General features: G+C 39.6%; 3 protein-coding genes across 7 annotated transcripts; 2 read left to right on the forward strand and 1 right to left on the reverse strand.

Moving 5' to 3' along the window:
* The first annotated feature begins 12,819 nt into the window (after window positions 1-12,819).
* On the forward strand, window positions 12,820-60,148 carry LOC124155382 (transferrin). Of its 5 annotated transcripts, none has more exons than XM_046529154.1 (15): window positions 12,820-12,911; window positions 38,061-38,172; window positions 40,162-40,295; window positions 41,366-41,499; window positions 42,276-42,420; window positions 42,689-42,846; window positions 43,416-43,567; window positions 47,068-47,219; window positions 48,152-48,401; window positions 50,420-50,568; window positions 53,503-53,673; window positions 56,016-56,168; window positions 57,038-57,150; window positions 58,446-58,622; window positions 59,047-60,148. In XM_046529154.1, exons 2-15 carry the CDS (start codon window positions 38,123-38,125, stop codon window positions 59,212-59,214), a joined length of 2,106 nt encoding a protein of 701 aa, XP_046385110.1. In that variant the 5' UTR covers window positions 12,820-12,911; window positions 38,061-38,122; the 3' UTR covers window positions 59,215-60,148. The 5 variants fall into 5 exon arrangements, 3 of the variants coding, with proteins under 3 accessions (XP_046385110.1, XP_046385109.1, XP_046385111.1); XM_046529153.1 differs by lacking the exon at window positions 12,820-12,911 and adding an exon at window positions 21,810-21,943; XM_046529155.1 differs by lacking the exon at window positions 12,820-12,911 and adding an exon at window positions 21,810-21,943 and having other exon boundaries at window positions 58,424-58,622; window positions 59,047-59,084.
* On the reverse strand, window positions 59,450-79,896 carry LOC124155384 (acylpyruvase FAHD1, mitochondrial). Its single transcript, XM_046529156.1, has 5 exons — window positions 79,655-79,896; window positions 79,477-79,573; window positions 70,677-70,820; window positions 65,019-65,144; window positions 59,450-60,500 (listed from the first exon to the last, which is right to left on the reverse strand). The coding sequence occupies exons 1-5, from the start codon at window positions 79,714-79,716 to the stop codon at window positions 60,279-60,281; spliced, it is 651 nt and encodes a 216-aa protein (XP_046385112.1). The 5' UTR covers window positions 79,717-79,896; the 3' UTR covers window positions 59,450-60,278.
* A 51-nt stretch (window positions 79,897-79,947) lies between these two features.
* LOC124155385 (beta-TrCP) lies at window positions 79,948-115,068 on the forward strand. The gene is made up of 12 exons (XM_046529157.1): window positions 79,948-80,099; window positions 87,420-87,660; window positions 88,299-88,485; window positions 91,379-91,472; window positions 93,033-93,203; window positions 94,916-95,107; window positions 98,776-99,038; window positions 101,671-101,781; window positions 104,996-105,074; window positions 106,788-107,202; window positions 107,813-107,860; window positions 111,788-115,068. The coding sequence occupies exons 1-11, from the start codon at window positions 80,046-80,048 to the stop codon at window positions 107,821-107,823; spliced, it is 1,818 nt and encodes a 605-aa protein (XP_046385113.1). The 5' UTR covers window positions 79,948-80,045; the 3' UTR covers window positions 107,824-107,860; window positions 111,788-115,068.
* The last annotated feature ends 11,068 nt before the right edge of the window (window positions 115,069-126,136 follow it).

The raw sequence follows: 126,136 nt of genomic DNA on the forward strand, positions 1-126,136 counted from the left end.
AACGTTTTTTCCAGTCTTGAGGGACTTGATGCTTGGCAAGTGATATTTAAATTATTAATTAAAAAAGCGGTGCTATTCCAGTTGTTAGATCTTTATATAGGCGGCAATTTGATCGGGACCTGGGGTTGATGGATTTACGATGATTTATCAGTACCGTGACAAGAAATACTAATGGACTGCATTGGAGTTCTATACATGCTAACAATTTAACTATTTGGGCAGCACATTAGAGGAAAACGGACACAGTAGCAAGGACATCAGGAAGCGAATTGCATTAGCAAAGGAAGGCGTTCACGAATAGGAAGGAATTTTCAATAGGATCGTTATGTAAGAGTTTAAAGAAAAGGTTAGTGAAGAGTTTGATCTGGAAAGTAGCTCTCTACGGTGCGGAAACGTGGACACTGAGGAAAGACGACGAGAGAAGATTGGAGGCATTCGAGATGTGGGTATAGAGAAGAATGGAGAAGCTGAAATGGGCGGAGAGGAAAAGGAACGATGAAGTGCTGGAAATGGTGGGTGAGGAGAGGCAGTTTTTATATGAGATGCGGAGGAGACAGAAGGTATGGATGGAGTTAGTGCTTATCGGGGAGGGGATGTTGAAAAAGGTGCTAGAGGGTAGAATGTTAGGGAAACGAGGGAGATTTTTAGATAGATTGAAAGGGAGTAGGCCTTACAGTGAATTGAAGAAGGCAGTGCTGGAAGGAAAGGGAGGCTCCCAGATCACTTCTTGAATACTCCATGGAAACCTACCTTAATCGGTAGAATTCTATAATAATTATAGGCTTACAAGGGTAGCGGTTTTTTAAAGACAGGTGGTGAGTTCGCTTTGAAAGATGTTACGCATATTCGCTTGGACTAATTTGTCGCTAGTTCTTTCCTCATGGCCCCTTTTTTAGTAACTAATTTATTACTTTGAACCTCTCTCGCGTTAGAACAATAATACCTTCGAAATATCCTCTAACCCTTCACCTAATATTATACTCTTGAATTCCAATAATTCTCTTTTTTATTCTCCTGGGTGTCCGAGTGAATTTCGCTATCGCGGAATATGCCACACAAGGCCACGACGTAAATATTGGCAATGAGAGAAATTGCGAGGGTCGTTCAGTAAGTAATGCACATTTTTTTAAAAAGGCCCTTGTTAGACAAAGACGATGTCCTTGTTGGAGCTTCACATTTGATGTTTGTTCTCTGCGATTGTGAAGTTTGGCCGATGGAAGAATCGAAGTACAACGTCAAAATTGCATCTACATTCGACTCACGTTAAAAGCAGCGAGCTGTTTACGAATTCTTGTGTGCGGAAAATGAAACCATGGTGAACCTTCGTAAACATTCGTGTGCAGTGTATGGTCATACTGTAGTTGGTAGGAGTGCAGTTGAGCGATGGGTATAGCAAGTTACTGCCTCAGGAGATACAGAAACAGAGCTCCATGATCAGCCCTGTTCGGCATACGGGACTCTCACCACCATCGAATATACATATTCCCTCAAAATGTTATCGCTCGGCCATAGGACGTAATGGGGACTACGTAGAAGAATAGGATATAGACACTCCAATAAAAACGCCACACAGTGGGCTGGCCTCAAAGATGAAAAATTTCGCCAAAATTGCCCTGATTGAATTTTTATCGAAATTCCGCATGTTGGAACTAATGTCACACCTTCTGTAGTGATTCAATAGAAACAAAATATTTCTTAATAATATAACCCCACTTTAGACGGACAAAAGTCCAAAACTTTTACTAATAACCCTAAAATATTCACATATAAGTTTTGGAGACCGCTTTAATGAAATCCAGCGCTAATTTTTCAATATTTTTGAGTTTTTGATGTTTTTTCAATTTTATTATTTTTATAATTGTTAAAGTAACTCAATTAGTTATAAAAATAGATATTATATAAAAATTTGAATTAATAAAAAAAATTCTTTTCAATAATTCTATTTGTCGAAAAAAATCTGATATAAAATTTGAAAAATTATTTTAGCAATATCTTTGCAAAAAAATTCATGCTAAATAGAAAAATAAAGATTTGCTCTTAAGTTTGCATGTACCATTTTCCAATACACAAAGAAATACAATACTGCATTAAGTAGGTATTTTTAACTTACAAAAATAAAATACAAAGAATATGGTGTATTGCGCGTAGAGAGTGAAAAAGTACTAAATTGGCATTCCGTAATCGATTAAGTACACCTAAATTGAACGGAAATAACCTTTTCTAGCACTTCATGCACGACAGAGTATGAGCCTCGGGAATGGCCTCTCTACATTTCAAAAATCTCAGCCCTTGTGTAGAAAACTTCGCCACTTGAATCTATGAGTAGACAAAGTATATGTTATGCATGCAAATTTTATCCATTACAAAATGATAATATCTCAATGGACACTGTTTATATTACAGTTTACCCGTTGCTATGCGGCCACAGTGGCCGGATGGATTCGCTTTCGGCTCGCCATGCATAGCTAATCTTTTATCGTAGAACTCTTTTTGCAACTCGATGGCAGTTCATTTCTTTTACATTATTTAGCTCATTCTTCACTGAATAATATATATAAAAATCACGTTAAGATTCCATCCGATTATATAACTTTTCTCTAATTAAATAAAACTTTTCATCGTGAAAAATCAACGACGTTCCATTCATGATTATTAATTTCTCCACTGCTATTTTCTCCAAAATATAAATATGAAAAGCAAATTTATATTTTCTTTACTTATTCCAATTGATTGGAAGTTAAAAAAAATAAAATCAAAAGGACTGTAATACTGTAATTATAGTTTAAAATAGACCGTCTATTTTGGTGTCTGCGTCAACGAGACCATTACCTCGCTTTTCTCTCACTTTGACACTCATTTATACGTGAAGGTCCACACTTACCAATACACCGTTGTGCAGTTCAAACAACCTACTACCGAACTTAATATTTAAAAAACCCCATTTCAAACTTTCGTTTTTGGACTATTGTCCACTTAAAGTGGGGTTTGGCCCCACTGTGCGCCGTTCACGCGGCAAGAGTATAAATAAAACACATTATTACATGAGTTTCATGATAGCGCCTCCTGTCGGCAGATTTCTGAACTTACTGACCTCGACAGCAATTTCACCGAAACCATTCGACTCGACATTCGTATTTCTACTCGAAGCAAGCAATTCGAGTACGAAATACTGGACTCGAAATTTCGAGTACTCGCGCATCCCTAATTAAAACAGAAATCAATTATATTCTGGAATTTATGAGCAAAATTTTGTTTGAAGCGCATGGATCGATAAACTGTATCGGTGATCTATCGTATCGAAGGAGATGGTCGATCATCACAATTTACAATAATAAGTTCATACTTCCAAATGGTATCAAAAACATAACTCTACACAGCAACACGAGTTGATAAATCTAAAGAAAAGATGGAGTTTGTTTAGATACATTTCCCCTCATCACAGAATGATCCATGAATGCGACCATGGATCAATGCGACCGAAAAACGTGATGGATGGGGGAACGTTAAGTCAGATGGATGCTACCACCTGACTGGGACCACGAGAGAAATATATAGAGGAGGCATTAATGCTAATGAGGATAGCATTAAATTCGCTGAGAGGCTTGCCAATTTACGTACTTGAAGCATTTATAATTGACAATGAGGGCTCATTTTTCCCCCTCAATGAGGTGTTTTAATCGAAAGGCCATCAATGAAATCAAAGAGATGGCGTCATGTATCTAACGAGAATGAATAAGTGACTGTGTTGCGCTTTTTAGACGATACTGTAGTCTTATCCGAAACAGAGAGGCATCTGAAGAAGACTGATAAATATATGGATAGGACAATGGCCAAATATCAACTAAGAATCAAGAAAAAGCTAATATTGCAACAAAAGAGAGGAAACCAGGACAAATACTCCCCCACGATAACAAAAGATGGAAGAGGAAAAACAGTTGTCCTATCTTAGATGCCGAGTCATCGGCGACACATGAAGCAAGAAAGAAATAGCAGAGAAGCAATGGCGAATGGGATATTCTATGTGAAGGGGGATCTACTGGCAGCCTAAAGTCTAAAGCCTAAAGTAGGTACTAGCTGAGAAGCAAGGCAACAATGGATCATTAGCAACACAATATGGAGCACTCGCATATGAATCGACTGAATGAGCAATCGAACGCCCATAATCAGTTAAATGGATCAGTTTATTACGGATGAAACCAGTGGCATAGCCATGGGGGAACAAGAGAGTATAAGTCCCACCTCTCCCTCTAAAGCCTAGAGGATGTTTTCAATGCTGTGATGATTCCCACGGAATTACGAGTGGAATACAAATTTTAAGTCCCAAAATTATGTATAATGTATTTCCAGACATGTCATTTTTCGAAATATTTCCCGGACTGTTGCCTGGGGGGGGGGGGGGGGGTCGCCCCCTCTACCCCATAAAGCATATTCCTAGTCACGCCAATGGATGAAATTCAGAATGAATACGCAATTAGGAGAATATTAGTTAACAGGAAAGTGGAGTGGACAGATACTTCAAACCAATCCACGGATTGATGACTAATGATGATGGTGGTGGAGATAAAACTGTTGCTTCTTGTATTGTTTGTTGTGTTGATTCAGTGTTTTGATTGAGGGATGGTTAACCTTTTTGCAGTATAATAATTAATCAGCAAATTTTCCTTGGAAATCTTTATATAAATAGCTTGGCGTGAGAATATATGCTCATGAAGGGGTAATTTGGGGATGTATTCATTTATTTTGAGTAATTCTGCGTGAAAAAACACCGTGAAATGGATTTAATCAATTGAAAATGTCTTCGAAAATTTTCAAAGAAAGAAGCTCAAATGATTCATGTCTCACAGTGGAATGTACAGTTAACTATTCAGTCCAACCTTTTTTACATAAATTTTACAACCTTTTTTTACATAAATTTCGTTAAAATAATTCATTAATATTGCAAGTAACAATAATTGATGTCGTTGACAGTTTGAAATGGAAGTTATTGACCACATTACGGAGGTGAGGCAGTTTGTAGATCCATCCGCTACTATTTCTAGATTAGATACAGACACCATCGACCAAAAGAAATCCTTCCTAACCTGAGTTAAAGAAACTACAGATAAAATCGGCAATATCTCCGGGAAGTTTGATTTCAATGCCATTTTCAATCCCCACATCCAAGTACGACTCCTCTTGGGAAATGTGAAGGATAGGAGAGCGCTTCAAATTGACGGAATGTAGGTACGAAATCCCCCGCGGAACTTGCAACAAGAAATGCATGGGGGGAACAGAACGCACCGTCAAAACTCGACAAGAAGAGCATAAACGAACCATTCAACTGGGGTATTTGACGAAGTCGGCCATGGAACACGAATCCTCATGACACGCGATCAATTTTGAAGAAGAAGAGTCACCGCGAAGGTGAAATATTTCAAACCTACACTCATCCGTGAAGCCATCGACATGAAGAAGAAAATATATCAACAATGACATGAGATTATGAATCAAAAATACAGTATCGATCTTTGCATTTCTCCATTTTACCCCTCCTGTCCTTACTCCCAACCACCTCCCCTCCCACTTGAAATAAAAAGTGAGCAGCGCCAAACACCACCACCATTCATTCCCTTGAAGAAGTGACCAGTAGTCGGCCTCGCAACGTCGCCGTCGGAGAAAAATCCAAAAGCACCACGCCGCATACACAAGTATGTCACTCTTTGACCATCTAATGGCGCAGTGAGGATTATTGTAATGTCCCTCAGAAGGCCGTAAAAATCACCATTTTGAACCGTTCATCTTAATTTCGAGCGTGAAAAATTACTTCCATTCCAATTCAAAACAAAAGAAGAGACATTCTGACTTTTGGAGGTGTTCTGATCCATGACAACGACCGTCCTCTCAGCACTGATGCAGCCCAACTGCTCCTTGAGCAATTTCAATGGGACATTTTCGATCACCCACCATGCAATGCCAACCTTATACCATGTGACTTCCCTCTTCACGCTGATATGAATATGTGCCTAGGAAGGAAGGGTGTAAGGAAAAACGACCCTCGTAATTGTAAGGTGAGAGACTAAAGTTGTAAATACCGTAGCGGTACAAAGTTTCGTACCAACATGAGACAATGCAAATTAGGTGGTAGAAAACGTAAAACGAGCATATCGCGGAAGAAATAAAACAGGAACGAAGGGAAGAAAGACCAATTATTTCATGGGGTAGGAATTATTGGAGAAGGCCAAGAAGGAAGAGTAACGGGAAAATATGGATCAATAAATCGAAATGAAAGAGGAAATGCTCCTAGAACTCTGCACAGGGGCCGTATACTGTAACTCCAAACCGATCGGTGCGGCACCGATTCGTCGGGTGCGAAGTCACACTGACTCCCGGCAAGAAGTGGTGCGATTCTGTACGAACCCGATCGGTGCGGCACCGACGAGAGGACGGGAGATCGTCGGTAGCCGTACCGACAGCAATAAGGTGTCGGTAAGGCCACCGACTAGTGGGTTTCATGAACTCCCCGGTGCGCATTGTACGTTTTATTTTGTTTTTACCTCATCACCGAGTAAATAATGAGGTTTACTGCAATGTTATCACTTTACCTCACTCTGAATAGGCAACTATTATTTCACTCAATCATCATTTGGCGTTTTTCTCGGCATAGAAATATGATATTTTTATTTAAGTATGAAGTTTGCCCCAACGGTATCAGTTTCTTTCATTTTTAACAGGCAACTATATTTCATTTTATCGTCAGCCATTGATTCCCTTGACGATAAAAGAAGATATTTGTTAATAAGTATGAGGTTTGCCGCAATATTATCATTTTCTCTCACTTGGAATGCGCAACTTAAACATATGTATTTCACCCAATCACAATTTCTTTACTTCCTCGTCATTACACTTCTTTTAATTACACCCAGCTCCATATTTTTATAACAATTTCCTAACTTTTTCCTCTATTATGACATTTACATTTGCTTTTGAATCCTACGTTCACGTTCCATGGTATGTTATTTTCGTCTGCTACGGTGCCAATGGCATAACCTTCCGTTGATAACATTTAGACGGAACTTACTTAATGACAACTATATTACCAAATCATAAATAAATAGCAATATACGGAACCAATATTTAAAAGAAACTACAATCTCAAGGATAGTTTCAATAATTCATTCCAGCAACAACAATCTCCATCACATACAAACTATATTGTGATGTTGTAATATTGTTTCCTTCGATGCTGTAGGTACAGCATTACTACCACACATTATATAAGCATTGTTAACAACTTATCCAATATCGATTATCTTAATCTAGCAATAAGTCGTAATTTCCGCAAATAAAAAGATTGAGAATGACGACAACAAACTGTGCCAATGAGTCTTCACTTGTTTTTGCCCTTCTTTCATTGGTGGAGACACGTTAGATGACTTCTAACTTCGGATATATTCGGATTTTTCCTGTTTGAGAAGGAGGGGGAACCGTACCGACTGGTTTGATACCGATGACCAAACTGAATCGCTGAATTTGCCGTCGTCGGTATGGAAACCGTCGTCCGTACGGAATGATGTGCTGTCGGTGGGCTGGGAAGGGAAACCGACCGGTGCGGTACCGACGAAATACAGAATACGGCCCCAGAACACAAATGGTCGCCAACGCACTGCTTGAGAATAGCAGTCGAAGAACACTTTCGTTGGAAATGCCAAAACAAGATTTAGTTGACAAACAATATTTCATCCGTATTGCATTTAAGCGAATCAGAGGTTTAAAAAATAGACGATGCTTTGCAAAAGCGACCCCAGGGCACAAGTCGACAATGATCATAGTGTAATGAGGAGGGAAACCAATCTTATTGAATGCTTTAATAGTGGACCAAAGGAAGAGGAAAATCAAAGTTCTGAGGTGAAGAAAAGTTGTCGAGAAAAAATAATGGTTCTCAGATGAAGTCTTAAGGCCGTTTTACACCGGGCACATCATTGCGCAATCTCATGCCTGCACGAAGACGCAATCAAAATTGCGTCGTGTAAAGCTGAGAATTGCTAGAACACATGCGAGATTGCGTGGATGCGAGGCGGCAATCTATCCTCTACTCTAATTCCAAGCTCGCATTCTCGCAATTTCAACATGTTTTCAGAGCTAACCTGCGCAATAACGTGCCCCGTGTAAAACGGTCTTCAGATCTCACGAAAGACAGAAGAAAATTCAAGAGTGTGAATGCGAAAGGAAAGAAATATTACTCCATAAGAAGAACGAACGAGATTTATCAAAAACCGAGGATAAGTAGAGAAACATAGATGAAGAACCTATGCAGTCATATAAAAAATAACCTCTACAATGGAAAAGCGGAAGCTGCCTATAGAGTTGTCAGGCAAAATGCAAGTCTGTGACTGGCACGAATGTAAATATTCTGATTGCATACTAAGACAAATCTTAGAGATGTGAAGAATACCAGGAAGAATGTTACAACGCAAGCAAAAGTGATAGACGAGGGAAGTGCAGTTGAAAAGAATGAAATGAGAGCAAACACCTTATGAACGGAATTGGATCCAACGATGTAAGACCTGGGTAAGGATAAGAAGTCAGGATTGGACCATACCCATGGAGACCTAATTTAAAAAGTTAAGACTTTTAACCAGCTCTACAAAACATCTGCGAAATTTACGCAATATGAGATATATATATCACGTGATATCGAATAGAGCATCATTTCTATTCCAAGAAAGAAGGAAGCATGCTTACATGAATTCTGCAGAGTGTTGTTAATAACATAAGAATGACCTCAATAATGGTAAATAGACTGATCATTTAAAAGGGACTGTAAAGAACAAACCGAAGTTTCTTAGAGTTGTTGACTTGGAGATGGATTTTAGCATCGTGGATTTGAATCTTACAATCAGAATTATCGAAGAAATGTTTATTTCTTACAATGATAGAAGAATTTCCCACATTTCATTTAAAACCCAAGTAGGCGTGATAAATGTGAACCAAACTGCGCATAAACATGAATAAAGAAAGGATAAGGCGATTTGTGCCCTTTTTATCGAATTTTTTAATGTTAAATCGAGAAAAATCACCAAATAAATCAAAGAGAAGTCTTCAGGAGAAGACATCTATAGAAGAAAAAATGCTTAATGAAGACCCTGATAAAAATGATAAAGGCAATGCAAAGCCGAAAATCGACAGAAATGAATCTAAGATAAACATAAAAAAGGAGGTGGATTGGAAAAACAATAAAGTTGTGAAACAAAAGCTTGATGAGGTGAAACAGCTGTTACCACGGAAGCCGAGTATCCAGCAATGGACGAAGATAGCAAGAAATTAGTCAGTGCGATAACTCAAGGAAAGGATACATTCTGCTCGGAGAAGAATCTAAGCAGTTGTTTTGCAAGCTTAATCGCAATGAAATCATTAATCGCGCACTACATATGGAGTATGTTTCTTTATCAGATGTAAGCGTGGACGACGAAAGCGGCAGAGAAGTCAAGAGTGAAATGATTCGGAAATTCGTGCTGACAAAAATAAATTTGTTCTCTCAGACAAGTAATGAGGAAATTTTAGGAAGAGCATAAACAGATAGAACTCTTTCAAAAACCATAAGAAGAATACGAAACAACTTAATTTGCCACAGCTCAGGAATTATGGCCTGAGGAAGAGAGTCGTCGAAGGTCAAGTAGGTGGGAGGAAAGGCAAAGGAAGGCCTCGACAGAGTTACATGAGACAGGTGATTAACAGTGTAAAAGAGGAAAAAATATACGTTAGCATGAATAGGTTTTCAGACAGGTAAGCGGAAAGGAGAAGTGGGTCAAACCAATCTGCGAATCGCTGATGATTATTAACGGACAATTTTCTTTTTAAAAAATGTGAATGGGCACTGATTTTTACTATATTGAACACCTACGCTAACAGTTCGACCAAAATCTGGGATTCTATGGATTCATTGAAGACATGAGTTCAAGACCCATGGAATAATCATAAGTGAAGTTTCGGGAAATCAGAGGAGCAAACAAATGCTCTTGCGCGTTGACAGAAGGACAAGAGTTTTTTCAATGTTTGCGGAAGTCATTTGGAACTTATTGTGGAAAAAACAATATCTGCTGGTAAATTGCATGAGCAAAAATTTCCATTTGAATAACGTCGGAAAACATTAAAAATACTTGTATAGGTGTCCTCAGGGGCAAAATAAAAAAAAAAACAGATGGATAGATTATTCAAGGTGACAAGATTTTCGGTAAAGTTGTACGAGACAAGGCTATTAAGATTACTTTATAACGTTAAAATACAATCGAATAGCTGCAAGAGAATCAATAATAAGGGGTATATAAGTACAACCATTCGCCATATATAGGGTTAATGTTGCCCCAAAAATAACAGCAGCGTAAGGAATAAGTTCAACCATTCGCCAAATCCATTTACACTGAAGATCACTCGTCAAGGTTATTCAGGAGACACAAATATTCCAAACGAATATTCTAGTGAAGTGTAAGGTTTTTTTTATGCCACTACGAGGTCTAATGATAAATTTTAAAATAAGTGAACTATTCAAGGGTATATAAATATAAACATTCGTTTCCTCCATCTCGCGATCTACATCAAGGAATACATGAATGCTTAAGTTCCATGATCTTATCTGGCATTTTCTCTAGAATTCGATTTTTTAAGAATTCACTGAGGAAATAAAACTGTTTCTTTGTAAAACCCCCTCTGTGAAAAAAATTCCTTCTATTTGTTGTAAATATTAAAGATTAGCATACCAATGGCAAATTTTTGGCATATGACATAATAAAATGTTATATAATATTAAAAGACTTAATTTGCTTACCATTCATTCCACACGATCTCATTCCGATGCAGAAGAATTCCAAGAAATATCACTCGTAAAGTGGCACACAACTATTTCAAAAGGACTCGATATACTGGAAATAATTAGAAAAAGACACATATTAACATAATGATGTCATCATGTACGAAGGCAAGAGTAGAAAATTGATCAAAGCTGAATTATAAAATGTTACCGAGGCAACGTCCGGCTGCTACGGCGAGCGAGAAGTTTTGATAGGAAATGAAATTATTGAAAAATGATATTTAATCCTCTAACTTCATCATCTTTCCTTATTCATATCGAAGGCCATGTAAATCAACGGCCGAGATGAGAAAAATTAATGAAGAAAAGTGAAGGGCGTCGGTTGTTTGAATTCAGACGAAATTACCGAATAATAGGTATAAGCACTTGCCGATTACACAAATGAGAGCCGTCTATTTCAACTATCAAAGCGAAATATTAAGAAAGAATCCCAGAGGTTTCCACCACCCGGCAGATAACATCGAGACAAGGCAAACTGCGGTCAAATGACACAGTCTTACAAAAAGTACATTATAATGGTGAAAAGGCCCCTAAGTTTTTGTTTCAGAATTTTCTTACGGCAAGAGTAATAAAGACGTGAAAACTCGATCAGAATCCCTTTCAGCCTACGCTAGGATAGAAATTATTATGCTTACTTGCACTGAATTCAAGTAAAACTAATGGGTATCCGCCGATGTGACTATAGGATCACAACATGACCAATGTTTCACTGCAAGGGACAGTTTACGATCATCCGATACGCATGCAACATTACCGAAACTAGAGCACTAGACATCGCAATGGATTAGGAACAATTTAGACGTATCTCGTATCACACAAGCAATCGGACCAGTGAAAGCGAATACGCGGTGACATTCGGGGACGGATTGGAAATCTGAAACAAAATATCCTCACTATCGTCGTATCTTTGGCAGCAACAATAAAAGAATACAAATCACTGATGAAGATATCGCAAGAACACAACCTTCAAACCATGGGGTACTTTACAAAGGGTAAAACATAATTCTTGGTGGAATAAAACCTAATTAAGTATAGAACTATTGAATAAATATCGGCATTACTCCTAGCAAATTTACTTGTAGGTATCTTAAACACTCAAGTATAAGGTAATTGCGAAGGTATGAAACGGGAAAACGATAATGTATTCGTAGATGGCTCGTTAACTTACCTCTTAACTCGATGCCGGTCTCCAACAAAATGACGAATATCGAAGCTCCGACACCGAACTGTCTCGTGATTGAAGGACGTCTATGACGTCACGATAAATAATTACGATGTATTTTCGCAAAAACAATTAAAATAGAGTTTCAGCGTTAAATGAATAATTATGAATTTATTTAAATTAATTTTAAAATGTTATATTTTATATAAATTTATTTATAACAATTTATTTTTCCAAAATAACTTTATTCCATTGCAGTTTCAGTGAATGGGGCCTTTTGACTTTTCGAATGTTTCAATGCTCAATTCAACCAAGTTTCAACGGTACCATGTCATTTCCACCCCCACCCCACCTTAGCGGTCATGTTATCCGTCACCTGACTATGAGTGTCGTTCTCTTGCGTCATTTCAAATTATTTCCGCACTATTAGCGCAACAGTTGTTCAGCAACGGACACCGTCCTGAACTTCATCAACATCGGCGTGACGTCCCAATTGATACATGTATGAAAAGACGCGACTCTTTGGTGGACATGGGGCATACGCTGGGGAAATGAATTGAAATTGGTCAGTTTTTGACGTTTTGGTGTCATTTGTTTATTGAATCATTATATATTAATCTATTCCCAGGATGTGATGTAGTTGACGATAAAACTTATCATTTACTCAAACCATAGGACTCATGCAATGATTAACGTGTAAATCAATTTCCAAAAATCTTACTCGTGTCGGTCTCTTTTGTGTAATTTTACAGTGATGTTGGACTGAGCGGTTTTCTGGGCATTGATGTTCCTGGCGTCCGTCGGGGCTGCTGTACCGGATTTGAGCATGAAGTGAGAAGAAAATCTGCGGAAACCTCGTGGGAGCACGCCGGCGGAGCAGAAGTTCACGGGACTAATCGAGATGACGTGAGTGAAAAAATTGATTTTCATGTTCATTCGAGTGAAATTGTAATTTATAAAGGTGTGCCAACCACTTCTACGACGGCTCATTCTCACAAACTTGACGACGAAATCCTTCAAAAGCAGGTGCGACTCACTTTCCTCCACCATAACTTTTACTTTGTTTTTATTTTGGCCAATTATGTCTCACGGACTTCGCACTGAATCCATCGAAAGTGATATTTTTGGCAATATTTTGGAATCGTTTGGTTATTATCCTAAAATTAATCGTGGCGGCTAAATGGCTCAGTGGATATGAGGACGGCGTAGTAATTTTACAGTGATGTTGGACTGAGCGGTTTTCTGGGCATTGATCCTGGCGTCCGTCGGGGCTGCTGACACGGATTTGAGCATGAGCAAGTTAACATTATAATAACATGTGCGTGGAGGATTCCTTTTGGGGGAGGGCATTTGTCTTTAAATAAATTCTATTCGTGACTATTTCCCTCGCTAATTCTCGCCTTTGCCACAATAATATTTAGGTTGGGGTTTTAATATTGGCCTATTGTTGTAGTAATTGCGCGGCTCTTGTTTGTAACGGAAGAAAAAGATGGATATTTCAATTGTATTTGTTGATACACACGTCCTCCACCGATGCGGCACAGACAACCGAAATTCGGACCGATTTCTTCCTTCCACGACCTTCAGTTCTCATCACATTATTAAGGAACCGTTTGAGCCCCCACCTCCAATCTCGTTTCTTGAACACAGGTACCTTGACCGATGACCTAAACTTGGAAATAATGACCTTGCCTCCTACGTTCCCTAAACCCCCGTTTCTTTACAGCTGATTATGTTCGTTCGAAGCGCAGAATAGCGTCACTTATCCTAATTGCGACGAGACCACATTATCAAATACTATTATGGACATAAGAAAAGAACCGAAAGAGGTCGTTAGATACCTTAAACATAAAAAATATATAATATTGAAGTTCTATCTTTATGAAATTAAAGCAGGTCATTGCAGCCATTTAATTTGAACTGGTTACGCAGTACTTAAATGAAATATTCCCATTAATGTTTGCATGTACTTCGTGGTCCATTCACATTATGTTCCGCGAGATAATTCACAGTATCAACGTTCCTGTGTTCTCCCGTCCAGGTTAATACCGCTCTGCTGTTATTCATATCCCACAAATATTTCCATTAAATTTGAGGTAAAGTTTAGTTACTGAATTATAACGTGATAAAGATCTTGCAGACTTTCAATATTGCGAGATTAACGACATGATATTGTGAATTATAGAAATCAACAGTATACATTCTTATTTGGATGTTTACGGCTACCAGATGCACCTTACTTGGACTGCTTATACCTAATTCACGCTCATAATATTCATCAAAATGAAGGAATTTATATGAATTTATCATGTAGTGTTTGAATCAGACATCAAATTATGATTGTGCAGGTAAATTGTCATTCGGATTCGGATTCTAGATGTTCGCATTAATCCACGCTCCACTGTACTTCGATGCTAAAGCTTTTTCCAACAAACAAATTGAATCGCGAGACTAATTATGGATCAGAACAATCACAGAAAAAACCGCGCATTAATTCAAAAATTGATTTTAGGGGACTAACTATTTCATTAATATATTTTCATCAGGAAGATAGCTGCATCTATCTCACTTCATACCAGCTAAATTCAAGATAAATTTTAAAAGTAATGACTATGATTAGTAGAATTACAGACTTATAAGTCAATGGTAACCGAAATACCCTCTTTAAGAATTTTTTATTTCACGGCTAGATAAATAGGGAAGCAGACCACGTCGGAATGACGACAAAATATTCCATGCGAACTTATTTTGAACGGTAGAAAACCTTCATTAATAATAATTCTAGGAAAAGTCTATTTTATTTTTTTGAACGCATTGTAGACATTTTATTGCTGTGGATGCACGTGGAGATGACCGCGTATAATTTGTAACGGAAAGCTTATAGTAAGGATTGGTAGATGGCAGATGATGTCACCACTTTGGTCCAACATATCTCCAGCGTCAATACTAATGTGTTCTTGCGTCACGTGAGTTGCATACAATAAGGGGAATGGTGGATAATTGCTGAGCAAATGAGCATAATTTTTTACAATGATTATATAATATTTATTGGGTATTGGAGATTGGATTTAGGTATAAAATATTATAATGGATGTATATATAATAATAATTGGGTATTGGGGATAAACGTAATCATTAAAAGGTAATAAATGGAAGAAGAAAATTATCGTTACTTACCTATTTTTTGGATTTTAAGAAATTTACCTCTTGCCTCGAGAATTTAGCCAAATCCTAAGATCCATTATCGTTTGTAAGGGTATTCCTCTTCTGTAACTCTCGTGATAACACAACAAGCCACGCACTGTAACACAATCACCACAATATGCTTCCACACACATATCATCGAATACACTTGACACTATGCCATGCGCTGATGCAGTGAATTCACAATTAGGATTCATTTACTCCACATAGACCAGTGCACTTCGTTCACAATACGCGACGAACAATTCACGTGTTTTGGTTTCAATCGCTTCCTTCGTGTTATTTTAAATTTGTAATAATTACTTCAAGAGACGGAAAAGGCACACGACTCAGAAATAAAATCCAACGCACTCATCACACGGTTATCCAACAACTGAACTACATTCTGAGTGGCTTCGCACCGATGCCAAACTTTATCCTCCCTCAACTCTGAACTGCGTCATGTCTAAGGCATAAAGACTCGACCTTATCCATGCTGGGTTGGTATATAACCGCAGTTCACTGCTCTTTTGTCCGAAAGAAGTAAAGCAAATACGACCTTTCAAGAGGGAGCGATGCGCCGTGTTAACCGCTCGTGTTAAATGCTAGCGATTATACATGAATGCTTCGTGCGGAATAAAAAGTAATTATTCCCTTCGAGAGCATTGATAAATATAGTGTGAAGCGAGGGACCAGCCCTCACCGCGGCATACATGTCGCCGTACCTAGTGGACTGGTCACAATTCTTGGGAAGCACCTCGGCCCATTTACTTGAAACGGGAATGCTTTGGCAAATTCTAATGTAAGAGGCACGCATGTCACAAAATGGACATGGTATTCTACCTATGTCCAGCTGCCACTCGCCGCGAATTTAAACGGCTTTGCAAAGGAAGAGCGATCCGAATTAATCGGGGAAATAAGGGATAATTAGGGATGTGAACATTCTAGACTATATGGTCTATGGAGTTCATTTCCCTCTCCTATCTATTCCTCACGATTGCTGATACTGTATTGCATTTGGTGCTGGTCGTTATATATCCAGGGTGTGCGTTGCAAAAGATAACGATGATGGAAAAGGGCATGAAGTTCAAATGAATGCTGCTAAATACGGCACCGAATGCATTGACGGACTAGGATCCTGAGCGCAGGTAGTGTAGTTGGCAGCTACACCACTTAACTACCTGCGAGTTACTCACCAAATACGCGCGTGCGCACTCGCATCGTGTTGAGTCTGCCCCCAACACCCATTTGAACATGGCATGTGGTATTGCGTCACGTAAGTTGCATATAATAAGCGGAATGGTGTATAATTGGTATGCAAATGAGCATAACAGATTACAATGAATATATAATAATACTTGGGTATTGGAGATTGGATTTAGGTATGAAAGATTATAATGGATATATGATAATGATAATTGGGTATTGGTGATAAATGTAATAATTAACAGGTAATAAATAGAAGAAGAAAAAATTTTCAAACTCAGACCCCCCCCCACCCCACGCTTACTTCGTCCAGCCCAAGCATGCACAAGCGATCGCATAGACGGAATATGCGACCGGCGCGATACCACGGGATCGCGCACTTGTAGAGCGGTGAATTTGCCCAGGAGATAGCGGTACCGTTCGGAGCTTCGTATCCCATCTCTGATTGTGAGTGGACAGGATTTTTATCTTTCTCTTTGCAATAGTCTCAATAGCATAACTAGTCTCTGTTTTAAACCTTTCACTTCGGCAACATAACGCCAGCTCGACCCGAAAAAGGTAAACAAGCGTCCGCCATTAAAGGTTCGAAGGGGTCTCTTTTTCTAAGACCTTGGGGGTCGGAGTCACGAAGGCAGGGTATCCGGCCATCGTGTCCCTCCGACCCCCAAGCCGTGGTGTGGCCCAAAACCGGCGCACAGTGGGCTGAAATCGAAAAAAGCTGGCCAAAAATGAATTTTTCACATTTTAATTTGGAAAAACTATAATATTTTCAAGTTATTGAATGATCAGTGACCACATTACTGAAATAATTTTGTCTATGACTCATTTTTTTAAAGCAGTGGACATCTGTCAATTTAATGAAAAATGATCTCAAAATTTTTTCGCATTTTTTTTTATTGACTGAAGTTTTTTTGCTACTGATGGGAAATGTTTAAAAATGCCTTAATTTAAATCGTTTCATGGCAAAAATGAGTTTTTTTAGAATCCGGTGTCGTGAAATTTTTTATTCTAGCGATATGTTTTATGACTTTCATTTGTAAAAATTAAAATGTCCTATTTTTAACGTATTTTTAACATAATGTAGAGAAAAACTCTATGCTTTTCACTTTGCTTCACGAAGTGTTTAGCACCACATTATAAAATAAAGTGTCAACTTTACTTATCAATTGAAAAATCCTGCCCCAATTCGCCACCCCACCTCTCCTATCAAGCTATGTACGTGGATGTCCAACCGCCCGACGCTGTGATAAGATGCGAACATTTGTTCAGACTTAGCTGTAGTCGAGGATAATTCGCTAAAAGTGAGACGAAATTACAGTTGTCTACACTTACATACACTGCATACATTTGGCATGTCTTATTAGTCTTATTGCTCCAATTTTTCCAAGGGCACATTACGATTTCCTTCATAAGACATATAATGGACTCAACGATTGCGACGGCAAGTCAGATTCTTGTCTCGGGAAGCGGGCGGCTGCAAAGCATTATAATTAAGTCTTGGAAAACCCAATTCTAAACACTATGCACTCGCATATTTTTCTCTCCAAGCAAGAGGCCAGGCAATTCATCTAAATTAAAGACCTTTTGCTTAGCAATTTGACTGCCATGCTTTAACATAACTACATATTGGTGTCTTGGGGAGCATAGAGTTAACATTTTTTTCCTAGCGTTTTTTTTCTCTCCCATAATGCATCTAACTCCTCTCTAATCTAAGTCCTCGCTGGATTCGCTTGGCCAACGCTTCCTTTCCTTCTTCTTACGCTTCCTGCGTCTAGGTTGGAGCGCATTGTGAAATGTAACTTGTGTAAAGTGTACTTTTTATTTTGAATCTGAAATGATATACATATATTTTATAATCAAAACGCACAATAGGTAATGGCAAGAGATAATATACCAAATAATAAACCAGCCTAACAGATCCTTTTGCAGGCCAACAACAGGCTTCACCCTGCACCCACTTGGTGGGAACAGCAATTTATGAAAACATTGTATACGTATTGTGTATGCATGGACTACATCGAATTTCCATTGGTTAAGTTACTCGTAGACTCCAAATAGATTTTATGCGTCTGCCATTTTTCGTAAGCTCTCAGGATGATAGGCGTCTTGGAAAGGTTTAAGGCAAAGGTGCCTGATAAAGGCAACTGAAAGGCACCTTTTACAGCGTCTTGAAAAAGGCACTAGCGCCTGCTAGAGGCACCTCAAAGGCACCCCAAAGGCGCCTTTTGGAGGCAGTTTCTCATGTGAAAAGTTAATATTTAGCATTTAAAGTCCAAAATTAAACTTATTTACTTTTATTTGTTTACGTCGCCTACTTCTCTAGACCATCGTTAATACACATTTCAATTATGTAACCAACACGGAAATAAATCCCTCAAAAGAAAGTGAAAAGGAAATATTATGCTTTATATGAGGAAAATTCTTTAGTAAGCATTGAGCGACTCATTGGAAATGTTTTTTTTTTGCTGGGACAATGACCAAGCACTATAATTTACGGGATGGTCATAATACTCTATAGGAACTCTTCTTTGAATATAGAATATTTTAAATTCAGCCAGAAAATTAAGATAATATCTCAATGAATGGTCATTCATGTAATCGTAAGAATAAAATCTCTTCATTGATAGGTAAAGGTAATGAGCAGCTCATTTATCATTGGCTACATTTTGATTCGTAATTAAGTCTTTTGAACTTACAACGAAATAAATCTGCATCAGATTAGTGGATTTTGTGAATTATTATTCAAATTAACATAGATACCCTACAAACACACATGCGAAATTCCCACGCATAATTGTATTCTCTTCCTAAACCTCTATCATGTTTGCAAGTCATTAAAATGTGAAAGTAGCGACTAAATAAACAGCATAAGACGATAACTGTCAAATATATCTAAGAGTTTGAATTAAAATTAGTGCCATGATAAAAATGATAATAATATTAAGAACATTTTTACATATAATGCACATTCTATCGGAAAATTTAAGGGCAAGCTCATCATTCTGTTAGCGTCACATACGCAGAGGCCCAAAATTTCCCGATTGAAAACTATTAAGTTTGGGCGACTCGATATTCGGTCTTCGCTCAGCTCTGCGGAATTTTCCCCTGAAAAGAGGGAGGAGGAGTAGGCCGTGACACATTGCACATGCAGCTAATGTTAGGGGCCTCGAAGCGGGGCTGGACGACTCGAAATAGGTGGTCGAAATCCACTCCACAGTCAACTGCTCTAATGCAAGGCAGGAGCTGTATTTCTAAAAATAAATAAACGCGTAAGAATTCCATAGTAACGCGATATCCTCTGGACCTCTAATTCTTTACCCCAGTCAATTTCTGCATACAAACACGGGAAAACCACAATTCCAACCTAAATTCATCAACCAAAACCAAATCATACACAACCCTTAATTCATCGAATGACAATGGAACCGCTCTTGATTTTAAGGGATTGGAAATAAATTCCTCGTGCAACTTCCGTTTTTATGCCTTCAAATAAACAGGGATGCCGACTTTCAAAAAATTTTTGGGGGGGCCAAACCGGGGATCGTGCCCCGGGAAATTTCATAAGTAGTGAGTTTTAAGTTTTTTTAAGCATTTTAGAAGAGTCATATGATCAACATTAGAACCATGATAACTCGAATCTCGATATCTGGACACTCCGGAGAAAATCGAAGAGTCTGACAAATTTTTTCCTCACACCCATATAGACTTTTTTAGGGGGCTCGGGCCACTTCAGGCCCCATGGTGTCGGCGCCACTGCAAATTCATAAATACAAAGTAAGTAAATAGCGTCTTATGAAATATGAGTCTGCATTACATTGAATTACAATTTACAGGGTGAGTTTTCGCAAGGCCAGAACTCAATGACGAAGTTGATCGACTGCGAACGAACCAGACTCGTATTTACGCGAGGTTGACATGGCAACGGCTTGTCCTCTCGAATTACGACTGCAGGAACAGTGGAGGATAGAGATGGGGGTGGGGGGCGCCCCACCCCCCCTTGCGGGTCCACCCGTATTGCCAAACATTGCAGAACCACAATTGTAACTTTTTTGTATCATAATATGGCATTGTCTTTTATGTGTGTATAATCACTTTGATTAAAAATTGCTTTTACTCTGCCTGTGACTTGATTATTTTTTATTACGATAAAAGTATAGGCAACTCTTTTGCGCCCCCCTCCCTAGAGTTTTTTTTTCTGTCTCCGCTACTGTTCAGGAGCGACCGGAAACCTCTGCGTGAGTGTGATTCCTGTGTTTGAAGCCCAAGGGGACGACATTGAATAGAGAAAGGCAGCGTTGAACTTTGATTTTCGTTAGTTAAATCTTCGGGCGAATTTTCATCAGGTTCAAAAACAAATGAGTGCGACGCGGCGAAGAGTGTTTAGCAGTTTGATATCAATATTTATAACATTTAAGGCTCCTCTCCTTATTCCCCTCCTCCAAACTCCCTAGCTACGCCGCAGACTCCTGGGTGGGATGGTCTGCTATTCCATCCTCGTAACTCATTTTTTATGTTTTCTTCCCCCTACGACACAATAATACATTGGAGTTTTAAATGGAAGGGTATTGGTCCACAAATAATAATCCTTGCGAATGTTTTAATGATTGCTTATGTTTCTCTAACACATAGGCGCCGACTCCATGGGGCCTGAGGGGGCTCGAGCCCCCTCAATAATTCTTTTGGGGGGGGCGGAGCCAGTTCAAGAATTTAATTAAGTGATATTATCATGCAGTGGCGCCGACTCCATGGAGCCTGAAGGGGCCCGAGCCCCCTCAAAAATTCGTTATGGGTGTGAGGAAATAATGTGTCAGGCTTGTAGATTTTCCCCGGAGTGTTCAGATATCGAGATTCGAGTTATCAGTGTTCTAATGTTGATCATATGACTCTTCAAAAATGCTTAAAAAACTTAAAACTCACTACTTATAAAATTTCCCAGGGCAAGATCCCCGGTTAGGGCCCCCCCAATATTTTTTGTAAGTCGGCGCGCCTGCTCTAACACTGCCGCAAGAATACCGTGTATGAAGCTACGATACTCTCAATTGTTTTCTCGTAATAATTGCGTTTAATTATATCTTAATACCACTGCTTGCAAAAGTGAATGGATGTTTTATATGAATTCGAATTGGCTCGTGAAATGAGCCGTTCGCGAGATATAACAATTTAGATTTCTTTTACACAGCCATGAGAATACCATTGGAAGCACATTACCCACGCTTCGCGTAGTCTAAATAAATAGAAGTGTTGGAGGTAGTGTTGTGGCCTGTTTAATACACACATCTTCTCGCATTCCAGAGGATACGCGTCGGACACAAGATGCGCCATTTGACCACTCGATAGGCAGCGGGAGAATGGGGGAGGGGTTCGGTGCAGGTCACAGGCTATGTCCCTCTTTCTTATTCAGTCAGTGGAGCGATGCGTGGTGGGACGGACGTGTGAATGTGAGAAAAAAAAGAAGACTATCGGGCGTGCGATGCTGCTTCTCTGTGCGACGGTTCTGTTGGTCCTCGCGGAGGCCACTGCTATCGCTTCCCCGCCCTCATCTCAAAAAGGTACGTGGATAAATTCGTGCTTTCGCAGTCAACACGCTTCGAGTCCCCGTCTGCGAAATTGGCAATTGTGTCATTATGCACGCCTGCTATGACAATTGAGTGATTTTGAGCGTCAAGGGATCTAGATTGTAAATGAGATATTTTACGGGGGTATCAACTCTGCACTCAAGTTTTCACAATAAAATTGAGGCATTTCTTCGCATTTACAATTTGAAAACAGTGGTCATAAACGTGTTTATCCCTGTGTTAGTTGTAGAAAACTGTGACTAGCTATCTTGGACCACTGTGTGTGTAATGTAATCGATTTACATGTGGCTTTCAAAACTTTGAGATCCACCTCTCTCCACTTCGCATTTCCCATCATGGCCGTCATTTGTTTGGGATCTAGTTGGCTCCTTAAAATTAATTTTCCCCGACGACGGAGTGGATCAGTTGTGGTGCGCGCATTTCTATCCTCAGTTATATTGCTGAAACATGCAGATTGTGAGTCATCAGAATATTCTCTGGCGTCGTTGGTTCATCCTCGGTCGTGCTTTTACGGTCTAACGTGAAATCTGTTTGCCGGATCCCCGGCGTGACCTCTTACACTCCCGTCTTGCTCATCCGCGTGCCGATATATATCGATATTAATCGTCGATTTACTCGCGTTGGATTCGACTCTGCATACATCCCACTTATGATGGATTGTTGTGACTCTATTTGTATTGTACGGGTGTGTACCCTTTAATCGCAGCAGATGTAGATCAACTATTGGCTGAGAGAGAGTACGAGATGAATTCACCCCCCAGAACTCTAACAGATCACGTTAAGCCTGATAGTCACACCATAATGTTTTCCGTCCCCTTTGGAGTGAAACCCAACTCCAGCTCCAGCGATAGGTTTCCAGGGAGTTCCAGAAGAGTGATCTCTCATTGGCCCATCATTTGGCATACTATCACAACGAGATTCCCACCGTCCCTCTTATCCATCGCTCATTCCTTCACTTTCCATATTTACAGCTGTCGTTCAATTAAAAGCCAAGCATAGAGTTAAAATAGGTATCAGTCAGTAGCGTAACTATGAGGGGGGGGGGGTGAGGGGGATAGATCTAAGCTCTCCCCCATCCCCCCCAGATAAGATCCCCCCCAAAGCCTCAGAGAAAAAAATATTCAAAACTATTGTTTAGTTTTGACGTACAGTAAATTTTAACGTGGCCTTTTAATAAAACTCAAATTTTAAGTGCCAACATTGTGTAAAATGTATTTGCAGGCATATTATTTTTACACAAATTTTCCAAGTGGAGGGGGGAGGTCGCCCTTCTCCATCCACCCTCATCCCTCCCCCCACGAATGATATTCCTAGCTACGCCACTGGTTATCACGACCTATGTGGCTATTACGGTCTTTGTCATTCACTATCTACGTCAATCACGACCGATGGCCATCACTGCCTGCATTTACCTCGACCGATGCCTCGGAAATTTTTTCACTATTGCATGACAATATTAGTTTTTCGGTGGGATAGGCTGTTGCCTCGTTGCGAAATACTTCTAATTCGCGTTCTTATCACAAGCGGGCATTGATCGATGCACAGTTATTGAAAAATATTCATGCAAATAGTGTTTACTTTCTACGTAACTCGAAATACACCTTGTGAGCAGCAGATAATGGCTTTGTAATGAAAATACCTATCAATTTCCTACCTTCATTCTGAAAAGTAATACCCTTGCGAGCATTCGTTCATGGGCACCGACAGTGCCGCCTCAATGAAAAATGCATCTTGTTGCAACATTTCGAAAGAATGCAAATGAATCACATATATCATCACATAGGTCAGATTGGCACCATTACCAGTCCTCGTGAATGTCGTTTCAATCAGTGCTGATACTATATCAATACACTAACCACATAGCTTACGGGACTTAAAAATTGGTTTCTTTATTATAGAACTACCAAGAACCTATCTCGTATTCAGACGGAAGGAAAGGGCAAATTAGCGGAATTCGACACAAGGAAAATTTTAATGGATTATTCACCATATAACCACGTAAATTTTTTTTCATCACGGGACAATGTTTATACATTCATCGATATATCACAAATTTACAATGATACAGTCTGTTAAATCCGAGTCGTATCATTGCAAAGTTGGTTGAAGCAACATGCAAATGGAATCAACATGCATATATTCGCAATTCATTGTAATTACTCAAGAAATTGACATTAGAAAGCGCAAAATGTGTCATACGAGATCACAATCATAACACACACGATGATGACATCCACGTAATCTCGGTGTTTTTCTCGAAGAATGTATTTAAAATGGCCCAAAATATGATTTCAAGCGATAAAAAGGTTTTCTATACAACTACCCTATCGGATGCCGTGGACTTCTGGCGAACAATAAGGCAAACGATGTAAATAATTCGTATTCGAGGATTCACTCCGAAACGTAGATTGTGACAATATCCATAAAAATAATTAGATACTAGAGTAAAATAATGATAACAGTATGTGAACACGTTTTTAGCAGGCAAAGTCTTCTTCAAGACAATCATACTTGAAAATTACTACACATTAAGTACCTACCATAAGTTTCCGGTATTCTTCAGCTAACAACTAATGAATCCTTGGTAACATCCACGCATATTTATATACTAAGACTATAAAATATCCGATGTCAAAAAGAGAAAAATTTTCCCTCCCTCGGATGTTACCATAGCGATCCGTTGCTCCTTTGGGTGAGCAATGACCTTGCAAATATCATGATCTGGGATTTTTTTATTTTTTCACGTTCTCTTAAGATGCACACTCCACTCCCGTTTAATTTCTCCCTCGCGCTACTCATTCACCAAAATCCGTCCGTCCTTCCTGTTTGGATTTCGCAATTGCAATGCAAATTTGGGGAATACAGAACGCGAGAGAGGAATTGTAATTTTCCTCCACAGCACCCATCCCAGTTACGAATGGAAATGATTACATTCCACTCTCACTGAATATTTCGCAATCAAATATACTATTTTACTACCATTGTTGCTGGTTATCGAGGGAATCTGAATCGGCACCGATTGTTGAGGAATTGACTGGGTTCCATGCGCTTTGCTCACCTTTAACCCATGTCCCTCCATGTTGAATATCTGTTTGTTTGATCTCCATGGCTTCGCGGATTACTCTGCGCCTTTGAAATATGTCCCGCATCAGCGATGACTCATCGTTCAGTAGATCATCAAAAGCGTGTCTTGTGGGTTTTAGCAATGGAAGACATTCGTTGGTGATTTGGAGACCTTCCACCACGTAGGTATAAGCTTCAATTTTCGATTTGGTTTCGACTCCTGTGGCTTCCATTCGGCTGGAGCCCTCCTCGTCTTCCCCCTTTTCCAATGGCGTTTTCTCTCCAATCGAGTTCTGACCTTGTGTCCCGTTTCCCGAATGCATTTCGTTCATTCCCTCATTCATCTGTAGCCCCATTCTTTCGTTCACATTTTGCTATTGCTATTTACTTGCACTTTGGGTTTTTATTTTGCTTTCATGGCAAACTTTCGAAAGATAAGGTGCATATTAAGTTTGCCGTGCGTCTATATTTATCCACAAGTTCCGCAGAGAATTAATGTTATATAGACTGTCCCACAGGCCCTGTGTCATTTTTGAACTGTAATTTTAGTAACTTTTCATCAAGCAATATTCATGAAAATTGGCACATTTATGGGGAAAGGTCCAACGTTTTGTTGAGTGTAAGAAAAATGCTACATTTTTGACCTTTTGACCTCACAATGTGGGCCAAAACCAAACATTTGAATTTGCCTGATGGGGTTTCAATGTTTAAATAAAACGAGATAGAAAAAAGTCTGAATTACATTGACCAAGATGACAATTTCTAGGTTTTCGGACACGAGAAACCCGAAAATAACACTTTTCTTTACGAAAATTCAACTGTTGACCCAGTAAGGTCACCGTCAAGGCCATAAGGGCGGTGAAAAGAATAGCATACCAACAAATTTGTCGATCCATGGGTTTTATAGGGTGGCCAAGTCATTGGTATTGTCCAAATACCCGTATTATTCACTAATTGGCCTCCAAAGGTAATACGGAGGTCAAAGGCTCTTTCCCCGCGAATAAAGTGATTAACGTCATTTGTGGCCATGTTGTCATTTATTAAATGGAATGTGCCAATGTTTTCAGAAACACTGCGCGGCGAAACGTAACGCATCGCACAATAATGATGGTAGATAAGTATGCCATAGCAACATGTGAAGGCTTCGGGGACAAGCAGTCGCCATCAATGTTCGAAGATATCGTGTAGTGTTGCTTAAGGATATATTTCAAACTCATCTGTGAAGCAATGGAGATAAAACAAAGGGAAGTTCATCGTGGAGAGACGGCGGTTTGACGGTGAGCAATTGCAATGAGTAATTTCTCCCTCTGAGTGCATGTATTTTCGCGCACTAGCGAAATATTTGCGATGCGTAGCCAATGTCAGCATAAGTAGATAGGGGAAACTAATTTTCCTCTAAAAGCAGTAGTGGCGGCACAAACTTTGTCCTAAAAATTTTGAAAGTACATCCGCCCACGAAACCTGAAACCCACAAAATCTTCCTCTTTGCCTTTGACGCTATTTCATTCATGTAAGTTTGTCATGCCTACAGAAGAATAGACTTAGCCAGGCCTCCATTTGACCACGTTTCTTTAGAGTCACTCGAAAAGAACCACCTTCATGAAACCAGCCGCCTAAAAGGCGTGTAGCGGGAGGTGTTAGAACACCAGACGTTTACAACTGAAAAAAAATGAAGTGCTCTAACGAGGTTGGGACTAGCGTTTATTAAAGTCCTTTACGGTTCGGGGGAAAAACAAACTCCCATGTCTATCCGTTCGGCAAAATAACTCTATTAATTTATCGCTTCTTTCGGACCTGGATATATAGTACGGCTCTAATACTATGCTCTCCGTGTCGCTCTTAAAGATATCCATTCTCAATTGTTCAAGCAATCTAAGCCTAGCGCGCAGCCTCCGAGTCTCCAGCGGCTCCCAGCCTAATTCGCTTAACATCTGGGTAACACTGTCTGTACGCCCGTAGCAGTTTTTGACGAAATGCGCAGCCTACCTTTGTATTTTATTCAGTTCGCGGATTAAGTCTTTCTGCATGGAATCCCATACGCTCGCTGCATATTCAAGGTGCGGTCGGACGAGTTCAAAATTGCACTTTTCTTTACTTTCTCATCCGAAAATCTTCCCACAATACGCTTGACGCATCCTAATTTCTTCAGGGCTATGCCGCAAATATTCCTTGTTTGTGTTCCCCACGAGAGGTTCGAGGTTATCGTAACTCCCAGGTACTTCATTTCGTCTGTTGCCTTCATGTTAATACCATCCATAGAAAAAACATGGTTATAGTTGGACGAATTCCACAAGAAATGTACCATCATTCATTTGCTCAGATTAAGTTCGAGTCCCCACTCTTGGCTCCACAAATGAACGTTGTTTAAGTCCGATGATAGAATTTCATAGTCAGAGTGGTCACCAATTTCGCGATAGATGACAGCGTCGTCAGCAAATAAACGTATTTTACTGCTAATGCGGGAGCAGAGATCATTAATGTATATGATGGACAAAAGTGGGCCGATTTATTGCTGTTCAGTGTTAAATTTGCCGCGCACCGTGCACATAAGTACCACCGGAATGTAAGGAGGTGGTGTACCATGGCATGTATTATAAATCCGTGCGTGCATCTCGCCTGCACCCCCCCCCCCCCCAAATCTTCGCGTCCCGCCTCCGGGTGCACTCTGAATGAGCGATTCGGATTGATAGGGTCAAATGCCGCTCTCCCCTAAAGGTCAAATGCTCCAATCTGGACTCCTCTCCCTATGACCGCTAGACGTCATGATGGCGTCACTGCTCCCCTTACTTTCTTTCGTTTGAATCAGTGCGTCTTCATTTGTTCCAGTGTAATTTCGACTGTCATTTTTTTGGGGATGGAGATCAGGTTGTTACGCCTCATTCCTATTATCCGCCAAGACTACCCGAGGTAAACGGAGACGCCATTCCGTACCTATATCACTCGCATTTCAAGAGTACTACTATGGCCACTGCGACTCAGGATTGATTACTACTGCTCACTCGGCAGCTTTCCTTCCGCGCACATTGCTACACATGCAGCATTTTTCTATACAGTACATTTATTTCGGTATTTATCCAGTATTTATTATTTCAAATTAAAGTCATGACGTAGGATGTTGATTTTTTTTGAAATCGTAAAAATTATGGTGTATCGATTGCATCTGTAGAAGATAGAAATTGTGGAAAAAAGAGTGTCATGTGAGAGTTTCGATCCCGGGTCGCCCGCTCAGGAGCCGACTCCATAGAGTCCTTTTTGGTGTTCTCTCAAAACAGAAATCAGTCCGTAGTTGATTCCTAGTTGCTTTATTTACCACGCGCGAATCTATTTAGGCAGACAGATAATCACGGCGTAAGCACATAGTGATAGTGAGTGTGAATGAAACATCCGATTTTGGTGTCACTTCGCAAATTATAATATTTCATTCGCTCCGTTTGTTTTCGGCGCATTATCTAGAAACAGTTTGTATCGATGGTCGAATACCCTATCTAATGATGGAGAATGTATTTTTCATTTCAAATATATATGAGAACTACGTTTTTTCATCAGGGAATTGTGTGCAGATGGAATCTCTGCGCATGTTCATGTGAAATACTTTCTCTTTGGCATGATGTTCTGGAACAAATTGCAGGCTGCAGGCTGGGAATGTGATTCGGACAATATTTCAGTGCTGTGGCGGAGAGAATTCCACCTGGTTAATGTGTACACCAAACGATACAGCGACGGTAAGAATATTATTCGATGGTCGCAGAGATGACCCGAAATTTCCTCCGTTTAACAGTAAAAGATTTGTAAATCCATTGTAAATCTTACTATCGATTAAAAATGTATTGAATGGAGTCTAAGATGGCAGGAACCAATGTAGGGATAAACATTTTATGTAAAAAGTCCGTTTCATTGTTCATTTAAAAGCGTATCATTGCGACAGGATTGAGCTTGAAGGAAGTGGCGGAGGGAAATACGTCGGAATATTCCTGAAATATGATGACCAGGATGCTACGCCTAAGAAATAAGTTGTTCGTATTCCTTAAATTCCGTGAAAATCCGGCCCTTGAAAGCATGGGCGTACCAAGCGGTGGGCAGGAGGGGCAAGCTCCCCCCCCCCCCCTAGAAACAAAAGTAACATTATTTAAAAACGAATTTTTTTAACAAATTTCCTTGAAATCTAAAAAAAGTGATATTAGTATTATACATAATCAAAATAAAAATATTTTTTTCCGAGAAAATAATTCGCTGTTATAATTTTCTTTAAATTTTTGTTTCATATCCTTTTGTGTGTTACGACTTGAATGGCCTCTGTTAGCCCCCACCCCCTAGTTTTGATCCTGGGTACGCCCTTGCTTCAATGTAAGTTTGTATTTATTTCACCAGATTAACAACTTATGTTTAGAAATAATTGTTGAATACACAAATGACTCTTGCATATCAGAAGCATTATCGCCGAGAGGCAATGCATAACAGTAAGTGATTCACGGATTGTCTTTTTCTGCGTCGGATCCCACGTCCTCGCAAACGCGGCTACATGCAATCGAAGGAGTGGCCGGACGAGTGCGAAATACCGCCTCTCTTTTTTTATTCCGAAAACCTTCCTTCCCACAGTTCTTTTGACGAATCCTGGCTTCTTCAGTGCTCTTACACAAATTTCTTAAATGCGCTACCCCCTATTTAGATTCGAAGCTAACGCTACTCCCAGATATTTCAATTCATCTGTCTCCTGTGTGTTGATGCCATCCACAGCATCAACTTGGGGATATTTAACTTAGATAAGGGACACCATTCACTGGGATCTTTCGTGGGGACCTTAACTCGTACGCAAGGAATGCGGGAATGCCAACTATAAACTGGGATTTGTAATGAGAATTCTCGATAAGTGTAATAGAAAGGCGAAAGAGTCAACCTACCTGACTATGCAGTATACAAGGCCTCAGTTGGGGAATGCCGCTTGTGCTGGGACCCTTATGAAGTTGGACTGATTGTAGATATAAATGTAGTGCATAGATGCCAGATTCGTGATGAGTTGTAACGATAAAAAGTGTAGCGTTTTCAACTTGTTGGGATAGTTAGGATGGGAATATGTAATGGAGCGAAGAGAAAAGTGTACGCTAAATTTACTACATTGTATGGGAGAAATTTTTTACTCGGAAAGTTTGATAAATATCCTTTATTTACCATAGTACTGCGGTAGACGTAATTTCAAGAAGAAAATTTAGGAAATAGACGTAGAAACCGAATAAATCTATGATGTAATTCTTTAAATCTTTCCTCGCACTAATACAAATATAATAATAAACGGTGTCTCGATTAATAAATTTAATGGCGTCGCTCGCCAAGTCGACTCTTGGCATGTTTTTATTTTTCCACTGTCCCAACCTCGCATGGATTTACTACAGGACTTACCAACCGTCGGCAAGTTCAGCCTTTGCATGAATGTGGACGTATATATTGCTATTAAAATCGCATGATGTTTTTATGACGGTGCGTTGTGTGCATGTGAGGATCCTATAGGATGCTGGTGATTGATCACCCCCTGCCAAACACTCCTGTGGTGGCTCGCAGGGTATTACATAGATGTAGAGATAGACGACCCTCGTAAGAAATGCATCGCCTAGCACAGATGTAGTATTGCATGCAAAATGGCCAAGGCAGCATACCTCGGCACATATATCATGGGGACTGTATGTACAGTCGAATTCAGAAGTATTGCTACGAATTGAACATACGGCGCAGTTCGGAAATGGAGTGTCGTAATTTTCTGTAGTACTCAAAGGAGGAAAGTTTGAACTACACTCCCATCTCCCGCAATACTTTAATACAACAACATGTATGGGAAAAGTATGCGGTTTTTTGGTAAATGTTCAATATTACATGAATTGTGTACAGCCCGTGCTAGATAAAAAAATCCGCCTCCAGAACTTCAACTTACCTCCCCTCATGACTTGGCCGATCTGTCCAGGTACATTTGGTTAAAATTGACGATTTATTCTTATAATTGGACGGAAAGAGTGTAAAATATACGAAATATGCGCCGCAATATCACTGCAACTAATGCGACAGCTTGTTACTTTTCAATTTGATTTTTTGACCCTTTAGGACTGGTTTGATCCGGTGCAATGACGTAAAAAATTTGAGTGGGACTCGATGGAATTCAGTCGGTAATCAGTTGGTAATGCTGTGGGATATAAATTGTGAGCACGGACGCAGTTAGGAATTAAGGCTTGGGGAGGGGGGGGGGGGGTTATGTGCAACCAATACCGGGGTGCTTGGGGGTATGGTATACGCACCAGGATAAGCGGTAGGTGCGAGATTAATAAATTGCGTAATTGTTAGATAAACGGTTCAAGATGGTGAGTTTTACGGCTTTCTGAGGCATATTTTATTAATCCTTACACTATTCTGTTAGTTATATCAATCCGCTTTAGTAAAATGGATTAAACTTAAACATTTCTCTGAGCTCCGGGGGGAGGGGGGGTTTATTCCCTCCCCCCTCGCTGTGCCTCTGAATTTGTGAAAGTGGACGTTTGGTGTTAGCCCGAGAGAAACAATTGTTCATCGCCATTGAATGGCAATTAAACATTTTTCCTGACCACTTTAATGCCTATTAACCACTGCTTTCGTTATGAAATTTGTATGGGGAAATTTTGTTTCCCGCAAAAATCTTTATTTCTGTGTTTTCGATTCTCATTACACGGATAGTGTGGAAAAAATTATAGGTCGTTATTCTTCTGCATCAAGTCCACCGTCGTATTCCCCGAATTTCCGCCTTCCTAAACGAATGCCACTGTCTTTCTCGTGGCTTGTCGCCGTAACCGATAGAAATTTCTCTTGTTTATCACGATCCTCCACCTCATTATTGTGCAGCTAGCCATCAGTGCATTTATTTTCTCTCGGTTAATCGACTTTGCGTTTCTATTATCCTAATTAAAGATGGCGCGCAAAAGAATTCATCCATTCAATGGGTGCAATGCATTAGCCGCACGCGTGATTTCGCTAGTTATCCCAAGAAAAGCTTCCTTTCAATCCGTATTTTGAATGATATCCCTGCGTCAAATGCAATATCTTACCAGTTGCATGTGAAGCTTGCGTCCTTCAGTGACCGTATCCCTCCTCTAAATCACAGTTTGCCTACATCCAGTAGTAGCGAATTCAGAAAAAACTCAAAGGGGGGGGGGGGGGGCCGCAAAAGATACCTCGAGTTACATTTACTTTTATCGTAATAAAAAATAATCAAGTCACATGCAATGTTTAAGAAGTTTTAATTGAAGTGATTATGTAAAAATACAAGACAATGCCATCTTATGATATAAAAAAAAGTTAAAATTGTGGTTCTGCAATGTTTAGCACTACTGGCGGCCCCACAAGAGGGGGGGCGCGACTCCAGTGCCCCCATCTGTATCCGCCACTGCCTACATCACCGTAGATTTATTGCCTTGAACCTCCCACATGTAAGACCAAAATGGCTTCGGATCATCTTCTAAACTTAAACTAAATATTATAGTCTTAAATTCCATTAATACTCTTCTTATTGCCGTTTTTGTTTTTTTAATTCGCTCTCTCATATTTCTCGGATAATCTTTTACGTTCTTCTTCGGGGAGATCCTTATTGGCGTTTTTCATTTTGGAATACAAGTTTTTTGTCGCTTCAGACATTTACGGACATCAATAATTTTTATCTGTTTTCTATTCATTGTTGTTATCCTAGGCTTGTTGAGTGAAACTGCGAAAATCATTCCAAGTATCTTAAACGTTTTGGTTTCCGCTAAAATCTTTCGACTTTTTATGAATCTACACCTATTATAATTTTACAATGGATTTATTTATTATTTATATTCGTGTAGTGCTTGGCCTGTCTTTCTAAGTGCAAATCTGTATTCATATTCGAGTCAGTTGGCCTGTTATATGCCCATATAAAAATCCTTTTTGACGAGCTTTGGATAGAACACCATTCACCTTCCAAGGCGTTATCTGGACCAATCTCAGCTCTACTTAAAATCTCTTCTTTTGCAGCTGTAAACACTCCTCCTCCTCGTGCCCTCTTCATTCAGTCCTTTCAACATTTCGATGAAGACTTTGGAAATGCCTCTGCATCTGCTATTTCACTCGACCACTAACTCTCACTTCCTATCGCTGCATCAGCTTCGGTGCTCAATAATAAGATCAGCTATGTATTTTTTTGATGCTACGGCATTTGACGACTAACATAGATATTGGTTTATTATGACACAACTGAAGTGTCTCTTGCTTAAATGGAATAGAAAAAAATTATTGGAAATTGGTGATGCTGAGCCTGAGACACTGTTTTTTTCTTTCTGATACTACATTTTCATTTCTGGAGGAGCTTTTGTTGCTTATAACTTATGATTTTACCCCATCATTCATCAGCCCTATCTAATGTATCTGTACACCCTAGGGTGATCCTTAATTTTCGATTTTTCGAATTTCTTTTGGGACACTCCCTCATGTTATGCCATCTGGTGCAAAAAAAACATCCTGTAAAACATTATTGCAATGCATAAAGGGAAGACGTGCTGCATCGCACTCGAAGTTGAGAGACTTGGACACTTTGGCTATTTTTCCTATATGAATGGCGATAAGAAGGCGCTGGTATTTTTCAACTGATTTTCTATGGTAACCAACGATACATTGTACATTTGACATGCTGCATTTAAAATATTTTCGAATTTTGAGCGGTGGTTCCCGAGAAAAGGCCCCAAAAGTGAGCGCGTCCCACCCCAGTCGGACGATTTGCGTGACACGCGGGTTGCATTCGCTCAATAATTGTTGATCATTCTCACTCATCGTAAAACCATAAAATTCTTCAGATAAACTTTAAACTTCGTCAATATAACCTTGAATGCTATATTTATCACTATTTATTGCCAAAACGGGCTAGTATTTGGGCTTTGTGATTTATTCTCTACAGCTTTTGAAATATTTAAAACGGAGGAACATTAGTGTCCGAAGACTTCCCGGACTTTACGCCGAAGACACTTTTTAAAACCAGCTTGCGTTCGTAGCGCCGGCGTGGCAGAATTTGGAAATGGAAACTAGAAACGCCGATTAAATATTCTTAATTGGTTATTATGAGAATCTGGAGCGCAGCTCGGAATTAAGGCTGGGGGAGGGTTAGGTGCAACTAATACCGGGGCGTGTGGGGGTATGGAATACCCATCAGGATAAGCGGTAGGTGGGAGATTAAGAAATTGCGGATTTTAAGATAAATGGTTCAAAATATTGAGTTTTACGGCTTGCTGAGGCACATTTTATTAATCCTTTAACTATTCTTTTGGTATTATCAATCGAATTAAGTAAAATGGATTAAACTTAAAAATTTCTCTGTCTCTGAGGGTGGGGGTGTAACCTCCAAAGCTCCCCACCTCCCCCCGCAAATGATGAGAATCAAATTTTTGGCGATAAGTTGACTTGAAGTGGACAATATCTAAGGTTTCTTTTCTACTACTTCTAGAGGAAATTTTAAATTTGAGATCTTGTTCTAGACTTCCATTGAAAGAAAAATAAGTTTTTGTGAGAAAACGCGTTAATCTCAGCACAGCATCGGAAAGTGGAAATTCTATAACATTAGTGTAGTTTAACGATCATGAAAAGCGATAGATTGCGTAAAGATGAAGGAATACGGTTATTCTTAGGCTGATCCTAGCAAGCTTCCTGTTACTGATTCCATCATGATAACAGGGTATTTTAATGAAACTGTGGACTTCGTCGGCGCGGAAAGTCGATGCCGAGAAATGGAAAGGTAGCTGATGTGCATCTGAAATGTTTTATAGTTCATAACAAAGTGAGACTTGCGTATAATATTGGCGAAAGCGTATACTCATGTGAAATGTGGATTCTTTTGGCAGTCCGGTAGTGTCTTATGGTGAACTTATTTCCACCTCGAAGCTGTCGATGATACTTTCAACTTAAAAATACCTTGCTTGGAGGGCAACAGGAAGCTCTTAGGAAGCCAGACTATTAATGTTTCAATTTAGTAGCGATAATATAGACGAACTTCCAACACAATCTACCATCTTGTGACTAAAAACCCCGAAGCCACTTCCTATTCTGCAGAAAGAATCGGTCAATCGCACTTCGATAAATATAATAAACACAACGTCTTCAGGTGTTAATAAGTTACTTTTGTAATGAAATCCTTCCTAAATTAGCATTAAAATGTGAATATTTTCCAAACAGAGTCTTTAATACATTTTGGGAGCTTTTCTCACGATATATCTGAAACCTACTCTAAAGGCGAGCTCATCGTCATTGCGATCGGTTGTCACTTAAAAATTCCGTATCGGAAATCCTAGAGGGATGACCTTCGACGATGACCATGATCACCTGCACTCTCATTATCACTGGAACCCGTGGTGAAAATATCATCCCAATCCAATTTCTATTTGGTTTTAACTGGGGAAAGAGCAGCATAGAACTGCACATTCTTTGGGCAACTTTAGGCTTGACTTTCCCTCAAACACCCCATTTCCCCTGTGGTGCACATCAGGATCCTATCTTTATACGATGTCCTAACAACCTTTAAATGGATCCTTGGTTTATCCTGACAACCAACTAAATGGAAATTGCTGATCCACACGTCTTCCTCTATCTCCACAGTTTCCAAATCAAGGGCCGCGGAACATTCCTCTTGTGACTCAACTTTTTCTGAAAAGCAAGCAACGGCGTAGAATAAAATCAAAGAATGCTGCATTTCATTTTTTGTGACCACCTCTGGATTCCATTCTTTTTCCATCTATAACTTCCTTTATCCTTCGGGGTAAACAATGGGATAAGATAATGTTTAAATATTTTCATTAATTTATAACAAAATATAAGTTCTAAAAATACCCAAAAGTCATTTTATTAATCCGCACTGATGAGTGTAAATTAATGTGGAAGACGAATGCTGTAGACGTAGTAGTTTTCCCTAGGTTGAGTTGCAAAGTTCATGAAGTTGACAAAACGGCTAATTTTTCGGTGCGCGGAGTCATTTATTGCACTGGCCGTGTCTACATTTTTGAAATTTTTTGTAATAAAATAAATCAGAATTTAGGATAAAATTTCCTTTAAAATGACGAATAGTTCATTATTATACCATGCAGTGAAGCCAGGATATAAATTTGCAAAGTACAGCGGCACATCATTTTGACGCCGACAGTAGAAAAAAACGCTGTCTTCTTGGCTGGCACTCGAATGCATGAGGATCAACGTTGCTCTATATTTTCATATTTCCTCCCTTGATTTTAAACATCATGGAATTTTCTATGTCCTTCCGTAACTGAAATTAAACAAGTGCCTTAATAATTTGAGTCCATCGTAACGATCGTAACCATCGAGAAACACCTATCTCGATTTTTGTTTGGAAGTTGAGTTTTTATTCTACGGCGGCCGAATAATCGAAAAATCTCAGTTTCAAGTTATTCAGTCAATGAAATATGGAAATATTATTTATATTAAATTTATCTTCGCTCACATAGCACAAGGGTTTATCATTCCGTTTATTATACTCTTATTTTTCCGTAACGCTCATCCCGACAGACGGCATGCATCGAGGCTTTTCTTCTCATTTCCTCCGTGGGAATGCACACGAAAATTTTTTCTGTGGTGTTATTGCACAGAGGAACAATGCACCACTTGTAATTTTTCCTTATTTCACCCATGTTCTCCTTTAAACGCAACGTGGCTCTTCCAAACCTGCAGTTACTGGGCTTGGATCTTGGACTCGTACTGAACTATGACGTCACAGCCAAAGATTAGTGGGGGCGGTATTTTTTAGCCCGCGAAACTCGGGCGACTTTTGGGAGTCATTTTCTAGGGTATAAACTGAATTTTAAGCGGAAAAAAGTATATTGCGGCACTAAGTGTTTACTGTAGTATATCAGCATACTGTTTATAAAAAGTATGCAATTTCCCTATTGTAACTTTTTTATATCATAAGATGGCGTTGTCTTTTACATGTTTATAATCACTTAAAATAAAATTTTCATATACTCTGCCTGTGACTTGATCATCTTTTATAACGATAAAATTAAAGAAAATTCAAGATATGTTGCGCCCCCCCCCCCCCTTGAGTTTTTTCTGTATCCGCCACTGCCTTAATGGCGGTGTAGCATTCCTGCGCCCAAGGAGTCCCAGCCAATGAGCGATTGTTAAACAGTGCTCGGCACTTAATTTACGAAATTTGCCATCAAAAAGGCAAATTTGTGGTTTAAATATCATAAAAGTCCTGTCATCGCGCGTATGTCGCATTCATTCACGTGCATCGCATTTATGACGCATGCGATATTCACTTATGACTGGGTACCTGGCTAGGCGATCAGTGTACCTTTGCAGGGTCGCCTGCGAGCGCAATAAAAGTGCATTAATTCCTTGGAGGAAACATCATTTGCCATGCTTCGGAATTGCCCCCATAGATATCCCAAATCTGTATCAGTTTTGCTACTACTGGAACCGTGAATGAATCATCTCTTTTGTTGTTGACAATTGTCAATGGAATGACAATTGTTTTGTAATGCCATACACACAATGCCACAAGTTAGTGCATAACAGGGGCGCAGCTAGGAATTATGGCAGGGGGCGTGGGGGTGGGTTTAGGTGCAACTAATGTACGTGTGTGTGTGGGGGGTATGGAGCGGTAGGTGAGAGATTAATAAATTCCGGAATTTTAAGATAAATGGTTCAAAATGGTGAGTTTTACGGCTTTCTGAGGGATATTTTATTAATCCTTACACTGTTCTATTAGAAATATCAATCCAATTAAGTAAAACGGGTTAAACTTAAAAATTTCTGTGAGCTCTTGGGGGAGGGGTTTTAACCCCCAAAAACTCGCTCCCTCGCTGCGCCAGTGGTGCTATTGTGCTTTTGACCCAAGGCTATAATAAATTTAAATGCTGAGACCCTTATACTTATAGTGAGTGAGTGAGTGTTTTGATTCTGTATGGAAATGTGAAACTCAAGCTTTTGTGAAAGATGTGAGAGGATTGTTAATGTTTATGATTTATGGTTGAGTCAACACTACCTTTTTTCCTTTGTTTTGTAGTTCGTCTTTGCGTGGTGGGCCGCACGGATGGCACGGGAAGTGCCTCCAAGTACTGCCCTCTGATGGACCAACAGCCTGAGAGCCCTGTTGCTTGCGTCATCACCTCCGACAGGCAAGTGCTCCCTCCACACCGCACTGAGGCCATCAAACTTTTCAGCTGCGGAAAACATACTCTTACCATGTGTAGCAACAACTACGGGAGAAACATAGTTGTGAATTCAATTATCTCCAAAAAATCCTTTGGGTATTACCATAAAATATCAATTTTTTCAATAGGGTAGTTTCCTTCATCAATGAAAACGAAAGGTATTGATTGCTATTCGTTACCCACCATTAGTGTATGTATTCATAATATAAAAATTATTTGGTTTTAGAAATACCGGTTTAGACGAATGGCAATGGTCAATTTTAACCTCATTTGAAAAAGGCCAGATTGGCACCCATGCGATGCCACTCCACGTGACGTCACAGGGACCTAGTTTCTATACGAGTGGATAGGAGTTTTACATCGCCTGAGATTACCAATGCACGCATGAGGCACAGAGTTCAGGGAAACATGTCTTAATAATAACTTATTAAAACTGGCTAAGGTCGGAAAGTTTTCCTCGTTTGATAAGGTATTAATAATCCTTATTTAAGCCAAGTGCTACCAGCTAGCATGGTACTCTCCTACCTGCTAGCATCCTGCATCGTATCAGCGCTCAGAGCCTCGCCCCAAGGTCACCTCACTCGCAGCAGCGGGAACCAGAACTATGTTACACGGAGTTTTCCCAGCATTCATACTTAGCCGTTGCATTTTCGTGTGCTTGAAAGTTTTCACTTTTCATTTAATCGCGAAAAATAGATATCGTCATTTAAAAATCTAAAAGCGAGAAATACGTACTCCAGGAGTAATTATCTTTTGATTTAGGCAATAAAAAAATAATGGGAAATCACCCTATTTTTGACCCTTTACCTAAAAAATGGCATTTGAGCGAGGGTCAGGCTCACCATTTGAGGTTTCAAATTTTTAGGCATTATTTTTGATCAGTTCCACAACTTTTTTCATTGGGCCTGATGGATTTGAAAAAAATCGATTTTTCCGATCTATCCTAATGTGTAGCGGAACATTTGGAAAGAGTTTATCACACATATGATAGAAACTTCAAGGCAGTCAAAATCCCCAGCTAACAAGTTCACAAAACCTGCAGGAACATCCAAGTGAAAGCTCCATGCTCTTATCTGACTGATCAGTAATCTTCAAGGTTTTTCATAATCAGTTAAAACCAAATGAATTGTTGATTCCTTATTATAATGTTGCATTTGATGTTATGTTTTATGGGGTTTGGGTTGGTGTGGTAGCTTCCTACCCTGTGGGGATGGGTTCTAATCCCAGCGGTGGGAGGGATTTTTAAGAGACTGCCCAATCTCTCTAAGTTGTGCTGCATCTGAGCGCTGTGTCACTTCATCTGCGGCGGCACTGTTCCCCTTTTGCTAAGAGTAGGCTTATGCCAATGCCTGGTTTCCTCACGGTACAAATAACCTCTGCTGTCCGTCCCCTCATCCATCTACCATACCAAAACCTAGTGAACTCTCTCTTCTTCTATGCCTCAAGAATAACCGGAAAAATTTACTTAACTCGTTCGCCATCTTGATCTCCCACCTTGAGTGCAGACTTCAGTGGGAGCCATTGCTGGCTGGGTCAATGGTGCACTTCACTCTACGCATTGAGATCCACCAGTGTGTCCAATTTATAAGTGAGGGTGGGGATAAGTGGATCTAGGGGAGGCACGGGGGCTCGTGCCCCCCCCCCCCAGACCCTTTAAAAGTATGCAAGATTTTAAAAACGGTCCCGTTATAATTGTATTTATTTTGTATTACGGGGTATACTTGTGCCCCCCCCCCCCCCTCGAGAACAAAATCCTCAGAATGGCCTTGTTTGTGCCCCCCCAGAAAGAAATCCTGGATCCGCCCCTGGGGTGGGTGAATAAGCACTCATATGAAATTCAAGGCAAAAATATCCAAAGCACTGGTATAGTTTGAATGCTACATATTAGTTTCTGCTGCTGCTGCTTTGGTGTGTGTGTGTGTGTCTTGTACTCTATGCCTGTTTTAATTGCAGATTGGAGTGCTTGAGGCTGCTCACGGCTGAGAAGGCTGATTTTGCTGTGCTGGAGGCTGAGGATCTGCTGGTGGCCTCCAAGTCATCCAACCCACAAATCCTTGTCACTAGTGAGCTTCGTCTTTGGAGAAAAAGTGAGGGTTAAGCAATCTTTATCATTGTCTTTCGTCATCAGCATCGAGTCAACAACCCTGAGATGTAAATGAAGTTATACCACTGCTGTCTACCTTAAAATACCAACACCCATCAAAATGATGGGATAGGTGTTTCTATTTTATTTCTAATTGTATGTTTTATTCACAAAATCACTTCTCTATGTTGTGTCTGCCCATTTTTATGTTTTAGTTATCACATATACATATATATTTCGCATTCCTTATTACATTTTGAATGGAAATAAGCAGCATATCTGCTGCCATACCAAATGCCATGCGGTAGGGCAGGAGCTATGTGATTGCTGTTCATTTTGAATTTTTTATTGTGAAATGGTTATTAAAAAATTACTCATTTGTATTGATAAATAAAGGAAAAGGTAAAATTTAACCGTTGGGCTGATGGAGTTCACCAATTTAGCTGCCAGTGCAGGAGAGAGAGATCCCCTGTGCAGGACGCAACCCCACTGTCACCAAGGCTGGTCCGCTAGAATTAAGTCCCTCAGCCATCCTTATGGTGAGGGAAAGTCCTCAATTTCGAGATATCAAAGGCAGCAATGAACATTTGGGTAAATGCCGCAGTCAGCGTACAAAACGTATAAAAACATTTTCGCACACTATCAGGGGTTAATGAAGTTATCACTCAATTTCAACATAAATGAAGAAATGTTTAAATAGTTGCTACCCATCAAAATGGTGGCTAATGGTCACTCTAGGTAGCAATACAACACCACTCCTTCTAGTGCTAGAGTTTCACATTTGCCCTCAATTTTGTCTATCATTCAGTTTCGTATTCTGAAAGGTTCTGCACACCAACAGACAGAGACCTCATTCATTTACTTCCTGCTAACTTACGAAAGTATCTTAAAACTGAGCGGCTAAGACAATTTCTCTAACTCTCTAACAATCTCTTCCACAATTTCTCCACGTACGCTTCCTGAGATATGTGGAACATGTCCTCTCTCATAAGAGCCTCATTGTCTCATTGATTGAATTAGCTTTGCTGATTTAGTTCTGGTGGGAGATGTATTATGATTAAATTTTCTTTTCAGGAATGTTTGAGAAACAGATGCTTGTAATTGTGCGAAACACACTCAATATAACCAGTGTTGCAGATCTGAGAGGGAAAAAATTTTGTCACCCAGGATATGATCTCCCCATGCAATGGACGGATGCAACTTCTAAGGTAGTGGCTTGATTAGTCCTTTTTTTTCTGGACAGGAGTTTAGTTGTTTACCATAAATTGCTTGTTAAGCACTAATACAGATGAGTTATGTTTATAATTTCTGCAAGTCAGCTTTGTGTTAATTGTTATGAAAAACAATCGAGAATTTTTGTGAAATTAGCAATACTATGTCAATAAAAACCTTTGGTATTTAAACTACCAGCATAAAGCAATATGTATTACATTAGAAATGAGATTGGAGAAATTAAGACAAGTATGGCTAATAAACATTCGTGTAATGTTAATTGCTTTGTGGGAGGGAATATTAATTATTTATTATTACCTCAGTGGACCATGATCAGAAACCAAAAGGGAATTATTGCCATTAAAGGGAAAAAGTGTGCAGCGCCAATTTTTTAACTTTGTCACTGTTTGCTAATTTTTAACCGTAGATGCAGCTGATATTTATTACATTGGTTTGGTACTTTGACCATCTCTGTTTGTAATACATGGTGACATTGGAGTGTCATTGTTGCATGAGTTCCTGACACCTTAAGCCTTGCCATGAACTTCTCTTGTGATTAGATTTATTTTATTGATGTGTGAGTGAGCTGCTGCTGTGAACTGTTTCGTTTTTAGTTTTCGATGCATTCAGATGGAAGCTTAAATATGCCATCTTTGTGTTAGTTTTGATTTAAAATTCAGTAATATTGATGAAAATTCCATGACAGCCTTAACACCTTATCCTGTAAGTATTCTCATATTTTTGTAAACTATCTCTTCTTTATTTTCATCAGTACTTTGAGTCACAAGTTGCCCCGCAGTTTTGTGAGCCAAACATTTCAATGCTGGAGAACTTCATCAAATCTTCATCAGAATTTTTCGGCTATGCTTGTAAGCCAGGCCCTTGGGTTGAAGACAAAGATCTAGATGCCAAATTAAGTAAGTCTAAAAGTGAGACTGGATAAAATTATCCCTTATTGCACCCTTTTATGCAAATAGTGCAGTTAGGTATACATCATGTTTACTTTAGACTGTTGTAAAAAAAGTGAACATTGAAATTTGTGCCTATCTAGAATGAATACCCAATTATCATTCTAAAATTAAAAACTAAACTTGCTAACTGCAAACATTATATAGTCGATACTAGTGTTTTTTTAGAATTAAATTGGTGATGATGGTGATACTTTTGGATTCTTGTGCCCGCAAGAGTCCAAGTACAGCAACCTGTGTCGGCTGTGTGACCTGCCGCAGCAGTGTGGTTCGATGGACAAGTACTGGGGGCCCGAGGGCTCTCTGACCTGCCTCTCGGACGAAGTGGGCGACGTGGCATGGGCACAACTCTCCCATGTGCTCTTTCACTTTGGGGTGAGTTCACGGCATGCTCTACTGCTGCACGAAGCGACAGCTGTCTCTCTCTCCCACTCTGTTCACTCATTGACTGAGACGTTATTTTGAAAATAACAGTTTAAAAGAAATGCCATGATAGGAGAAATGAGAACATTCAAGTGGAAGTACGAAAGGGTCATCTCCAGTTTGTGCCTATCCAACTTTGTAGCTTGATGAAAGGGAAAGTTTAAGAAGTAGTAATAGTTGTAAATAGTTGAAAAATTATTTATTTGCTTAAAACTTATGCCTTTAAACAGGGGCAGATCCAGGATTTCTTTCTGGGGGGGGGCACAAGCAAGGCTGTATCCAGTATTTTGCTCTGGGGGGGGGGAGGGGCACAAGGATATCTCGTAATTCAAAACGAACGCAATGATAATGGGACCGTATAAAAAATCTTGCCCATTTTTTAAGGGTCTGGGGGGGGGTGCATGTGCCCCCCCTCCCCTTTAGATCCGCCTATGCCTTTATATCTTAAGTGAGGAACAAAATGCAATGAAACCTCTTGATTTGTTGGGTGACTTTTGTGTCCCACATTCCACCCTCTGCAGATAGATCCCGACCTTCCCGCTCAGGCGGTGCCGGCCGAGTTCAGTGCCCTCTGCCCCAATGGCACACTGCAGCCCCTGGCGCCACTGACGCAAAACTCTCCGCCTCCGTGCTCGTGGATGTCGAGGCCGTGGAGTGTGGTGGCTGCTCGCTCGTGAGTGCTCACATTGTTGATGCCAATTGTTTGAAGACCAAATAACTGTTACTGGCTCCTGATTATCCTATCTAATGCATTTGAGAGGAAGGGTGGATGATCGAAAAGCATGGCAAATCCTGAATTTAATGAACGTGACCTGAATACAGTTGAGGACCTCAAATCCGGGAAGCTTGGGACCAAAGGGTTTCTGGATTTCTGGTTTTTCTGGAATATTTATTGATTTAAAAATGCAGTCAGGCTCTTGTGCCCGATATTTGAGATCCCTACGTGTCCCTGCCCAGGTTGTTAGTGTATGTTCACAAGGTGCGCTAACTTCCTACTCGTCCTAGAGCAAGGCTCGGAGAGTGGTGCCACGAGGTGGCAAGGCGAAACACTACGCAGAGGAACTTTCAAACATTCTGGATTTCTGGATTTCCGGGTTTCTGGATTCCGGATTTGATGTCCTCAACTCTACATATGTATATGCATAGATGTATTGCCTTTTTACTTGTGGATGAAAACCCTTGCATTCACATTTGTTCGAAAAATCACATTTGAATTTGAATTCACATTTGTTTGAGATGCATAACATTTTTTAAATTCAATTATTGTTGTTCTCTGGGAGAAGAAAAAGAGCCATGAAGTTCTGTAAACCAGATAATTGGGAGTGAAATAATTGAGAGTTGACAGAGTATGTAGTGTGTGTGTGCATTGAGATTTTAGTCACAGTGTTTACCAGAGCAATGAGTATTTTTTATACATAGGATGAAGAAGGTTTTTGATGAGTGGTGAATGCTTTTTCTTGTGATTTCCCCGTTAACCATCTTTAGCACTCCTTTTTGTGCTGTATGCAACATAGTAGCTGTAGTATATGTACATATGTATATAAATATATAGCAACTATAGTAGCATGGTGGGTAGGGAAAAGACAAATGCATAAAGCACTTGCAGATAATCTATATGACTATGTACATAATTTGAGTTGAAACCTTCTTTATTTGTTAGAAACTATTTGTTCATTATATCCACAGTGCACATTCTCTATTTCAGTTATTCAAAGCAATGCTACATCAACTCATTCATCATTTTGTTTCTTAACTACTACATGCTTTTCTTATTCTTTATTAACTATGAGGGTTGAGATCACCGTCTGCTCAAACCACAGCTTGGTCAATACCGACTGGGGTTTCCAGGAGCCTAGCTGACTTGCCATGCCAGCACCTCACACACCTGTGCCCCCTCCCTGGCTGTTCTGGGAAACTAGGGAAAACAGTGGTACAGGGATACGTGCAGATGGGTGAAGCCGCCACTGGGGTGTGGGCAGTAGCCTGCTCTTAATGCCTGATAGGGACAAAGGGGGCCATGGCTTAACAGTCCTAACAATGGATGGAGTGCTTGAAGCACACACTAGCAGGGATCTCTCTCAAAATCAGCACTCTTAGAGCAGTGTTTGCGAACCCTTTGGCTGCGGGAGCGTCAAAATTTCGCTGCCACTGTGTGCGGGACATGAGCGGCAAAAATATTTTTCCATCGACCCCGGGCGTGTGCCTAGCAGATAGTGGACCCTCATAATCCGGGACTGCCCACCCTACCCCCTCACGACAGACCATGAATGTTATATGTCCTTATTGGTAATTACGCAGGGACGGAAGGCCCACACCTAAAAGTTTAAAGAAGAGAGACCAATGCTTTCAAATAAACTTCCCCGGCTAATGGACAATGACGAGATAAATAAATTCCTAGGAAATGCAAGGATTCGGATTCGTTGGAATTGTTAACGTATCTCAGCGATTAAATTCAATGTAAATATCACTTGACACTCTTCTTTATTCTCAATCCTATTTTACATTCACTTCAAGATGGCTCTCTCCTTGACAATTCATTATTTATCTTTTATCACCATAGGTTTGTCTCAAAGAAATGAATAAAAGAAATCAAAATAAAAACAAACATGCTCACAAATAAACAAAACAAACAACAAATGAACTTAAAAACAGAAAATAAACTAAACATATACAGAAGTGATGTTGGTCATAAAGACACATGCATCATTGTTTTCATCGTGAATGCGCTGTGGAGAACAGGGAACTCTCTCTCAGAGAAGGGATAGTCTGGGTTGCGCTCCCCGTGGTGAGGGGTGCCCAGCATTGCTTTTAGGCTTGGCCGAGTTGAAGCCACCACGGAAAGAATGGCATTAAAATCTTAAGGAAAGGATGCCAGGGGTAGGAAAATCTGGTGACACGTTTTCCCCGCACTCAGTGGCGGCTGGTGGTAATTTATCTAAGGTGTGCATTGGAGCAGATATAGGATGATTTAATTATGTTATGTTAATCCTAATCCATGAGCATCATATTTTGTCGTAATAGAATACATAGCAAGCAAAACATGTCACTGGTACATTCTACCCATAAAATTGCATGGACAGAAATAATATTAGCATGCATGAAAGTAATTATTCTAAACACACATTTACAAGTGATGGTAGATGAAATTCATTATCCTTTTCTTACACTCTATGAGGAAGTAGTGTAGAAAATGGCCATACAGATGACTCTGTTGCAGACGGACTAGGATCCTGGGCGAAGGTAGTGTAGGTGGCAGCTACACCGGTACACTACCTGGGAGTCACTCACCAAAAATATGCGCGTGCGCACTCGCCTCGTTTTGAGTCTGCTCCCATCACCCATTTGAACAGCACATACCCCCCCGCTTACTTCGTCCCGCCAGAGCACCGTCAAGCGATCGCATAGACCAAATATGCGGCCGGCGCGATGCCACGGGATCGCACACTTGTATAGCGGTGAATTCGAAAAGGTTATAGCTGTAGCGTTCGGAGGCTCATGTTTCTTACATATGTACACAGGATTTTTATCCTTCTCGTTGCAAAGGAATAGTTTTCTTTCATAATTCATTCATCTTCGGGTGTGCACTTGCTAACATGCGTATACGCACGCGCCGCCACTGCACGCACTCACCATGCAGACCATTAAAAAAACTTTACCGCAGCGTAAGGGTTATCAGACGATAATTGGTGTTGCTACTGCTCCACCTTTATACCGCATGAATTCAATCAGATGTATGTATTATTGAAGGCAAACAATATATGTGTATTTTCAAGTCTCTATTGTGCCATATTTTTTTTAAGTGTCAGCTTAGATCCAAATATGGAAAACAAACATGGGCCATGATGAAAAATATAATCTAACTTTTGACCATTCTTCTTATATGGAAAATAATCCTAGGTATAATTACTCCAATATTATCCATTACAAACAAAGTGCTGAAAACTATTATAAACCATGTATATGTAAATAGAAAGACTGAAAATTGGTTTGGCTGTGATGTGAACTATCGATCAGAGCATAGATATTACCGATATTCTTTGCTATCCCTTGTAGATTCCCATGGTACTCAAAATCCCATATCCGTTGTGCTAACTGGCATTTTATATCACCCTAAATGTTTTCATTCAATAAATCCATCTTCTAATAATCTCCTCCCTTTTCCATTCCTTCCAGGAAAATTGCAGAGGATATTAAGAAGCTGATCATGTCCATTAATGAAACTTCACCTGGCAACTGGCAGTTTGCTCTTCGCTACCTGCTGACAAAAAATCACCATGAAATCATTCCAACTGAAATCATAGCAATAGAGGATTACTTAGCAAAAGGTACCCAGATTTCTCATGTGCTAAAATTATGCCTGGGGAGAAGATATTCGTGATCATCTGTTGAGATCTTGGTTTGGTATGGTATTTAGAGGTGGGGATCAACAGCTAGGGTCATTTCTGATGGAAGGGTGGATAGAAATGCAGCATCAGGCTGCTTTTAATGAAAGGTGCCCCCGGGGTCCATCGTTTAACGTCCCATCCGACTGATGGAGTGTTGAATTTCAAGTGCCCCGAACAAAGCATTCAAGGAAGGACTGCAGTGTGACTTACACTGACGGAGTAGGGCATTATCCATGGATATTTGGATCTGAGGTATCCGATCCGACCATCCCTAGTAAGCATCATAAAGTTAAGGTTACAAGATCACCTACTTATCTCCAAGCACCATACATATCAAATTTAATTGGAATGTTCATGTACAAATTGAGGTCAGAGGACATCTTTAAACACAACATTGGAAGTAATTACACTATCCTCTGTTAAACGCACATGATGACTCATACTTACGTATCAACATGAGACTTGAATGTGGAATCAGCCGCATTTTGATAAAAGTTATTTAAAGAATGCGAGATATTGTTGCAAATGAATTGTCAGGAATATTTACAGGTTTTTTTCTTAACTTATTTAAAAACCAATTTTAGGAAACAATAGCAATATTTAGGAAGTAAGATATGCCGTCACATGTTCTCTGATAAATTCTGTACATTATTGTACCTCATTTGTAGAGTTTGGTTGCATATAAGTTGAGAAAAAGGTATCTATAGAGTAGCAATAATATAGAAGATTGAAAGTGGAAATTTTGATAACTGTCAAAAGTCCAGGCATATGCCTGCAACACTGTGTGATAAGATTTTTTTTGCAGCAAAATGTTTTTTCTTTAGCTCCGATTTTTTCGATAGCTAAAACACGCTCTTGTTGGTTGATTCCAGCCGTGGGATTTGTGGCAGCCAGTGAGCAATCGTCTTGCGGCACGCAGCGTGCCGTACGGTGGTGCGTGGCGTCAGCAGAGGAGGTGGCCAAGTGCTCGTGGCTGCGCGAGGCAGCGCTGGCGCATGGCCTGGAACCACCTCTGTCTTGCGTGCGCCCCCGTGGTGACAGGGGGTGCATCGGCATGCTGGCGCTCAGCCTGGATGCAGAGGTGGCAGTGGTGCACGCTCAGAATGAGGCCCTCGCCAAACGGTGAGTTCTTCTCCACCTAGCTAAGATCACCCAGCGGCTGCTAGCTATTTGAAAATCCCCCTGGGGAAATTTATTAATGAATTTCTCACAAATTATAAGATAACAATCGGTATGTTTTTGATTGATTGGAGTTAGTATTTATTTTCTTAGAATTGCATAAGTACATATTTGGAGGAAAAAAAAGAAAACTGGACAATAAAAAGTTTAAAATAGTGTGAGACAAAATCACACCACTGCTCATTCTTATATTGAAATGACTTCCCAAATTGTGCACAGTGACAAGGGAGGGGGCTTGCGTCCCACAAAATGAGGATCTTTACCTGCCATCTGTCACAGGAGCTCTATACATATTTGGTGGGTTAGAATGATATAATAAGATAATATGTAATATGTTCAGCCATGGGCTGATGCCATTTCAATAGTTACTAGCAGGCGACCCGCCATTGCTTGGGAAGGATAGGGCACAGAGAAGAGGGAAACTTGGAATAAATAGGTAATCGCAGAGCAGGTTTTTAGATTTCTTTTATGAGTGTGTCAAGAGGTATGCCTACCCCTCAGGATGTATAACTATAGAAGTTATGTGACTAATAGTAACAAACGGTAGTGAGGAAACGACGCAAAGGGCACTTCAGACGCAGCCGAAAGTAGCACTACAGGGTTTGAGAGCATGAGATGCACCTATGTACTAATTTGGTTGCAACCCGTGCAATAGTATGGAAACGCATAGCAAAAAGCCAAACAGACATTCTGTTTTACATGTATGTATGTACATATATGTATTTAGATTATAAATTGCACAATTTTCACACATTTAAATGAATGCAAACTTTCCATTTACATAGGAGCAACCGGAAGATTATTTACACCAAACTGGTAGAAAATAACATTATTTTTTCTAACACAAGACAAGCACATCAAAATTATTTAAGGAATGTAAGTAAGATTTGAAGCAAATTGACTTAAATTAATGATTGCATCTAGAGTACCCATTCAATACATGGAACAGAGTTATCCAAAATGAGAAATACAAGCAGTTCATTAAAAGTATTTTAAAAGAAAATTTAGATACATATATATGTATCTAGTTGGAAAATATTAGTATCAGTGCAAATAATATTGAAATCTCTTGCTATCGTAAACGTAGGCAAAAATGAAAGATAATTACAACTAATATATAGGATATGGAATAAACTATAACGAGATCTTGAATGCTATAGCAGATATAGAACAAAACTCAAGAGGGGGCACAAAAGATATCTTGAGCTACTTTCACTTATATCATCATAGACTATAATCAAGTCACATGCAAAGTTTAGGAAAGTTTACTGTAAGCCAATTTCATGTGTATGCAAGATAATGCCATCTTACAACACAAAAGATATTTACAATAAAGACACCCCTAAGATAGTCGATGAACCATTTTAAAAGATGACTATGGTTAATGCTATAACATCTCTACTTACAAAGCCAATGGTAAGTGTTTTGGCAGTACATACATACATATATCAAAGGCTTTCTGAAAATCAGAGTATATTACGTCTACTTAATGCCCATCACTGAAGGCTTTCATAATATAGTTTTTCATGACCATGAGATTTATAGTTGTACACCTTCTTTCATGCAAACCATGCTGCTCTGGTATACGTTTGAAGTACCACGCTGCTTGGGACCAAAATCTCTCAAAATAAATGTGCGGCTTCTTTTTGAAATAATTTTCCCATTACATAAATTCATGAATTAGTGATAGGCATGAACTAATATTCATTTTAAAATAGTTGAGAATCCACAATTATGTCATTGAAATCTGCAAATGTTAGGATATTATAAGGTCGGACAATCCATATCCTTCCAAATGCTCTTGATGTCGTGTTGAAACTTTGCCAATAACATTTTAGACCATTTGGCATCTTTTAGGAGGGTCCTTCACAGGGTATTATGAAAAAAATTCCTGCGTGCTTGATGACCACCCTAAATATGCAACATCCTTGTTTCAAAATATTTTTCTCCTTTTTATGCAGACTGGGTCTGAAACCATTAATGTACGAAGACTCAAGTAAAGTGTCCGACCACTATGTTGCCTCTTTGATTGTGAAGGCAAACTCCAAGATCAAGAAGCTGAGCGACCTGCAAGGGAAGAAGGCGTGCTTCATGAACCACTTGGGAATCGGTAATTAACGCTTCCTCCTCCTGCGCTCACTTCCTTCCCCAGAACTAAAAGTTGGAGCTTGTGACTTGAATGAAATCACAGGCCAGGCACTTTGAAGAATACATACATACTACCATATTTTTGTCCCTAAAATTACCAAGGCAATTCTTCTGGATGCTTTATTTTTGAAGTTAGTAAATCTGATCACATCTCAACTCCCTGCATTCAGGAACTCTGTTGACCTACTCAATGGCAAGGATGAAAATATTTCATGGGAGTTATGTAATTCCATTGTTATCAATTAAAATCCCCTCTTCTTACTCAAACCACTTTAACTTGGATCCTCCCTCAATCTCCGTCCATCCGGGTTTACAGGTCACAAACCAGAAGTTTTGAAAATTCATTTCTCATTTTAGGTTCCAAGTTATGGGATGCATTACCTTTTCATTTGAAGAGCTGTAAAACATTGCTCTCCTTAAAATATATCTCTAACTTACAAACACCTCTAACACCTGCAAAATACCGTTTTAAGACGGATATTTCAGATTATTGAGCTAATAGTTTGATGATGATATTAATAATAATAATACATTTAGTCTCGAAAAGACCATACATAACGTACGTGTAAAGTATAGTGGATAAAAGCAATTTTTCAAAGATATATGTAAATACCTATCATATTGGTCGCAATAAATAATTCCTTTTAACAATCTTTATTATATTCATAAAAAAATGTGTTTACTGCATAGTAACATTTGTTCATTAGATATTCTTTTAAGGATTTCAAAAATATATTTTTAGACTTAATATATTTGATTTTGCCTGGCAGTGAGTTTTAAATTTTTGTGCTAACAACCATAGTATTTTTTTTACAGAAATTCATTTTTTGTGATATGTAACATGGATATTGCTTGCATTTGTCTCGGCATATGAGTGAATTTCTTTGATAGTGGTAAATTGTTGATTTTTTTCTTTTTTCTGGCTACACGCGATCGATGTAGATGGATGCAATGGTCAAAAGGTTTAGTTGTTTTATTTATGGTTTACATGAGGTTTGTTGAGAAACGCCTATCATACATCTAACAATTTTTTTCTGCATGAAGAAAACTTTTTGCAGTTGACTTGAAGAGGAGTCCCAGTGGATTATTCCATGGGAAACTCGTGAATTAAAATTTGAAAAATAAATGGTTTAAAAAAAATGTAGAAATACAGTGTTGTGCAGGAACCTAATTTGAAAAAGAGCAGAATTAAGAATGGAACATAGATTGAAAACATGGGTATTCCAGCTTCCAGTAAATACGAATTGACTACATCCAATACTATGTAATTGAAAGTTTGATCTAATTTCAGTTGATTTATTTCAGTATGTTGGAAAGTTCATTTAATAAGTAATTCATCTTTATTATTTCTGTTTTTTTATTTTATTTATAATTTATCTATTGTACTTTCAAGTTGATCTCAGTTCATTGTAAAGTTGATCATGTCTTATAGCTGGACATTCTATTGATTTCAGTACTTCTCCATTGAAAATTTCAAACACTCAATAGAGCAGTCACGATTATATCATCATCTTGTGCGCAGAGGATGCTTCCCAGGCTAAATAAACTCATATCTCCCTGCAATCAATTCAGGGCCAATAAAGGTCATTACATTTTATATTGTACCGAGGGGGTTTATAAAATAATTCCATCAGGCTCAACACTTTCCAATTCCAGTGAGGAATTAAAGATTTCTGCTGTATTGAGAATTACCTGCCAAGCTTAATAATGGTGGAGTTTGTTCACATGCAAAAGAAACCTCCCGCCCAGTGAGAAATGGGTGGTGGAATCCACATGGAGAATTAACGTGGATACCACGTGTTTTTGGTCGTGGAATCAACGTGGAACCCACGTGGAAATTTGGTGGAAAAATTAAAACAGCAGTTGGTGCTGTCCTAAAACCATTAAAACCTCAACCACTCTATATCTAAACCTTCTATATATGTGTCTACGATTTTTCATGTGCTTTCATGGCTGCCTTTCCACGAATTATATAAAAATAGAATGTGCGATACATTTTCACATAACTAGCGTGGTTTCAGGATGATAAATGACGCAATGTCACACCAGAGAGTTAAGTTCCACAAATTAGAAATTCTGTTTACCATTTTATGCTAATCACCACAAATCCACTTGAAATCAACGTGGATTCCACGTGGGTCCAACCACTCAATATCCACCACCACCAAATATCCACCACTCAACGTGGATTCCACGTGGGTTCCACGTGGACTCCACCACCCATTTCTCACTGGGCTGAGACTCATGAAAGGCCAAAGTGATTCCAATCTAACATAAGTATGTATTGACCTTTGGTATGTACACCATGCAGTATTTTGTAAAGTACACCTTAGGGATACATTGGGTGACACAAGGGACTTCAAATAACCACAGTGCTCATACATAGATGTACTATATGCATAAGAAATATTTGTGCCAGACCACTAAAGCAGTTGGGATTTGTGAGGCATGTTTTGAGAAGATATTTGGATTAGAATTCCCACATAGCACAAAATATCTTTTAGGTGTCTACAAAATATGTAGAATGTCTTAAGCTAATGTCTAGAAAATGTCTTGTAATATCTTCTAGATATTTTGTAGATATCTGAATGTCCGTTTTTCTAAGACATTTTCTAGACTTTTAGTAGACATTTAAGATATACAAGACATTGAAAATATTTTCTAGATATGTATCTAGAGCATATTTTGTGCTAAATCCAATTATTTAATCAAAATATGAATGTAATAGTTACTTGTTTAAATAATCTAGAACGAGAAGATTTTTAATATTTTAATGATAGTAACTTTCAACATTTTATTTTTGTGTCTATTTTTGTTAAGAATAATTGAGTTAAAAATGTGTGAGGGTGTTTTTCCATTAAAAAAAGAAAAAAGTGTTCCCCACTCGCACTTCCAGGATGGAATTCTCTGCTGAATGCCCTGAGTCGGGATGGCCTGCTGCCACCTATCTGTCCGTACGAGCAGGCCATCAGTCGCTTTTTCTCCGAGTCGTGTGTCCCAGGGCTGAATACCACCATTGCATCTCAGGAGGAGTATGCACCAAACTTGGAATCATTATGCCGACACTGTAAGTGACGTAAGACCTTCATGGTGCATTTAACGTACTCGGCATGGAAGGCCTTTACCCAGATGGTGTTGCAAACACTCCTATGTGGTGTGTTATAAAATATGCTCTTATTACATCCATGCAGTCGCTCAAGTTAAAATCTCCACTACTGTGAAACACAATGTTCAGTATAGTATAAAACCAGTTAACAAAGACGCTTGACTGCCACACCGGTCATATTCACTTTGCAGTCAATGAAAAATGCCATCACGCCACACCACTACGGTGCAACAACAGGGCTACACAGCTAGTACAATGTACATCCAAGTGGATTACCATTGCCACAGGTGATTGCGACCATTTCGAAGGCTTAGATATGTGTCATGAACCAATGGAGTTCAAATTAAAGAGAAACAGCCAAGGCATGGCAGGCACGAAAGTATGTACCAGTGAACATGTTAACACGTTGCATACCGGGGTATTTAAATTCCTAGGAACGCCGATTCTGGAAATATGTGCCTGTTGGGGCGTAATGCCTTTGGTTTAAACATGGTTAAAAAGCTAATGTTTAGAATATAACTTCACCCAATCAAACATTACGATGCATCAATTCATTATGAATAATGAACAACAACTGAAAACGTACTAACAAATACGTATTGTAGGGTTTAAAATTGTTTAGGTTGACGTGCCTAAATGACGAGAATCTTTGTCATCCGTATGCAACGTGTTAATAATGAACAAGTGGCCCATTAAGCTTCTGTTGGTTGGTGTGTTTAGGGGTTTCATAGAATTGCATGGTCTGAGATTTCCATCTGTACCACTGGCATTTGTATGGTGTTCATGAATCACCAAAGAGAAGGCTATAGCCAATGCATACAAATTTTCCTATGCAAAAAAATGTTAGGTATAGCCATCAAGGTTTTTACGAATGAAGTTTTTCCAAAAGAACTAACATTATCTGACGGAGGGAATGAGGAGCGACCGTGCTACGAACAATGAACAGGGGCATGCATCCAGCCCTTGTAACCCAGGATAGTGACTGATAAGGCTATTGGTCTTTGGGGACTCTAGACCACCCTTGGACTCATTTCCCACCACTCAAGCTCGCTAAATTTGCAGTAAACTATTAATATTGGCAATTTTATATTTAAAAAATACTGTAGGCAGGAATAAAAAGTTAAAGTTCGCAAAAGACCAAATTGGTTTATGATGGGTCCATACAATTATCAATCAAAATTCTAACATTAAAATTGAAAGTTCTATGGAAGAACTAATGGAATATATTTATAGTTTAATAATTGTGAACAAAAAAAGGCTTTTGATTCTGGCTCAAGAATAATCTTTTCCTTATCTTCTCTATTTTCATGTCCAGTGATTTTTCTCCAAAATTAGTGCTAAAATTGTAGTTGTAATAGAATACCAAATTAAAATATCAGGGATGGAAAATAAGGCTTTGATATTTATGGAGGAATGTAATTCACAAAAACAATTGAAAATCTATCATCAATAAATATAAGCAAATGAGATAATTTTAAAAAGGTTATTGCAAGAAAACCAGTGATAAGTACAGCAAGTTTTTTTTTAATGAAACAAATAATGGAGTAGGTTAGCCTCATATTAATACTGCTGATAGAGCCACTAATCCATTGAAGTGTCAAAGCAAATGGATGGGGGAAGAGGCCATCATTCTGCTCAGTTGAGCCCCAATGGTACAAACACAAGTGATTCTATTCCTTGAGAGAGACCTCCGTACAGAGAAGTAAAAGTGTTAATAAAGTGCCCGTAAATAGGAAAGTATTTCCCTTGGCAGAGCTCTGGTGCAAAAGAGGTAACCCTATAATTCATCAAATTTACAAATGCATACGTAACACATAAGGACAGGTCAAATTATATGAGCCAAAACATCACATGGGAGTTAATTCAGACATTTAAATATTTTTAGGAACATGATTATGCATTGAAAATGCATTTTATTTTTTTAATAGTAAGGTTGGTACGTCTAGATTATAAAATAAGGGTTTCAGCCTATTCCAAGGTGGGGTGTGTATGAAATGTTTTAAACATTTATAGTTAGTAATAACATGATAAGGTGTTTATGTAAAATAATTATTTAATATTTATTATCTTTAGTAAATGTCTGATTTCTAGAGAGAAAATTGAGTTGAGATTCTTTTTTTATAAAAAAGTGAAAAAAGCCAAAATCTGGGACCCTAACAGTGCAATATTTGTTGATTTTAGGATGAGATATCCTCCGTAAATCATGCTACTAAGGTGGTAAATAATTTAATTAGCTGTAAAATTGAATGTGTGTGTGTATGCAATCCTAAGACCATTTCTGTCTGTGATTGGATGACTTGCAGCCGAGAAGTTGAAGGGGAGGCCTCCGAAGCACTTGAGCGGTGATCGGTGCTGTCGTGAGGATGGGGATGCTTACGTGGATGCGATGCACTGCCTCGTGTCTGGTGACGGGGACGTGGCCATTGTGGACATGGGCACCGTGCACAAGACCACAGGCAAGAAGAAGCACCTTCTCGACTCTTCTCCTAGACCTCTCACCACATGAATGGCTTTCTTATCGATTGCCAGAGGTTGTACTTTGAAAGATCAGAATCATTCCAATCAGTTTTCATTCCAAAATATCGATTCTGATGAGTTCCGATTCTATTAAAATTTTTTGTGTTTGAAAAGTTTCATTCAGAACAAATTATGATCGCATCACTGACCAATTGGAATGTAAACAATCAGAATTAATTTGATTTGTTTTGAGCACACCCTCCTGAACAGCTATTTGAATCGCACTCCTTTTGTTCACCAGGAAAATTTTTCCCAATGATGTTAATGTGAATATCACGGATATTCACCTGGCAGGATGGGAATGTGTAAACCATAATGATCTATCCCACCTCATAAATGAATAATATAACAGTATTTCAAAAATCTTTTTTAAAGTTGAAAGGCAAGGTTACATGATAAATTACACCATACAAAGTTATGCATAAATGCATGGAGGTGTGAATGGATGCATAAATGCTTGCTGAAACCACACGTCTTGTAAGAATGCACAAACCGAAAATGGAGCCCGCTCCAATTTTGTTGATGCATTCATACATTTTCTGTTCCAGTCCACCAACATTGAAGTATTTATGGGTTAATTCTTGTGTGTATGTGTTTGACATAACCAGGCCTTAAAAGTGGGTCTAAATTTTCAATTTTATATTATTTTCTCAATTTTTCCATTCATACCTAGCTCACTTTTTTTTGGCAAATATCTTTATTTTTACTGTTCTGCATAAAAAGGCAGTTGTAAGTTCTGTGGCTTTAGTTATTTTTCATTCATCCTATAGGATATTTTCTGTTTTTAGTTTTGAGCCTGTCGTTGCAGGGCAGTATAAAGAAACATGGGCCAAGAGCATCCCATCCAACAATGTTAGAGTCCTGTGCATGACGGAAGACGGAACCAAATCCTGCCACATCGGATGGTCACCCAAAGGACTGGTATGCATTTATTGCCGTAGCAGTCATTGGTTATATACCATTGGCATGCTGGACAACATTAATATAGTTTGGATTCAGCATTCATTGGACAACATAAATGGGACACCCATAAATTAAATGACGATTTTTCAACCACCCACCTCCCCTCTCTCCCTTAGCGACATACATGCACTGTGTGAGATCCCCATCTGACTAAAGCACTCAATTACTCTTGCGTGATGTTAATGCTTTATTTACTTTGCTTTTACTCTATGTACTTGATTGAGGCATGTAGCCAGAAGGGTGACTCAGTCCCCCCTCCCCCTAATGATACTTCCCTGTGGCAACTGCAAGCAATACATCTGCTGAGGAGACAAATACACACGTCCTCTGACCCTCCATTTTTCTGTACAGTTATGTTTCAAAGTGTATGTCCCCAAACAACAGTGAAATATTCAAAGCATGATTCTGATAAATGAAAATAACAGAGAGAGTAATACGAGCATTATCTTTGTGGTGAAGAAAAGACATAGGTCAAGGATGAGACTGACAGCAAGGCCTTTGGGCTGGCAGAATGAGTGCAGGCTGTCCCTCATGTACGAACTGAAGGGGTCTACAAACTTAAGACGAAATTTACAGCTTACTTAATGATATGAGAGGTTTCCTGATTCGTGCAAATTGACAACAAATAGGCAATGTGCACACCACCCAGGCCCTCTCTGAACCAAATTTGTGGCAATGAGCCTGCTTGATTGCAGTTTTATTTTCCAGGTTTATTTACAAAAAAAAGAAAACACAATCTGCTTAACTGTTTTCATTTGCTCAGCTTACATGCTGCAGCTTCCCTTCAGTCTTGCATTTAGCTGGCAAGTAGCATTTAAGCAATCATACAGCTTCTCTGTGCTACTTATCACATATCCAAGAAAAATATTATTGGATAGCACTTAGCCATATTGTAATTTTGAAACATGTTTCACTTAATTTAGCCTAATTATCACAAAATTTTGCACTGTTTCTTCCAAAATGAAACTATGCATGTGACAACTGTGCTATCTTAAAGATGCTCAACTGCAATTGAATGAGGAATGCAGAAAGGCTCCCTGGGATTTGTTTGGGGTTTACCATTACATAATTACATCAAGAGGCATTAGAAGGCAGGGGAGGGGAAGGGTGTCAACCTGCTGAGTCCCTCCCAATCTCACGGAATGAGAAAGTCCTCAGTAAATCTTTAAGATAGCACAGCTGTCACATGCATAGTTTCATGTCTGGTGGACAAAGGAAACCGTTTGAGTAGTATCACGATTGCTGCATTGCAGGTGATGAGCAATCCGAATGTGACAGAGCAGAGGCGAGAGGAAGTGTATGTGCTGTTGCTGCTCATGGATTACACGTTTGGACAACGCCACAAAGCAGAGTTCCCTCACCTGCCCACCCCAACCCCCCACTTCACTATGTACGGACCTTATGATGGCCACAAAAACATTATATTTCAGGTGAGTGAAATAGGTAACCCCTGCCTCAATTGGAGTGGAAAATAGATCTCGTTCGAATTGGAAACATTGGGTGCAGAAATGGCGTCAAGAGCACTGGTCGAGTGCATGCGTGGGGAACGGCCACCTCAGACAACAACTCCCCTCCCTCCCCACGCAGAGTGCTGCACTTGCAATTGATGGCTGCGTGCAACACACGCTGACATGTAGTCATTTAATGATGCACAGCTTCTGCCTGTGGGCTGAGGTGCTCCACAGGGGGAGGGGAGGGGGGAGAGTCCTCGTGAATCATTTCTATCGACATGTGTCAATGCTCTTGTCTGCTCTAGACTCTCTCCTTTCAGTTGTCGCAGATCCAGATGCATTGTTTAGTTCCGTGTTAACTGGTAAATATGGTCTCTTCAAATGCTTTCCCTTGTTCTTCTAGGATTCAACCAATTCCTTGGTGAGCATTGATACACTGAAGAAAGAAAGGCCACTACTGTACAACTATGAAGATATACTGAACAATGTGATTGTGTGTTCATCTGCGGCAGATATCACTCCATTGGTGTTGACTTCAGCAATCTCCCTTCTCCTGAGCTGTATCTCATGAACTGAATCTATGTCTTAATTCTATAAATTTGTTTCCCACAGCTGGGGAAAATGGAGGACTCCATTCTTGGAAAATATGGAGCATTTGGGGACAAGTAGACAATCCTTTCCATTTCATTAAGCTATTAATGGAGTAGTGTGCCTTTTGTGAGAAGTGCTTATCTCAGGGATATTTAATTTGATGACGTATGTTGTGTACCACTCTCTCACTAAATCGCTATTTTATAATAAACTGCTTGGATAAACTTCAATTTTATTACCCATTATAAAAAAAAATTCTACAAAAATAAAAGTTCCAATAGATTAACAAATTGTCATCCTAGAGATAATATCATATTATGGCTGTAGTAGGGATGGGTGCTTTTGGTTCTTCAGTTATTGGTTGCACCAATTTTCGACCCCAGAGCCACATTACCAGCCAAGTCAAGATCGAGAACTTCATGTACAAGAAAGTATGTAACAGTATCAAAGTTTGCACCAAACCCAGACAAAACATTTTTGTTGAGCATTATTTATATAACAAGCTTTAAATATGTAGATGAATAGGATCCAATCACTTGTGAGAAACCTTGTTGCATTATTTTAGGCAGTTTGCATAATATGCTAATAGCATCTATATTATGACAATTAACACATTGACCATTTTAGCACATACTTGCCATATTTTTTGTATAAAGTACTGCTTTGTGACATGTAGAATGTAACAGCAAATTAATCTTAAATGAATTTTACTCTGTTTTAAAGTATTGCACTCATAATGACCACTTTGGTCATAATCCATATTTAAACAATCCATCGCAAGTCACCCGTGGCATCGGAAATCATGGCTCCATGGCCGGTCTCACTATGGCTGGGACAGCTAAATTGGAAACTTTATTGACTATGTCACTATGACCAGTGTGACAGCCAACGTGTCAAGGGTTGGTGATGAAAAACTCAATCAAAAACTGGGACCGAGGACTGATGCCAGGAACCAAACCATCATTAATATAATTGGCCCACCAGCTGATACAAGTAACATGCATGCAGAAAGAGAGGACTTACTTATTATGTACATCCCTCCCACTATTCATCTGATTTGACCTTGAACTGCATTTCTACGCCCAGCGACTTGCTCCCAGCTTCAACGAGGCTTCCAGGTTCGATGAGGGAGACTCCCGTTGGAGAGCCCGTGATGATGAGATCGCCTGGCTCCAGCGTCATGCAGCGAGAAACGTGGCTGATTATCTCGGGGATGTTGAAGATCATCTCCGAAGTATTCCCATCCTGCACAGTTTTCCCATTCACCTGCAAGCATCAGAGATTCGGTTAAAAAAATAATCCTCACCAGGCAGCACAAGAGTTACATGCACCGGATTTTGCTTAGTATAAATATGAGGATATACCCTGGGATTAAAACTAGGAGGAAGGGAGTTTCGCGCTACCTAGAAGGGCAGCCAGGGGTCATTTGACCCCTAAAATGTATTTGGGAATAAAACTCCTAATTTTCATCCAATTATCAGTTTAATTGTATTAATTGTTGAATCAGTTCATTAAAAACACTATTTAACCTTATTAAATATTATTTCCATCCTCAAAAGTTAATAACAATAATTTTAAAGAATCATGAATTAAACTGTATTCAGTAGTCGATTGCATATCTAATAATGAAAAAAACCTACACTCAATACAAAAGTTGTGTTACATGTTTAAACAAAAAAAAAACAATCAAACTTTGTTGTAAATCTCAGACAGACAGTAATTTTTCAGCGCTGTTTCCACAAAATATTTTTTTGTGCCGAATGCGTACATTGGACGATTTATTCATCTACATCTAAATCTACCCTATCTCGCAAGCCGCTTAAAAGCGTGTGGAGGGGGTGTTAGGACACCAGCCATTTGCACATGAAAAGGAATTTGGAAAATGCAAAGGAAATCGGGGCAATGATTCAATTTGATGGTATTTGGCACCTTTTTTCTTTTTTGTGCCCGTGGAGAGATGGTTGTTGGATTTGGAGACGTGTAAATAAATTGATACATGCTATCCATCATATCTACTCCCACTTTGTTTTTATTATGAAATAGGATGGTCTCTGGTATTCTTTTATTCGTTTCGGAAAACACTCGCTTTGAATGGATTACGTGGCTATTTTAGGGGTCATGGATATTCGTGCGTCACGCCTGTTTTTTCAGATAGTCCGTGCAAGAGAAGTTTTCAATTTTTTTATGATTTCCTACCAGCTGGATGGATGGAAAACAATTGTTACAAGTTACATTTATTCCTGAATTTTTGTGTATGTTACGGTCACTTTAGTTACTATTTATTTCCCCAACGCTTGATTTGATGGCCAATCATCATCTTTGCCACAGTATGGAAATTCATTTAGGCTGTATTTTCATTTCACATCTGTCAAAACCCAGTACTCGATTCCAAATTTGTCTGGTTTATTTGAAACATACCTCATAAAAGGACAGCTGCATTTTATTGGACAGAGCTGTGCATTTGCTGTTACGCCAAAGTCGCCATCAGATTCACTATCTTGGGCTTCGTCGCTTCCATCACACGCAGATGTTGATGGATTGGTCAGAATGTCCTTGAACTGATGTTTCCGATTCACTTCCAGACTGATCTTCTATATTCACTACAGCTATTTGAATCGCGACGATTCTCTTCTTATGATATACTTCTCAACTTCTTACTTTCTTCCTAAACTCGCTACTGATATGCATGTGAAAAAATCTACAAACGAAAGCCCATTATGGTAGAATCTTCTCCAGTTGCATTGGAGGTATAAAGAGCTGGAGAGCATTAGAATTTCATGCAAAAGGACAAAAATTTCAGAAGTAACGCTAATTGCCGTTCGAAAGGCAGGGACTCAACCGCCAACCGTATCCTGATTCTATCTTCCAAGAACTTGCAGTAATGCTTCTTCTCCGACATACGTGCAGATTCCAAGGGTAGGATTTACAGTAGAATTTTACAGTCCACCCAATTCCTCTGCTCTCTCAAAAGGAGACAGGATTTTTCCCCAGGGCGCAGCGTGCAGTCAACCCGCCCCAAATGGTGTCGGGGTCAGGCGGCACTAATGCTTGACACATGGCAAAGGGGCGAGGCCAAGTGACAGTGCCGTCAGGCCAGAAAAATGAAACAGTTATTTGTAAAATTGATGAGGCGATATTGAAAATAATGTCTCTAAGAGCTCTGAATCTTGGCCGACGGAAAAAAGTCATGGGATACGTGACGATTTTCCGGTGTGGGTAATACAATAAGCATTGAACAATAAATAAAACAAAATTAAAATATCATAATTACATGAATTTACGAAAATCAAGGATTGAGAACGTTTTATTTCCCTTTGCTGCCCGTAAAATATCGAAAGATTGAGCACAACAAGTCACTATGTCTAGGTTTTGGAGTACAGGTAGGAGCCCTTGGGATGAAACTGGCATTGAACCGGGTACTAGCTGATTCAAAATGAAGCAAATCATCTACCACCCTAGCTTCTTACTGATTATATGCTATACGTAGCACAAAAGAGCCCACAGGCAAGAAAAAAGTAGAAAACAGCGCGAAAACAAGTTGTGGGTCAAATGACCCCTAGCCGTCCTTCTAGGTATAACACGTCATAAAAATTTAAAACAAAACATTATAGTTGAACTTTCAACAATTTATCAAAATAGAGACCAAAATGAACAAAGTGAAAAAGTTTCAAAATTAAAAAAAATATTTTAATAAGAGAAAAATAAATTTGAACTCTGAAAATGGGTCAAGTACCCCTGCCGTCCTTTTAGTGTTAATAAGGATGCATGTTAAATACATGTATCTATCCCATACTCCGATACGAGCTTTCATCATTATTTCCTGTCTTTACTTCATAAATGAGGTATGTGAACATCTTTAATACTTTGTTTGTTTGGGAAAAAAGTATTTGATTAATTAAATCTAGAATTATTTTCACCTTAAAAAAATTAAAATTTGGCTGTCTTTTGAGAAAGTTTGTTCACGATGAGGGCTATCCAGAAAGTGACAGATGTTTTTGTGAGGGAGCGGCACTCAGCGGGACGAGCACCCACCATCTTGGCATCGGAGTGTTTCTACAGTCATAAAGCAACCAACTGGGGTATCTTACGCATCGTGCCAATGAGGAATTCCACTGAAAACGGATTATTATTATGTGATAAAAATATGTCCTTTACGCTGAAAATTACGGTGAAAACAGTTGTTCTCTAACCTGCGTATTATTAGTAAAATTCCAATTTGAAAATTGTATATTAATCTTGCGCTCAAAACGACCCATCGCCATGTTGGCTGAGCGTGACGTCAGAGTCCAGTACACAATAAGTTTACATGGTGCCAGTAGACTATTCATCCCAGTTTTAGAAAAACCTATGTATCTCTCTATTCAATTAATTTTTTAAATGTTTATTCCATCATCAGTCATGTGATATTTTTATCCTGAATAATCGACAGGTTTAAAGAATGTATGCATACTGGAAGATCCAGCACAATCTTGACAAATAGCGTTTATTACTTTTTCATCCTCCTCATCCACGGCGATTTCCACAGTGTGAGATTATTGTTCTCACTTAATGTTCTGGTGTCACCTTAGCCCCAACAGTGCAAACGCTAAGATTTATTAACACTTGAACCTAACAAACTGCTGAAACACCGTATGTCTCTCTTCCAGGCCTTATGAATGCTTAGTAAATCGGCGTAAAATATGATCCGTTGTATTTCTCCAAAACATTAACTTCACATATTCCAATATTGCACCAAGTACACATTAAAAGCAATGAATAAAATGACAGTAGTTTAATGAGAGACAAACCAAGCTTTAGATTATTAGCAAACGAGATTACTGATTTCATTTAGGCTACATTTCAATTTCGCGGCTTTTCAACTCCGCACCGAGAATTCTTCATTACTGGAGAAGAAATAAGCGGCCATGAATTAATATACCTTCAGAATGTTCACAGAATGCGTCTTTATGAAGTCGGAGTCAACCATTGTGATATACAAGTACCGTAAAAACTTTTAAACTAGGTATTCACATCTGTTTTTCACACACCCTTCACGTTAAGAATTCGATATCGTCGTAGATGTTTGTTATCGTCGTTACTGTTTTGTTATTGCCATGAAGCGAGTCTGCTTACTCGCATTCTGACGTCACAGGGCGTTTTTATAGCGCGAAAGAATTTAGTAATTTTTGCGAACTTTGAAGCTCTCTAGCAACAAGAATATTGAGAATTACGAAGTCATATTTTGCATACGTTAATAACTTTAACTTACTTATCTAAACTTTAAAAAAAATTACCTTTTTAATTTTATGAGAGCACCCCATTGTACTTTGTATACAGTGGTGTTAAAATGAGTGCTACACTGAAAATCCGGCCAGTACATACTCCACTGCAAGCTATGAAAAGTTTTTTGTTGGCAAAAAATCACAAAAAAAAATTAAATTTATCGCCAGATTTTTACTATGCGTACAGTCAAGGAGTAATCACTCAGGACATTGGCATACACAACACAAAACAGGCAAATGAAGTATAGTAAAATTTCTGAAGTTATCACGTATGTAAATATGTAATAGAATGCAAGAGGCAGCAAAATGGAGAGTCAAAACACTGTGTTGAACATGTAACTTTGTGGGCAGTGACGCGCACGGTTGCAAATTTACACCAAGATGAAATGTGTCATGAAAAAATCATTGGGACTCGAACCTGCATCTCCCGTCAGGTTTGCATTACCTGACTGGTCTGGGTTTGAATGCTGGCCAAGCCAAATGATTTTTACACTCTTTCTTGCTGTGTATTTGAAGTGTTTACCTTGCACCAGAGCTGCACATTGTGTGGATCGGGAACCATTTGCATTGGCACAAAGTGACTGACGGGGCATGCCGTGTCAAAGCCTTTGACAAATGTCCACGGGTGTCCGTTCTTCCTCACATCAACCTGAAAGTATTAATGACAATAATGATTTATTGGTTCCCAAGGACAAGTTTTTACACAAATACGGAATGTTTCACCATGCCAACACACACTCAACCAAATAACTGACATTGCAATCAAGAAAAGTACAGTATATAACTCCAATTTTTTATACAAAAGGGTAAAATAATAAAAGATTCATACTCAGCACACAAAGATGATCAAACCTGTTTCAGCATCAATGTAAGTATGTACATTGAAGTAAGACAATATGAAATTCATTACTATTTATACTGGAAGTAGCATGAATTTTTCATTGGTACAGAGATGGTTACAAAAGAAATTGATGAAGATTAGTTTTGAAACAGCTCAAGTTAGAGTTTCCTTCAAGATGGAGCATTCATAAATTTAACACCAGCATAACCAGGGCTCTTAGCAAAAAAAAAGGCTGAATTGTGCACTTTCTAACATCATTACAACCTCTAGTGTTACAATGGTGAACATCATCATTGGTATCTAAGTTAAACAGGACTATAAATTATATACACAGTACTTATTGCAATTCTGAGATTGGTCTACTCTAGAATTACGACTTATCAATTAATTAATCCTTCCATTATGTATCCCAGGTAACTGCTTTCTGATTACGCGTCCAATCCACGGTGTTCTTCTTTGGCGTGCAATGATCCATAGTGTCTTTTCTTCCCCTATTCCTCCACATTCCTCACCCTATCCTATTTTATTTTCAGTATCTTCCTCCAGCACAAGGCCTACATTATTTTCTGATCACTTTTTTCTCATAGCCAAGCTTCTAAACCATACGTACAGTACCACTGCTCTCACACATTTTCATTTTCTACTTCCTGGTCTCCAGTCTTATGTTCTTTGAGCAAAGTAGACGTCTTTTTCCCATGAATGCTGCCTTAGCTCGGGCTTTTCAGCATTTATTTACATTAATCCTCTTGTTTCTTAGTTCTTTGATGTCATTCATCACTTTCATGAGGACATATTGAAGAGTAATGGTGGTAAGTTACATCCTTGCCGTACCCCTTTGTTAATATTGTCATCTATAATTCCTTCTCCTTGAATGGGTGCATTGGCTACAAGGTCCTGGCAGACAATATTCTTCTGTCAAGTCTAGTCCAAATTTCTCCATTGTTTGGAAGTTTTCCAAGTTCACAAAGGATACATACAATGGCTTGCTCATATGGATCATTTCCTCAACCAGCAGCCTCAGGAATAGAATTGCCTCCTTCTTTCTAAATGGAAAATGGTTTCCTGACTAGTTTCCTTCAATTTTGTCTTCCATTTGTCTCTCTCTACTATCCGACTGAGGATTTTGTTGGAAGGGAAACTAGGCTCAGGGTTTTGCGCTCACATCTGTTTGCCCTTGCCTTTTTTTTCTTTTGTCACCATTGTGCTCCGCTCAATATCTTCTGGCAGCTTTCCCAATTACTTAGCCATCTTCAATTATTCCACATATGTAGTACATCTTGCGATTTTTCACCAAGTGCTTTGATTATATCTCCACTGACTTTATCTTCTCTGGGAACTTTTCCATTCTTTAAGCCTCAAATGGGTTTCCCAAATTATCTTCTTAGATGGTGTCTTCCTCCTCTTGGTAATGCAGGACTGCTTCTTCGACAAGTTCTGGGCCTATGTGTAATTCTTCTACGTATTGTCTTCCTTTATTTTCAATGTCTTTATCTTCCATCAGCAGCTTTCAATTGGAATCTTTTATGCACTAGCATCTTGGTTCCCTGCCTCCCAACTGCCTCTTGAATAGGCTAAAAGCACTTTCTGAGTTCCCCTTCATCATGCTTTCGTTAATGATCTTATAGCAGCCTACGATATATTTCTCTTTGACCTTTTTTGGATGACTTGATTCTTCATTTGCTCGAGGGTTGCTTGGGCGGTATGCGGGTTGCTAATATTCATAATTATCATGATTTCATGAAATAAACTATGTATCAGTTTTGTTTGCATTAGCTAAAAATTAAATTGTCCTTGTTGGTTTTTACCAAAAATGGCCGTAATTATCGTGGCTTGGTCTTCTAAAGTGTTTGTTTCTGAACTTGGCATTATTTTTTTATCTCAAATTGCTAACATTGAGGCACTGGCAGTAGTGTTTAACATTATTCAATATAGAGAAACTTTTGGATGCAAGACCTTCTCATCTAAGTCTGCAACTTTTAACAGTTGAGAGAGCGTGAGGGGGATAAGAGTGCCCCAGGGGATAGTCGTCTCCTTGTGGCGTGTATGGTGGGCAACACCACACTACTGAGGAAGAAATTTCAGGGAGTAGAGGGGGTGAAGCCCACCTCTCCCGCCTTGCGCCTGCTGATCCATACACAGTAGGGCGGATCGCAAAAATCGATTTTTTTCAAATCCATCTGGCCCAATGAAAAAAAGTTGTGGGACCGATCAAAAATAAGGCCTGAAAAATTTGAGACCTGTACGTGAACCCCTGACCCTCGCTCAAATGCAATTTAGGGGGGGAGGGTCAAAATTCGAAAAATATAGTATTTTATGGTCATTCCCTATAGATTTTCCCGAGTTACTGCCCTTCTAGGGCAAAAATTTCGTGCATTTTGACGTATCTGCCACCGTTTAGCCACAAAATGCCTAATTTTAGTCCGCGTCCGCGAAGAAAATATTCCAACGCCCACGCAGCGTCGCGGATACCAGTGCCGCTGGCCGATCCCTTCCCCTCCACGCTCGCTTCTCCCCCTCCCACGCCTCTAACACAGCAAAATTCATCCCGCGCATGCTGCTAGGACGTCGTTTATCTTTGATAATATAAATCAGAAGATGGTAGAAGGTAAAAAGCGATGCGTAGTGAGACGACTTGTCCCTTATTTGGCGCCTCGTCGGCGTGAAACAAATCGATGTTACCAACTTTCAGAGATGTGATGAAATATTTTTAGACCTGCGCACGCAGGAAAGGAGACTACGGTCTATGAAGACGCCTCTCGAGTGGCTATGAAGGTTTGGGAACTTAGATTATGCACTTCTATTCCGGTATTGTCCGACAGCTGTGACTAAATGGATGAATAAGGGTGAAGGCCGCCGGCGTACCCTCCCCGCTCCCCTCTCGAACGCCACAGATGCAACAAAATTCACACCAAGTGCGTCTTTCTTCGTTAGTCTTACTAACATTTGATGTATCAGCATCGTCCAGTGAGGAACAATCACGAAGGAATTACTCAATTACCTGCTTTCCAGTCTTTATTTCTTATGATGCACGAAGGTTAAGAAAACACTTAGCCTAAGTGTTTTCTTAACCTTTGTGCATCATGAAGGAGTTTCACCATGTTACGCCAACCACCATCGCATTTATTTCTTATGTTAGTGTCATTCCTCGTCTTTTGCTGCTGTCAACAAAGTTATGGTAAATTCTTTCGCGAATCTCTCGTCCGTATGTATAACAAAATGAATATTGAAATTTAAATTTGAACTTTCATCAATAGATTTTTAAATTCCACAGCGCTAAGCTCAGATATAGCCGAAGGAACCGGAGTCTCCCTCCAATATATCATCAGCCTTTATGTCGATATTAGAATCCAGCAATTAAAAAAATCTCGGATTGGTCGCCAAACGCATCCTTGCAGAGACGCAAATTGGCTCCCTAGGTTACCCTCACAACGTTTATGTCGCAAATCCAAGTCAACATAGTGCAATTAGCAAATAGACCACTGTAAGGGATGAAATACGATTTGATGCTTTCCCGGCGAATGATGTGGGTAAACTCTTTTCGGGGTTCAACAAAATTAATCCCTTAGGATGAGCCCCCAGTCGGAGCTTGAAATGTTGCCCATTATGGAAAAATTAATCCACCCACACTGCAAGGGATGTTGGAATTATGCTTATAGCAAAGGGATGATGCCTCCTTTTTGGGCGGTATTCGCTTGGTACCATCGTAATCAAATCCTTTTTAATTCTGTGTATCTAATTTTCACTCGGAAAGGAATCGATATTCGCAGATTTTATAACTTTTGCTAATCCTCCGACGGGGGAGGCAAACCTCCAAAAGTGGGACCCTGTTTCTTCAACTAACACCACACATTCCCCTCTAAACTTGTATTGATAAGTCCTCTTCCCTTTTTTCATCAGACAAGAGTATAGTCTTTCATTCCAATAAAAAAAGGCCCTTAAATGACACCTCTCTTTTCTTATTCACAGTAATTAGCATCTTTTTCTGTCTACGTAAGTAATTCTGGTACACTAGCTTTGATATATCTTACGAAGTTATGACTTTTGCGTTTGCTAAAGTTGCGGGAACGATCATTGCTGTTGCTTGGTTCTTGCATATACCTCTATCACAGTTGGCAGACGCATTTTCCCCGAAGAAGTTCCAATTTGAGGTTATAGCCCTTAATGTTTATTTCATTAGGAAAGTAGAGATACAAATCGACTAATTTCTCGCCAGTTTAATTTTCTTCGGATGAATTGATGAAGAAAATTTTTTGATACTATTTTCCCGTACAAGAATTGACGATGATGACTCAACGCTCTCCTACGATTCCCTTTTTTCCTCAGTTGTCGAGTTTCTTTAGGGTTCAATCCAGCAGCCATCATCTTTATTTTCGTCAGATTGTCTCTCAAAATACTTCTCATTGGGGGAACCTTATGCTCCTCCATGCACTTACACGCAAAAATATCGCATAATTTAAAATGTTCCTTTAAAATTGTTTGAGTCTTATACTTCATCAAAACCCTACTTTTGGCCTATTACGATTTTCCGTAAGTTTTAGTACTTCCTGTGGTACCGCTAAATCCATTTAGTCACATTCATAATGGAAGAGAAGCGCGTCACCATAGTTCGCACACCTTCATAGCCACTCGAGAGGCGTCTTCATAGACCGTAGTCTCCTTTCCTGCGTGCGCAGGTCTAAAAATATTTCATCACATCTCTGAAAGTTGGTAACATCGATTTGTTTCACGCCGACGAGGCGCCAAATAAGGGACAAGTCGTCTCACTACGCATCGCTTTTTACCTTCTACCATCTTCTGATTTATATTATCAAAGATAAACGACCTCCTAGCAGCATGCGCGGGATGAATTTTGCTGTGTTAGAGGCGTGGGAGGGGGAGAAGCGAGCGTGGAGGGCAAGGGATCGGCCTGCGGCTCTGGTATCCGCGACGCTGCGTGGGCGTTGGAATATTTTCTTCGCGGACGCGGACTAAAATTAGGCATTTTGTGGCTAAACGGTGGCAGATACGTCAAAATGCACGAAATTTTTGCCCTAGAAGGGCAGTAACTCGGGAAAATCTATAGGGAATGACCATAAAATACTATATTTTTCGAATTTTGACCCTCCCCCCCTAAATTGCATTTGAGCGAGGGTCAGGGGTTCACGTACAGGTCTCAAATTTTTCAGGCCTTATTTTTGATCGGTCCCACAACTTTTTTTCATTGGGCCAGATGGATTTGAAAAAAATCGATTTTTGCGATCCGCCCTAATACACAGTCTTGAGCTCAACAATAGTCAGAAAAGTGTGGCCATTGAGGCTACACAGAAAACAAACCAAAACAACATTGGGAAAATGTCATACCAGTTGAACTGTTTCTGTCAAGTCTAGAGCGATGCAGTAGCCTGCAACATAGTCAAATGCTTTCTCCACTGCTACTTTCTTGCATTTATGGCCAATGACAACTCCCAATTCAACTTCTTCATTAACTTTGAAACCCTTTGGAATCTGCAATAAAGACCTTAATATCAGGTGAAGAGAACATAGATAATGCTATCTTATGTAACAGGTAACATAAAGACAGGAAAATAATCAAATAATCTTCAGATTTTTACTTTCCCAGGTTTTGACAAACTTTGAAAATGACATAGTAATTATATTACCTTTAAGGCTACCAGTACAAGATAAAGAATAACTGATGGAGGGGAATTTTAATTTGTAAAATTGATTGAAATTTGAAATGATTGTACACCGGGAATAATAAAAACATGATACTAATTACTGAAAAAAAAGGCTATGGACCAAATGTCTATTATGAAAGAAGTATACACATAGGCTTACCCAGCGAGGGGCAGCTGCCTCCCCCCCCTAGAAGCAAAAATCGCAAATGTCTCTTTGGAAAATATTTTTTCCAGTAAGTAATTTTAAAAACTAATAAAGAGCTGTTACAGTTTCCTTAAAATGTTGATTTCATTCACCTTTTCCATGCTTAAATCTTACCTACATCTTGAACAATCATGGCTTGCCCCTCCCCTCCCCCAGTTTGATCCTCGGTTCCCCCTTGAATATACATTGTAAGGAATAGAGGTAACTCCAAGCATCATAAATGCAATTTACATAAAATTTTCATAATATATATTCCCATTCCATCTGCACTCTCTGGTGAACCCAAGAGATTTACAACTGGAGCCAGAAGCCTGATCAAATTGGAAATCGTAGAAATTACGAGGAAGAATTGAGAATGGTGAGTCATGTTAGTTTTGGGGGCCTTGAAGTGCCAACAATGTAGAGTGTTATAGATGACTTCAGGGAGACGATCAACACTTATGCTAAGGAGAACAAGGAGCTAGAAGCATGGTTCTGCAGTGCGACCCAGACCTCTGCTCCGTTGCAGGGTAGCAGCTCCCTCATTAAGCGGCATTGACGTATTCACCGGCCACTCTGGGGAGCTTTCCTCGAGCGAGACGAGAGAACGATAATCCCAGTTGCTTTACATTTAGTTATATAGTGATTTTAGATTAAGTACTTAGAGCAATTCCACGTACGAACCACTCTGTTTTTTCAATGCCAAATCTAAAAGCAACCAGTCTTTATTAATTTATTCTGAAACCTCTCAATAGCAAATTCATATATCAAGTAGCATGGATTCCATACTGTTGAACAGTATTCGAGTATGGATCTAACTAAAGTAATGTACTGAAAGGGTACAGTATATTGATACAATCAGGGAAGGCTGGATCAGTTAAAAGAAAACTCTAGATTACACAAAGCAGGTTTATTTGCCACATTTGTGCACTGCAGCCGCCAACCACACATTCTGCATAGCGTCCTCTTTTAGCATGCTAAGCGCTCTCTATCTTCTACCACTCCATCACCCCGCAGTGCGTCCATTCTGTAGACATTGCGTCGGTCCCACGCTTGAGGTGAGGTGAGGAACAGGGAGGGTGGGGAGGAGAGAAGCGAATAAAGGAACTGCGGACTTGGTGGCGCGTGGGCGGTGGGTGGCATGAGGTGGAAAAAGGGGGAAGACAGGAAAGAGTCCCTCATCCCACAATGCTTACAGCACAACAATTGGTAAGTGAAAATGTTGCTCAAGTCTTTACTACGTAGACATATAAACCCAAGGGACTTAAATGCTTTGCTTACTACACTGTCATTATGCATGTCAAAGGATGTCTAAAGTCAAACAGTACCCCTAGATCCTGTTTACATTGGACCCTAATTAGTTTAAACCCTGATAAAGAGTTGTTGTTTAATTAAGGAAGTTTTCCTCTGCACAAGGTAAGTATGTATATCACATTTATTTACGTTCAGCTGCAGATTCTCACATCAAGAAGCAAGAGAAATTAAACACCTCTGAAGATCCATAACATATGTCTGAATTAATATGATGGAAAATCTTCAAATCATCAAGGTCGATAAGATGTTTTATTGGATCTCAAGAAGCACAAATATCATTGATAAAAATCAAGAAAAGAAGGGGACCCAAGAGAGAACCTAGGGGAACACTGCTAGTAGCATAGAATTGGAGGAGAAGATACAGCATTTTGGATTTTGATAACATATTCTCTCTTAGATAGGTAAGCTTTTGAACCAGGTTAGCATGATGCCAGATATACCAGAAGCTTCAAGTTTAGCTGCTTATTGGGGATGTTTAACTTTATCAAAGGCCTTAGAGAAATCACTACATATATCGACGGCTAAGTTCTAACAACACATATCTCAAATTCGGCCAGTTTGAGATAGGTATCTTAAACAAAGTGTAATAACAATTAAAAATATAATACAAGCAAAACGCATTTCTTTGTTTGTAAATGAATGCTTATTTTTCAGTTTTAGGTACATTTGGTTTTTAATTTCAGTGTACCAGTAAAAAAAATTGATCGTTTTTTTGCTTCCCTGAAAGGTGCTATTTTTGAGATAGGTGTTGTTAGCACTTAGCCATCAATATGCAGTGTCCACTTGGAAATGATCATGCAAGGGAGAGATTACAAAGTGCCAGTGGCGGCTGGTGGTAATTTATCTAGGGTGTGCATTAGAGCAGATATAGGATGATTTAATTATATTATGTTAATCCTAATCCATGAGCGTCATATTTCGTCGTAATAGAATACATAGCAAGCAAAACATATAACTGGTACACTCTACCCTTAAAATTGCATGAACAGAAATAATATTAGCATGTATGAAAATAATTATTCTCAACACACCTTTACAAGTGACGGTAGTTGAAATTCATTCTCTTTTCCTTACGCCCTATGAGGAAGTAGTGTAGAAAACGGCTATACAGATGGCTCTGTAGACGGACTAGGATCCTGGGCGCAGGTAGTGTAGGTGGCGGCTACACCACTACACTACCTGCTAGTCAGTCACCAAAAACATGCGTGTGCGCATTCGCATGGTTTTGAGTCTGCTCCCATCGCCCCTTTGAACAGCACATACCTTACCTCGTCCCGCCAGAGCTCCCTCAAGCGATCGCATAGACCGAAAATGCGCCCGGCATGATGCCACGGGATCGCACACTTGTAGAGCGGTGAATTCGAAAAGGAGATAGCTGTAGCGTTAGGAGGCTCATGTTTCTTGCATATGCAGACAGTACTTTTATCCTTCGCGTTGCAAAGGAATAGTTTTCTTTTATAATTTATTCATCTTTGGGTGTGCACTTGCTAACATGCGTATACGCACGCGCCGCCACTGCAAAGTGCGATCATCAGTGGGTGGGCTACCACGGGCCACCTATAACAGAAGTTTTGACTATACCTGCTTTGACCAAAACAATGAAAATCTCGAGTAGTTGAACAATCGGCATCATTTAATTCATTCTCATAATTTAAACTTCGTGTGCTAAAAGAATGACATACATCATTGGAAAAACTAACAGCAAGTTTGTGTGCTAACCTTAGAATTCAATGGCGGTGATGTTCTGAGGTGATTCTTACAGCATGTAGCGTCACAACCACATGCATCCACACAAATTTGAACCTTTTGATTAGTAGCCCAAACCATGGAAGCACCCAGGAGCCCAGTGGCCGGGTGAAAACAGCAGCAAACCAAGCACTGCATCTCAGCCTTGATCAACTCTATCACTCAGAACTCGGACCCACATTAACACCTAAATCAAATACAAGCCACCAGCCATTGCCAGATGTCAACCCATCCTAAGGGCCTTGATCTTAATGAACAAATGCGAAGCTTTGATTTGATCATTAAGGTGATAAGACCCCACTCATACTGACTGAAATGCTTTTCAATGCCAAAGCACGCAGGCGGTAGCAGCAATTTAAGTGGAGTGGTGCATGAACTTATGAGACATAAGAGCAGTGTACCATGCATTGGCTAAATGAGATAAAAATTTTAGGACAGAGTGGAAGAACATTGGCGTTTTTAAATCAACGTCCACAGGACATTGAAATTGGAGGACCAAAATGAAATTATGAGCAATTTGGTGATTTCTACCAAGAAGTTTTCCATGCGTACATGACAAGGGAGTTCAACTGAATTTTTAGAGCATTTTGAAATTGTCAATATCTCACACGCTTCATGTAATGACTGTTTATCCAGACACTGACATCTCTTCTGAAGATAGATCAGAACTGTTATCAGCACTAGCCACCTCATCAGTCCTTCACATAGATTGTTCTCATTCCATCGGTCAGACCTCATCACCGATAGATAAAACCTCAGCCACCCCCACTCTGCCATTTCCGCCTTCACTCATATTTATAGATCTCTTGCCCACCTGAGAAAAATCTAACCAAGGTGATGACTCAACTGCACTTAAATACAAGTCAGTTTTGCAAATTAAAAGGGGAGATTCAAAAGGAATTTAGTGTCATCTTCAATAGAGGATTTATTATGTCACTCTAACAATGCCACAGTTACATACACTCACAACCCGGGTTTCTGGGCACAGCATTATCATCAGGTGTTTGCTGGAGGTATTTCATGCTTAAAAAGAGCTTAAAGAGGGAGAGGGGGGGGGGGGTGAATTTAGGGCTTAGGGGTAAAAAAGGGGTGGGGGAGGAGAGTGGAGATTTCAGTGTGCCTGTGAGTAGCTCGAAGGCAAGCGGAAGGAGGCTGCTACAAGGATTTGGGAAGCAGATAGGTACCAACATTCATTTAGAACACTCACTTCAAAGTCATTTATTCTTTCTAAAATCTCCAACTCCAATAGCTCATTTGTAAATACCAACATTAAAATCACTTTCAAGGTCATTGGTGAAGGCGAAACAAAAAATCCCTTGTTAACCCTTACGAGACGGTGGAGTTCTCTCCCTAGCATGACTGCTGTACTGAGCCCCAACAGACTCTTCCGTCCCCTCCGTACGGCACAGTTTTGCAGGGAATTCGTTAAGAAGGGTCCTGCAGATAATCAAACACACTCACCACCAACCTTTTCTGACCATTACTTGTGGGGACTTCGCATTATCTCCGAGCTCTGAGGGTAGTTTGGCTCCCTCCTTTCCGGGTTTACAACCCTACCACCTGCATTGGTACGCAGTCGCAAAATGGTGTTCAAATAGGTGCAGACTCAAGACGACGAAAGTGCACACGCGCATGTTTGGTGAGTAATTGGCAGGTAGTGTAGTTGCCACCTACACTCAGGATTTTAGTCTCTGCGCTCAGGATCTTAGTCCATCAATGCATTCAGTGCCGTACTTAGCAGCCTTCATTTGAACTTCATGCTCTTTTTCATCATCGTATATCTTCTCTAATGCACACTCTAGATATATAACCACCAGCCACCACTGTCTCCTGGGTCAAGAAACGTCCTGCGCATATTTTCACTGTTAGTTGTGAGAGGATTAACGATAAATTAGAACACACTAATGAAGGGGGTGTTTCATGCTTTCAATATATGAATTGAATTAACATACTGGGAATACTGTGGCACCCCAGAACAAACAAAAGATGCATTTATATCAACGCATGAAATGCTATTGCCCACTATAAAAATACCTAGCTACAAATCACAGTAATGCAAATACTTGAGATCAAAGGCTGGCGAGAGGTGTGAGGCTGAAGGATTTTCAAACCAATGATAAATTCAGAAGTCAATCTCAGTTTGCCATTTCCCTTCATCATTTTTAAACTTGTTAATTGGTATTCAAACTAAATGGAAATTTTATGAGATGAGTCACACTTAATTGTCCAGCCAAATGAATGTTCACCTACATTCTACATATGACATATACTAGCAACTCACTGCTCACAAGTGATGGGCAAAGTCGATCATTTTAGTGATTCAATCATTTTGGCTCGAGTCACATAAATGATTCCATCAACTGATTCAATCATCATGATCGAAAAAAACTCAAATGAAAAAAAGAGGAATCAGGATCGAAAAGACAAAAGAATCAAGATTGAAAGACTCAATCAATGGATGTAATAAATCACTTTGAATAATCGAATAAATACTGCCACATCTGCGAAGAGCATTGGTAACACTGATTGCTATCCATATTATCATTTCATATACTATTTTGATAATGAATTCCTAGATGAGTAAATGAGATTGCAAAATGAAGGAAGTAGTGTCATGAAAATATTTGGGAAGGCAAAACTGCCACAGTTTCTTAACTGATAGAATAATTTCAAACTATACATCTCTAACTACACAAAATACACCACACACTATGCATGAATCTGATCTGCAGGATAATTTTATGAACGACACAATAAAATGTTAACAGCTGCAACTTCTACTTCTTAACATTCTCCTACAAGAGTCATCTTAATATTTTCCTTTTACGTGTAGTAGTGTTATTAAGACAAATAGCTGCTACAAAACATATAAGCAAAAGATTACACAAGTACTCAGTTCTTTATAACATTAAAGTATTTAATTTTCTCACAACCAATTCTGCCCTGACGAAAAGAGATCAAAGCATCAATTGTTCCAAATTTTGAAATCAACCGGAAACCGGGATGATTGATATGAAACCGGAAGTCGGAGTGATTGATGATCGACTTGCTTAACGGAATGAATCATGAGTCATTTGATTCACCTATTGATTCAATCTTTTTGATCGAATCGTTCATGATCAACCCATCACTACTGATCACTAGTACCTTATTTCATTTCCAGTAAAAGAACCCGATTTTCAGGGGGTAAAAGATTGATGCGAACAATATATATGCTGTAATCGGTAGGCTTGATTCCAGCTTTGTATCAATTTTGATTCAAGATACTTTCCAGCTCATGGCAAGCTTCCACACAGGAGACTTGTCCATATGATTCGAGCTTGAATCCAGCTTTCTGATTTGAATAGGGTAGTTTCCTTCATCAAAGAAAACGAAAGGCATTCATTGCGATTCGTTACCCACCATTAGTGATTTCATAATATACAAATTATTTGGTTTTAGAAATACCGGTTTAGACGAATGGCAATGGTCAATTTTAACCTCATTTGAAAAAGGCCAGATTGGCACCCATGCGATGCCACTCCACGTGACGTCACAGGGACCTAGATAGTATCCAAGTAGATAGGAGTTTTACATCGTCTGATATTACCAATGCATGCATGAGGCACAGAGCTCAGGGAAACATGTCTTAATTATCACCTATTAAAACTGGCTAAGGTCGGAAAGTTTTCTTCGTTTGATAAGGTATTAATAATCCTTATTTAAGCCAAGCGCTACCAGCTAGCATGGTACTCTGCTACCATCCTGCGTCGTATCAGGGCTCAAAGCCTCACCCCAAGGTCACCTCACGTGCGGCAGCGGGAACCAGATCAACGTCACACAGAGTTTTCCCAGCATTCATACTTAGCCGTTGCATTTTCGCGTGCTTGAAAATTTTCACTTTTCATTGAATCGCAAAAAATAGATATCGTAATTTAAAAATCTACAAGCATGAAATACGTAATCCAGGAGTAATAATCTTTCGAATTAGGCAATAAAAAAATAATAGGAAACCACCCTATTGTTGAGCTTAATTCAAGGCTGACCAGCCCGTTCGGTCAAGTGGGAGTCAAGATTGATTCCAGGTTGCCTTGCTATCTAGAACATGTATCTCCTCCACATTTTCCTCGCTACAATCTTCAAGGAAGGTGTAAAAGTACTTTTAATTTCTAAATTGAGCAGATTCAAATGAGAAATGGTCCAAAGAATGACTACCCATGAAAAAGTGATGAGAGACAATAGAGAGGACAGAAGAAAATGGTAAAGAGAAATCATTAACTTTTGGCCAGAGATCAAAATACTCCTAATGGAAAATCCAGAAGCACTTTTGAGAATGCTGCATTCTAAAACTAAGAGGCTTACTGTCACTTATATTTTTAATTCCTTGAGCAGGTGACAGTAATACATATATAGGTACTATTATTCATTGGCAGATATATGGGAGGAGGGGGGGGGGGGGACCGGGTGCAATAGCGGGTTGAAACACAAACTAGATAGAATCGAAATATTTGAAGGTTGCCGCAATGCACAAAAGTATCTAGTTAAATTTTCCAATACATTTACCTACTATAACGAATTGAAATACGAATTAGCTCTAAATTTAGGGCCTATTTTACACGCCTTTGGACAGTGGCATAGCCATGAGAGGGCATTCGGGGGGTCCGGACCCCCCTCCCCAAAATATAAAATCACAATAATTTTCCTTAATAAAAGAAAAAAAATCTTTAAAAATCATGAATTTACAAAGTATTTTTTTAACAAATGAAGATTTTTCGATTGTGAAAATTGTTAAAATTAGTTTAAAATCCATAACTTAGTACCCTATTTTTCAAAAATTTTTCTCCCTGGTTTTAGACCCCCCCGAACGAAATTCCTGGCTACGCAACTGCCTTTAGATGTTACCATCCAGAGGCAGAGCCAGAGAGGAGCTAGAGGTGCTATGGCACCCCCCTAAGGTATCCAATTTACACTAGATAGAATGGTAATTTTGTTCGGACCCCGCTATTGCTAGGAGGTTTTCCCCCAATTAGCTCCCCCCCTTGTCTCTATCGTGGATCCGCCACTGCTAATGTACATAATTTTACTATAGTGAAAAAACCTATGAATTATATTTACCTCATGCAGTTATTGACCATAGAAAATTAAGGTTGATCAACTATCAACATAGAGCCAAGGCTGATATATATTATATATCTCCAAAGCATTGAGGCAAAAAAGGGTAATGATTCCACTCAAAAAACAGGCTTTCCGCTTTACAAACCTCGATGTCTTTCCCGGAAGTGATATAGCTCGAGGTTGGCTTTAAAAACACAATAGGAGTTTTCGGCATCGGTAGGTTGCGTTCTAGAAGAAGGCTTCTGCAATTTAGCACACACTTTCATTAGAAGTAATTCTAAGGGCTTTTATTCATCGAGCAAGAGAAATTAAAGTGAACATACTTGTAATTCAAACCGATCCCAACTATTTTCTTCCCAAAATTCACAAACTTCGAACAATCCATTTTTTTCACCTAAAGAGAGCTATTTAAGAGTACTTAACGCAAATTGGAACCGTTAGCGAACCGAACCGATTAGAGGACAGTGGCAATAATGACTACTATAACATTTGCCCCAAAGGTCAATTACAATATCTCTACCCCTTTCTTATCTTTTTAAAAATTATCTCCAGAATACTGCGCTTCCCATCCTTCAAATGTTATCCATTCATTTTTTTATAGCGCCATCTACCAGGTCAATGACGTCACCTTAGGAGTTGAATATTGACTTCTTGTATTATGAGTGACTAAGACTGATTTGGCTGTTGTTTGTCCTGTATGCGTGTGTGTTTAAGATGCTAGGTATGGAAACGGACAAGATCATAGAAGACTCGAGCTCTGATTCCCAGGTAGTTCTTTATTTATTTACGTATAAATGTACCAATTCATTGCATTCAGTAGCGACTGCAACTTTGACGCCATCTTGCAGTTATACCAGTTGGAAGTCTGCTTCTGCATATTGCATTTATGTTAGAATTATTTTTGTTTTCCCTGATATTTAACTTAGAATGGTAATGCGAAGTTCACACCAGTGTGTTTAAATTTATTGCTTACGTAAGGTTTCGCATCTAGCACTAACCAGGATCCCAAATGAAGCTCATTTGTGGAATGCTGCAGACTGCGATATACTTTTCCATACTGTTGTTTCCTTGCGAGAATTGACAGCACTTTATGCAGCCCTGGATATTTAAATATCCTCATATATTGCATGATATGTTTGTATACTTAAGTGTGTACCTGCTTTCGAATGACTGTTAGATGCTCCAAATTATGCCAATAGCCACGTAAATTTGTGTCGCGACCGTGAGGGACCTGTTTTCTCTAGATCTTGTTGCGGTAACAATGCATAGAATTTAGAATTGCCTTATAGTTATGATGATGTCGAGAAAAAGACCCTGAATTGTAGGAATGTAGTAATTTAAGTGAAAATAAATGCTGTGTGTTAAGTTTCGAAGCTAGTTCAAGTCCGTAGTTGTAATGTTTTTCGCCGTTGTTGTGGGATCAGCCCCGGAATTAAGATGTTTCTTGCATCTCATATGGTGTTGCGTCTCCATCTTAAAATTTATAAGTCTATTATACGAAATAATGGTAATAGAGGCGTGTGTTTGAAGTGCGAGCGTGGTACTCGGTGAACTTACATCCGAGCACTTACCGTTAAGGTCTTTGTCTTAGTGAATATGTTGTCATCATTTCCCAAAACTGAGGGCGGAATGTATTAGCCTCGATATCTGAAGGACCACTCAAAAAGGTGATTTTGCCGGCTCAGAAAAGATGCACTTGCTTAATTCTGTTAGGAGGCAGATTGTTCAGCATGATAGTGAGCTATTGTGTCTGATATCTTGATGTATTCCCTTGAATTATCAACCCTAAGTTACTAATGCAGACATCTAACTATTGAAACCAAGTAGCAAATTTTATTGTCCTAAGTTTTTGAGTGGGGGTGAGACTGTTGACGTGGGGCGTGGCCGACCGATTTTTCAGTCGTTACATTACACCTATACGTCGAGGTTTGTGGTGGTTCTTGTGCTAGTAATTTTGTGTTGATTGCGCTTGCATGACTGCTAGCTCTTGTACCCACTGCTTTGTCGCAGCCGCCTTGGAGTGAGGTACACTGTTATGATGATTCGGCGGTCATAGGGGTTAGAAAGACCCTCCTGTCATGCCAAAAGAACCGTTTAAATAATATGGGATTAGATGTAGTCCCTGAGTCAAAGCGCTGGGAATGTGCTGTTTTTCATGTTTTACCCATATTAATGAATGAAGAATTAGTAATGTAATCATTATTTTGGCCATTTCACTTTGTTTTGATGGTGAAAAATGATTGATTCCAAGCTCCTTGTTGTCTCTTTTTAGCAATTTTTTTTGTAGCTGGTTGTATTGCTACTATTATTTGGCAATCTGGGTGAATTTGGTTTCATATTTTTGTATATGGATGTATTGAGTCATTTGGACATGCTACCAAAAATGACGTGGGATCTGGAATAGGAATATTTTATTAAGTAAAATTTAGAGGGATTATTTAAGGATTCCAGTTATTTTGACTTCTTCGGCACTTGATATTTGGGTTTTGTATGGGATTTTCTGTACTCCTTAACATTCATGATCAATTACCGTACACAATATGGAATGGCAGGAACACATGTGCTTTGAAAACATATCAAACTTAATCATGGCATACGTGGATGTCGATATAGCAGCATGTCTTTTCTGGTTCATGGCTTAGTTACGCTGTTTAGTCGTTGCTGGGGTCATTTTCTGAGACTCGAAATCCCGATTACCTAACTAATTGAATTCGGTCGATGGATGGAGTGGGAAGGAATATGTATTCCCCATGCAGCCACTCTCTCGATATGTAAAAATAATAAAACGCGAAAGTTGCTATTAATTTTTAATGAGTTGGTGACGCCATTTGAGTATTGGCGTATTCATTCGTTTTGGGAGAACCTTTCGTCGTGGAAAGTGATCGCTCAAATATAGTAATTATTTAGAACCACGCGAGGTCCTTGCACAAGACAGAGGAGTAGTGACCCGCCCGGCATGACCTCTTAGCATCCTCAAATTATCTACGAAAGGGTCTAGACCATCAATTTTGGTCGCGAAGAGATCAGGCAGTGGGCGACAGATCGTAAATTCGGAACATCAGTGGTCTCCTTATTTTTCTTAATCCATCTCAATCAGCAATACAAAAAAACTAGGAGCCCATTAATGTGGTTAAGGCTCTAGATGCTCGGATATGTCTGGACCTTTCGCATCTCATTCCGCGTCTTCCCAATCGCCCCTCGAAAATATGTGTGATTCCTTTCGTTTGGTTTGACCTAGTTTTGATCTCGCTCCTCGGGTGCTTAGCCCATCTTTAGCTGTTTCCTTCAACCTAGTCTGTTGCGTTTTCCTCTCCGATTTGCTTTCGTCTCATTGAATTTTTTTTGTAAATCCTACACGGTTGTCGAGAAAAATTTGTATTTTCAATCTACCCTCTCATCAAATAATCGACGATAAATCGTCGAGGTTCTTTTCGGAGAGAATTTCAGAAAGTTACCGACGTCACTCTCCGCTCCCGGCCAATCACGGCAAATTTTGGCTTCTATATCGCGTTAATTTTTTAAATAATAAGCAGTGGCGAATGTTGACTTAGGCTTGCGCGGTATGCCCTGAATATTTCAAGGTGGCAGCATAAGTTTTTAACAAGTCATACGTCTGATGAAGGTTCGGCTGCTATCCTGGCGAATTATCTGCAGGAAGGATCTTCTGGCTTACAGCCGCGACAGGTTCACTGATAGCCGACGTTTCGGGGGCCACTCGCCTTCCGTCGTCATCTGGGCCGGAGTGATATCGTGCACTTGCAGAAGTGACCACGAGCAGTGCACGAAATCATTTCAGCCCTGATGACGACGGAGAGCGAGTTGCCCTCCGAAACGTCATGGGGCCTGTCAACCTGCCGGAGGCCAGGTAAGTCTTTCTGCAAAGTCTGCTCGCGGAAAGAAGATTCACTCTCCTCACATCGTGCGGGAGTTTTCGAGGCTGATTATTCGCCCCCATCCTGTTTGAAGTGCGAATTTTTGGGTCGTCGTTTGGGTGACCTCAATAATGAATGTTTCCACGTGCTCTCGTGTCTTCGTCGTCGTCATCCTCTGGTGAGGAGGAGGCAGTGCCGTCTGTCCCTCCCTCCCTCCCGCCCCCACTGCTCCGACCACGGTTCGACGGCCGCCGCCGCAACGGGACTCTCTGGTCATTCTCACTCCGTCGGAGGGGATGCCCCGTTTCCTCCGCTCTGCGCAACCATTCTATGCAATGCTGAAGAGGATGGTGAAGGGAAGGGCCTGCCTCTCTCCTCCGACCAGAGGAAATCAAATATTGGCTCTTTCTCAATGCTTCTATTTATTGTCGAATGCGAAGTTTGGAGTTTGAAAATTTAGGAGACCCGTATTTTTTTCCATTTTTTAATCCTTCGCCTTCTTCTCGAACTTTTCGCAGCAAGTAAATCCACTTTCCGCAGATCAGTTGATGATGTCACGTCTTCTTGCTCAGCAGGTCACCACCGTCTCGCGTGGTTCGTTGATGTTTTAACTCTTGTGAGCCATTCCTTCCCTTCGTGAGCGGTTCTTTCATTAAAGAGGTAATTATCCGAAACTGTAATGACGTCTCCAGCACTACGAAAAGTGGGCGTTGTGCGTCGCACATCCATATTCTATGCGCGAGAAAGAATGGCTGCATGGGGAACACCTTTTTTCGCCTCGACTTCAAATCCGCCCTTCACCGAAATCTTATCATGAATTGCGAATTCGGGTCTGAATCCCATTGTTAAAGATCCCATTCTGCGAGTTAACGTAGGTTTTCATGAAGTACTTAAGAAGGAATCACCCCAGCCTGCTTACCCCCACAACTTGTATATCCCTCTTCAATTCACAGTATAAGGCCTATTCGCTTTCATTCTATATCCACGAACCCGTTTTTTTCACTTCACCTCCCTCGCTTACCCTATATTCTTTCCTCCTACGCCGTTTTCAATATGCCCTCCCCGCTCAGGAATCGCTCCATCCATGCTTTCCGTCTCCACCGTATCTCATTGGCTGCCTCTCCTCACTCACCGTGTCCAGCACTTCTTCTCTCCGTGCACTTCAACTTCTCCATATCCACATCTTGAGCGTCCTCATACCAAATGTTCACGTTTCCGCACCGTACAGCGCCTCTCTCTCCAAGTCTCCTTCGACTATTGTATTGTGATTGATTAGATCGGCATTCATGTCTCGTAGGAGGGAGGATTCGGGCCTAGTGGAATGCGAGAAAATGTAGTGACGTTTTGGTCGATGTTTTTAAACTTGCAACCTTTAAAAAAACACCCACTACCTTATGGAGTCGCGGGCTAGCATTTGGCTACTGGTCCAAGGGTCCCGGATTCAAATTTCTTGTTAAGCCTTTCCACACGTGGGAAAATATGCTACATTCATAAGATGTCATTAAAATAGCTCAATTCAGACAAACAAGGTTTCCGCTCTCATTTTAAATCGGTGTAGGAATACAATGCTGGAGAGATTTAATCAAATACTTGGCGAAAAATTAGCCTTAAATCTCTGAAGCATTTGTAAAAAATAACTGAGTATTAAATGACCACTCGATCGCGCCTTGGAGAACTCACAGCTAACTGTCACTCACGCGCTGTAATGACATTGAAATTAGTTTTTCCTTCCATATGGCTTGTATAAGGCTTTATTTCGACTAATTTATTGTTCATCTGTCTACGGCTTCTTTCAAGGTTCACGATTTGAGCTAACACAACACGGAAGGAAATCAAGGAAAGAAATCAATTCAGCGTTACCTCGCGATGGAAAGGCGTGTTATAATAGTATATGAGAAATATATATCTTTCTTTTCCCAATATTAAATTTATTTCTACATCGGGAGAGGTGATTACATCATGAGGACCACTGATGACGGACGGTAGGTTCCTGATGACGACACCGAGGCGTTGAGTTGCATTCGAAACGAAAGTAAAATTGTGGACTGTCATAGCTTTTTTATTTATTATTAGCAACGAATGAATAGGGTACTGCGCACTCGATACATTTTACGATAATGCCGGCCTCAGTGGCGGCGGGGTAACGTTCTCGCCTGCCAAACAAGAGGTCGCGGGTTCGAGTCCCGCCTGGGTAGGTTTCCCCGGTCCTGGGCATGGTCGTTTGTGTACGTTTACTTGTTACATTTGTTGAACACCCCGGTGTAAAATGGCCAATGAGAGCTGTATCCGGTGGTTTGATAATAAAATAAAATAAAAAAATAAATAAAAATAAATAATTCAAAATCGCCCAAATCTTTCGATGATTTTCCGTTACTTTACGAAGGTTTCGCGGATTATTTTTCATTTAATGTCTCCGTTGATCGTGGGGCACTGCAACCAGGGAAAACTTTCCATTTTCATTTTATGAATCGTCTTTAACCAATCCGGGCTAAGAGAACCGACGTGAGAAGAGCTTATAGCGAGAACTGAGCGTGAGAGAGCTCATGTTTCACGGTTTTCCATGCTGCACTGCCGTCGTTCTCTCGAAGAAAGTGTCTATGCATCCGGAGAGAGGGTGTGAGCGAGGGTCTCGTATGTTGTCCCCCCGTTACGCGGCTGCGACGCGCCGTTATGCACGAAACGGCGAGTTGAGCGGGCACGTCGCCGGGAGTCGAAGCGGCGATTGCAGCACATTCACAGAATGGGATGGCGAACTACGTACTGCCGTGGTCTGAATGGAGGCCGGTTAAGGGTACACAAAAATAAATAAATTGCCATTTAAATTAATTGAAAGCAATAAATTCTCTGAATGGCGCGTGAGATATACCCATTCAGCAATGCTATGAGTTCATAGGAATAATTGGTGTGGAACCATGGGATGAATTAATGGGAGTTAAGTTTGTGTGAAACTGAAGAGAGCGCCGAGTCGTGCTGATTTTTTTCTTGTGCTTTTCATGGGTATTTTACGATCTCAAGCCTTGGCAAGATGGAAGATGACATCTCAGGATAAGAAATGATGTGGAATTGAGAAGTTAACTGAGGAAAAGCCATCAATCTAACGGCTAAGACAGTCCTCAACTCAATTGCGATATCCTGCGTGCGGCAGTTTCCTTTTATAGGTCTGCAGAAATGTGATACTAGATGGCATCAAGTACTCATAAATTATTTCTATAACTGCCCCAAAGCTGTGAACCTAATTTTTTATTGAGCGTTGAATTTAAATTTATTGCTAATATTGCTTATTCTTAATATACACTTGACTATCAATCCTCTGGTTAGATTCCCACTTTTTTGGGTACTATCCTTCCAGAGCAGCCCTGGGGGGCCTGCTAGTGAATTTAATAATTGAAAGCCCTCATATTTTATAATTGTTCAAAATTACTTGAACAGCAATTTCAGTGAGGAAGGTATTATTCATAATCAATGTATCACGTCTCTTTTTGGGTGTTAGCAATCCATATTTGCTTGAAGGGGGCAAGTTTACTCACGTGGACCTAAAAACATTTTTAAATGGTTAAAAACATGAATAGGCCAACAACTGAATGAATAATTTTGACTTCATTAACTGCTTTATAAGACCTCAATGTCTAATATTTCTTAAGTTAAAACATAAAAATAAGAAAATTCATTGAAAAAAATCTTCGCGTACATGCCCTGGTCTACCCCATGTAGATTTAATAAAGAAGATATTTTTCAAACTAGCCACCATATATTTGTATTTGTAATGAATTGTTTCCTTTTTTATTATAGTAATTAAAAAATTATTCAAATCATTACAGTCGCTCCTGAATTATAAATTGTGTAACTAAACTCTTCATTGATTATTAGTCGGTGTGAAGTTTGCTGGGTCAGCTAGTATTGAAATGAAAGGTAGTTGCACTCATCACAATTGTTTAATACGTACAATGCGTTTCCGCTCACTGGGCCATCATCTTGTACAAGACATCTGGTCTGTTTGCAGATGATGTCTCTGTGAATGTGTCGTACACATTAAATAACTGTGGAAAAGTACAACTACCTATTTAAATCTGTTCTATTGCTTCAACGACTAATGATATCGTGAAAATTCACCGCTGTCAGGAAATGTTTGATTAAACTCTGGGTAATTCTGACTGTTACATTACAATATTCATAGTTGGAAGCATGTGCTAATCCCATTTTGTCTTGTCCCGCACAGTATCCACCGATAACATGTTTGTACGACCCGGCGAGGAAGAAGGAGCTGTCTGCGCTGGGCCTCCCGGGGGCCTATGCCTCGGAGCGGGAGGCGTGCCTCAAGTTGTTTGAGCGGTGGAGTGAGCGGGACCAGGTGGAATTTGTCGAGCACTTGTTGTCCCGCATGTGCCACTACCAACATGGACACGTCAACTCATTCCTCAAGCCAATGCTTCAGCGAGATTTCATCTCATTATTGCCTAGTGAGTGGCTACCTCTCTCTCCCCAGCAATAGCACTTTTTTTTACTATTTTGGTTAAAATGTAACTAACAAACTATTTAATCAGTTGTGGCATAGGCTTAGAATGATGGATTTGATTCCCATCTGGTGGTTATATAATGATGTTACATTACAGATTGCTCACCTGTATTGAAAAGATTGGGTGTGGTGACATCTGTTGTCAGGCTGGGCTAAGTTCTTGAAGGTTCAAGACTGTTTGCAAACATAAAGAATCTGCTAAGCTGGAGTTAAGATTTTTATGTTTCTGTCAAATTAGAATTTCTACTTGCTTAGTATTTCTGAAATTTTTGTAACCACACCTTCACACCCCGAATTTTGAATTAATTCTGCCAGCCTTGTGTGTTAAATCATCATTTCTTTTGTTATGCAATTCTCAAGCTCTAAATTCTTTGTTTTGATTTCCCAGTGCATGCCACTGCAGCAGATGACATTAGACATTTTAGCAGGTGTAACTTTTGGTTGCCTTCTTCTATAATTCCCAAGCTTACAAATTTGGTGCAAAATCCGTACTCCCTTTTGTTGAGCCTTTCTGTATCCATTCACGCACTCCTTCTCGTGTTTGATGATTTGGGATGCTAATGTTTTTTGTCGTCATTGCAGAGAAGGGCTTGGATCATGTGGCTGAGAGCATCCTGTCGTACTTGGATGCAGATTCCTTGTGTGCGGCGGAGTTGGTGTGCAAGGAGTGGTATCGGGTCATCTCGGAGGGCATGCTGTGGAAGAAATTGATTGAGCGCAAAGTGCGGACTGACTCGCTGTGGAGGGGACTGGCAGAGCGTCGAGGCTGGTAAGCACACTCTCACCCCCCCCCTCCAATGACCGTGTGCCCAAAAGACAGTCACAACTCATTGCGCGAATGCACAAATAAAATTAGAACAGGGGCTATTTTGCCGTCTCACATTCTCGCATGTGTTCTAGCAATTCACCGCTTTACACGATGTAATTTTGATTGCGCCTTCGCATGTACGTCAGACTGCGCAATTCCGTATACTGTGTAAAACGGCCATAATATCTAAAAATTCTTTTTGTATATATCGTTTAAATGTAAGATAGGAGCGAATTTCATTCATTTCACTGTTAATGGTGCCGCAGGTCTTGTTTGCAACCACTCAGGAGATGTGAATCAAAATGTTAGGGAAATGATGAGAGTGTTAATTCCATTTACTTTACATTAAAAATAGAAATCTCTATAAAATGAATGCAGAATATGACACAGAGACATGCTTACAATAATTAATGAAACATTGATAACCATATGTTATTCTGAAAATTTAGGACTCGTATGTTTCATATTCTGGAGCAATTGGATGATTTTGATATACAGTAAAACCCCTTATTTACACTTTTCTAGGGACCCAAGAAAAAAAGTGTGCATTGCGGGAAAATGCAAATAGCGGGAAACAGAGAATTTTCACTTCTACTCACATACTGGCTTTGGAAATGTTAATTTTTTAATTGTTCACTAAGCATTATTCCATAGTATTGTTACCCTCTGAAGCACAGTGTTTTTGCTGGCAGAAAAAATTAAAAAATAATCCTGTTTCATCTGCATTGAAAACATCTTTTGGGCTGTAACCTTCCAGAAGTCTAACCAATTCAGATTCAAAAATGCGCACAAGGAAGCCAAAAGACAGTTTTTATGGGCTGGTATGCAAGATTGTTTTAGTAGGCAAATAATTTTTTATAGTCGGCACCATGGTCGGCACGTCGTGATGCACATGGCGGGAAAATAAAAAAAAACACGGCGTAAATACAGGGTTCTATTTACGTTAGAGAGATAGGAAATATGATGGGACCCAGAAAAAACTTGCAATTTGCGGGAAAATGTAAATTCCGATAACATAAATACGGGGTTCTACTGTAGTTTTAAATCGATACTTCTTCAAAATTAAGCATTTTTAATCATGAGAAATGATATGTAGAAATTATACATATTTGTATGAATGCATTTCATAAATTTAATTTCTGTAGTTACAATACTAATGCTGCAGACTGCAGACACCCAAAGCATAACTTTATGATTCATAAGCTCAATGGTATTACATGGATTCTCTCGTTTATACTTATATCTGATTTTTTTCCCTTACGGTAACTTTTGATATGAATTTAAGTTTCATATGTTATCATATCTAAAACACTCTAGTGTAATATTGAATCCAAGAAAAGTTGACTTGATATTACTCTGAGAAAAATCAATCAAGTGGAATGCCTATTATGGCCAAATGTGACCTACCTGATAAGAATTATTTCATGGTTATTTCATTCATTTTGCTCAAATAGAATTGTATAAGAAAGTATTAAAAAATTTGTTTCCCTTAACATTACATTGAAAATAGATTTAATATAAAATCCACAAAAAAGGTTGACCCAGAAACTTAAAGATAATTAAAGATTCACATTAACAGCCATGTACTATTCTGAAAATTTTGGATTTTGTGGTCTATAGCTGAGGACAAAATGAAATGTACAGATTTAATTTTATATTGATATATCTTCATAAGGAAGCACAGATCAACATAGTTTATACATAGTTATGGTATATTGCTATCCTAACATTTTTTTAAACTCTCATGTCCGTCACCTATAATGCTAGTGCTGCAGCCTATGTATCAAATGCGGGCTTGTATCGATCATAACTTCAACCGTAACAATTGGAATTGTTTGCTTTAGCTTTTGTCTGAAAATATACCCTAATAGTAATTTTTGCGATGAGTTTGTCTCGTAAGTTATTGAATGAAATTATAATAGGGGATAATATTCAGAGGAAAGTTGATTTGATATTTTTTGGTGAAAAAGTGGAATGGCCATCATGGACTAATGTGACCTTTGTGATAAGGATAATATCCTGATCCTTACCTCATCTAAACAGAATCTTGTGAAAATGGATTCGATTTTTTTTTTCTTTAATGTGCAGTGGCGGATAAAATTAATGCGAAATCTGTCTGTTTAATACTTTCACTGTCATTTGAAAGCAACCAGTTGAGGAACTATTTGAAGACATCAGTCTTCTAAAATTTTGGTCTCATAATGATCTCATACAACCAGGAATTTTAAAATCTATATACAGGGGAAATAATCATATTTGTCACGTTATGACTACGGGCAAAAGATCCAACTAAGAATTCTTCCCCATATTCTTTGAAGTATGCTTTGCTCACAACTGGCCTAGAATGGAGTTAACTCACATCAGGACATCTTTGATCTTAGCCGGCGTAATGGGAGTTGAAACTGCACAAGGGCTCAGTCGTTCCGGTGCTGTAGTGGGTTAAGTATCATGCGACGAACCAGTGGTTCCGACAAACAAGATCGATAATACAGCCTATGCTTCCTTCCTTTTTTCCTTACATCCAGGTAAATCTACTCACTAGAAATATCGTAATCTGGAATGCATTCAGGATTATTGATCTTTGAAAAGGCCATTGTTTGCCTTTTGAATGGCGTATGAAACTCAGTTTACATGTTCTTAAAAAGTGCTGCCAAATACATAATGCAATGTGAAATGCCTGGGAAAATTAAATTCAAATTTCCAGGCATGAGCAGTAATACATTGCACTCCATTTGCCATGGTTTCTGTGACTGTGGTTTCAAAAAGTCAGCCTTTAATACTAGACAATTCAAGTGAAAGAATTTTCCATTTATGTCAGTGCTCTAACCCTCATCTCGGTGACATTTCTTTGCAGGATCCAGTACTTGTTCAAGCCCAAACCTGGTGACTCTCACCCTAACCACAAATTCTACCGAACTCTGTTCCCGAAAATCATTCTTGATATAGATGTGAGTACAATCTCTCAATGTTTTGCAAATCAACTTCCTAATTTTATTCACTGGTTTAGAAAGTTTGGTTTTTGTGTAGTTTTACATGATATATGCTGTGGGATTGTAATCTTAGTTTCCCTCTTATTTGAATGTTTTCTTTGGTTGGATTTTTTATTGGCTATGATTTGTTGTACATTTCTTTAAAGTAAGTCAATTTAATTTTTCAACTGTGTCATTTACTAGCAGTTATGAGTTGTGAAGATCATCATGCAAATTTAAATTTTTCCTTACTTTATTCAATGGTGATCAAGTCCTGTGTGTTTCTACAGTCTTGTTGCCCACTGTATGAGTGTCGTCAAATGATGGTGGATCTTTTTTTAAATCTTTAAATAAAAGAAAGACTTTATGAAGTTAATTAGTGGTCTCACCATGGTTTTAAATTCTTGGTTCAATGCGGTAGGGGATCCTTTTGTTTTTGATTTTATTGGTTGTATAGCTATACCAAGTACAGTGAAACCTCGATATAACGACACCCCAAGGTGCACTAATAAACACTCGCTATAGCGAATTGTCGCTTTACCGGAGGTGGAGCAAATAATAGCCAATATACCTGTTGCGAACAGATATACAGGAACAGGAGTGGTGCGGCGACAGATAAACATCTATCCGATAAACGTAAGCATAAATTCAGACGAAAGGCGATGTTTTTTTGCATCTCTAAATTTCCTTACTCAAATAACAAGTAACTATTCAAACAATTTATAAACGCCGCACTGAATAAAAATCATGCAAAGCATTGTTTCGTCACCATTATATTTATCGAACGACAGTTTACCACGTAAATTTGAGACTGAGCACTCCATTAACTTCATTTCTAACAGATCGCTAGCAATTACAGAGGTTAAGGAGTCTTGATGAAAGTCTTCCGGTGGTGAAACCCTCGCTATGGCGAGAGCCAACACTGAAAGGGTCTCGTAAAAACAAATTTTTTAACACGCTTATTATAGGGTCAATTGACGGTGCATCGGCTATCTCTCGTAATAGCGGGGGTGTCGCTATAGCCCGTACTCGCTTTAACGAGGTTCCACTGTAGTATTTTTTTGTCCTTACATTTTTTAGTCTCAAAAATTCTTATGCCAAGAGGAATTCCTTGGATAAGAATTGAGCAGACATACTTGGGGTAGCTTCATATAGTCACGGAATTGTGGAGCAGTGGTCTACATATTGAATCTTTACAATTATGAGGTCTCCAGTAAGATGTCTATGCATGAGGCATTTAATGCAAATTTTATCTCTGCAGCTTTAGTCGGTAGAACATCCACTGTTGAGTGAGTTTCCTATTTTGTGGCTGTCTTATCCATCCCTTGTCGCCAGAATTAGTGACTCAATTGAGTTTCTACTTCTGGTAACAAGAGAAGGGTGAGAGACCTATAGGTAACCAGTCATTTTTGGTTGTGGTTCATTTGTATTTGAAATATTACTCTTTTTTGTTTAGGTTGATTGCTCTTCATTATTTTGCTCTGGTTCCCAGGTTGGTGTGGCACCGCAAATTCACACATTGTTTTCATTCTTTCACAGAGTATAGAAAATAACTGGAGAATGGGAAGGCACAATCTTCAGAGGATAAACTGTCGTTCGGAAAATTCCAAAGGAGTGTATTGCTTACAGTACGATGATCAGAAAATAGTATCTGGTCTGAGAGACAATACTATAAAAATATGGAATAGGAGTACCCTGCAGTGTGTCAAGGTATGTGCTCTTTCTCCCTTTACTCCTCTATGCTCGCTCTGAGTGAGCATCACTTTAATAATAACACTCGACTCTGGATTTACTTTGTAGAACTTTCCTACCGTGAGTACCCGTATAAGAAAAAAAATTCTTCTCTAGTGACTACCTGTACTTCAGTAACAGATAACTTTTGGCTATTTTTATGGCTTTTTTTATGAAGTTTTCGTTATTATGAAGTAAAGTTGTGGTCCCAACCAAAGAGGCGTCTTAACATATGGTAAAAGAAGTGATACTACAAAATTACGGACCTATTGGTATCCCAACAGCATTAAAGAAAATGTTGTTTCATAGTTTGATGAGCACACTAGGGCATCTAAAACGTCCACTGAACAGCAAATGCTAAAGCTTTACCATATATGCCTCTTGCTCTATTGTTATAGAATTTCCAGACTATCAATGGTTGTTTAAGAGGAGCAATAATGCGATGTGAGAGTTTACGTTGGGTCAGTGATCCTTGAAGGGCACTGTATGTGTCCAAGGTGTGGGAGGGGCAAATTATCCAAATGAGATTAAGATGACAGTCTTAACTGTTACTGTGTGTGCTACAAAAGGTTTGAAGCTTGGAAAGGGTTCATTTAGTCATCCTTGTTGTGGTAACAGTCAACCCCTCCAAAATATTGTCTGTCATTTTTCTATCTTTATCAGTCGTACGTGCTGTTACTTAGCAGCTAAACGATATTTCTACGCCATGTGTGTGAATGTAGAGGAGCTGATGCTTCCTGTGGTTAAATAAGAATTCAGTTAGAAAAAATTCATTAAATAACTATTTAAGGGCCTATCTAGGGTCTATCCAATGGATTTCTATTGGGCCGACGGCTATTTAGTCAGAGCCACTAATTTCAGGGTGGAAATGTTGGGGCACGTCGTCATGACAGGTGAGGTCAGAGGTGGGCACGAGCAGGAAGTTTAGAAGATGTAGTGGGGTGGAGGAATACAGAGTGCCATGGCAATAACTGCTGAGGAAGGAAGACCAGAGAATGAGGGGAATGTCCCCCATTCGATAATCAATTCTTTGAATCACAACAAAGGCTAATTGTGCAATATTTGTGGAAGGGTAAGGAGTGATCTTTTCTGCAGCCATCAGCTTTCACTCAATGTATTTTTCTTCGTCCCCACTTGCATTATTATATGAGTCTCCTTTCTTTGTTCAGCCTATGGCATTTTTTACATCTTCTACTTGCTGGTTTTACCAGTTCTCGTGTAAAAATATTTCCCTCCTGCTAGGGATCGGTGGGTTCCTATTAGTTTGATTCCGATTCGGTTCTTTGCTTTGATTCCCAGTTCCATATCTCAATTAAGCACGTATATAAGCTCTGTTTTTAACAGCCTATGGCATTTTTTTGCCTGAATTTTAGACTATTAAACAATATAATTTTGTCTCGTAACTTTTCTGAAAGAGATTCTCTGTCAGTGAATCTCCATCCCTTTCCCCTGCTCTGCAACATCTCTCTCAACTTGTTTTCAATGCTTCAATTTTTAAAAATTCATTTCTTGGTGGCTTGGTTTTTGTTGGCCACAGATGATCCCCATCCCCTCCCCCCCCACACCAGTGGATTCTTTCTTCCCCCACCACCCCTGAGACTGAGAGGCTTCCCCCCATGCGCCCCTCATTCCATTGTTTGGTGTTTAAAGTGCGGTTCATTTGAACTCTCACAATGTGCGCTCACTTTCAGGTGCTGACTGGCCACACGGGATCTGTGTTATGTCTTCAGTATGACGATAAAGTGATCATTAGCGGGTCTAGTGATTCAACAGTGCGAGTGTGGGACGTGGCATCTGGCGAAATGGTGAACACGTTGATTCACCACTGCGAGGCAGTGCTCCACCTACGCTTCAACAATGGCCTCATGGTGACCTGCTCAAAAGTGAGTTGGATTGGTGCTTATCCTCCCTTTCATTTTATTCATGAGATATGAAGGCAGTTACAAGTGTGCAAATTGCCTGGTGATCATGGAAAAAATGTTATCCAAACTTTAAAATACCTATCTACTTCCTTAAACTCTACAAAATATTATTTAGTTTTTTTAGGAATTCCTGGTTATTGGTTCCTGTTTATCCTACGTAAGAGATAAGAAGTGTTTACATTGGTCATTTGCTACTAAGCCTTGAGCATTGTTTCCCACAGATTTTGGTTTTGGGGTTTTCCTGACAAGTCCTTCCCATTCTCTTTCCTGGATGACTATTGTCTGTCCCTTTTCTTCATAAATTCCTAAGTCTTCCTTGTAAAGTTGATGCGTAGTTTTCCACGGCGTTGTCTAGATGATGTCTCCATGTTCCTGAGTTTCACCGCGTGGATTTTCTTTGTGACGACGGTTTCGACAGGCGTCTTCAGGTCGATGTCGGGATTCAATTTTTGGTGACTTATATAGTTCATTTTTGGCGCCAATTTTTCATGCTGGATGCTGATTGGTCCACCTTCTTTTCTCTTGTATGACCCTCTTCCACGAGCTGTGGAGAGGGTAGCCGTCTTCTCTATTCATGTTTTCCGGTGTCTTGAATATTTCGATAGCCTCCTTTATTAGCCTGGGATAATATCTATTTTCTTTTGCAACAACTGATGCTTCGTCAAACAGTATCTGGTGTCCGGGTTCGCTCCATGCATGCTCCGCAATGGCGGAGGGCTGAAATTGCTTATTTCTTGTGGCTCTTCTGTGTTCCTGGATGCGCACCTTCATTGATCTACACGTCTCTCCTATGTAGTCTTTGCCGCATGAGCATGGCACCTTATAGACCCCTTCTTGAATGTCGTGCGGCAAAACGTCTTTTGGACCTGGTAGCACATCGCCAGTCCGAAGCCAGGCGATGTGCTACCAGGTCCAAAAGACGTTTTGCCGCACGACATTCAAGAAGGGGTCTATAAGGTGCCATGCTCATGCGGCAAAGACTACATAGGAGAGACGTGTAGATCAATGAAGGTGCGCATCCAGGAACACAGAAGAGCCACAAGAAATAAGCAATTTCAGCCCTCCGCCATTGCGGAGCATGCATGGAGCGAACCCGGACACCAGATACTGTTTGACGAAGCATCAGTTGTTGCAAAAGAAAATAGATATTATCCCAGGCTAATAAAGGAGGCTATCGAAATATTCAAGACACCGGAAAACATGAATAGAGAAGACGGCTACCCTCTCCACAGCTCGTGGAAGAGGGTCATACAAGAGAAAAGAAGGTGGACCAATCAGCATCCAGCATGAAAAATTGGCGCCAAAAATGAACTATATAAGTCACCAAAAATTGAATCCCGACATCGACCTGAAGACGCCGGTTTGAATACCGGCGAAACTGTCGTCACAAAGAAAATCCACGCGGTGAAACCCAGGAACATGGAGACATCATCTTCCTTGTAAATTGTGCATAGCAGTGGAACTCTCCGTCTTTTTATATTTCCTTAGTTCATATCTAGCTGCTTTTCATTGCTCATTATCTCTGTTCTTAAAGGTCATGCCTTTTTAGGGTCCCATGCAATTGCAGCATACTGTTATATTTGGCAAGCTAGGGTTTCTTAAATAAACTTTTCTTGGGTTTCCGCGCGGGTAAGAAAATCTAAGAGCGCCAATCTAGGGGTATCTCCATTGGCTCTCTGAGATTTGTTTCAACTGCGTGGAAACCCGAGAAAAGTTTATCTATTCCGTTCACTGGGAAAGTGTTAAGTCATTCAAAGGGTTTTATAAGCCAAGAAATCCTGTTTCTTAAAAGAAGGGTAGTTTACTCAAATGAACCCTTAGGCTGCTGTGAACGTACCTTTGCATCCTCCCTGCCATGCGTTCAGCACTTTCACTGCATGTGACGTTTAGGTTTCCAAAGGGTGGCCCGCTGCAAAAGGGCTAATGATGATTTGGTAATTTCAATTTGTGTTCCTACATGAATGTAATAATTATGTGCCGGTGATTTTAATTTATAAAACTTATCTTACTTTGATTTGATATATGCTCATTTGAAAAAGTTCAGGATGGTATCTCTTTGATTTCCTCACGTTTGATGTCAAATATAATAATAATAGAATAATATATTAAGAACAAATAATATGGTCAACACGTTTGACCTTTGTCTGCAATGTTTATTTTGTAAGGCTGGTACAGATTTGTGGTAAGCCACCAGCTGTTCTACGTCTTATTGAAATGGAAACTTGCAATTTCCAAGTTATCTCTTGAAGACGATGTAGTAACATCGTGACCTACGTCATAATAAAAGTTTATTGTTGTGGAAAATTGCTAGTGTTTATTTCAATATAAAAAATTCCTCTCCATCATGCTTGGTTCTTCTGATTTTATTTAGTACTACATTTTATGTCCAAAGTCGGAAAACCTGACGTCACTTGTGGAAATTTGGGAAATTTAAGTGCACCTGGTATATTCCAAAGTGGATTCGAATTCGGCCTTGAAATGCTCTGTAGAATATTGTTCTGTCAAACTCCTCTTAGCTGAGGTTGGTTGCCCTTGGTCAACCCAGCTCCTTCCAAAAGAGGCTTGTCAGTAATGTGATGCCGTTCCCTTGGAGAGATGCACTCTTGTAAATTCCTAGGCCATTGTCCCTTGAGAAACCCTGATGGGGTGGGGCTGTGTGTATCCTCTGACATTTCTATCCTAAGTGTAAGAGCTTGTTCTTCTCTTTTGGAAGGCATCATAAGACAAATTTTCACTGCATATTGCTGCAGGTTTTCAGTTATGGCTTCGCTAGTAGTAGGACCCGCCTGCCTCTGTGACGGTGCGGGATTCCCATTCCCATCCCTTCCTTCCCTAACCTATCCCAGGAGGCGTCGTCGGGCTCCTGTCGCGGCGGCGCCTCCCACCTTTTTCCTGCCTTGTCCTCCCCTTTCTGCGGTGCAGAGGTTTAGGTAAGCTTATAGCTTCAGACTTTGGCCCAGGAGAGTATCCCTGCGAGCCCGCCCTAGGGATTCGTATCCACTGCATATTGCTGCTTTTGATTAAGAGTGCAGGAAATTATATCACGTGGAAATTGTTTGCAGCAGGGATATTTTTCTACGAAGATAAATTCTATTCTTCTATTTTTGTATGAAGAGAAAAGAAGCAGTAGTTAATGCTGATAAACCAGGCAGTAGAGCATCCCTACTCATTGAGTGCAAAAAAGAGACAGATAAATCATTTTTCAGACTAAGTTATGGGCTTGGGGATAAATAAAAATATGGTGAAAGCAATCTGAGAGCTGGTAGCTTAGTAGAGATCATTCCTAACATAAATGAAGTTGAAGTTATATCACTGATATTACAGTGAGAGAAAACAGGGCTTTTAAGAGCTGCCTGGTTAATGTCTGGGTAAAATCGCTGAGCTGTCAAGGTAAACCTGGGCAAAGGAATTGGCCGCATAACTCATGTCAACTATTTGGAAAGATGTATTTCTGCTTACTTTGCCTTTGTGTTTTCTCAATTTTGATGTGCATTTGAAAATTATCTAGAATATGTTGCTCTGGGAGCAGTGTTGGGCGTTCAGGAAGAGGGCTTGTGTTTTGTAATTTGTGGTCTGGCATTTGTGATTTTATCATGATGATGAATATTGGATTGTTTTTTCCTCTTTAGGACCGTTCGATAGCAGTATGGGACATGACGTCGCCTGCGGAAATAACTCTTCGACGAGTGTTGGTGGGGCATCGTGCGGCTGTGAATGTGGTGGACTTTGACGAGCGTTACATAGTGTCGGCTTCGGGCGATCGAACAATTAAGGTGTGGAACACATCAACGTGTGAATTTGTGCGCACCCTTAATGGCCACAAGAGGGGCATTGCGTGTCTGCAGTACAGGGACCGACTGGTGGTCAGCGGCAGCTCGGACAACACCATCCGGTTCGTCACCGTCTCTCTTCTTGTTGAAATCCATAGGTTGCTTGATACTTTATATTAATGTCCCCTAAGTATTCATCTATGTACAATAGAGCTTCAATTATCCAGCTGAATGTAGGGAGAAGCCTTAATGAATAATCAAAAAAGATAGGTAATCTTTTAATGTAATTCATTCATTCTTAATCATTTGAGTCAGTGGGTGCCACAACCTGATATATGTGGTGGAATTGTCGGGGAATGACCCAATAGCCAAGGAGTAGTTAGGTCATGTAACAGTGAGCAAGCATGTGCCAATTAGTTATTAATGGATAGATCTCTCAAAAATATCAAGCCACGAGCAGTGTCTGCATTACATTAACCACAATTGAAAAGGGTTGTAAGAAGGTCAGGGTTTCCTCTTGAGCGAAAAACTGTGCTGCGAGTGGAATTCCATTTTGCGATTGCAGGAAACTCATGTTAATACAAAATTATCAAAAGAAGAGATTATTAATTATCAAAATGTGACAAAAAATCAGCACTTCGTAATATTGAAATATGCAAATTCAAGAATTTTAAAAATAATGCCACAAAACGTGTTGGTTTTTCTACTTTCATTTGTGTTTACTGAATCATAGTAAACATTATTGGATGATATTTGTTGGATTATTCTCAATAAATACTTGTGCTGCACGTTTAAAGGCATACACTAATGTGAAATATGTATTCCACCTTGTGTTAAGTAATGTTCAATCTCAGTGTTGTTAGAATTTCTTCATAATTTTGGAAAATACTTGAAACACATATTGTCATACTTTATGTAATAAATGAAATTTCAGAAGCCATGGTCGCTCTCCCAGGGACGTAAATGCTCTCACAAGCACCTGTGCAACACAGGACTCTGGAGAGGAGGAAAGGCTTTTGCTGCTAGGGATTTTTTTTCTAGTAAAGGGGACAACATTTATCAAGTTCTGAAGCGTAAATAAGATTGTTAATTTTGTCTGGCCACTCATAACTGAAGATATCTTGCAGTGGATACTGGGGAAATCTATTCTATCGTTTGTTTCTATTCCTAGTTGTGTGTGTTTCTCCCATCCCATGTTGACCACCATAAGTAATCGGGTGCCCCTTCCTACCAATCAACTGCTTGTGATTGATAATGTCACACTGAGGAACGCCCAAAAATTGTGCCCCGTGCGACCATGTAAAAAAGTTGTCAATGTACAGTCCAGGCGGAGAGAGTTGTCCGACGACAGATCAAAAGGAGGGGCACAGAACCCTGCGCCAGCACGGTTTGTGGCCAATCGCAGTCCCCCCAAAAGCACCTCACACCCTCGCCTAGTCGTACAACGTTGTCATGTGCTTATGAAGCACTGAAATAAGCCTGAGCCATCAAAACAAGCCCTTTCTGCGAATCATCTTAACAAAGGATTCTTCCTTTGAGTCCTTCGTTGCTCGTCTTCCCAATCAACAACCCATGCAAGTTCCCCTTTAAGTTAATAGGGTGGTTTCCTACTATTTTTTTATTGCTTTAATCGAAAGATTATTACTCCTGGAGTACGTATTTCACGCTTTTAGATTTTTAAATGACAACATCTATTTTTCGCGATTAAATGAAAAGTGAAAATTTTCAAGCGCGCGAAAACGCGACGCTTAAGTATGAATGCCGGGAAATATCTCCATACGTCGTATTTCTGGTTCCCCCTCCCGCCCGGTGAGGTGACCTTGAGGCGAGGCTTAGCGCTGATACGTCGCAGGATGCTAGCGGATAGCTGAGTACCTTGCTGAATGGTAGCGCTTGGCTTAAAAAAGGTTTATTAATACCTTATCAAACGAAGAAAACTTTCCGAACTTAGCCAGTTTTAATAGGTGATTATTAAGACATGTTTCCCTGAGCTCTGTGCCTCATGCATGCATTGGTAACCTCAGACGATGCATAACTCCTATCCTCTCGTGTAGAAACTAGGTCCCTGTGACGTCATGCGGAGTGGAATCGCATGGGCGCCAATCTGGCCTTTTTCAAATGAGGATAAAATTTGACCCTTGCCATTCGTCTAAACCGGTATTTCTAAAACCAAATAATTTGTATATTATGGATACACTAATGGTGGGTAACGAATCGCAATCAATGTCTTTCGTTTTCATTGATGAAGGAAACTACCCTATTGTTCCTTGAGGTCACATTCTTATTTACATTTTGTGCATATTACTACTAATCTTGAAATCCTATGGAGTTAAAACATTAATCTCGGGATGTTGTCACTGAAGAACACAGTAGGTGACACATGCAAGCAGGCTGGTTCATAAATTTGGGAGCTGGAAGACATGAGGGATGAAAGGAGTTCTACTGTCGAGAAGGGGAGAGGGGAAAGACTCTTTGAAAGAAACCACTTCCCACTCTTCTCCAGTAACTTGAAACTTTTGTTCAGCACCAGTGAACCATTCTCAGGCTTAGGAGCTCCGAGCTCTTTCCCTTCCAACTCCATGGGGTTACTATTTCCTTGCCTATTATGTTTAAATAATGTCAGGAGCACATCATGTTTGGTCTCATTCTCTTATGAATTAGGTGTACATTACTAAGATTACAATTCTCTCTCTAGCCTTGGTAAAGTTGTTTAATCATTATTATTATTATTATTATTATCGTTTGCTCTCACAGGTTGTGGGACATTGAGTGTGGTGCTTGTATGAGAGTTCTGGAGGGTCACGAAGAGCTCGTCCGGTGCATCCGCTTTGACAACAAGAGGATTGTGAGTGGTGCTTACGACGGGTGTGTATTCCATTCTGCTGGCTCATTTAATTCATCTGCACTCCTCTCTCCTATTGGGTTGTTACAGCTGCTCCTCATTTTGGATGGGTGCAATACCTTTTTCTCCAAATTCAAATATCATTCTCAAGAACATAATTTCACCTCAAATAGGAGAATAAAGTGTTGAGTATATTATTCAATGAGTTAATTTTCATCGGAACCCTGTGTGAAATATTTTTCACACATTCCTACCTTTGAATTATTTCATTATGTACTTCCATCCATTTTGAGAATCTGTTGGAGTATAATGACTCCATTGGCTGTTGAACAGAAATGTACGGAAACAATTTGCTTCACAATGTTCCTTTTATTTTAGGTTTCCTTGTATAGTTTGGTGAATTTGAATGTTTCAAACTTTAAAATAATTTGAGTAAATTTTTGTTTAATAGCAAGTGATATATCATCATCAGTCTATCTTAGATTTTGACAAAGCAAGTGAAACCAAATGCAGTGGAAGCCAGGTGTAAAAACTGCTCACTATTCTTTGTAAATTACTTGCTAAATTGAGCGCTCGTTACATCCAAAGGTGTTGAATTAACCCACCTAATTCTCAAGGTCGTTCATATTCAAAGTTTTTCCTTTTGTTTACTTGATGAAGGTAAACAACAAAAAAGTCATTTCAGGCATAATATGGTGGAGTATGAACATATTTATGCAAAGAAACTGGAAATTTTCCATTCAATAAAATATTATTTCCACCAGTTTAGGTCATGTTTTTCTTGCTCTTATATTTTTTGCTTGCTGAAGAAAGCTTTTAAGACTGTGTGGCTAATCAAAATTAATATACAGTGCAACCTCGATAAAACAAGACCCCACGGTGCTCAGATAAACACTTGCTATAGCGAATTGTCGCTTTACCGGAGGTGGAGCAAATAATTGCCAATACATATACTTACTGCGAAGACTTATACAGGAACAGGAGTCATTTGGCGACAGGGTATCGGATAAATGTAAGCATGCATCCAGACAAAAGGCTATATTTTTTTGCATCACTAAATTTCCTTACTTAATTAACAACTTTTCAAGCAATTTGTAAGTGCCGAATTGTACTGAATAAAAATCATGCAAAGCATTGTTTTGACAATCATTGTGCCAATGCGCAACCGACGAAGCCATTTTCCTATGTACAGTACACTCTCAATTATCCTAATGGGCTAATGATGGGGAGAGACGGCACGAAAAATCTGAAAGCACGGATAAGCCAAAATTTCACTTAACTGCAATGTTCATAATTTACCTAAAACAAACAATATATTATTATTTACGCAGGTATTCTGTTATTTTAGAGTGCTTCCCGGACTCAACGAGAGCTTTCTTTGCCAGTTCGCTATCTTTTTAGCGGTGATAACATGGTTGTACTCGTATTATTAATACTCCATGTAAGACCTGGTTTCGAAAACCGCACATCCTTGGCTGTGTGATCACATATACGGAAAAGTGGTTTGCACGAAAACTTCTTGCTTCAAATCCACTGATCGATATCGGAAACAACACTTTCAGGCACCACGCCACGTAGTCGCCTCTCGCACAAGTTGCCCTGGTTGCAACTGCTGCGGGACGTGCATCCGTGATCACAGAGAGCGGTAGTGCACTGCGACGCTTGGAAAACAAGAACACGGTGCTCCCTTAAATGCTGCTAGCGTGCAATCCCTTCCGTCTTACAAAGGGAATTCCAACGGAAATAATAAGCCCCGTGTATCCTGGCATTAATGCAGTAATTCCGATGATTTTGCATCCGGTTTTTAATTTTTTAAAGATAATGAAAAAATTGAGCGAGTGTGAAAATCATGCACGGATAATCTGCAACACGGATGTACCGCAGCCAGATAATCTCGAGTCTGCTGTATTTCTAATCGTCTTCGAACCATGCCCCTTCCAAAAAAGCAAATGAGAACTTGAAAAGATGGACTGAAATTAATCAAATAAGTGGAAAAGCATTCAGGGTAGAAGGGTGAGGTTATTGCAGAACGCCTCTGATTCTAAGCTAGCAAATGACAGTTGGGGTGGGGGTAGAGCAAGCTAACAGGTGGAAACAAGATGTTGGATGCAGCTAAGGATCAGGTGGGAATGCCGTTGCCTATTAACGCAGAATTGTTCACGCTTTACATAATTGCCTCAATTATGTTAGTATGCCTTTTAGAAAGGTACATTTCAGATAGTAGACTATTTTTGGCCCATGTTATCCATCTCACAACCAATCACTGCCCTGGCGAAAACAGTTGTTTTAGGCATACAATGCATATGAAAATCCATCGTAGCTGTGTAAATTCCATGATGGAGTGCAAATATTTTTTTATACAGTGGCTTGTTTCCTTAGGATATTAGTTTAAACCACAATATGCCCAAACATTTTCTTGTAAACAGCTGAATTCCTGTATGAATCCTTAAAAGAATATAACAATTACTCACCAAAATAATGTGTAACCTGCTACATTGGCAACCTAGCCAAATATTCCTGCATTGATCGTTTTCCTGCATTCATCGTTATTTTGTCCATCCCCTTGAAAAATCATAGATCAAGGTTCCACTGCGTACATGAATTGCACTGAGAAAAAAATCCCCTATACTGGGCATCAAAGCACAGACCTTTGGTTTTGCTGGCCACAGCACACTCCACTACCCTATCTAGGTTCTTGATCCTGGGTGGCGCAGTGGTCTGCGTAGTGGTGGGGAAGCCAAAGGTCCGTGGTTCAATGATTTTTTGCTCGGTAGCACATCGTCCTCAAGAGATATGTTGTAATACTGAGCACGTACCGTGGAAGTAACTTTTTGTCCTCGTTATATCAGATTTATTTTACATATGAAGCATAGCCCGGTACAAAGTCTATCATTTGCTGTAGCGCAATTCTTGCATTATGCCTTATTCACTATACCGGGCTCCCATTGTATGTCCATGATGTGGCCAGGAGTGTGGTGGGTAGTGTGTTTGGATCTGATCTAAGGATCTTGCGTTCAAATCTGGGGTGAAGCTTTCAAGCAGCCCAAAGCAGAAACGGTTGAAATAGGAGAGAGTGGCCCTTGTGAATGTGTGGAATGCGTGTGGCTGAGGCAACAGCTTGTCTCGGGTCCTTATGAGGAGGGTGCTTCACATTTCCTGGCTTAATTATGTGGCTCATTTATTGATTTGGTACATCCCTATTTATGTTTCTATGTGGTATTTCTTTTTTATTTCTAGTAAGATCAAAGTTTGGGATCTGATAGCCGCATTGGATCCCAGGGCTCCCGCCAGCATGCTGTGTTTACGAACCTTGGTGGTAAGCTCTTTCTCTCTTACCCTCTCTGTGTTTTCCAGCTATATGATTGTAAATGTCTAATGTATTACTGGCTAGGAGTGGATGTTGAAATTCAGCATCATAAGATAGGCAAAGTAATTTGTGCCCTCAATGGCTGCAAAACCGATGCATGGAGCATGGGGGTATATCCTTAGATGAAGGATTTATGTTTTTCAAACAAGTCATTGAAAATTTTTTCCTATAAATATTTGTATAAAGCAGACTACCCATTTCTTTTTGTGACATACCTTTTTTGAGTGTCTACTTCTCAACTAAATGGGTCATGCACTTAGTAAATTCATTATCAAAGTACCATTTATCCTGTTTCATGTTGACATCTAAAATACCTTCATAAAAAAATTATCAATAAACTTAATGATTTTACTCATTACATACCAAATTATTTATTGAGGATGAGTCTGTTCAGATTCTGGTTTGGTTCCTAGCATTAGTTGTTGGTTCATGACATCCATTCTTGGTTCTAATTCTTGTGTCTATTCATAGCTTTGTTAAAAATCAATCATTTTCCTTGATAATTATGAGAAGTTCCTCTAGTAACACATCTAATTATCTCTTGAGTGATTGGACAGTTAACAACACTATTAAGTTTGCTTCGCAATTGTGCTCAAAGATAATCATTAAATTGGGTTTTGAACAAATTATTTGGTTATTGATTATCTCTGACTGGTTTAGATTCCTGTTCTTAAATCCAAGAAACATTGAAAACCATAGCAGAAGGACCAATCCCAACTATTTATTTACAGTCTTGATTAAGGATGGGTTAGTTCTTAAATTTTTTTGGAATTTCGATACCGATCTGATTCTCCCTCATAGGTTCCTGATCCTCGATACTCAGTTCCAACAATGAACTCTTATTTTCTGCATGAATGGCAAATTTAAGTGAACAACCAAAAGAAGTGAATGAAAATTATTTCATTAAAGGGCTAAATAAGCAGGAAAGGATAAAAAGGATTTTTCAAGTGCTGAAGTTATATCGTGCCCATTGTCCCGAACATCTCCCAAAATCTTACCTTGCAGACACCATTTTTTCAGCACATCAACGAGGAACTCTCGCAAGAAAATACTTTAACTGTTTCGTGTTTGCACAGCCCAGTTTTGTCTGAGCAACCCATTGGAAAGGTGAAGTTTAGTAGGCGGCGTCAGCCAATGTGGTCATGGTGCATGTGGTCATGCCGAACGCTGCATTATTTTTTGGCTGCACACCGCAGCTGCTCATGTGTGTGGTGGCCTTCATTCCCATCTGATGACACCATAATATTGCAACAATGATTAACAGATTGAACATATAAGAATTGTCAATAATGCCCTTTTACGATACTGTATTTTAAGTTACAAATGAAAGAATCTCATGCAAGACTCTGGCCGTGACCTTGAAGATGAAGAAGTGCACTTTGGGTTTGGGTGCACAGTTCAAATCCTAGCCACTGCTCCTTCCTAAGTACAGACTGTAAGCGACCGATTCGTAATACCAGTTTTATGGGCCGAGGACCAGCTGTACTTAGAAGCGGGTACTGGAAACCACCCATCTCTGGTCTTGATGAACATTTTGTAGGAGGGGGAAATGGACAATGAGAATTGAATGCTGATATTTAAATCCATAATTTATGTTGCATTTGAAGTCTCTTTTGGTGCCATTACCAAGGAATTAAGATTTTGGTGTTGAAATTGTTACAGGAGCATACGGGAAGGGTTTTCCGACTGCAGTTTGACGAGTTCCAAATAGTGAGCAGCTCCCACGACGACACGATCCTCATCTGGGACTTCCTGGACTGCACTCCCCCAGAGGGCACCCCTCCACCCCAGGGTGGTCCTGGGGGGGGTGGAGGGGGCCAGCCCCCTGGTGTGGGTCCTCCCTCGCTCCCCTACCATGGCTCGGGTGCCATGGGGGGACACCGCAGTCGCATGCTCGGCAGCCTCATGGACCCTCCAAACAATAGCCTCTTCCACGACGGGCTGCAACAGCCACAATCCCCCCCTCAGCAACCGCCAGCTGCTCCACAACAGGCGCCACAACAGCCACAGCCTCAGCAACAAGACTCGCCTCAGGCGCAGCCACCCGTGGCTCGACAGCAGAACCGTTCCCCGTCGCGTAAGCTCTTTTTCTCTGGAATTGCTTGATCCCGTGGAATAGGTTTTATTAAGTTTCTTTGTGACCTTGCAAACCATAATCCTGATTATGTGTTGCCTCATCAATAAGTTTCATTGCAATTTCATTGTTTGATTAAGTGCTGGATGAATGAACTCGGGTGTAGCCTTGGGTATGCCTTTTTAAGAGTCACTCGCAAGGGCACATAAAAGTGTGAAAATCCCGCAGAGGGAAAACATTTGCCTTGAGTGAAATTTGAATTTGCATCTCTTGAATCCACACTGGAATACTCTGCTTAGGGAGGAGATGCCGTATAAGTGGTTTAAGCAGTGGAACACTTGTAGGTGTAAATTTGGGAGATGCGATTTTGAATCCCAGTCTGGGCAAATGATTTTTAGAAGTGCTGAATTTTCAGTGGAATAACTATTAATTTTGCTTGCTGCTTTTCCACGCAGTAGAAAGGTTTGAATATCCCCTAAATTGTGCTAAAGATACTCAAAATTAACTAAAAACTGCAATGTAATATGCACAAGGGAAAATTTGTGTTTACAAAACTTAGGGTTGTGGATTATCCGATTTTTCCAATTTGGGTTTCCTTTTTTTTATCTTTCAGCCTTTGAGTGACCGTCCAGATGAGTGTGTTCAACTCTGTGATAAAATTGTAAGTAAAATTGTTCCCACTCACTGTTATTGCATTACACCCATGCCTCGTATAGCGCAAGGGATGCACTCCGTGGGGTCTTTGCGCTATATGAAATTGTGATATACGAGAGCGTTTTAACATTTGGAACATAGGGATGCGTTCCTGGTAGCATAGGTGTTGGGTATTTAATTTCCTCTTTATATATTCCCATAAATAGCCTTACAAAACCTTATTTATATAAATGTCTATTGTTTAAAATATCTTTAATGATAGTACACACGCATTTAAAGACTTCTATTCACGTTAAAAAAATTCGTATGTACTTTTGAAATTCCCTCCTGTCGTACGGGTGGGCTAACATCTGCTATCTCAGGGGTTCGTAATGCATTGCCGGCAGTTGACGATTTTTCAAACCAGTCTAAAAACAGCTATTGTGTCACACAGGCCCTTTTGTCGCTCATCGAAATGACAGGCAAATGCTGCTTTGAATGCCATTTCATAGCTAGCGGAGTTTATGTATGATAAATCATTTTAATTTGAAGTCCTCCGAGGCATTATTAGCAGCTACGTGAAACAGTCTTTAAGTGCCTTGAAACCTGACCCAGGTTTTCCATCCCTGAAAATGAATGAACAAGAATGCATTCTTTTCCAAAACAATATCGTCTCGTCAACGCTAAAAACTAGTTGAGGGGGAAAGGAGCCACTTTCAATCGCAGCTTGGAGTTCATCAGAAAATGTTGGCTTATGGTTTTTCTTGATAACTTCCTGATTTTTCTACCCACATTCCTATTTTTTGCCATTTTTTCTCTTGGTTTTTACTCTGTAAGGCTCTATTGAAATCATCTTCTACTGCTGAACTGTATTCCGGAGATGCAGAGGGCCCTACAACTGCTGGGAGGGAATGAAGCCATTGTGTTTGAGACACTATTGAGGACCGTTTTATGTGTTGATGCTATTCATACCCAGCTCGGCCACTGCTCCATTTCTCCCCCGTGAATACCAATGACCTTGAAGGCTTTAGTGTAAACCCTCTTCCTGGAAGTCAATCGCCTGATAACTTATGACGACAAAAATTACTTCTCAAACCGTATTCCTTAAAAAAAAAACTCATTTCCACTAGCTCCACGCTTAATTAATGATCTAAATTAACTATTGTCATTCTGTTAAGGAGACAAGATAAATTACTTCGGTAGGCCGGCTATCTGGACTGCATGACGAGTACAGTAGACTCTCGTTATTACGAAGTTCACGGGACCTAAAACCGGGAGGTTCGTAATAACGAAGTTCGTATGAACGTTTCTTTTAGGAATCATCGAAAAAAACCGTACATGATAAACGTGGTTAAATTACGCGGAAATATTTATAAATAGGAAAATTCGTTTCAATTTCTCAACAGAAGAAAGCGGCATGACGCAATCGAGGGTTGATATCTTTCCGAATACAGTAAGTTCAATATATGAACTTGATGCGTTCCAACACCTTTTTCCTAAGTTGAAAAACCTACGGTCCAGCCGCCGAGAGTTGTCCTATGACAGGCAGAATGGTCTGGAACGGGGCAGCGTTGCCAGGTAAGAAAGGGAAACATCTACAAAGAGCTCCGTGAAGAAAGGAGCCGGAAGGGACGACAGTGTGAAGGACCCAGTGGAAGAATCACTTGTTTTGGAGATTCGAAGATATGGCACGTTTTGGTGGATCAGACAAATTTTGGTGCTTTGACAACGTTGTATCAGTATGCGATGGTGCGAGGTGCGTTTGAGAAACAGCGATTGGCTGTAAACCGTGCTGGCGCAGGGTTATCCGCTCCTCCTATTGTGCCGCCATCGGGAAACTCTCGCCGGCCGGACTGTATGTAAGGCGTCGAGGAGTACAGTTATCCTGCAGAATGCAACACTGCATAAATGGGGGCTAACTAACTGTTGAGACGAATTGATCTAGCTGGGCGTGGAACGCAGCCGGAGCCGAAAAAAATGCTCTCCGCGGAAGAACGTGCGAAACGCCGAACAGTTCCCAACTTCACACCGGATTCAACGATACCATCTTCAGATTATGCCTAGAGTGCGAGTTCCTCTACGCCGATCCGCGTAGTAATGGCTAAATCAAAAGCTGCCTAATTCGAAATTTTTGCATGCTGGTATCTGTGAGAGTTCGTAAATCGAATGTGCATAGGAAGAGGGCTAACTGTGCATCAAATTTACGAGCTGTAATGAGTCCGTCACCATGATTCCCCAGGAATGAAGCTTATTATGTGATGTTACGTTTATGGAGAAGAAGTAACCATAATTGACGCTCTTCGTCACAGTACACGAGGAGAACTTAAACGTGGCGCGATTGTTAAACTTTGGGGAAGTGAATATCCACCTAAATACTATTGCTTATCCGTGGGACTTCGTAATAAAGTTCATTTTGTAACCGCCGGGACCGGGACTGAGGTTCGTAATTCCAAAAAAACGAAAATTTCGTAATAACGTTTCTTTTCCTAAAGCTTGGATAGGCCTTTTCGTCGGGACCAACGATTTGCTTCGTAAAAACGAGGACTTCGTAATAACGTTCTTCGTATTAACGAGAGTCTACTGTAATACTTTTGGCCATTGCAAAGCAATGGATTTCGATTAATATATAAACAAAAAGAGGGTTTGAGGCAAGCAATACTATTAATATGCGTAAAATGGTAGCAATTTCGAGTGTACTTAGCGCAAGTTCACGTTTTGTCATGAGAGCATTTAAGTTTTTTGGTTAGGCTACACTGCATTGCGATGTTTCCCCGAGGAACGAATTTGCGCTATATAGAAATTGCGCTATACGAGGCATGGGTGTATTGTAATCAACCTTTTTAGTGGCATGTGTTTACGCCACCCTAATAGACTTCTCTCAAGTGTTAAAGCCAGTTTACCAAAAGAATTATGAAAAATTAAATTGAGCACTAAGATGAAAAATTAGCTTCATCACTCAGGAGTGTTCATTTTTGAAAAATTATCATGGACTGGACGACATCCATCACTTCTGCAGAAGTATGTGGCTTCAAATCTTAAGGGACTGTATAGAAATGAAGTTTATTTGATAGCTACCTCAATGTGTTGCAGTTTGGTAGCTTTCCTCTCCATCCCACCATTGTAGGGAAATCCCCATTTTATGAGTATGAAATATAGAGACAAGTTCAAACTATCAACAGCTGTGCAAGGAATCATTTCAAACCCTATGATATGCATGTAAAATAAATTATTATGAGCAATAATAGTTTGATTCCTCACCTGTGCCCATTGGCGTTATGACAGGTTTACTTTGTGATCACGTGCCGCATCTCTGGCATTGCATGCCACTGCGGCCCTTTTTTCCCAGGAATTCTTACACCAATTTCAATGTTATACATATATGCAGTTTGCGTTGCCTGAAGTTTCCAGTCCGTCTCGTCTTATTTGAATGTGATCCTGCTACGCGTGTTTCTTCTGAAATTGTGCTGTTTGGACTATGTTGAATACTAGTAGCCTTGTTGCAACTGTAAAGCTTTGTGTCAATCAATTAGATCAATAGTATCAAGATCCGGGTTCGAATCCCGGTCAAGGCGAATGATTTTTTCTCTGTGGATTTTTCGCTCAATCAATTAGACTTAAAAAAAAACCTAAATAATGTTTTAAATGCGACTTATGTAAATTTATAGTATTGAAAGTGGAAATTTTGATAACTCTTGAAAGTCCAAGAATACATCTACAACACCGAATGATAGGATTTTTAAAAATGCCTTTAAAATATTTTTTCTTTAGCTCCAATGCTCAAAGGAGCGGTGCATCTCTTACACGCGTTTGTACGGTATATGCATGTCTTAAGTACTTAATAAGTTCTAGAGTTATTAAAATCGCGTGAATGGAGGGAGGAAAGTAAAGAAAAAAAATTATGTTCTGTGCATTCACATATAGTGTATGGTAATAATTGTGTTTGTGGTTGTTGCAGGTGTGTGAGCCATTTGCATCGGAGGATAGCTCATTGCGCTGCGGGTGGGGCAGGGGGCGGTACAGTTGCGCACCAAGCTGCAAAGTGGGAGACCTCGCCTTGGAGCCATTGGACAGGAGGGGAGCGCAAGGCCCCCTCCTCCTGCCTTGCGCCAATGCTACTGCTCTCCTTGCCACTTGCGTAAGGTGCTGCTTCCAATGTCTCCAGCCACAAGTCCCATCCTGCGTGCTTATATGTTTGGTGCAGCCGTTGCGTGTGCTGGGGAGGGCGCACGCCACCTCTCTTTCTTCGTCCAAGTGCATGTGCTGTCTCCGCAAGTGATTTAGCAGCTGTTTGAGGGGTCATAGGGCCTCCTAAGAAATGTTTATATACAAATATATATCTCTATGAACATATATATGTATGTAAGGACTGCAGTGGCATTTGCTGTGGACAAATGAAATACGAGCATCCCCTTTGATGCATCTAGAGTGCTGATCTTTGTAGAGATTTGTTGTGTACATATTGCGTCTCTTTCTATTCTGTTGCGCCATCTTTTGGGACATGAGTGTGCGTGTGTGGTTCTTATTGTTTGTTTTTACTTGGGCTGCGTGCGAGGATGTCTGTTTGTGTGCTTTCCTCTCTTTGTTTCAGCACGTGTTTGTGAGTGCGGCAGTGGGACCCTGCCATCTCAGTGTGCGTTTGTGTTTGCGTGCATTCCCTGGCGACCAATGCGTCCTGTGCGCTGCCATGCAGCGTGATCTCTCCAGGGAGGAGTGTGGATGTGTTGAGCTGGCTGCTATTGTTTGTTGGATGATTGGGCTGAGAAGTGTGCATTTGTGGAGCAGAGGGGTGAAAAATGCCTGTTCATATGTGTGTGTGTGTGTGTTTGTTTCTGTGGAGAATGTGCTTTAATTTGAATGTGGAAGCGTGCCAGTTTCACGTACACGTGTGTCTCTCCTTTCTTCGTGTTGAGACTCACGCAGGTGCACACATTGCACGTGCTCCCTCTCGCTCTTTCTTCTCGTGGAGATGTGTGAAGAAGCTATTGCATTCCGTGTGTATGCATGAGCGTACGTGTGTACATTCGTCATGGTTTGTTGTGGCCACATTTGTCATCAAGTGATCACTTGATGTGTCGTGCGTGCTGTTACGTCTGCCTTAACTGTTGAACATGTTCGTGCGAGAGGAAAGGACTGAGCGGCAGTCATGTTGTGTTGTGTGCATGGGTGGGTGGGTGGAGGGCGTTGCTTTGTTCCTGGCGCTTCTTTTCCACACACTACGGAACTGGGACTCTGCTGAAGATGGAAACTTTCAGAGGCTCACCTCTTCTTACTCCTTGGTTACGTTCATACGCATGGCTGCATTCTGAAACTGTCTCTTAACAAAATGTTTGCAATAGCAAAAGCACATCAAAGTGTTTTCTGAGGATGGATCGGCTCCACTTTTTCAATATTATCAATTCCTGTTTAGTTCTTGGTTTCAGTTCTTAATCCAGTTTTCATTTTCATTTCTTTATTTTCTAAAGCTGTATATCATTTTCATTGTGGGAGCATGAGAACTTCCTAAGAAGTCTGATTATCTCTCAAGTGATTGGTTCCGTGTTGTTTGAAGTATGTTATGTAAATTATGCTTGAGAAGTGTTTTCAATCTGGGTTAGGAGCAAATTATTTTGGTACGTAATCTTTTTGGCTTTGGCTGCCATCCTGGTTTTAAGCTGAAGAGTTGGCGTAACTTAGAACCAAACCGACCCATCCAATCTATTTACTTAACTCTGAAAAAAGCCATTGCATCATTTCCTTGTGATTTGATGGTGGGATTTCTTGTATCATATTTTTCCCTGAAGGCCACAATGTTGTAGTGAGTGATTGATGGCGGTACTAGTTCATGTTTTCCATTCTTCATCCTCCCTTGAGGCGAGTTAAGCCATTGTGTGTGACTGCCAGCATCTCCATCTTTTGTTGGCTGTACGAATCGTGGCGTTGCAGAAGCTCAAGTAATGCTTTATGTGGGTAGTTGCCTTGGGTAGCTCGTCTTTCCCTCTCTGCTTCCATTGCTTGACGAAAAGAATATTTTTATGTACAGAAATTTTGGATAGCCAGCTGACATTAACGAGTAGAATTGATGAGCATATTTCTCATGATTCTTTTTATTGATTGAAATAAGGGAACTTGTATAACATCATCATCCTCCTCTTAAAATTCTTTGTTGAAAAAGGTTTCTTTTCTATATTTTTATATTTGTGTCACATTATTAATGTCTTGTTATTATTTTGTAGTCCTCAGCTATTTCTGTCTAGGAAAAGGTGGCACGGATTTGAAATTTCCTAAATTTTACTAAGTGTGCCAGTTTGTTCTGTGGAATTGTTGTCGTTAGTCAATGTAGTTCACAGGTTATCTTTTCTCATCCAGTTTTTCAACAATGTCTGCTTCTTGGCAGCAATGGTGACCATCTTTTGGTATTGCTTCTGCCTAATCTTTGATCTCATTGTTTAACAGTTGGACTTGGTGTGATTATTTTGTTGAATTATTTCACGAGTCGCCCCCTCAATGTGAGAATTCCAAAATGTGAACCTGAGGCTGGCATTCTTTTGTGATAACTCTTGACCTCAGCCCATGGCCGGCCTTTCTGCACGTCATCGTCGACCCTCTGTACATTGCTTACTCTGATGATGACATCATGTTTTGAAAAGTGACTGCTCAATAAAGAAAAACACACATTGGTTATTTCTCACCAGAGTTCAGTTGTGATTTTAAGTTTGCTTGGATACCCTCGGATATTTTGATCAGCTACATACCATTTTGCAGGCATAGTTTTGTTTCCTGTTAGTGTTCTACCAAGGAAACAAATACAATGGAAGTTATTGTTTACTCAATGAATTGAGATAGATGATGATGGATTTCTTTACAAATTTTTATACTGTGCGTGTGTACATTAGATTATTTTGGAGGATTTTCATATTCGTTGTATTTCTTGCAACAAAATCAAATTTCATATTGTCTCATTGTTTTTGTCTGTTATGTAAAGAAGATCATCGCTTCCCTGTATACAAAATAAGTTCAGCTTCTTAGTGTTATGGTTGAGGTACCAGGGGTTTCAATTATTACAAGTTAATGAACTGCCATGGCATTAAGCCAAACGTTCCTCCTAGAATTCAGATTCATGCCTATTGAATGTATTTATTTATTACAGTGGTTAATTTACAACTGGAATTAAAGTGATTACAATTTTTCTGGATACCTCTGAAATTTCATTTCAGTACTACATGTAGTGGAAATAAAAATCTTCCATCTTTTTCTGAACACTATTTCTCTTCATTTCACTTTGTAGCTTTGGTCTGAGATATGCTTTTATATTTTAGGAAAAGTTAATTATCTTTGCCATAAGTCATTATGTACAAATAAAATTAATTTAGGATGGAGTATTTGAGTTCTAAGGCCTTTTTGGGGAAAGTGTGAAAGGTTACCAGTGCCCTTAAGACAGCAGTCTGCAAAGAGAGGACTGTATTATGTATTTCATTTGGGTACAGAATTGAAGAGCTTTGGAGATTTAATTCTCCATTTTCATTTTATTTCTTTATATTTTAACCCAACAATGCTACATATTAAGTGACCAGCATGATACAGCAAGAAGTTACTTTGTAATTTCAAAACAATGAAATGTTGTAGTGCTGCTGTGTTTTCTTCATGGTGTTACATTGTTGTGAAGGGTTAATAGAATTTCAGGAGGCAGTTTCAATTTCACTATCACAAAGATTGGTGTTGTGAAGCTGATGACACTTCCCTCGAATCATTGCACCTCCTGATGGATATCCGTCTTATGTGAGTGTAGCTTTAGTGAAATATGTTGTTTAATTTATTTATTTGGATTGATAATGTCAGTGCAAGTATTAGTAATTTAGTTTATTTACACATTTTTTTCACTTGTTCTCCAGTGTGTGGGTAGATATTTTATCTTTTTTTCTACTTATAGTAATGTAATCTCCCATAATTTAGTGAATTTTAAATTTTGATCCCTGTTTTGATAAAATAACTTATTTTTGTAGAGACTTCACTTTTCAAGTAGCTCTCAATGTATTGGAGTATGAGGACATTGATTGAATATACATCGAGTCCCATATGTAGACGAGCTCACAGACTAAGATTGTGCTGGTGATGGTGAGAGTGGTATGGTTGATAATCTAATTGGCAGGGCGACAGCTCCTGTGTCCTTTAGAAGACATACTTTCCAAGGCATCAACATTAGCGTCCCTCGGGGATCATCAGGTGGTCGTGGAAAGTAAGTCTATGATGAAGAAGCAAAAGAAAGCATTGGTGCATCGTGATTGGAATTCTGCAGGTTGGCAGAATGGTATCTCCATTTTTCCAGGATCAGACTACACCAATGATGTTCATTTCAGCCTAGTAGAACTATTGAATTATGTATTGACAATAACCTGATTTTTTTAAATTTTTCGGAAAGAAATCAGTATGCCCCTCAAAGCAATTCTCCATTTTTAGCATTCAAAAGAGAGCTGTAAGATTAATTACAGATAAACTGTGGGTAACCACCTGCTGCTCTTTGTTTAAATGTTTTCGTGTTCTACCTCTTCCATGTGTTTACACATTTACTGTCTTACTCTACGTCAAGTTAAACTTTCATGACTTAGTTCTGAAATCTCCAATTCAATACCAGGTACACTGGTAGGGTATTAAGTACTTTTCAGTAGCATGGTGACTTGTATGTCCCATTTGTACACATCAAGAAAGATACCTGTGGCTCTAGGACCATTAACTTAAGGCTATATAATAAGCTATATATGTATAGAAATATATGTATAGAAATATATGTATATTATTATTACATAGAAGTTGGACTGGTCGGAGGGTTTGCAAGGTCTTAGTCTAGCATCAACAGCCCATGTGCCTTGCAGCATCCCAAAAAGTGTACGAGTCCAAATTTATGAGAAGGGTAAGTTTCATTCCATGCTCTGGTGAAAGAGGAGAAATTTGATAACCACGTCAGCCCAATCAAACAATGGGAAAAGGTCCCACATGGCACGTGAATGCTGAATCAAATTTATCATAGAAATCAGATCACCGTTGCACCATCAAATGCCTAAATATGGATCACAGAAAATTTCAGTGAATAGAATTGCACCTGCACGGCTCAAAATTGCTCTCATTTCTACAATAAACTTGATTCACAATTCCTTGGGTAGGCTTTTCCCACATAGCAACGAACCTCTCAGAGACGTCTCACTATGTCTGGAATGTCTCCGATATCACATATGTCTCAGAGATGTTCAGGAATTAAAAAAAAGTATTTAAACGCCATCAATGCCTTCCATATATATTTTTCGGTGCAACTCTGCAGTTGTGATTACTAAAATCACGACATTTAATATGGGTTTTTTATTTTCAAAAGGTCATCCATCAAAAATTTGTCGCTAAAAATGATCGAGGAAAATAGGCCATAACTGTATCATTTGCATTTAATTATTTTTTTGCCTAAATTTAAAGCATACCATAGTACAAAGTCTCATGAGACATCTCAGAGACAATTTTTTTGGAGATAGTGACATCTCAGAGATGTCTCTGCTATGTGAGTTGCGGTGCGACGAATATTCAGTCTTGAGGTTTATGGGATTGAGACAGATTTTTTGATTCAAAATTCATGCGCAATGCAAGCCCTTTTCCCATTGTCTGATTGGGTTGACGCTGTCATCTAAATTCTTCTCTTTTGCTGAAGCACTGAATGGGATTTACCAATTACATAAATTTTGACTAACTATTGTTCTATTGTTTATTTTTTATTTGTGCTTAGCACAGTAGCGGATACAGAAATAACTCAAGGAGAGAGCTGCAAAATATATCTTGAGCTACCTTTACTTACACTGAAAAATTATCAAATCACATGCAAAGTTTAAAAAAGTTTAATTTAAACTGATTATACGTATATACAAGACAATACCATCTTATGATATAAAATGGGTACTATTGCAGTTCTGCAATGTTAGACTATGCGGGTGGCACCGCAAGGGGAGGGCGCACGCCCCCTGTGCCCCCATCTGTATCCGCCCCTGGCCTAGCAACCACCATTAACTTGCCTACAGTTCAAAGTATGATTCCAGGGAAAAGCGGTTGCTAATGGACCAAGAGGCATTGCTGTTTGAGTAGGTTTGGCCATGCATTGGGTTATCTTTGCAGAGTCATCCGCAAGTGCAAAAGTTCTGCAGAGGAGAAGTCATTTTCCTTGAGTGGAAAGCTCTCTTGGGACTGCCTCTGGATCAGGAGTCGGAATCCTGCGAACGTTTTGATTTCCAAATCAGTCATCATAGGGCTGACAGTGTTGAGGAGGATTTTTAACTTCTTTCATTTAGTCACGCTGGTGGTAAAGAGCAACTCCTGATTTTGCAAGTTGTGATTTCCCTGTTTTTTTTTAGCTTGAGTCTAAATCTGATACTATATCCAACTATTTTCGGTGAAACCAAGCAATGAAGAAACAATTTCACAATTTAAATTGGCTTGAAAATTTCCTGTTTATTTTTATTTATTACTTTTACTGTAAATTAATATTTTCTTACTGTTCCAACAAGAGTGAGGTCAGTTATTATGCAAGCTCCATATGAGTGAAGTAATTGCCTCATGTTTTATTTCCGTTCATCTTTTGGTATGGCTCAGTTAGGTGCTGTACAACTCTTCAATCCTAACCAGGCAATGCTCTTCATGTCAGTATCATCTTCATTGGAACTTTCCTTTTCCATTGGCTGGTAATCCAAATCATCATCACTCGTTCCTCTGATATTCAGCAGTTTTTTTCATGTCATCTTAAGAAAAAAGCTTTTGTGTAGCCATGATCAAAGAATTTAAAAAAAATATATTAATTCATAGGACTTTTCTAAATTACTGCAAATTACTTCCTTAGTACTTACCTATTGGAACTCACCAGCTGTCCATATGCTGTCTTCACGTATGTGAAGGAAACTTGTATCTGCCACCTTTCCAATGGCCACGTTACTTTCACACAAAGAAAATAACACATTGAGGCGGTAGTTTCTTATGGAAGCCAATATTTTCGGGATCTGTTATGTGCAACATGTGCCTTCACCTATGTCAGTCAGTGACACTGATAACTCAGTAACACCTTACTCTTTTTGTCATGCATGCCATAGTTTATATGAGAAAGGAGAATGGAAGAGAGGGATGTACAGGTGAAAGGTGAGATGGGCTGGGTTTGCAGGAGAAAGAGAAAACAGGGAAGGATGGACAGTAATAATTGTGTTAGGGTTTGGGAAATTCTGTTGGAAGATTTTTAGGTGGGTGATAATGAACAGGAACGTTCAAAGTGTCATCATCTGCATGCTTTCTGGATGGGAGGAGACATGCTTTCCTTGATCTCTAATATCCTTGGATGGATGCTAGGAAGAAATGCCGAGGATCAATGGGTTTTTAAGAAATACCTGCCTCGTTTTCAGTGATCATTCCCTATGACTCAACCCTACCGAGAGAAAAGTTCTCTTAGCATATGCCCTTCAGCAACCGTTGTGGGACAGTAGAAATAAGCAAAAGAATGAAAAAACCGTTCCCATCCTTCTTTTTTCGATGCAGATAACGATATTTGTTCAGTATTATTCATTCCTCACCCGCCTCATTCTCCTTCACCAGGATTTTCCAACCGTAACACATGGGTGTCTGTCCAGTGTCCACCCTTCTCTATATTCCCTTTTCACCCTCCCTGACTATCTGCCCCAATCTTACCACCCATATATTATCTAGAATAACATTCTGCATACAGAATCTAGTTACATATTTAATTTACTCTAATTATGTTATACAGCCTTAACAGATAAAATAAACTCTGCGATCGAAGCTCAAAAAAAGTGGATGTATGTGCATGTATATAGCATCCAAGTGGTGTGTTGCATAACTGGTGAACACTCACCTTCTGCCATACGCAATTGCATTAGCTCACAAGGGGTTATGTAGAAGTATGAATATTCCGAAATAATACTTGTAAAATGAGAACATGTATATTAACCCTCAGATGATGTGCAAATGGTGCATAAGTGGTGGGTGTATTGGACCCAGCTTGCCCGGTTGCGGTAGGAGAAGTTTAAATTTATCATAAACAATCAAGCAATATGTTTTAAAATTTTTGAAAATATTTTTCTTATGCTATTCGATCGTACGAACAAAGTCATAGAAGTTCATTGCTGAGGAATACTTTGTTCTCATGTTATAAACCTGAAATAAAGGCTTTAGGGACTGTTGGACCCACCTTGCCCTGATGAGAGCTAAAGGCTCATGGGGGGGTTTTGTAACCCAGAAACCCCCCACATGGCTATGCCACCTGTCATGGAATTTCCCACGTGTTTAAATGGAGCCCATCCCTCGCAGTCTTTCTAAAAATGGTCGCTATGTCTTGGCTTATTCACTTTGGGAGGGATCATAACACTGTTCCATTGTGTTATTTTTAGTGTTTTTCCCTCTTAAGCTGATCCTCTCTTCAGTGGCAACCTCCTCTCATGGACAGCAGTTACAATTTCTTCTCTCAATGGCCAATCCTTTTCTGCATGAAGACCCCCTTTCTTTCTTCAACAAAGCTATGAAACCAACAAGGCTTTCTTCAACAAAATGCTATGGAGACATCATGTGGTGGCTAGTCTCTTCATACAGAGAAGACTGTGTTCCAAGGGGCATCCAGTCAGCCCTTATCTTCTCACTTGTTTGAAAGCTCAGTTTTCTTTGTCAATTCTCGGTGTGTGGCCTGCTATCATAGTGTTGTCTTATTCACTCTTTGCCATATCTTTTACTAATGAAATCAGAATAGGCTGGTTTCCTATTTTTTATTTATTGCCTAGATCGAAATGTTATTACTCTTGGAGTATGTATTTCACAATTTTGGATTTTTTAATGACGATATCTATTTTTCGTGATTAAATGAAAACTGAAAATTTTCCAGAGCGCGAAAACGCGACAGCTAAGTATGAATGCAGGGAAAACCCCGCATGACGTCAATCTGGTTCCCGCTGTCGCCATGTGAGGTGACCTTCTCTCAATGGCCAAAGCAGGTAGCACTTGGCTTAAATAAGGATTATTAATACCCTATCAAACGAAGAAAACTTTCCGACCTTAGGCAGTTTTAATAGGTGATTATTAAGACATGTTTCCTTGAGCTATGTGCCTCATGCATGCATTGGTAATCTCAGACGATGTAAAACTCCTATCTACTGGTGTAGAAACTAGGTCCCTGTGACGTCACGTGGAGTGGTATCGCATGGACACCAATCTGGCCTTTTTAAATGCGGTTAAAATTGACCATTGCCATTTGTCTGGACTGGGATTTCTAAAACCAAATAATTTATATATTATGAATACACAAATGGTGGATAATGAATCCCAATCAATGTCTTTCATTTTCTTTGATGAAGGAAACTACCCTATTGTTCACAAATATGCACTCGGTGATCGAATGTGCTCCAGTTAATCATTATCTCAATCATAAGCTTGATAATGCCTACTCCATAAGAATCTAACACCACCACTAGTGAAAAAATCTGGATAGTCAGAGGTATTTCTGAGGCTCATGCCTCGCAGCCCCTGAGAATGTGGTAAAAAACATTCTGATCTAAAAACAATAAAAATCCATGACTTTGTCAAATTTATACCAGTATGTAAAGTTATACTCCATCATGTACAAGAAGCATGTGTGGAATGTCAAAAATATTAGTACAAAAGTTCTTGGTCAAAAAAAGGGACAAATGAGATATTAGATAGATAGATGAGCATACTAGATATTTTTAAATACATGCTCGTTTGAAACTTACTACATACAAGAACAAAGTACAACTAAAGGACTAAGTAAATTTCTTTTTCTCCTTTCACAAAAAATATACAAAATAATGCACGGGTTCCCCGTGAATGACTACTGTCTCCTGTGTCTCGTATACATATATGTACATATGTAAATACCTCCTCCTTCATCGAGGATTTCCTTGATCTGACCCCCTTCTAAAATTTCCCAACTTTATAATGTTGGCTTCCATGTGTTGTTGAGAGGGAGTTCTTGATCTCCATTCATGTTTTTTTCGGATCTATATATGTAGCTGATTTTTTATATTTTAAGTTTACCGAGATGGAGGTGGCTTTGATGTTCCTTCAGCCTGGTCTCAATGGTTCTCACTTATTCTGTCTGTCTGCTTCGCGCTCTCGCAGTGAACGGACGCGTTTCCCCGGCCTTGGTCGTGCCTATAAGTCTCGAATATTTGCCTGAGTGTAAGGTGGTGCTAGCCGACGGTATTAAGGTGGTGTTGTTGGTGATCTTCATCTGGTGGTTTTGGTGGTATTCTTTGGTGATCTTCATCATGCCTGCCTGTTCGCAATGCAGCCAAGTTCTTAAGCGCACGCAGAAAACTGTAACCTGCCGCACTTGTGAAAAAGTGTTCCACCCTGCTTGCGCCTCGCTCAACGACGCGGATTTGCAGCTGCTGGAGGACACTAGTCGTGCCTGGAACTGCGCCACCTGCATAGCAAAGTGTCGCTCCACCCGCGGTGATGACACCCCGATCAAAGCCCTGGACCCTGGATCTCTCTATGACAAGAGTCAACGTGAGGTTTCCAATCCCATATTGAAGGAGTTATTGGATCGTGTCAAGGTAATCCAAGAAAACCAAAGTGAGTTTGTGAATTCTATAAAAAACGATATAAGTGAACTAAAGAGTTATATCAACCTGGGAAAGCTTAATCAACGAACATAGCAAAACTATTTATCTAATTAGTAAGTCACTATCAAATATAAGTGGTAAATTCGACGGTATGGTGGCTGAAAAAGAAATTCTGTTGAAGCGAGTCGCTAACCTTGAAGCTCAGTTGAACACATGGGAGCAGGACTCTCTACGGAATGTCGTAGAAATTCACGGGATCCCATTTAAGTCTGGTGAGGTATTAGAGACCCTTGTCTGTCAATTTGGGCTGGGCCTTGAGGTCAAGTTAGATGCCAGTGATGTCGATTATGCATATAGACTGAAGGCCCGTTCAAACTTACCTTACAACAGACCCCCTTCCATCCGGGTTCGGTTCATAAGATCAAATTTAGCACGAGAAATACTGGAAGCTCGAAAAGCAAAAAGGAGTTTCTCAACAAGAGATATTGGATTGAGTGATTCCCCTAACTCCCCCATCCATGTCAATGAATCACTCAGTGCTTTGAATCGTAAAGTGTATGCTAAGGCGAGAGAGCTTAAAAAGAACGGTAAACTTAAATACTTATGGATAAGAGGGGGGAAAATATTTGCAAGGGAATGCGATGGGAGTGAGCGACTTCTTTTACGCACCGAAGGCGATCTCCATGCCCTTCAATGACATAAAATTGAAGGTTCAGGAGGTAGAGCGCCCGCATGCAATAATGTTGACAATTCCATCTCGACTCCTGTATCCTCTAATACTCATGCTAGTATCGTATACCAAACCCTGAATATATGTCATGTCAACGCACAGTCGTTACCATGAGCTCATATTGATGAATTTTGTAACCACTTTGTTTGTGGTGATTATCATGTGATAGCAATTTCTGAATCCTGGTTGAAACCATCTGTGCCAGCTGAATATGTTAATTTGGATAATTATACAGTGAAACCTCGATTTTACATTCCCCCATTATACATTTTCCCTGATTTTGCACAGTTTTTATCAGGTCCCAAACAATACCGCCTTTAGAAAATGATACTCTATTTTACAATATCCTCAATTTTGCACTTTTTGTAAGTGGTCCATTCAAAAGTGTAAAATAGAGGTTTCACTGTATATTGTTACGAAACGACAGGTTGGAACGAAGTGGTGGAGGTGTGTGTATATATATCAAAGAGAATCTCAATGGAAAGATACTGTCCTGTGTCAATGAAAACTTCAAGCCTGAATTTATGTTTGTTGAAATAACATGTCCCCTAGGAAAGATTTTACTCGGTGTTGTATACAGACCTCCTAAGGTTGGTTACTTGAGTGAATGTTTTGAATGTATGCTGGCAGGCTTCCTTCCGTCATATAATAACATACTTATATGTGGTGACTTTAACTCGGATCTTTTAAAGATTACGCATGACAGTAACTACATAAGAGACCTATGTTTCAGGTTCAATCTGTCTTTAGTACCATATCATCGGCTCACATCAAGTACTCTATTAGATATATTTATTATAGATGACCTTTCTAAAATAAAGGAACATGGCCAATATCCAGTTCCTTTCTTATCTGACCATGATTTAATATATGTACATAAAATTTATTCTTAAGGTGCCAAGAATGAAAGAGAAGGTAATTTGCTACCACGATTTCAGTAAATTTGTTCTCCGTAATTTTCAAGAAGAATTTGATAATATGCCATGGGCAGACTTCATGTCCACCAATTCTGTAGATACCAAGGTATCAACCCTTATGATTAATTTAAATCAATTATTAGATATTCATGCCCCACTAAAAAGTTTTACTCCGAAACGAAACCAACTTCCATGGATAACCCCGGAAATAAAAAATATTATCAATAAAAGGGACATAATTCGCTGCAGTTACACAAGGAGTAAATCTAAAAAACTTTTTCTGGAGTAAAAAAAACTGAGAAATGAGGCCCAAAGTATTATGAAAAAGGTTAAGGAAGACTATTGTAACCAATGTTTTATGGACAAGTGGGATTCTAAAACAATATGGAACGAAATTCGAAGACTTGGACTTATTAAGTCTCAAAATCAGGGTACAACACTTAATGATGTTCCAATTGACACATTAAATGATTATTTTATCAGTTTATCAGCCGATATCACCCCCGGGAGAACAGTAAGTCCAGCCACAGATCGTAACAGTGCATTAGGAGTCAACCTGCACAAAGTTAATGAATTTGGAAATGATACGTTTTACTTTCCAAATCTAACTCCCGAGATCATGCTAAAATGTTTCCAATGCATCAAGTCTAATGCTGCTGGAAATGATGGGATTAATAATAAAACACTGAAAGTGGTTATGAGTGTGATATTTCCGGCATTGCTTGATATTTATAATTGCTCACTGAACTACTCTGTTTTCCCCGTTGCTGGGAAGAGAGCCATTGTAAAGCCTATTAAGAAAATCCAAAACCCTACACAACTCTCTGATTATCGCCCTATTTCACTGCTGCCTATCGCCTCTAAACCACTTGAGAGATTCGTCTACAACTCTGTGTTAGATTTCCTATCCGTTAATAATTTGCTGGATAACTATCAGTCAGGTTTTCGTGAGGGACATAGTACACAAACGACCCTCATTAGAGTTACTGAAGACATTCGCTTCTCAATAGATCAAAAGAGAGTTACCATTCTTAATGTACTTTTTGATTTTTCGAAGGCTTTTGATTGTGTTAATCACGATTTGTTGCTGGATAAAATGAACCAATTAGGATTTTCCACCCCAGTGATTAATTGGTTCCGTTCTTACTTGTTCCAGAGAACTCAAGCAGTAAAGGGAGATGACGGAGTACTGTCTAGCTTCTCGGTAGTATCATGTGGTGTGCCCCAGGGTTCAATATTAGGTCCCCTCTTATTCTCAATTTTCATAAAAGATCTACCACTTTCAATTACCCATTCGAAATATCACCTCTACGCAATGATGATTCACAAATTTACCCTGACTGTCACCCAACAAACATTGATAATGCCATTGAAAAATTAAATGAAGATGTTAATCACGTTTGTGATTGGGCCAGAATGAATTTACTAAAACTTAATCCCCATAAAACTCAAGCTATTATTATTGGTACTCCAATGTATGTAAGGAAACTCAACTATGACAGAATACCGAAAATAAAAGTTGAAGGCGTTGATATTGGCTATTCAAGCACGGTAAAAAACTTAGGGGTCATTATGAACAATACGCTAATGTGGAACGAACATGTATCCACTATTTCTAACAAGGTACATAAAATATTGGCACAGATCAAACATTTCAAACGCCTAATCCCAATAGAAGTACAAAAAAAATTGGCGAATACCTTGCTGGTTCCACATATGGACTATTGTTCCCTTGTTTTTTCCGACCTAACTGGTGAATTATATCAGAAGTTACAAACACTGTTAAATTCTGCGATTAGATACATATATGATATAAATATCCGGGAGCATGTCACTCCTTATTACATAAAGCTGCAGTGGTTGAAACCCCAACAGAAAACTAAATTCCTGCTATCTGTTTTTGTTTACAAAATATTGTCATCCAAAACACCTGACTATCTTTACAATATGATTATATGTAACCAGAGCGAAACCAGTAGAATAGTAAGAGCTAGAAGGCGTTTTAAAATACCAAATTGCCGAACTACGGTGTTCCAATTGCCCACTTTAAACTCTGATATAAGATTTTGGAATGAAAT

Source organism: Ischnura elegans, chromosome 3 (assembly GCF_921293095.1).
Source record: "Ischnura elegans chromosome 3, ioIscEleg1.1, whole genome shotgun sequence".
In the NCBI taxonomy this organism is placed as follows: domain Eukaryota; kingdom Metazoa; phylum Arthropoda; class Insecta; order Odonata; family Coenagrionidae; genus Ischnura; species Ischnura elegans.

Coding starts and splice junctions, on each gene's coding strand:
- LOC124155382 (XM_046529153.1), top strand. CDS start 21,865: ATGCTGCTTCTCTGTGCGACGGTTCTGTTGGTCCTCGCGGAGGCCACT. Junction 42,421..42,688: donor AGATCTAGATGCCAAATTAA/GTAAGTCTAAAA, acceptor TGTGCCCGCAAG/AGTCCAAGTACAGCAACCTG. Junction 48,402..50,419: donor AATGAGGCCCTCGCCAAACG/GTGAGTTCTTCT, acceptor CTTTTTATGCAG/ACTGGGTCTGAAACCATTAA.
- LOC124155384 (XM_046529156.1), bottom strand. CDS start 79,716: ATGGATTGTTCGAAGTTTGTGAATTTTGGGAAGAAAATAGTTGGGATC. Junction 65,145..70,676: donor TGACAGAAACAGTTCAACTG/GTATGACATTTT, acceptor TAATACTTTCAG/GTTGATGTGAGGAAGAACGG. Junction 60,501..65,018: donor ATGTGCAGCTCTGGTGCAAG/GTAAACACTTCA, acceptor TGATGCTTGCAG/GTGAATGGGAAAACTGTGCA.
- LOC124155385 (XM_046529157.1), top strand. CDS start 80,046: ATGCTAGGTATGGAAACGGACAAGATCATAGAAGACTCGAGCTCTGAT. Junction 93,204..94,915: donor GTACCCTGCAGTGTGTCAAG/GTATGTGCTCTT, acceptor GCTCACTTTCAG/GTGCTGACTGGCCACACGGG. Junction 99,039..101,670: donor AGCTCGGACAACACCATCCG/GTTCGTCACCGT, acceptor TTGCTCTCACAG/GTTGTGGGACATTGAGTGTG.